At 40.1% G+C, this 144179-nt stretch overlaps 1 protein-coding gene across 4 annotated transcripts; it reads left to right on the forward strand.

The window, feature by feature from the left end:
- The first annotated feature begins 13781 nt into the window (after window positions 1–13781).
- FAR1 (fatty acyl-CoA reductase 1) lies at window positions 13782–93160 on the forward strand. 4 transcript variants are annotated; one of them, XM_030331198.2, is made up of 13 exons: window positions 13976–14058; window positions 15851–15948; window positions 54746–54941; window positions 58788–58963; window positions 66185–66364; window positions 68554–68731; window positions 69764–69808; window positions 69922–70040; window positions 70913–70980; window positions 72469–72640; window positions 80284–80413; window positions 86476–86603; window positions 89386–89663. In XM_030331198.2, exons 3-13 carry the CDS (start codon window positions 54753–54755, stop codon window positions 89546–89548), a joined length of 1548 nt encoding a protein of 515 aa, XP_030187058.1. In that variant the 5' UTR covers window positions 13976–14058; window positions 15851–15948; window positions 54746–54752; the 3' UTR covers window positions 89549–89663. The 4 variants fall into 4 exon arrangements, with proteins under 4 accessions (XP_030187057.1, XP_030187060.1, XP_030187058.1 ...); XM_030331197.2 differs by lacking the exon at window positions 15851–15948 and having other exon boundaries at window positions 13782–14058; window positions 89386–93160; XM_030331200.2 differs by lacking the exons at window positions 15851–15948; window positions 72469–72640 and adding an exon at window positions 72950–73121 and having other exon boundaries at window positions 13782–14058; window positions 89386–91096.
- The last annotated feature ends 51019 nt before the right edge of the window (window positions 93161–144179 follow it).

The raw sequence follows: 144179 nt of genomic DNA on the forward strand, positions 1-144179 counted from the left end.
TTCACCCTGAATGAAGGCACCAGCTTCAATCCTTACACTAAATTTTAGTAAAGCTCAATTTCTTTTTCATTTTTAAATAAATACATTAAAAAATATATATGCAATAAGAAGCTCTTCTATTTTCCTCCCGCACATGCCTGGGGTGCTTGAGTTTGGCTTTGCAAAGCACTGTTCAGGGACAGAGAAATCCAAAGGCTGAGTTCTATGAAATCTCCATTTTCAATTTTACTACAAACTGCCAATTGCTTTTCAAAATGCAATGTACTAATTTATAAGCAATTAATGAAAGAGTTCCTATTTCTTCACATCCTTTCCTAAACTTTATATTATCAGACTTCATACCTGTCAGTCTGTGCACTGACCTCTCCCCTCAGGGACCAGATTTCTGCTCTAACTGGCTAGATGAAGATTCTTCACTCTCACCTTAGCACAAGACTTTTTACCCTTCAAGGTTTGTGAGAGTAAGATATAGTTCTAGAAAAATAAAATTCATTAGTGGACCAATAATTAAATATGAATTTAATAATTTATTCTTTTCTCATCCCTAGCAAATATTTTAAACATAGTCACATAAATAAGTAATAAATATGTAAAAAAAAAAAAAAAAGCGTTACAGAGAGGACGCCTGGGTGGCCCAGTTAAAGCCTCCGACTTCAGTTCAGGTCACGATCTCGCAGTCCATGAGTTCCAGCCCCATGTCAGGCTCTGTGCTGACAGCTCAGAGCCTGGAACCTACTTATTTTTCTATTTATTTATTTATTTACATCCAAGTTAGTTAGCATATAGTGCAACAATGATTTCAGGAGTAGATTCCTTAATGCCCCTTACCCATTTAGCCCATCCCCCGCTCCCACAACCCCTCCAACAACCCTGCTTGCCTTTCTTTTTAAAAAAAAAAAATTTTTTTTAATGTTTATTTATTTTTGAGACAGAGAGAGACAGAGCATGAATGGGGGAGGGTCAGAGAGAAGGAGACAGAATCTGAAACATGATCCAGGCTCCGAGCTGTCAGCACAGAGCCCCATGCGGGCTCGAACTCACGGACCGCGAATTCATGACCTGAGCCGAAGTCGGCCGCTCAACCGACTGAGCCACCCAGGTGCTCCCCTGCTTGCCTTTCTTAAGTCACCAAGGCAGTTGCTCCTCTGAGTTCCCACTGAATATCCTTTTATTTTTTAAAAAATTCATTTTGAGAGAGAGAGTGTAGGGGAGGGGCAGAGAGAGAGAGAGAGAGAGAGAGAGTGAGAGTGTGAGTGCAGGGGAGGGGCAGAGAGGGAGAGAGAGAATCTCAAGGAGCCTCTGTGCTGACAGCATGGAGCCCAACACAGAGATCAATCTCACAAACTGTGAGATCATGACCTGAGTCGAAATAGATGCTTAACCAACTGAACCACCCAGGTACCCCCCCCCCCATAGAATATTCTATTGACTGTTCTCATAGCACTTATATTTTATTGTGTTTATCTCTTTTTGCCATCTTGACTGATGCTGTTCAATAGAAACCTAACACAACCCACATGTAGTTTTAACTTTTCTACTAGCCACATTAAAAACAGTAAAAACAGATGAAAAGATTTTCATATTTTTATTTAACCCATTATATCCCACATATTGTCATTTCAACATGTACCTGATATAAAATTTATTAATGAAGTAGTTTAGCTTACTTTCTGGTACTATGCCTTCAGATTCCTATGTGTTTTTTGAACTAGCATATTGCATATTAGCAGATTGCAATCTGGACTGGCCACATTTCAAATGCTCAATAGTCACATATATCTAAGTGGCTCCCAGATGGGACAGTTAGTGTGAGCTTCAAAAGGAATCCTATCTTGTTCATTGTTTTATTCCCAGGTACCTGATTTGTAAGAAATGCCTAATAAATGCTTGTTAAATGAATGAATGAACAAATGAACAATGATAAAAATAGCTAGCGTTGATTGCTTGCAATGTGAAAAGTCACTCTGATAAGCAATGTACATAACTTTCCTTATCAGCAAATGCTTGGTTGGCATTCAATTGCTATTTAACAGTCATTAGATAATTATGTAGTCTTGGGAAAGCCACTTAACTTCTTATAATCTCAATTTACCTATTTGTGATAGGACAGAGGGTATGGCCAAAGTGACTCTGAAGACCAGTTCTAAAATAGGGTGGATATAAAAAAAAAACCTTAAAAAAAATTTTTTTTATATTTATTTTTGAGAAAGAGTGAGCCGGGGAGGGGCCAAGAGAGAGGGAGACACAGAATATGAGCTGTCAGCACAGAGCCTGAAGCAGGGCTCGAACTCGTGAACTGTGAGATCATGACTTGAGCCAAAGTGGGATGCTTAACCAAATGAGCCAACCAGGCGCCCCCCCAAACAACTTTTTTTTTTTTTTTTTTTTTTTTATGTTTACTTTTGAGAGAGACAGAGCGTGAGCAGGGGAGGGACAGAGAGAAAGGGAGACACAGAATCTGAAGCAGACTCTAGGTTCGGAGCTGTCCGCACAGAGCCTGACTGGGACTCTAACTCACAAAGAGCGAGATCATGACCTGAGCTGAAGTCAGACACCTAACTGACTGAGCCACCCAGGCATCCTTAAAATAGAGTGGATTATAAATAAATGCAGCAGATGGGTAAGAAGTTTAAGGAAACAATGCTGCACAACGGAAAGGTGCATGCTTTGGAATTAGACACATGATATTAGAATTCCCAACTCCGCTACCTCGTATATGCTCTTAGGCAATTTAATTAAATCCCCTAATTTTCTATTTCCTTATCTGTTAAATGGAGACAGTAAGACCTACCTTGTTGTGAGGTTTGTAAATAATATCTTCAAAGTGTTTGGCACTTAGTAAATCTTCAAAAACTAGAAGATAGGCATTATTATTGGCTTTAGGAAGTCTTTTGCACTTTTTTCAAAGATTTAACAATTTTAAAGGTAAGTGTCTAGATAGGGCTTATCATGTGTTAAGTGCTTTAAAATATTAACTCACTTAGCTTCACAACACCCCGTGAGATAGGTGCTATTATTGTCATTTCCATTTTACCCCTGGGAAACCGAGGTATAGAGGATTAACTTGCTCAAGGTCACTTAGTAAGTGGTGTTGCTAGGATTCTACACCCAGGAGTTCAGTTCTGGTGTCAGGGCTCTTAATCACTATGCCTTCTTATTCTCAAGCCAACCATTGCCTAATTCATGAGAAAAAAACCCTGCAATTGGCTGCTCTGATAAATATAACATTAATGAACTGGTTTTGTTTATGGAAAACTAATTTGTGCTCTCTGCTCTGGACAGTAAGAGATTAGAGACTGCATCAAATGTAAATCTTAGTTCCTTGAAGAGTCACACCTTTGTATTTAATGACAAATTCTTATACATAGGTGTGGTTTTCTGCCTGAGGTTCTCCCAGTTTGGGGCCTTTGTTTGCAAATATTTCTGGAAGCAGAGCTCTCCTTAGAAGCTCAAGGATGTGACAGCACTTATCTTTAGAGACTTAATGCAGAGTTCTCAAAGAGCACCACCCAAATGCCGGAAGTAGGTGAGTCAGAGTGTATGGCTGACACTTTGGACACATGTGATGCTGGAATACAGATGATCATCTAGTCATCCCCATTTTTGGGCATCTACAGGAGCTCTGTCCTGATTTATGTACAAAGAGAGTTAATCTCCAAGAAAGAAAGAAAGAAAGAAAAAGAAAAAAAGGAGACAGGAAAAAGAAAAGAATAGTCTCCAGGTCTCAGGGAGACCCTCATTGCCCCCAAACGAGGTCTGAACAATGACAATGCCACCCACAAAAAAGGGGAAAAACGACCATCTAATCAGATGAGGAAAGAAACTGACCAGCAAGATGGCTTCTTTTTTTCACAATTATTCTTGCAAAAGATAACAGACAGTATATCAAGAATATTACAAATACTGTTCCTCTTCTTTCCAACATCTGTGAGCTACCAGGACACTTTAATCAATAGAGTAGATAGTTGAGAATGTAGGGGAGGCAAAATTTTACCTCTACTTTAGCCAGGCCTGAGATTAAACTGATATAAGACAGATTAACAGGAGAAAAGTATATAAACTTAGATGTTTTATATGACATGGGACCTCTCATAAGAAAGACCCACAGAAATGGCAAACCCACACGCTTTTACATTAGGTTGAAAAAAACAAGGCAATTGTGGAAAAGTAACTACACCATACGGGGAGGCTAAAGGAAGATAAGTGTTATTTTAACATGGTCTATTTATACAGGATTCTCTTGGCTTTGATTCCCCCCATTGAAGAATGTTCCTTTTTTCCTGGTATAGGGAGCACACTTTCACACAGGAGTGTTTATCTCCCACTTTCAGGAAGAACAGGGGAGATTAGACTACCCTTCTTTGCATCTGTTTTTTAAGTGCCTTCAGTTCAAAATAGTCCTTATGCCAAAGTGGCATATTCTGCCTTCTTTCCTTCTCCCCCTTTGACAATTCCCCCAAAAGATTCATGGTCCAGATTCTGAGTTTCTATTCTATTTCTCAGTGATTTAGTCTCTTAGTCTTGAGGATAGGTCCGTTCATTTAAAGAGCTGTATCCTAGTTCAGGACGCAATGGTGCAGATGAGGGTAGCTGTTCATCTAAGTTAAATCTCCATACGATATGAGCAATCAGGCATTTACTGAGGGGTATTTTTCACAGAAACTAAAGAAAAACAAATGTTAATGGTTAAAAACTTAGTTTCTGAGTCCAGAGGACAGCCAGTTGAGAAGATTTATAGATTTAAGCAAGAAGTTTCTTTATATGGTAGAATGAAGATGTCAGTTGTAATTTGACAAATTTCCTGGTTTGTAGTTTGAATGTCCGTTGTTACATTTACTGGGTGTTCCAGTGAATTTTCTGAGTGGCCCACATGAGTAGACATGAAGGTTGTTTATCTGTGATCTGTTGTGGTGATTTTCTGAAGTTTATATCAGGTCATCCAGCTTTAGCTTGTAGGACTAAGGGAAAAGGGAAAATCATTCTTTGTGATTTCAAGTCAGAAGGGTGGGAAAGATGGTAAATGTTAGTTTGCAGAGTTGTGGCCACATACTGGAGGAAACTAGAATTTCAGGATCCAGACCAATTTGTAGTCAGATAACTAACCTCGAAGACAATAAACAGGGCTAGAGTCTTTTTATTTATTTATTTATTTGAGAGAGAGAGGGAATGAGTGAGTGAGGGGGAGAGAGAGAAAGACTCCCAAGAGGGGCAGAGAGAGAGAGAGGGAGAGACAGAAGCAGTGCTCACCTGAAGCAGGGCATGAGCTCACTTGATGCAGGGCTCAAACTCACCAACTGTGAGGTCATGATGGCCTGAGCCGAAGTCAGATGCTTAACGACTGAGATACCCAGGCACTCAGGGCTAGAATCTTCATTGTAAGAGTGGATAGCTTTTCACGGAAATGTAGTTTTCTCTCTAGAGTCAATCCCATTTTTATTAAATATAATTACAGTGAAACTATTTTGTTTGTAAAATAAGTTTAGTCTCATTAAACTTGGCCTGATTATTTACATAAGTGTGGCAAGAATAGTGATTTATCACATAGGTTCTTTTCAAGTCTGTTCTGTTGGAACTTTTAATAAGGAATCTTAGATTGAGCCTTTAAAAGCCATTTAAGGCTAAGATATGAAGCCAAGAATTTGCTATCACACTTTGCCTATAGCATACATAGATTTGGGTGAATTCCTCTCTTCTCAAGTACCCAATACATGTTAAGGTTTTTGGGCCTTCAAGAAGTAACCTTCCTTATTCACCTGTAGGGCTGGGAATCCTGTAAACAAGGTATGGGGCTGGTATTTAAAGAGGCTTTATAAGCATTAGCTCCCTAAAGTCAACCTTAGTTCCTTAAATCCATCTGGTCACATTTGAGTCTATGTACATCATTGTCAAATATGACATTACGGTCCAAGCCTTGATAGTGTAATCAATGTTTCCAATCATGTTCTATTATAAAGAGAACAGATTCTCATTGAACCTATGAAAACAACTATATCATCATGAATAAGAATATTTATGAAGAGCCTCTAAATTTTGGAGGGATCAGAGAGAAAAAGATAAATATTTTAAGTTTTGTTCACAAAGGCATAGACTATCAAATTGAGATAAGTTACAGATAGCTTCAGAAAAAGAGAGAAAAAGGTTTTCTTAAATCTGGAAGACAAAATATTAAAGGTCCAACAATGCTTTAAATAAGAAGTCATAAAACTGTAATCATCATCATCAGTTCATTCATGTACTTTCTTTTTTTTTTTCAAATAAGCTCTATGCCCAAAGTGGGGCTTGAACTCCTATCCCTGAGATCAAGACCTGCATGGTTTACCAACTGAGCCTGCCAGGAGCCCCCATCTATTTACTTTCTGTTTGCTTGATCTTGGGTTAGCAGTTTTATGAACCAATCAGTTTCTCCATTAGAATTCTAGAAATTCTGGAGCCCAGATGGCTCATTGGTTTAAGTGTCTGACTCCTGATTTCAGCTCAGGTCATGATCCCAGGGCTGTGGGATCAAGCCCTGCATTAGGCTCTGTGCCAAACATTGAGCCTGCTGAAGATTCTCCCTCTCTCTCTTCCTCTCTCCCCTTCTCTGCCCCTCTCACTTGCCTTCTCTCTCTCTCTCTCTCTCTCAAATAAAAAAAAATTTAAAAAATTTTTAAAAAGAATTCTAGAAATTCATATCCCCTTTAGTGATGTAATCTTAGAGTTATCAAAAACCAGTATTTTAGAGTACTTGTCAGCGTCCTTTCCATGATCTCTTTAGAGATGAAGCAGTTTTGCTTGTAGTTGACTATAAGTGTTCTCAGAGAACAATCAAGAGTAAAGCAATAATGATTTATGAATGACAAAAGACTTAAAAATAGCCATGGTTAAAGATCTGCTGAGAGTTCACTATTAAAAAATGATACAATTAACAAAGAACATTTGGTTATTTCTGTGACATGCAATGTTTTCAAGTAATAATTAGAATTATGACTGATTATATAGACAGTAAGGACACTCACAGATTCCTAGGAATTTTGTACAATTTTTGAAATATTGGTAACATACACAAATAAGATCTAAAGAAAGTTAATTATCACTTGTATTTGAGAATGTTTCTCATACAATTAACATCTCAAAAAAGCTGATTAGTTTAATCTCATTTCATAAGGGTAGACAACAAATCTTTGAGATCACCTAGGGACCCTTATAGAAATTCCAAAGTTGGTTCCAGGTCAAAAGACTTCATTTTGAATTTGATTTGGGGGAATTTGTCAAAAACACTTAAACGTTTAAAATATTCCATTAAGGGGGCGCCTAGGTGGCTCGGTCGGTTAAGCATTGGACTTCAGCTCAGGTCATGATCTCACGGTCCGTGAGTTCGAGCCCCGCGTCAGGCTCTGTGCTGATAGCTCAGAGCCTGGATCCTGTTTCAGATTCTGTGTCTCCCTCTCTCTCTGCCCCTCCCCTGTTCATGCTCTGTCTCTCTCTGTTTCAAAAATACATAAACGTTAAAAAAAAGTAGTTTAAAAAAAAAATACTCCATTAAGTAGTATCCCAGGGACAAAATGCTTAGCTATTGATCTAATTAAAGTGGCAATTAAAAGATTTTAAAGGTAAATATAGAAAGTCATATAATTGTTAAAAAAACAAACAAACCCTCAGCTCCTTTCGTATCGAAGACTCAGTTTTCCTAAGTAATCAGATCTGACAAAAACAACGTGAAGTACAGGAAATTATTCTGATAAGTCATAAAATCTTTATTTCCTTGGCAGATAACACAAAAGAAAAACCTTTTATAATCTCTTATTAAAAGCAGACCAATAATCTAAGAAACTGTCCTTTTAATGGGGAGAAAATTAAATTCATTTTCTATATTATTGAGGTCATTTTACAAAACTCTTATATTTGATCCATTTAATTTTGGCTAGCTTTGACCTTGTAACATAAAATTTGTTTTCCACAAAACTGCAATTTTCTACATCCATTTAGATTTTGTCTTATTCCTTTTCTCTTTCTTATTCTGGAACACTTAGTCATTTTACTTTAGACAAACTACTCCTTTTTTTCCCAAAAACACATCCTACATTCATCATACACTCTTTATTTAAAAACACATCCCATTCTCCTCCTATACTTTGTACACAAATGTTTTTTTCCCTTTGTTATTATTTTTAGTAGTTTTATTTTCATATATAGATGATAAATTTTAACCATTAGTAACCTTTATTTTCCAGTGAAAATCAGGAAGCAAGTAATTGTGAACTATTATATATTAACATCCTGCAATAGGTTGGTAAACTTGTGACTACATAATTATAATTTTAAATTATAATTATAAAAATTTATAATTTTTAGAGACTTACGCTTTTTCATAGTACAATTTTTTAAGGTGGTAAAAGGTATGTTTACTATCTTAAATATCTTTTTTCTCTGTATAAAAATTAAGAAGCCAAAAGTATAAATACTTTTGTTCAGCAATTAATGTTTTAGTATATTTCCTTATTTGAAAATGATCTAGATATCCAATGAATATCCACAATTTAACTTAATATAACTTCAAGGTTTCAAGTTTCCAAAAAGATTTTGGAAACTACTTTTAAGTAGACACAATACTTTGCTTACTGAAACAAAAGTAGCATAATCTTAAGTTATTCTTCTGTAGATAAATCAGCCAAATAAAAAAAAAAATCACAGAAGGAAAGAACTTAAAAGTGAAAACATATGGCTCTCTCCAAGTTTTATTTTGTACTGCTGTGTTTAACATACATAAAGAATTTATTTTTATTGTACATCTTATTTTTAAACTGAATTTATAATTTTACAATCTTAAACATCTAGTAGAGATAAACTCATTGGATTAGTAAACCCAAGTAGAAAAAGTTGTATGTCTTCATTATGTTTAATGTTTACAACTCTGAAGACATGATTGTTTTTATTAAACCAACTAGCTTTTATTTACCAAAAATTGTTCTAGATCTTGTGAACTTGAAAAACACTTGGGTTAGTTTCTGTATTTCTGAGTTTTGGGTATACTTAATTTATACAAGTGCTTATTTTTTTTTTTTTACCTGACTAAATAGAGCTCTTTTACAAAGTAATTTTGGCAATATCATATGAAGGTAGAAAAATATCGTATTACATAACATATACACCTAGACACAGACATGCAAAAAGAGATCTTAGAGTTTTCATTTTAAATCTCAGCCATAAGTTAGGTATAAACTCAGAAACATAAAACTTACTAACTTATATGAGAGTTATCTTTGCCTTGTTAATTTTTTAATTTGCTCTTCCTATCAGTATCAAGAGGGCATTTGTTTAGGGATGAGAGCTCTGTGAAAAATCTTTTTAAAAAAGATAAAAGTCTAAATATTCAAGAGTATACTGTCTTTTTATTAAAAAAAATTTTTTTTAACGTTTTATTTATTTTTGAGACAGGGAGAGACAGAGCATTAACAGGGGAGGGTCAGAGAGAGGGAGGCACAGAATCTGAAACAGGCTCCAGGCTCTGAGCTGTCAGCACAGAGCCGGACGCGGGGCTCGAACTCACGGACCGAGAGATCATGACCTGAGCCAAAGTCGTACGCTTAACCGACTGAGCCACCCAGGCGCCCCTATACTGTCTTTTTAAAATGAAGTATAATTGACATACAATGTTGTGTTATATTAGTTTCAGAGCTATTCTGATTTAACAATTCTATACATTACTCAGTGCTCACCATCAGTGTAGATACCATGTATCACTATACACTATTACAATATTCCCTATGCTGTATTTTTCATCTCCATGCCTTATTATATAACTGGAGGTTTCTACCTCTTAATCCCTTTTGCCACTCCTACCCCTATCTCCCCTCTGGTAACCACCAGTTTGTTCTCTTCATTGAAGGGTCTGTTCATTTGTTTTGTTTTCTAGATTCCACATATAAGTGAAATCACATGGTACTGTCTTTCTCTGTTTGACTTAAGTCAGAAAATATACTTATTTGAATCAAAAAACAGTATTCCTCTTTATGGTTTAAAATCAGTAAGCCTGGGGTGCCTGAGTGGCTCAATAGCTTAAGCATCTGACTTCAGCTCAGGTCATGATCTCATGGTGCATGAGTTGAGGCCCAGTATCAGGCTCTGTGCTGACAGCTCAGAGCCTGGAGCCTGCTTTGGATTCTACGTCTCCCTCTCTCTCTGCCCCTCCCCCACTTGCGCTATGTCTCTCTCAAAAATAAACATTAAAAAAAATTTTTTTAAATCAATAAGCCTTTTATCCCTTAACCATAGACATAAGAGGAGTCCCCAAAGAGTGCAAAAGATGCAGCCCTCCCCAAATCCAGTAAGTTCATTCCCAGAGTCAGCTTAAGAACGCAGACTTTCATTGTCACAGGCTTAAGGTAAGAACAGTGTTTATGAACCTGGTGTCTCTTGTTATCTGTGGGAAGATGAGATGCTTCCAACTATAGACCAGCTAATTTGTGTATTGGGTGGTTGACATTAGGATGAGAGTTTCCTAACACTAATGAAGGTGAGGCAACAAGCCCCCTCATGGACAGGGACCTCTCATTAAGACAACCTTCCTTAGGAGCTGGTAATGTTGGACAAAGAGAATGCTGCTTGTCATTTTGCGTCTTGGGTTGCCAGCCTGTTTGTCTGGTTACCTGACTCAAGCCAACACTTGTACCTTCCAGCTGGTGGAGAACTAAAGCCAAGCTCTGAAGACAGAACAAGATGAAAGGAATATCCCATCTTACGATTTTTCCCCCTTATGATAAACACCCCAAAAGACAGACAAGGAAAACAAAGACTAGCAACCTATGGATAATATCAATGGGTAACCAGGACCAAACTTACAAGAGTCACAATTCAAAGAACTAATTTTTATAAATGTTTTTATCCTGTCAATCTTTCTTTCTTTCTTTCTTTCTTTCTTTCTTTCTTTCTTTCTTTCTTTCAAGTAATCTCTATATCCAACATGGGGCTTGAACTCACAACCCTGGGATTAAGAGTTGCATGTGCTACTGACTGAGCCAGCCAGGCACCCCTGCCAATCTATATTTAGAGAGAAAAAAAGATGCTTTTATTATTCTTGTTTTGGCTGGGCCTATAGGCAGAGATCTGAGATACTGGTATGTGTAGCATATGTGTTTCTGGGTTTATTCCTACATGTTTTCTCAGTAATACATGGTATTTCTCTTTAGGTTGTAAACTATTTTTTAATAGGTTTAAATTATTTTTGTTTGGTGTAATTTACCTTTGTTTACAGAATGGTGTTTCTATAGCAAGGATCAAAAACACATACAGATATTTTATATTTGAATAAAATTACAAGGCAGTTGATTCCAATATATATGGCAGCCCAATTCTCAGGGCTCTTGCTGAAAGATGGGGAAAGCATTTGAATGAATGATTACTTTCTTTGGTATTACTACATTTTATAGGTTAGACTCTGGGCAAAATCCTTCATCACCTTTTGTGGAGACTATTACTCACTCTTTGTAGATATATGAATTCTTTGGATCCATTTAAGAATGATGGTGCACTGAGGGACACTGGCCAATCCAACAACATGCCCTCCCCGTGAGTTTGTACCATGTTGGAGAGTGAGCCATTGTTTTAATTTTAAGTCCTCCTTCAGAAAGCCCATCTCGGGGGGCCGGTGGTGGGGAGTGTCTCTGCTGGAGGTGCATGTTACATACACAATGACTTTAATCAAATGAGATGCCTTTATGCTCTCAAACCTAAAGTTATTTTTGAATTTCATAATGTACTCATTCAGCAATTACTTAATTTCTTCATGTGTTTTCCTCAGAACTAAGTAATAGTTTGTATCTATCTATCTATTAAAAAAAATCAAGATGTTCGCACAGAAACTAAAAAATCTGCAATGAAAGTATTCTCCAGAAATAGTGTCTGAATTGCACATGCCGATAAATCTCAGCAGTGGTGAACTTAGTTCTTCTTCTGAGAATATGCCCCTCAATTCCCTAGGCTGGGCTCGATCCTCTTTATATATATTCCCTCACCCTGAATTATATAGGAATGATCCATTTGAGGTCTTCCTCTTATACCCTATGCTCTATGGAAAAATACTGTCTTACCTGACTTTACACGCCTAGTTCGGGGACAAGTACTTTAAACCAAGGCATTTATCTGAATTGAACCGCTTAATGACTCAAGTAGTAAATATGAATCATGTAATCTGTTTTGCTGCCGGTGCGTGCTCTTTCACAAGAGTTTCACTAGAATTTGGCCCACAGGTCTTATGTTTGTTCTGGAAAGGTGGTTATTGACCCATTTGTAACAAGTGTTTCACGTTGGCCCGGCGATTTCACAATTCTGCTTCTGGACTGGGTTCTAGGCACACACCATCTGGCGTCACCTATGGGAATGCTTCATCCCTGAGGGCAAGCGGCTTTGTTGGCTTTGTGGTCCTGGGCCCTCCTGCCGGAAGGATTGTACCTGGCGCGCTGGGCCGGTCGGTGAACTCCTCCAGGGCAGAAGCCATGGTATTTCAATGAAAATTTCCTGGGTTCGGAGCTCTGGTCGGCCACAAAGTAGGCAGCTCGGTAAATTATTGCAGTTTCCAACTAGGTGAGGCAGAATGGGTGCTTTGGGGCCACTAACGGGGCCAGGCACTGAAATAAGCCCTACACCCTCAAAGAAAAATCACTCGGAACCATCTTCGCGCATCCTGAAGTATCAACCCGTGCGCGCTAAGTCTCTGTGCCCAGAGCTTTCACTCATTTAAAATTCTCAACAATCCTTTTCTTTTTCCTCCTCTGATTCGCAGTTTTTGAACGATGGCTGGCTAAATCCTAGTGAGACTGTTGATACCGCGGGAGTCTCACCGTCATGGGAATGTTATTACAGCTATTCTCACAATCCTTTTATTTTATTTTTTTTATAAAAGAGGGATTATACAATATTCTATATTAAAGTGTCGTGAGTGCACTAACCTGAACTGTAAGGCTGGGTACATTTTTTTTATTTTTTATTTTTATTTTTTTTTATTTTTGGGACAGAGAGAGACAGAGCATGAACGGGGGAGGGGCAGAGAGAGAGGGAGACACAGAATCGGAAACAGGCTCCAGGCTCTGAGCCATCAGCCCAGAGCCTGACGCGGGGCTCGAACTCACGGACCGCGAGATCGTGACCTGGCTGAAGTCGGACGCTTAACCGACTGCGCCACCCAGGCTCCCCTGGGTACATTTTTACATATGGATACCACCCAGATCGAGAGACAGAACGTTTCCAGCTCCCCGTAGGTTCCCTTGTGCCCCTCCCATCCCCCTGAGGTAACCGTTACTCAACTTCTCTCACCAGCGGGAAGTTTTGCATTGCGGCCTGATTTGGTCCACGGGGCTGGACGAGGCGCACGCTCTGCTCGCTCCCTACAAAGCATCGCGCCGAGGTTCCGGGAGTCCACCACCGAGCGACAGCTCCCCGCTCACAGACCCCGCGTAGGCGGTGCGGGAGCACGCCACAATGGCCGCCCGCGCTCCCCGCACGGGCCTCGCCGCATTCTCCCACCCTTCCAGCGGGTACCTCTCCCGCGCCACCGCCAGCCGGGTGTGGCCCTGGGCGCGACCCGCCGGAACGCTAGCGGCCAGAGAGGCGCTCCTGAGCCCGGGATGTGGGGCGCGCGCCCATTGGCTGAACTTTTCTGCTTGGGCCGGCCGGCCGCAGAGCCCGCCTCCCGGCCCTCTTTCGGCGCTCCCATTGGCCGTTCGCGTCCCACCCGCGCCCGCTCCCGCCCCCAGCCCGCCCAGATGGAAACGGGGTTGAGGGGGTGGGAGGCCGAGGCGGGGAGGGGGTGGTCGAGGTATCCTCCCGGTAAGGGGGCGCGAGAGACAAGACAGGCCAATCCGGACAAGACGTGGAAAAGAGGCTCCGCGCCAGCCAGTCACATCGCGAGGTCCGGGTCGGGGAGGCTGACGCGAGTGCGGGCCGCAGCCAATGGGCGTGCCACTACCCGTCCGCTCTTCAGCAGCCGGTCGGGGGTGGTGGAGGAGCGAGTGAGGAGAGCGCGACGGCGGCGGAGACATCGCTGGACGGCCAGGGGGAAAGCGAGGCCCGAGCCTCTGAGTCTAGGTGAGAGGCAGCGACGCCGGGCGGGAGAGGCGAGCTGCGGGCCCCTCGTCGCCTGGCCCGGGCCGCGGCTGCGGGAGCCGGGGCGGCAGGCCGCCGGAGGCGACACCCGCCGCCCCGCCCCGCCCCCGCCCCCACCCTGGGCCGCCCGCAGCCGGGGGCGCCCGCCTGTCTCTGCCCGGATGGTCTGAGCACGGCTGGGACGGGGCCGCCGCCTTCCAGACTGCCGGGCTGGCGAGCGGGGACGCAGGGAGGGGCCTGGTTTGCAGCCGCCGAGCCTTGGGGGCTCAGTCTGGTGTGGGGAGGCCTCATAGAAGTGGCGAAGGTGGGGGGGGCGGGTAGTTAACGGAGGAGCGGGCTCTTGTGCTCCAGGGGGGCAATAGAGGCCTGTGATTGAAGGATTTTCTGGTCCGACGAGGAAGAAAGTGATGGGGAAAGGGTGATGCTCAGAAAAGGGTGCCCGGGGAGAAGGTGCGGAACCGGGGAAAGTGACTGGCCTTTTGGAAGTAGGCATTGATAGAGGATGGGGGGAAATCAGCTGGGAGTGAAGGGAGGTAGGGTTTGTTTGTTTCTGTTTTTGTTTTTTGGAAGGTTAAGATCTCTGGATAGACCGGGACACGTGGGTTTGGAGTAAGAGGCACCTACTCCAACCGGAAGGTCCCTGAGAAAAAGGTTTTAGGTGAGGTGTGGATGGAGGCTGTTTGACTAGAAGGCGTTAGGTGGCCAGTTAGGAGAAAGTATACAAGGAGCAGACGAGGTAGGCTTATGTATGATAGCTAAAAGGTGTGGATCTTTTATGACTAAGTGAGCAAGAATAACTGCTTTTTGGGAGAGACTGGAGAGTGTCTCAGGTAGGAGTCAGTCAAGCCAGGTTTATAGGTTCATTCACTACTCATCGTGGGCCAAGCACTCAGACTTAACTCTCACTACTGACGCTGATTGTGCCCCCCACCCCCACCCGCCCCCACCATCCCGGGACAGTTCATCTGATTGTTTTGCCACAGCAGCACACAAACTCACCCTCTCAAAAGTAAAGGCACAAATTGTGTTTGCTTTCGATTGGATGGCAGTGCGGAATCGTTTAATTTCATGTTTAAAAAAAATTAGACCATGTTGGTTTAAAGCATGAAGATACTTTCAGAAAATCTGCCCTGTAGGGGAATTTAACTATCTTGTTGGGCGCATGTAATACAGCATAAAAATGATGCAAGATCTCTTACAGTAACACAGTGACAATTAACACATAAGTACAATTCTGTTACTGTAGGATCAACCAGTTCCACGCAGTAGAATTTGATTATGTATCATGCTTTTTGGGGAGGTTTTTAGCCTTGGGAAGAGTTTTGTACCTAAGTAGGTTCAACGTTTTTTTTCACTTAGAGGAAAGAAACACATGGTATGTGTGTGTCACTACTGCTGCCTTTCTGTTTGATGCCTTTGGGAATTTTTATTTGTGGATGTGGGCAGAGGTTGGGGGCAGAGAAGAGGTAGAAGAAAAGAAAGCGGCCCACTGCCACATGTCCAGAAAATTTAAACGGCCTCAAGGAGGTGATAAGCACCGAGATGTAGTTTCTGCTTGAGGATAGGGCAGAGGTTTGTGAACAGTTTAGCACTTCTTGACAGACAAGAAGTCCTGAGGACAGACACCAAAGAGGGCATATGTTGTATACGATAGTTCCTTCTTAGCCAGCTCAACAAAGCATCATAGCTAATGGACCGTTCTTTAGGAAGTAGAAATAATTTTGTGGAAGAAATTTCTTGGTATTGCTACTCACTGATCACATTTTACCCTTAGGATGACAGAATACCTAAGTGCTGAGGTGCCGAGGTGACTCGGGGCAAAGAAGTAATCTGAGTGGTATGGAGTTAATCAGGGAAGGTTTCCAGGAAGGGGTGAGTTTTGAGACACCTTTTGAAGAGTTTGGATATGGGTTATTGGAAGACTTGAGGATGACATTCAAGAAGTTTGGACAAGCTGTAAGCAACTGTGGATGAGAATGACACATAAAAATGGATTTTAAGGAGGATGGAACATTTGAATGAAGATTTAAGTGTGGAGATCAGTTAAGTCTGTGGTTGTAGCTTAGTTTTATAAATAATGGTTCTGTATGGTGGTTAGGAGAGAAGAATTGGAATAGTTGACGATGGGGGCGCCTGGGTGGCTGAGTCCGTTAAGCTCCTGACTCTCGATTTTGGCTCAGGTCATGATCCCAGGGCAGTGGGATCTAGCCCCTCATCAGGCTCCATGCTGAGTGTGGAGCCTGCTTGGGATTCTCTCTCACTCGCTCTCTCTCTCTCACTCCTTCCCTCCCTCCCTCCCTCCCTCCCTCCCTCTGTCCCCCTCCCCTGCTTGCTCACTCCAAAAAAACTAAAAAAAAAAAAAAAAAAAAAAGAGAGAAAACCAATAGTTGATGATGGATTGGAGACGGGTAGTAAGGGAAAGAGCATGAAAATATTTTTTTGATTTTTGTGGTAAGAGAATATGTTGAAAATAAGTTGGGTTATTGAGAGGTAGATTTGGTGTTCAACCAAAAAATAATCAGGAACATTTTTGAGTCCTATACTAGATTATGTTGATAATAATAGCAAAATTTAGTGGGTGCTACTTTGTGCCAGACGCTGTTTTGAGCTTTCCGAGTATCATCTTCCTTTGATTATCCCTGTTTTTTAGATGAGGGAACTGAGATTCAGAGAGATTTAATTTGCCTGATGCCACACAGCTAATAAGTGACAAAGTCAATCAGTAAATTTCAACTAGCGTATGTTTCATGCCAGGCACTGTGTTAACTGTTGGAGGTTCACAGTTGACAAGCAAATCTAAAGGTCAGGCCTGGGCCATTTTATTTTATTAAAAACAATTTTTTTTAACATTTATTCAGTTTTGAAAGACAGAGAGAGACAGAATGTGAATGGGGAAGGGGCAGAGAGAGGGAGACACAGAATTTGAAGCAGGCTCTAGGCTCCAAGCTGTCAGCACAGAGCCTGATGTGGGGCTCGAACTCACTGACGGCAAGATCATGACCTGTGCTGAAGTCAGCTGCTTAACCGACTGAGCCACCCAGGCACCCCTGGCCTGAGCCATTTTAAAATAAATTGTCAGGAATTAATAGAAGAGAGACAGTGAAGGGAGAGAAGAAGAGGAGTTGGAGAGACTTTTGTAGATATTGAAGAATATACTGTTTTGGAAAACTTAGGATAGAAATAGAGAAAGTAGTCAACAACATGTGTAGCTGAGAGACTCTGACGAACCATTGAGTTAAGTCAGGAAGAAAGTTATGTGAATTTAGTCTCAAAAACCAGAATGAAGATACTAAGGTATAAGCTGGTAGTTACTCATATTTAGTGGCTCTATACAAACTTAAAATGTGGTGTACAGATTCATAGGAAAGATGTTGGTATGTTCCTTTCTAACATTTTAATCTTTGGCTGGTAAGATCATGGGTGGCTTAAAAATGCTCATATTCTTTGTATTTTCCCAGTTTAAGTAAATGGGCATTACTTAATATATGGGGGAAAAGTCATTCTACTGAAATGAGCTAATAGGAAATATGTGGGTGAGCTAGTCTGAACTATGTTTTGGATAGAGGAAAAGATGGCCTTATTTCAGTGTATACTGCTGCATGTGAGATACTTTGGTAGATACTTTCCTGTCTTGGAAGTGACTAGACACATCCTGAAACTGTACGTACTGAAAGATGGCATTTGTTTAATCTGAGGGATCAGGTTACTAAATCACCTTGAGGCTTGGAGATACGGTCTTGGCTCTTCTGAACTCTGAATGTTGTTCTTTTAGGGTTTAATACATGAATTTAAGGTTAAACAAAGCAAACCACTCACTTGAGTGAATCATTTCAACTGTGTCTTTTGGACTTTACACCCTTTCCTCTTTGCACACATTGGTTCTGTAGTTCCTCTCTTGTAGTGGGGTTGTAATGGGCTTAGAGTTTCAGTTCAGTAAGACAATATGAAAGTGTTGAATTTACATGTAACCAATTTAACTTAAAATTTGTCATTGTTTTCTGTTCCCAATTTAAAGAAGAAAAGAGATGAATTTCAAGACAATAAAATAAGCTTTTCTTATCAAATAATTATTCAAAAGCAAACTAGTAGGATTTGCCCCAGGATCAGTACAGGTTTATTCCGATCTCTGCAATGGAGATGGAAGAATCTTATAAGTCAAGAAGAACAGGGTCTAGTTTTTAGTTTAATTTGGCCCATAGGGATCATGGGAGGAAATATAATATTTCATCTGGGTACTGTACTGTTCCTTTACATAAATTATTACCTTTAGCTCTCATACAGTTCTTCAAAGTGGATAGCCTATTACAGATGAGAGAATGAGGCTCAGAGAAGTTAGTAAGTAACTTTCCAAAGGTTGGAGAGCTAGGAGGAGAGCTGCGATTCAAACCTTGCTTTGTGAAACTCCACATCTCATGCATGTAAGATCAAGGGCAAGAAATACTTACTTATATTAATAACTACAATTGAAAAAAAATGCCACATAGCCTTAGGTGTTCAGTAACTGTTACATTAGAAGATGGGACTGTTGCTCTGTGTGTTTGTCCTGTGACAGTGGCTCTTAAATGATGGTGATTATTTGTGTGTCTTTTAAGGGTGCATTATATTACCTTTAGAGGTGTATGTTTTCATATTTTAGTAGTTTTTTGTTTAAATTTTTTTTTTAACATTTATTTGTTTTTGAGACAGAGAGAGACAGAGCATGAACAGGGGAGCATCAGAGAGAGGGAGACACAGAATCTGAAGCAGGCTCCAGGCCCTGAGCTGTCAGCACAGAGCCCGACGCGGGGCTCGAACTCATGGACCGCGAGATCATGACCTGAGCCAAAGTCGGACACTCAACCGACTGAGCCACCCAGGCGCCCCATATTTTAGTAGTTTTTTGAAATGAAGGTGTAATTTACAGAGTTTATTTTATTTTATTTATTTATTTATTTATTTTTTCAATGTTTATTTTCGGGACAGAGAGAGACAGAGCATGAACGGGGGAGGGGCAGAGAGAGAGGGAGACACAGAATCGGAAACAGGCTCCAGGCTCCGAGCCATCAGCCCAGAGCCTGACGCGGGGCTCGAACTCACGGACCGCGAGATCGTGACCTGGCTGAAGGATGCTTAACCGACTGCGCCACCCAGGCGCCCCTACAGAGTTTATTTTAAAATGTTTATATGGGGCGCCTGGGTGGCTCAGTCGGTTCAGTGTCCAACTTTGGCTCAGGTCATGATCTCAACAGTTTGTGAGTTTGATATTTTTGATATCCATGTCAGGCTGTGTGCTCAGAGCCTGGATCCTGCTCCGGATTCTGTGGCTCCCTCTCTCTCTGCCTCTCCGCCACTTGTGCTCTGTCTCTCTCTGTCTCAAAAACAAATAAACGTTAAAAAAATTAAAAAATAAAATGTTTATGCAATGGATACTATCTTTTTTTTTTTTTTTAATTTGACGATCTAATTGTCTCTGTTAAATGGTTCATGGGACGCCTGGGTGGCTCAGTTGGTTAAGCATCTGACACTTGATTTTGGCTCAGGTCATGATCTCATGGTTTGTTAGTTTGAGCCCCACATAGGGCTCTGCACTGACAGCACGGAGCCTGTTTGGGATTCTCTGTCTTCTTCTCTCTCTGCCCCTCCTTCTCTCTGTCTCTCTCTGTCTCTGTCTCTCTCTCTCTCTCTCTCTCTCTCTCTCTCAAAGATTAATAAGCATTTAAAAACAAAACAAACCAAAAAAACAGAAAAATGATTCATGAATTGGACAGCCCTCCATCTAATAAGTAGAGAGGGACTCCCAATGGCTACTGTGTCTTAAAGTCAAATGTGGTCTCAGAATTAAGGAAGAGTGGTATATGCATGTAGTCTGCATGTACATTGCCTTAGCAGTTTGCTGTGTGCATTTTCTTCTCCTTTCCTTCCTCTACTTAGCTTATAACCTTTTTTCTTTTTAGTATGATATAATATATAGAACTGAAGTATATATTAATAATAAAATAGTCATTCTTTTTAGCTAATGAATATTATAGAAGAAAGTTCTTTGATGTGGAAAATTCAAATTGTACTGTGAATCAGCAGATCTGAGTTTTAATTTTGGTTTTGCTAGCAACTTGATGTGTAACTTGAGGCAAGTCATTTCCCCTCTCTGAGCTTTAGTTTCCTCATCTGTAAAGTGGAGTGGGGAAGGGAACCTTTAGACTTGTCCAGCCTGAACAAACTGTATGCCCTCTGTTTAATTAAAAACGTGGGTGTCTTAGATCTCTTTTTAAAAACTATAGTAGCTTTTTACTATTTTTTCTTTCACTTCATCCCTTTGCATTCTCTCCTTGCCCTTTTTTCCCATGGATCCTTGAGAGTACTATTAGCTTCTCAATGTATTAGAGAGGATGTGTTATTTTTGATATCCTACATTTACTAAGACAGGATATTTGAGAAAGTAGTAGGTACTTAGTAAATAGTTAAAAGTGAATATATGTTTTGTCTGAGTTTAATCAAAGAATTATTTAAATAAAGTATCGCACAAAAGCTGTTAAAGTTTCATTGAAACTTCTGTGTAAATAATGAAATGTGTTTTGAAGTAAATTTATCTACTCTCCACTGGGCAGATGTACAAAGACGAAAACTAAACTTTGTATTACGGAAAGTTGCCAACATAAAATGCACATCACCAATTTTAAAAATTATAAACCGATTTTTATTTTGAAGCAAATCCCTACACATTTTTACCAGTTATTACTAAACAGCATGATGAGTGTAAAAATAGACATGCTAATCTAAGTGAAGTGGAAATTGTTTGTATAAATTGTTCATATTTTGAGACTTGTATATTATACTGTGCTAAGCAGGGGAAATTATATAAAATAATCTGTAATTCAGGAGTAATGACTGAGTATATGTATATAAAACAGAATGTGGCAACATGATATCATATACCAAAATTGGTGATAGAGATTCTAAATGAGAGATGACATTATTTCTGAATGAAACTAGGATTTAGACAAGGAGAAAGAATGTTAGGGGGTGAGATGAGGGTGATCACCTGGAGAAAGCATGTAGTTAGAAAAATCTAACTTTAGCTTCATAGAAAAAGTCCCATCTTTTAAAAAAATGTTTATTTATTTTGAGAGAGAACAAGAGTGCACGCGTGTGCACGTGTGAGGGGGAGGGGCAGAGAGAGGGAGAGAGAGAGAATCCCAAGCAGGCCCTTCACTCTCAGTGCAGAGCCCAATGTGGGGCTCGAACTCACGACTGAGATCATGACCTAAGCTGAAACCAAGAGCTGTTTGCTTAATTGACTGAACCACCCAGGCGCCCCTAAATCTGTATCTCTTTATATCTTTTAGAACCCTACGGCATGTTATTGACATACTTAGATCTTAAATCAATATTTGAAAAAAGCTAATTTCTGTATTACAAACATGGACACACTTCTTTATGACTGAATCACTGTCTGTCTGGTGAATTATTTGACATGTTCCATTAAAAAACCTTCTGAGTACCTTAGTACCTCATGTGTTAATGGATCCATTTCATCTAGAATGTTTGTGTGTGTGTGGCATCAGCTTTCAAATATAAATCACTTTGAGATTGTAAATGGTGGCTTGTATGTGTGTGTTTAAATGTTAATCGTTTGACAGTTTTTAGATTACTTTGAAATATCTAGTTTATATCATTCTTGTCTTTTATGGAATTTTTGCCAGAAATGTTGGCATGACAGTCATATGAGAAATCCTTGCCTTTAAGGAATTTTTACCATTATATATTATTATTTTGGAGTATTGACTTAAATACTTTGAAGTATTAACTGAGAATAAAATCTTAAAATATGTTCCATAATGCAGAGATTTTTAGCCAAAGGTCATGGACCTCTTTGAGCATCTCCTCAAATCTTTGTGCTTTAGCCTCAGAAAAATAAACAGTAATCCCCCCCTTGCCCATAGTTTTGCTTTACATGGTTTCAGTTACCCATGGCCAACCTCAGTCTGGAAGCAGATGATCCTCCTTCTGACATATCAGAAAGTCAGTAACAGCCTAATGCTAAGTCACGGTGCCTACACCATTTACCTCACTGCATCTCATCATGTAGGCATTTTATCATCTCACATCATTAGAAGTATGATAAAATATTTTGAGAGAGACCACGTTCACATAACTTTTGTTACAGTATATTATAATCGTTCTATTTTATCATTGTCAGTCTCTTATGTGTCGAATTTATAAATGAAATTTATCATAGGAATATATGTATATATAGGAAAAAACAGTATGTGTAGGGTTTGGTGCCATCTGTAGTTTCAGGCATCCACTGGGGGTCTTGGATGTATCCCCTGCAGGTAAGGGGGGATTACTATACTATACATGCATACTTAGTTTTTCATATAATTCTAATAAGACTCCCAGAACTCATTCAAATACCCTTACAGGTTTATGGATTCAGTTTAATAAACCATTCTATAATGTATAGGCAAAAGCATACTGCTAAAATTAACTCAAATTTGTTTCTGTGTGTACTGCTCACCTTTTACAAGCAAATATTTTTCATATTTGAGTGATAAAAATTGTGAAACTCATTATACATATGCCTAATTAAAAAAAAATAGACCAGTCCCTTTTTTTTTTAAGATTTTATTTTTATTTATTTATTTATTTTTTTCAACGTTTATTTATTTTTGGGACAGAGAGAGACAGAGCATGAACGGGGGAGGGGCAGAGAGAGAGGGAGACACAGAATTGGAAACAGGCTCCAGGCTCTGAGCCATCAGCCCAGAGCCCGACGCGGGGCTCGAACTCACGGACCGCGAGATGGTGACCTGGCTGAAGTCGGACGCTTAACCGACTGCGCCACCCAGGCGCCCCAAGATTTTATTTTTAAGTAATCTCTTCACCCAATGTGGGGCTCAAACTCACAGCTTCGAGATCAAGGGTTGGATGCTCTACCAACTGAGCCAGCCAGGTACCCCCAAAATATACCAATTCTTAGCTGGATTCTTGGGGAAAAATAAACTATCGCCAGCATAATACATATGTTGAATGATTTTACCAAAGATTTTGGAATACGTGTTTGGTACTTCCTATAATAGCTCCTGATGAGGGAAACAAAGGCAGAGAAATGTAGCTTAAATTAAATCCCCTTGCAGCTTGCAGTCCACTGATGAACACCTGAAACATGCAGAGCATGATCTTCCTCAAACAACTCATGGCTGTCTTACTTCCTTTATGTTTTTCTTTTATTAAACACTAAAAGTAACCTTGTCTTAATAGTAATTAGCCTCTCAAGATCCTGAAAACCTTGCTTTCAAATTCCTTAGAGACTTATGCTATCCCTAAACCCACTAACTTAAAAGTATATAATCAGTTACTCCTCACAACCCCAGTGCATATCTTTCTGCCCACGGGTCCTGTCCCTGTGCTTTCATAAAATCACCTTTTTACACCAAACACATCTCAAGAATTCTTTCTTAGCCATTTGCTCGTGAACTTCAAATTTCATCATCTGGCGCCCAGGGTGGGGCATTGAGTCTTCCCTTCTGGACTCTGAGCCTTGTTGCAAAGTTGGTGAATACTTTCTCTTTTCTTCCTTTACTCCTATTTCAGGGGCTTTTCAAGGAGTATGGTCTTATTGGAACACTTTCATGTTGATTGCTCAGGCTGTAATCCTCTAGCCTGTGGAGGAGAAATTCTGCCTTTTGGCTGGAAGTTGGTACTCTGGCCGGGATGGTAATAAGACCCAGATACTTGATGCCCTCTCTTTATTTCTGTCCTTACAAAGTTATCTGTGCTGGGCACGAGACAGCCACCTAAGTGACTAGCACGACTGCTGATCTTAAAGACTCCTGTGTGAGGTTTCCTCCTTATTGGTCTAATGTGATCCCCTCCACATCCCTGGTCTAGCTGCTTCTGGCCGAGAAACTTCTACTGGGAGCCAGCTGAAACCCAACCGGGAGCTGTTTCCTAGGGAAGTTGTCTGTAAAGACTATATGTGTTGGAATGTCACTTACATCATGATGGGTTTCTGTCTTTACTATTTTCTGTCAATGTCCTCTACTAACTACAGAATGGTGAAACTTTTCTAGTGTTTTCCGTTGGTTAAAAATGGCACAGCCTTCAAGGAAACTAAGGCATGACCTTCATGGCATGCTCCTCAAGACAAGGTAAACTAAGGCACAGCCTTTTACAGCACGGCTTTCAAGGCATGGCATGGGCACAGTATTTTGGTCCATACACCAGGCACCCATTTGTAGTATAGGATGCAATGGGGAAGCTAAGGGACTCTAGCATCCCTTTCCTAGGGCCCCTTAGTGGCTGGTTGGTGATCATAACAGTTTTGTTTGAGGGACGCCTCTGGTCGCTTTGACGCCAAGAACCTCTGATGTATCCTTCGTGGTATACCCCCTGGAAGTTGAGGGCGGGGATTTTTGGTAATGGACCCTCTCTACTTTTCTAGAAACATGGGATCTTCAGTCCCCAGATCTGTCCCTTGGGATGCCTTTTAACCCACTAGAATCAATTCAAATTGGAAAATTTAGGAAAGGACTGATTTTCTGTAACACTGACTAGCCTTAATGCAATCTATCGGTTAGATCTCTTCTGCAAGAAACAGGGCAAAGTGGACTGAGGTATCCTATGTCCAGACTTTCATGGCCCTAAATCAGGATCCGGACCTGAGGGCCACTTGCAGAATGTGTTTGCCCAAATGTGTTTGGCCACTAACCAGGCTGATAAACTTCCTCCTGATAATTGGATGATTGTCTAAACAGGTCTCCTCTGAATGAACCCAGGTTGCTGGAGGAAACACAGGCCATCCCTAATGAAGGGGACACTGACACTCTCTCTTTCACTGTTCCTCCTTCGTCATAGACTCAGGTTACTCTAGCTGTATGTGGGGGCTTTTACTATTCATTTCTTGAGTTAATGACTATGATAATTGGAACCAATTGTCTCTTGTTAGTCTACCTCAGGAAGGAGACTCTTAAGGTATATTCCCAAGCAGCTGCCGTTGTTTCGGGGAAGTTCCCTGTCTCTGGCCTGACATGGACTGCCCATTTCCACTTGTTGGTGGGGAAAAAAAAATAATCTGCATATACTCATTTGTCCAAGCTGACGGCTTTAGGATTGGGAGACCTCTTTCTCTCTCCACTGGCTTTTATCCACCTCCAGCATTCCTGGAGGCATCTCACCTCTTCTGCATTCCACTCCCCCTTTTCCTGTTTCTGCACAACTTTGGGTGCAACCTGCATCTTCCATGCTTCTGGCACCATTAGCCCCTCCTCCTTTCCTCACTATCAAGGAGTGAAGAGCACTCCCTTGGACTTAACACTGCCCACTTCAGATTTCTTCACTGGGACCCCAGGTAAAAATTGACAATGGTGAACAAAGTGATGGACTTCATGAGGGGACCCAAGTGGAACATATTGGTATTTGAACTAATTTAAGCTTGTTGGTTTAATTAAGATGCACATGTCTTTGGAATTATCAGCACTAAATACAAGACTTTTTCTACCTAGGTTTACTGAAGGTCAGATAAGCTCTTGAATATCTCTGTTGCAATTTGTCAGCAAAAAGATGGCTAAAAATGATGGTTAATTTTATCTGTCTCAGGGTTTTCATGGAAAATTGTTAAGTTAGCTTTCAAGGTCTTTGGTAACCCGAAACTTTTGTTTGGATGATAAACTGGATTGAATTCATTGAACATCCAGGTCTTTAACAAATATGATAAAATGCTTAAGCATTATTAAACATAGGTTTATGTTTTTGACTTATTGCAGAGAAACTAAGGATATTTGGGTCTGTTGGAAAAGCTGCTTTGTGCTTAGTAGATTCATAAATTTGCCATCTAAAAAATTCTGGTGTCACAGTTCCCAATTAGTTACCACTTAGTTTTCACTGGAGACTAAAGTTTCTAAGACTTAAAATTCTGCTAGATGTAACTAAGACTGATGGAAATAGGAAAAAGCAACTCTGTATGTAGAAAAGTAGGAGATATGTAAGAAAAATAGAAGGAATGAAAATACATTTTTTTTTTTTTCTTTCAACGTTTTTATTTATTTTTGGGACAGACAGAGACAGAGCATGAACGGGGGAGGGGCAGAGAGAGAGGGAGACACAGAATCGGAAACAGGCTCCAGGCTCCGAGCCATCAGCCCAGAGCCCGACGCGGGGCTCGAACTCACAGACCGTGAGATCGTGACCTGGCTGAAGTCGGACGCTTAACCGACTGCGCCACCCAGGCGCCCCAATACATTTTTGTTGAAGGTAAAATAAAGTAATTTTGTCCTAAATGAGACTGGTTGTTTGCAGAGAAAGGGCTTGGGACAAAATCTGAATGCAAAGGAAAGTTGTAGACGGTTCGTGAAGGGAAATCTTTGGAAAGGAATTTTATGTGTTGTTAGGACAGACTAAGGTTGAAATGAATGGATTTTAAAAATACACTGGTATAAGATTAAAATTCTGCTTTTCTCTCTGTTTAAAAGACAAAGTTTTCTTGGATTGTTGATCTGCTCTTGATAAAAATAAATTTGTAAACAAAGGTCTTTTCTCTTTTGTCTGCTGGGAGAACCAAAGCTTATGTTTTGTCTTTATCAGGTCTTTGATTACTTAAAACTTCAATGTTAAAGGAGCTAGGTTTTGCTAATAACTGTATAACCCTACGTATTTGCCTTTAGAATCTATTGCCACCGTGGTTAAATAAGATTTGTGATGATCTGTAATCCTATTTAGGATGTGCTTTATAACTCTCTAAGGTTTTAACAAACTTTCCAGGATTTTAAATTGTAAATGAAATCTTTTTGACCAATTGGATGTTTTTATTTGGTACGTTACTTGGAAAGCCCTGTCAAACATGATGGTAAGCCTTTGGTTGTATTGCTTGGTAAATGCTATAACTGCTCAAATATACCCATAAAATTCCCAAAGTTTTAATATGTTTTGGCATAGGGTCATCACTTGATATTCCAGTTGTGGAAGTGTTATGTGTCACAGAAATAACGGAGTTTCCTTGTCAGTTGCATCATACTGAACTCTCCTATCAGATTGTTAACCATGTCCATTTTTGAGTCTTTTGTCATTTATAGTTATTGTTCTGATGCTCTTACAAAATGTGTTTCATCTTCAAGGATGTTTATAAAAAGGAATTTTAGGACAAATACATATATTTGACATCTTTAAGATCATAAAACAAATGGGTAAAAATTTACAGAACTAAAAAGTTGCATTCAAATTGAGCAAGAATTGGTAACATGGGACTAAATAAACGGAGGGAGATTATAGTTTTGTGACTCTTGTTGGAAATATTGTTGGTTCTCTAATGTTTGCCCTTCCAGATTAAGTAAACTTTCTCTTAAGATATCTATGACATACAGAAAACTGATAAAGTATTCATTTGTAAACAAACTAAAGCATTTAACTTTTCTCCCTACCTCAACCCTCTGAAATTCAAAAACTCTCAGTAAGTATTCTTTCTTTCATGGCAATTACAGTTGTTTGCATAAGTTCAATAAGAATCTGTTCTCCTTGTAACAGGTCACCATTGGAAATACTGGTTATTTTACCAAGTCTTTGACTGGAATGTCATATTTGAGAGCAACATACATACACTCAGATATGACCAAACAGTTTTAAGGAACTAAGGTTGACTTTACGAAGCACGAAGCCAGTAAAGCCCCTTGGAAATGTTGGCCTGATACCTTGCTTACAGAGTTCCCAGCAGCCTTGTTAGGTGAGTAAAGATGTCACTTCCTGGCAGGTGCAGCCACCTCAGGATACTTTGGGACCTCTTAGAAGGAATTTGCCCAAATGCAGGCACGTCTGATGGCAAGTACTTGGCATGGCTTCTGGCCTAGAGAGGCTACTGAAAGTTCAATCTAGAGAGAGATTCCTTATAAAAAGTTCCAGCAAAGCAAAATTTGAAAGATCTATATGACCAATCTTTGTTCTTGCTGAGCTTATGTAAATAATTAGGCCTAGTTTGTTAAAACTGGACTTGTTCTACAAATGAATTAGTCATGATTTGGCTATCACTAGGAATGAAGGTTGTTAGAAAAAATTATGTTTCATGGCAATGCTCCTTAAGACAAGGTAAACTTTATGGATGTTAAATTCGAGTTCTGATTGTCTTTAAATGTTTGTTGTTTTCCTGGACTAGACAACTTGAGGTAAACTTCAAAGGAATTGTCACAAAACTCAAGTATAGACAATCTTTTTCCTGTTGCTCTATGGGCCATTCAGAGGGATCACCACAAACATTTGAGTTACAAACCAGCGCAAAACCCATCTGATTCTCACCGCCTATTCTCACTCTATCTGAGGATGCTTCAGGCCTGACATCTAAGAATCTTTTCCCTGGCAGCCCTCGAGACTCAGATACTCGGTTTTATAATTTTGCTCTAACCATTAACCTGTATTTTTTTTCTTGTTTCTCTTAGAGTGCCTCCAGTTGTTTATGAAACAAAACAGAGTCTGTATGTTGGTTCATACCACCTATTACACAATCAAAGCCTTAAATGGCTCAAAATAACATTATTAAACACTAAAATAACTCAAATGCATTAAACAGTTCTACAAAATAAAAAATGGCATTAGCTGTTTTAACTGCTGCACAAAGTGGAACTTGCACTCTCATAAAAACAGAATGCTGTGTATACTTTCCAGATACCACAAAAATATTTCTGAATATCCAACTGACAGATACTCAAATTGGCGCTTTAAATGATCCCTCTCTTTCCTTTAATAATTGTTTAAACTCCTGGACTGAAGAAAGATTTTTGTCAACTATCAAAGGACTCTTATTTGGGCCTCTTTTCCTTCTTGTTATTTTAATCATGTTTTGTTGTTTTCTCCCGTGTCTCTCCACCTGGTGCCAAGACGCCTTCACTGCCACAACTTCAAGCCAGCAGATGATCCTTTCTGTTCAAGGACACTCCCATATGTTATCAACTCTAGATATAGCCACCTTAGCCTTTCCTAACTCCTATTAAATTTTCAACTGACCAACCTTGACCCATAGATAGGTACATCTCTACACCTCTATTCAGCAGGAAGAAGCTATGGAAGATGAGACCTTCTACCTTCAGCAACCTTAAAGATTTAAAAGGGTCACAGTTGTTCAGGGAGGAAAATGATGAGGGAAACAAAGGCAAGAGAAACGTAGCTTAAATTAAATCTCCTTACAGCTTGCAGCCCACTGATACACCCCTGAAAACATGCAGAGAGTGACCTTCCTCAAGCAACTCATGGCTGCCTTACTTCCTTAATGTTTTTCTTTTATTAAACACTAAAAGTAACCTTATCTTATAGCCCCTCAAGGTCCTGAAAGCCTTGCTTTCCAATTCCTTAGAGACTTACGCTATTCCTAACCCCCACTAACTTAAAAGTATATAATCAGGGGCGCCTGGCTGGCTCAGTTGGTTAAGTGTCTGACTTCAGTTCAGGTCATGATCTCATGGTTTGTGAGTTCGAGCCCTGCATCTGGCTCTGTGCTGACAGCTTAGAGCCTGGAGCCTGCTTCGGATTCTGTGTCTCCTTCTCTCTTTGCCCCCTCCCCCACTTGTGCTGTTTCTCTTGGTCTTTCAAAAATAAATGTGTAAAAAAAAAAAAAAAAAAGTATATAATCAGTCACTCCTCACAATCCCAGTGCAGCTTTTTTTGCCCACGGGTCCTATCCCCGTGCTTTAATAAAATCACCTTTTGCACCAAAGACGTCTCAAGAATTCTTTCTTAACTGTTTGCTCAAGAACTCCACCAAGTACTGTCCATCCTGAATTAATAGGAGGTAGAATATATGACTTTTAAGTCATATATTAGGTCATATTTATTTATAAATATATAAATACCATTTTTTCAAAGGTAAAAAGAGAAACCACTTTGGCCTACCTTGCCCTTATATAGTTGAGATCTGTGGAGGAAAGGGTTTGTTAAAGTATTTTGAGTTGTACATTTTTAAAAAAGTTTATATATTTTTGAGAGAGGGGGAGAGAATTCCAAGCAGGCTCCGTGCTGTCAGTGTGCATCCCGTCATGGGGTTTGATCCCACGAATTGTGAGATCATGACCTGAGCCAAAATCAAGAGTTGGACAGTTAATCAACTGAGCCATCCAGGTGCCCCTTTATATATATGTTTGTGTTAAAATTACTCCTACATGTGATAATGGGGTTTAGGTCTAAAGGGATAATGGTGTTTTGGTCTGAAGGGATTGATTCTCTATTAAGTCCTGAGATTGTGTTTATCATCCATCTAGTTTGAATGATGATCCTAAATAAAGTTCTTAGAAATACATGGTTTTAAAAACTTGTAGGTTGCACCTAAAATAAAATCGTAATAATGGTTTTTACATTAGGCAGAAGCCTCAGGAGATAGGAACAGTTGAATTAGCCGCTAATGAGACATTGGACTGTTTGAGGATCTAGTGAATTTTAGGCGTATTGCTTTAAAGTGATAACCTTTGTGACCTGTTAGAGTTAATAATTCTCTGAGGATCTAATGTACTACTGGGAAACAAGTTAACTCTAATACATAGACTTTGAGAGCTAGAAGAGGAAGCATTTAACCATTAGTGATTTGGCCTCCTTTTCAATGAATTTTATGAAGGATGAGAGCAGTTAATTGACTGGCACAAGGTCAGGTGGTTAGTGGCATTCCCAACAGTGTAGTTACTCATTACTGAGTTTTGGTAGGTCTGTTGTGCTTATTTATTTTGGCTTATTTGTTTTCATTCTGGATCTCAGTTTCTAGAAAAGAAAGTATCTTTACAGTAGGGTTTTTAGCATTGTGGCTTTAAGTCTCAGTTGATAAATTGACTAAGAATTACCTGAATTTTTATACTCTTGGTGTTTTTACTTTGCTGTACGTGTTCTCACCCCATCTTTAGCACAATAACCCACGGTTGTTACAGGCTTATTGGGTAGGGTTTTTAGGAGCTTAAATCAGTTTCACAGCTGGAAACAGATACTAAGAATCCACAAAGTCATCAAACACTTCCCTCATGTTTTCTTTTTTCTTTTTCTTTTTTTCATTTGAGAGAGAGTGTGTACATGGGCAAAGAGACAGAAAGAATCTTAAGCAATCTCCACATTCAGCACAGAGCTGATGTGGGGCTTGATTCTACAGCCATGGGATCATGACCTGAGCCGAAATGAAGAGTCAGACACTCAACCAACTGAGTCACCCAGGCACCCCTCTCTCATATTTTCTGTACCTTTCTGGGCTGATTCCTGCCTGACATTTAGTTGCAAGCTATATCTATGAACCTGGCAACATTTTAAAGGTAAACCAGGAAAGGATTTTTGAGAAGAGGGTTTGTTATGGGATTTAGTCCTTTTGAAGATATTTTTTGATGATTCCCAGAACTAGAGACTGGAGGGATCACTCACATCCAAGTTCAGAGAAGTTATTCCGTAAAGGGCCTGATTCCAAGTCCTTATATTACATTTGGTTGGTGTAGATTTGATAGGCAGGGAGAGCACCTGCCCCTACATTAGTGGCCCTGTAGTCAGGGTAGGACCCTTAAAACAGTGCTTCTCAAGTTGTTTTAATCCCAGCCATTTAGCTGGGTCATTTTTTAGCTCAATAATTCCCACTTTTGGTGGAAAAAAAAATAATTGTCAATGTCCAGGCATTTTGGAGGGAGAGAGGTTTTCTTCAGCATTTAGGGATATGGATAGTTCCTAGTTAAATTATGAAAAATATATTTGTCTTAAAGTCTAGACTAGTTAGAACACTGTAGGTCTCAAATCCTCATGATGCAATTGTTTAATACATTCTGCAGGTATAATAAAACAAATAAAATGTATGAAGCTTAACTAATGCAAATTTTTAATTAAAAAGTAAAAATAATGACTCAGACAATACAACTTCACCAACAGTGAGTGCCTCTCTTGAAATTACAGAATTTCACCTTTTGAGTGTGCGTATGTGGTAGGAGCTTTGTAGCATTGGGAGTTGCACCAGCCAGAGTTATTAACTGTATACAGATTGAAGTCTTTGGTACTTTTGAACAACCTGGTCATTTTTGCACCTCTTAATAGCTGACTTGATAGTTTATTCATAAGTAGTCTTTTAAAAAACTTTTTTTAAATATATTTTTTTAATGTTTATTTATTTTTGAGACAGAGAGAGACAGAGCATGAACGGGGGAGGGCCAGAGAGAGAGGGAGACACAGAATCTGAAGCAGGCTCCAGGCTCTGAGCTGTCAGCACAGAGCCCGACGTGGGGCTCAAACTCACGGACCGTGAGATCATGACCTGAGCCAAAGTCGGATGCTTAACCTACTGAGCCACCCAGGCGCCCCTTAAAAAACTTTTTAAGTTTATTTATTTTTTGGGGGGTTGGGGTAGAGAGAGAGGGAGAGAGAATCCCAAGCAGGCTCTGTGCTGATAGAGCCTGACGTGGAGCTCAGTGTCACGAAGTGCTTGACCTGAACCTAATCAAGAGTCAATGCTTAATGGACCAATCGTTAACTGACTGAGCCACCCAGCCACCCCAATTCATAAATAATCTTATGCATCAAAGGAATATCATGCTTAAAATTTTTTTTTTCATGTTTATTTATGAGAGAGTGAGAGAGCTTGTGGGGAAAGGGCAGGGGAGGGAGACACAGAATCCGAAACAGCCCCAGGCTCTGAGCTGTCAGCACAAAGTCCAAAAACTGAGATCAAGACCTGAGCTGAAGGGATGCTCAACTGATTGAGCCACTCAGGCGCCCCAGAAGATCATGCTTTTTAAATCATTGGGATTTAAATCCATGGGAGATTTGGCCTATTTTTGGATAATCCTTACCTTAGAAGGTAATTTGTGAGCTTTTCAGGAGCGTTGTTTCCCTAGCTGTATTGGGAAATTTATGAAGGCTTAGGGGTCTGTGGCCTGCTTTACCTGGGGACATTTGGTAGTCTTCGATATGCTAATACACTTTATTGATTTCTAGTTGGGATAAAGTATACAGTTTCCCAGCCCCATTTACCGTGGTTTGGAAAATGCTGCCTTGGAGGATGTATGTACCTGTTTTTAGGTTCAGCCTTGAGAACAGATTCAAAAGGTGCATAAGAAGGTGACACAAGAGAAACAAGAAATACAGCATACAACATAAAGCAGAAGCTTCAAAGCACTTTTCTGCTGTTCAGGGTTGCAAGGCGTTTGCTGTAATAATCAGATGGAGTCTGAACTGCTTCTAAACTGAATCTAAACTACTTTTATAACCAGTGAAATACCTGATTCTGCCAGCTTGTTCTCAAAGATCTTAATCTTCATGAACAGATTTTAGTAGTTTTAAATTACACCACACAAGATCTGCCTCAGTCCATTTTTGGGAAAATCTATAGGTGGTCAAATGTAATGTTTGTGGTAAATATGATATATTTTCCTCTTAACATTAGGAATTTGAAATATTTTTGTGTTAGTCTTTCGATATATTATGTAGTCAAATGTACAACTTCCATGAATTGCTAAGCACAATTTTAGTTGTGTTGGAAAAGTTCAAGAAGCCTGGTGTTTGGTGGTACACTTAAAGTATTAGTACGCCTATGTATATTTGAATCCTATATTTTCACTTTTCTTTTTAAAAAAAATTTTAGCATTTATTAATTTTGAGAGGGAGAGAGAGAGCACGTGCAAGTCGGGTAGGAGCAGAGAGAGGAAGAGAGAGAGAATCCCAAGCAGGCTCTGTGCAGTCAGTACAGAGCCTGATGCAGGGCTTGAACTCAGGAACCGTGAGTTCATGACCTGAGCCAGAATCAAGAGTCAGACACTTAACCATCTGACCCACTCAGGTGCCCCTGTATTTCACTTTTCTGAGTAAGTATCAGGATAAAAATTTCATGTCTTTAAATGAAAACATTTTCATTAAGGTAAGGAGAAAGCATTGCACAATAGTTTAAGAAAGAATGACGTGACTTGTGACAACTACTTTGTAAAAATTATTTTCTCCCAGAATAGAATTGAAGATACGGATTTACTACAAGCAATTACCAAACTGTTAAACAAAGCTCAACCCTTCTTCGTGGGCTTTACCGTAGAGAAGCTACCCCACTGGTACAGGCCTTGAGGACAGAAACAGAAACAAAGGGAAATGGATATTGCTGAAAACTTTAAATTTTCTTGTCAGCAGATAATCTTCATTCTGTAGAATTGACATTTACTTTCTAACGGAGGAGAACTTGACTTTTTAAGATGTCTTTTGTTTTTTTACATCACTCCAAGGAATTTGGAGTCTGAATTTTGTTAATGGCTAAGACTTTCCAGGATAATGAAGCCTTAGAGTGCATGCTTATTGGAGTATGTGTACAAAATAGTTATGTAGTGCCCCTAAAAGAACTAATGAACCTATTGAGATTCCTTACCACCAAGAAGTATCTCAGACACCGAGGAAGATAGGATTCAGAGAGTTAAGTATTCGTATGCCAATGTCTGTGTAGGCAAACAGAGTGCCCATTATATCTCCTTCAATGGGTGCTCACAACAGGGTTGGACACTAGCATCTTTTATTGAAAAAAGAAGTGTTAACCAAGATGCTACAGACATTCTTTTGTTTGTGGAAAAATGCCTCATAAGCCTTAATTTTTGAAAAAGGAGAAAGGAACCCACTATTCTTACCAGCTTGAGTACAGTAAATAGTGTACATTTTGAGTTTGCATTTTGGCCCCTTGTTTGTTGCTTACAGCTTACTTGCAGAGGCAGTTTTTTTTTTTTTTATGTTGAGTTTTGAAACAGCAAATAATGATTACAGAGTTATTAAAATATAGCAGAAAGACACAAGACCAGTGGTTCCCAGTATGCCTCCAGATGGAAGACAATCAGAAATCTTAAAGTATATATACTCTTCATAGTCAAACTGAAATGAGTTGGCTTGCTTTTGGCCAGAAGTGTGTCAACTCCAAGTGGTAACTTACTGATTAGAAGTTGACAAGTAAACAAGCAAAAATGAAATTTTTATTCAGTAAATGAGGTTGTTTGGTAAAAGCAAAATATTTCAAATTATGAGGCCCATGCAGCCATTTTTTTTAGTTTTGGGTGGCTGAAAATATGTAATAAAAAACAACTCTTTGTTGTTCCCTAGGGCCATGAAATAGGTCCAACATGGATTAAATAGTTGGCAGTCTCAAAAGTAATAAATTTGTCATTGTTTCACCATGTTCTTCGTGGCAGGTGGTGTTGTCTGAAGATAGTCTTAACAGTATCTCCCGTTGCACATGCTCTTTCATTGTGACCTTGACTCTTCTCTCATCCTGAGGTGGGGTTTATGGCCCCTCCCCTTGAATTTGAGTGGTCTTGTGACTCACTTGTAACCAGTAGAATGCAGGAGTAGTTATACTTGTGTGACTTTCAAGGCAAAGTCAGAAGAGGTTAGAGAGCTTCTGGCCTAGCTCACCAGAATACTGGTTGTGAAGCCTGTAGCAGCTTTGTAAGCAAGCTAGCCTGAGACTGCCATGCTGCAAAGAAGCCCAAACTACTTCATGTGGAGAGATGCAAAGGATCTAAGATCCTGAGCTAGAACTTTTCAGCTAGAACTGTTTAGTTGAATCCTTCCCAAATTCTTAACTCAAAAATATCATGAGAGAGATTAAAATGGTTATTGTTGTTTTAAGGTACTGAGTTTTTTAGTGATTTTGTTACATAGCAGTAGATAATCAGAGTCCTGCTTTTCCTGAATCTGCTACTATACATTGAGATTTGACAATGTGCCAATGCACAGTAAGGAATACACCCCAATGATTGGTTCTGGGATCTCAACATTAACCTTATTTTGATCTTTTGCTTTTGGAATATAAAGCTTTTTTTTTTTTTTTTTTTTTTTTTTCTGTTTTATCCTGCATCCATTTGGAAAAGCCATTCCATTTTTAAGTATTTAGTAGAGTGTATTTTGGTAACTGAAGCTGTATCATGTGTGTTGGAAAGTGTCCATGATATTATGGCATGAGAGCACATGCATCATCTTTAGAAGATCTTTCCACTGTACCCTAATTTTAGTTGCTATGGTATTTGGCCTTCTATTAGTTTCCTAGGGCTGCTGTAACAAAGTACCACAAACTGGGTGGCTTTAACCAACAGAAATTTATTGTTTCATAGTTCTGGAGGCTAGAAGTCTGAAATCCATGCTCCCTCTGAAACCTGCAAAAGAATCCTTCCTTTCCTCTTCCTAGGTTTTTGGTAGCAATTTTGATGTTCTCTGGCTTGTAGCTGTATAACTTTAATCTCTAGTTTTGTTGTCACATGGAGTTTTCTGGAGTTCTCCCTCTGTATCTCTGTGTCTTCACATGGCCCTCTTCTTATAAGAACACTGGTGATAATTGGATTAGTGACCCACTCTGCTTTAGTGTGACATCATTTACCTTAACTAATTACATCTTCAAAGATCCTATTTCCAAATAAGGTCACATGCTGAGGTACTGGGAGTTAGGAATTCAAAAGATCTCTTTTGGGGGAACATAGCTCAATCCATAACAGGCCTCAAGGGAGATTGGTATAATTCTGTTTTAACCATTTACGCATTTTTACTCCAGATTAGATGTGAAGGGGGTTTTTCACCAGTACCTATGAAGTCTGTTCTCTGCGCATTAAGTCCATCTTTTCGGCATGCACACATAATACACATAAAATTTGATTGTAGTTTTTAATGGTTTAGGCTCATTGACCCTTTGAGAATCTGATAAAAGCACTGGATTCTTTCCCTAGAAAGATGTATAGATGTATGCTTGGGAGTGCGTACTTGTGCACATACACAACAACATTTTGTTTTAACGTGTTCTTGGACCTCTACCCCTATCCCTGCTCCCCAAAGCCTGTTCATGAACTTCTGGATTAGAGAGGTAACTAATTTAGGTTACTTAGAGATACCTAATCCCCATCTCTTTTAGTGGAAAAACAAAAGGAAAAACAAGAAGCTGAGGCGATCCCTCATGGTTATTGTAGCTACACGCAGTTTTCTGGAGGATTTTCATTTTTATGTGATATTTATCATGTGCTTAGTCTCTTTTCCTTCTCTTCCTGCTCCCCACTCCCATATAAAACCTTTAGCTAAGGAAAATTGTAAATAATGTTATACTTTTCTGTAGAGAAGAATAGTCTAGGTTCTTTAGACGTGGATCAATATATAAACAGACTTTTATATCTTGCTACAGTGTTGGCTTAGCTCATGACCTCTTTAAATTCTCTGTTATTTTTTGATTATTACATCAAAATTATTTTATAAAGGATAGTAATCTAGGGTTTCTGAGTCTGCAACAAGAGTGTATCCTGTGCTCTTCTTCACTTGTAGCCTTTTCTCCAACATAATATTGCCCAAACCTCAGCCCTGAACATTTTAATAGGCTTTCCTTTGAAAAGTAACAGATTTTTTTACACACTTTGAAACAGACTATAGGTTATGTCTTCATTTTGCATTTAGCCTCTGGCGTATTTCTGTTTCTGAAGCCTGGCATTCATGTATTGGCTTGTTTTTGACGATATTACATCAAACAAATATTTACTGTCTGTTTTACATGATACATATGGTAAGTATAGTAGTTGTGAAATCACAGGAGATGAATTTTCAGACCATACTGGTTTCCCTTTGATGCCTTTCTCCTTTGTATTCATTTTTCTGAATATGAAATATTGGAAATCATTGTTTAGAATAGGGGTTGGCAAACTGACTTTCACACTACCTTCCTCTTTGTGAATGAAGTTTTACTGGAACATGTCCATACTCATTCATTTACTTAATTATTCATGGTTGATTTTGTGCCCCAAATGGCAGAATTGAGTAGTTGATATTAAGATTGTATGAATGGCCCACAGAATTGAAAATATTTATTATCTAACCCTTTACAGAAATCTTTGCTAATGGTTTGTTTAGAATATTTTGTAATTCTACCTTCTAAGGATACTTAAAATTTTTTTTTCCTACTTTTTAGTTATGGAATCTAAAGGATATTAAAAGACCATTTAGCTCAACTTTTTATCTAGTGTTTGAATTTCCTTTGGTGTTGCTACCACGTGGTCGTCCAGATTAAAGGTCTAGGACAGCGGCACCTGGGTGGCTCAGTCGGTTAAGCCTCCGACTTCAGCTCAGGTCACGATCTCACAGTATGTGAGTTCGAGCCCCGCGTTGGGCTCTGGGCTGATGGCTCAGAGCCTGGAGCCTGCTTCCGATTCTGTGTCTCCCTCTCTTTCTGCCTCTCCCCGGTTCATGCTCTGTCTCTCTCTGTCTCAAAAACAAATAAACGTTAAAAAAAAATTAAAAAAAAAAAAAAAAAAGGTCTAGGACAGTGAGACAAAACAGGATTGGATGTGCTATGTTAAACACAGAATAATAACCCCTGGTTGGAAGTCAGTGACTCCCATTGAAAAGATAAATGGACTATCTTATTCTTTGTCCATTGGGTCTCCCTGCTGTCTCCGTTGGTAGGTTTTTACTTTGGGTTTGTTTATGTGGTGAAGGCACAGAGCCAGATTTTAATAGGAGGACCGCTAAATGGACCCTTATTTCAAGATAATAGCTATTAAGTGGTAGAAATTTATAGGAAGATTGATTGAATGGTGAGACATTAACTTGAAACTTTCATATTCAGTGCTTAGTTTTCCTAAATAAATTGATAACTGCTAAAACATAGAACTAAGTCCTTACAAATATACTTTGTCAGATTTTACTGTTTGTGTTAAAAAATGCTGGTGCAGAAAGAAACATATACAGGTAGAACAAGTCCAGACTTCACTGCAGAACTGTATTTGGCAGTTCTGTGTACTTGACAACTTAGTGAACATGGTGAACATAGATGAGCTCTCGGGAGATGGAAGAGAGATACATCTGATCCCAAGGTCAAGATTATCCTAAAGAGGAATGAATTTCTCACATTGCATTCAGGAAATCCAGTCTGTTAGAGTCTAGTTCTTCAACAGTTTCTTAGTTAACATCTGGGTTTTAATCTAATCTAATAGTTTTCCATCTAATAAAGAGAAGGAATAAAAATGTAAGTTATAAAGATTAGCAGAAGATAATATCCCCCCCCGCCTTTTTTTTTTTTTTTTAACACTACCCTTTTTACTTTTACGACGATTTGTCAAGTGCAGCTCAGTCTCTCTGTCTCTGTCCTGTTTCTTGGTCTGTCTCTCTCTTGCCACTGTCATATCTCGAGAGTGTTCTTTTTGCTGTAATAAACATTCCTGCTTCTGTCGCACAAGAAAAAAAGATTTGTCAAACTTTTTTCCTAACAGTGAAAATGAGTTTGTAAATAGAAGACAGAATATAGTGGAGACTGGCTAATTGAGAAGAAAATTTGTGCTTTCGTATATTTTTTGGTACCCTCTGATTTTTCTATTTTATAAAAAGTGCTTTTAAAAATATATAACACAATGCATCTAGTACATAATTTAACAATGTACAAAAGGATATGTAGTGCAAAGTAAATGCTTTTCATCTCTGTTCCCCACTTACCAAGTTATCCCTCCCAGAGATAACTATCATTACCAATTTTTTGGCTTTTTTTTTTTTTTTTGCCAGAAATAATCTATGTATTTATAAGCATGTGCATACTTTTTTTCATTCCTTTTCTGTATCATAAAGGGTGGTGTATCATATAGGATATTACTTCTTGGCTTTTAAAATTTATCTTGAGTGCTATTTCTTATCAGTATACGTATGTTGAACCGCCTCATTACTTTTTGAGATGCAGAATATGCCATTATAGGGATATGCCACTTTGCTCATTCACCTGTTGGTGGACATTTAGGTTTTCAGTCTTTTGCTATCTATGTTGCATTAAATACATCATTGCACACACTTGTAAGAATAGCTGCAGGATGAACTTTTAGAAATAGAACTGCAAAGGTAATGAACATGTAAAATTTGATAGATATTGTCAGATTCCCTCCCATGGTTTGCACTAGTTTATATTCCTACCAGCACATAAGAGAGGCTGTTACTTGTGGGGGCACCTGGCTGGCTCAGTCGGTAGAGCACGTGACTCTTGATCTTGGGGTCATGAGTTCAAGTCCCACGTTGGACGTGGAGCATACTTAAAAAAAAAAAAGAGAAGAAAAGAGTGTTTTACTTGTGTAAAAACTCTATCAATTTTTTGGTCTTTGTGAGTCTCATAAGTGAAAAAATAAATCTTGTAGTATTCATTTGCATTTTTCAGAATGAGTAAGATTGAGCATTGGTTATAGATGGAACGTCACATTTTATGTTAAAGACCATGGATATATAATGTAAAGGTGTGTGTGCATGTGAAAGTGGGGGAATAGTCTTGATATTTTCTTTGTTCCTTTTTGTCTTGTTAAGTAAAACAGATTATTACAGATTGTTAAATAGTCTTGGCACTCAGGATCACTGGGTCTAGTACAGTCTTATCACTCAGTGTGGTTCCTGGCATCACTTAGGAACTATTAGCAATGAGGAATCTCCAGCTCATCCTAGACCTGTTGAATCAGAATCTGTGTGTTAACAAGGTCTCCAGGTCATTTGTGTGCCCATTAAAGTTAGGGAAGCACTAAAAATAAGGCTAAAAATAAGCCTAAAAATAAGGCTGTAGCCTCCCAAAGAGGGTCTATAAATTAACCTTTTGGCTGGGCAGGGGGTGGTGGGGGGCAGGGGGGGGCTGTGGCTCATGAACTTGGTTCTAAATTGGACTGGTAAAAATATTTAAGGTGTGAAATTTTGTGCCTTGAGAAACGGGAGCAGGGGTCTTTGGATACAACTTTGTCACTAGAATGTTTCATTTCCACAGGGTCCAGAGGGTCCAGAATTTATTAGGATTGAAATAAAATTTTGAAATAGGGGCTCTAGGTTTAGGGCCAGGTTCTGGGGAGAGGTAACTGATAAGAAAGAGCTAGGTCGGCTAAGGAGTTCTAAATGTCTGACTAGATTTCAGCTCCGGTCATGTTCTTATTTATGGTTTGTGAGTCCGAGCCCCAGGTCGGGCTTTGTACTGATGGTGTGGAGAGCCTGCTTGGATTCTCTCTCTCTCTGCCCCTTCCCCATTTGCACTCTTTCCCTCTCTCAAAAATAAATAAATAAACTTAAAACAACAACAACAACAACTGGGAATCGGGGAGATTTGGCCTGGGGCAGAAGTTGCCACCCTCTGGTCTAGACTCATTCTATGAGTACAGGGAATTAACTGCAACTTTTTGAGCAGGTGGATGTGTCGTCTCAGAGGCTCTTGTGGAATTATTTAAACTGATAGTGAGATCTGGGAAAAAGACATGAAAAAACAAAGCACCTTTTAACGATGTAGGAAAAAAGCATCTGGAAAATAAACTTTTTTTGAAGTCTAATACAGAGAAATTCACAAGTACAGTTTAATCAGTGGCTAATCATAAAATGAATTCACTTATGTAATCATACTCAAGGCAAGAAATAGAATATTAGAGCCCCAGAAGACCACTGTACCTCCTCCCTTCTCCCTAGCAGTGACCACAATAGCTTGACTTCTGACCCCTAGATTAATTTTCTTTTATTTGAATTTTGTATGAACGGAATCACACTAGCTGTATTATTTTGGCATCTGGGTTCTTTGACTAGTATTGAGAACTCTTTCGGTTGCATTGCTATATAGAATTTTTCTGTTAGAGTATGCCAGTATTTATCTATTTTGTTAATGAGTATTTGAGTTTTTCCCACTTTTAGGATATTGCAAGTAATACTTCTTTAATCTTCTTGTTCTTCACATCTTTTGGTGTTCGTTAGTAAATGTCACCAGTTTTCCAAAGTAATTGTATCCACTCTTGCTGTACTACTAGTGTTGGGAGTGCTCTAGTTGTTCTGTACCACCGTCTGCAAGTTTGAGACCCTCCAGGGTAGAGGGATTACCTGGGTTGTTCCTAATAAAGCTGCCTTGGGACTACAGCCTGATTTCCTACCTTAGGAAGCATTTGATAGCTTGTTAACCCTGTTAGCCAGTAAGTAGGCATGTCTTGTCAGTTGTTGTCAGGCCCTCAGAGGTTTGGTTTAAGCCTGCTTCTGCTAAAATCATTCATTTCCTTCCCCAATTAAAAAAAAAAAAAATGGGTATATGTGCATGTGAATATACCAGTGTCCTGTCCAGAGATAAAATAGCTGTTAGTCTTACTCTGGTAATAAAATTTTTTTCTACTCTAAAGTGATTTTTTTTTTTTCCCAGAAAAGACCCCTAACACATTTCTAGACTAAAATATTGTAGTTTGGACTGACTGCCAAGGGATCATACTGAGAATCACTGCCAAAGAATATGGGGAAGATGAATAAGAAAATGTAATTACGTTTCTCATCATTTGTGTATTACATTTAATCCTTACACAGATTCTGTGAAGTAAAGGGAGCGTTGGGTATGCTATCTGTATCTTAGAAATGAGAAAACCAAAGAACCAAATAGGTTAAGTAAGTTCACCCCCAAGATAAATGGATGAAACTGGATTCCAACCCAGCTCTGTTAGACTCAAAGCCCAGGGGTTCCCACCATATCAGGGTCATCTGAAAGGTGTTTCCACAAAGGGCCTACATTATTTAGCAGGAAGCAGTTTATCGCAGAGCCTGATTTCATACAGTACTGAAAATGGGTTCACTAGAGATTAGTTTCCTACTCATTGTAGGGGAGGAAAAACTTTCCTTCTCCCCTCTTGAGTTCTATGGCTGGTGCCTGTTAATTAAACTGACAAGAGCCAGATTAACAGGAGGAGAGGGGTGTGTGTGTGTGTGTGTGTGTGTGTGTATTTATATATTATATAAATAAACACTTTTTTTTTTTTATGTGGGCTAGGGCTTCACAGAAAAGATAGGAAAAACCAAAAAGAGGTGGTTAGACTTGAGAGCTTATATACCATATTAACAAAGGGTGATAAATTATGAAGTGATGGGTGGGAGAATGGGTGAAATAGGTAATGGGAATTAAAGAGTACACTTATTGTGATGAGCACTGAGCAATGTATATAATTGTTGAATCACTGTGTTGTACACTTGAAACTAATATGACACTGTATGTTAACTGCGCTGGAATTAAAATAAAAAAGCAAATGAAGTTAATTAAAAGTGCAAAAACATTATGAAGAAGTGACTAGACAAAGGAAAAGGAGTTTGGGCTTCTAAAAGCAGTAAATTGTAGGAAGGTAAATATATGAGAAAAGTAATAGAAGATAAGGGTTATTTTAGTAACGTTTGTTGGTGCTGACTCATCTCAGTGCTAACTTTACATCTTCTTCATGACCATAAAACTCCCTGAGTCTTCATGGCAGTCCTCATTTCTCAGAAGTTTCTGCTTTTAATCAGATAGGGGAAGTTCAGGGAAGACTTGTTTCTGTATCTGTTAAATCTCGATTGCTCACAGTAATCCATATGGCAAAGTGACATATTTAAGTGTATATTCTGATCCACCATGCTCCCTCACACAACACTACTATTATTCACAGGCAGTTAAGTACAATACATGTTTTCAAAGTTCACTGATCCATAGGATTACTTTGGTATAGATACCTGCAGAAACATGCTTGAATTTGTTGCTTATCTTAAGACAGACCCCAGAGCATCTTGTCTTCTACCCTGTCTTACCACCTCTACTGACCCGGGTTTTTTGTTTCTAACATTCCAATGAACGATTTTATCTAGGTAAGGTCTTGGCAGTGGGCTGGGTGCAGTGGAGTTGGAAATAAATCCACTAACCTTTGATAAGGGCATATTTCTATTTTTTTTAAATATTTATTTTTGAGGGGCAAAAGAGAGGGGGGACAGAGGATTCGAAGTGGGCTCAGCACTGACATCAGTGAGCCTGATGCGGGGCTCGAATTTATGAACTGCAAGATCGTGACCTGAGCCAAAGTCAGGTGCTCAACATACTGAGCCACCCAGGCGCCTGATAAACGAGTATTTCTGAGGATAATGTCTTTTTATTCAGACTGATAGTGAAAATAATTAAGCCCATCTAGATGGTCTTTGAGTCAAGTTCTGTTTGATGGACCAACTTCTTATGTTCTCTTTGTTGGCTGCCCTCAGGGAAATCCTGGTAAATCTAATTGCCTTTAAATTTTAATTAAGAGTCTACCTGACCAGTTAATAGTTACATTTCTATTTGTGTTGCTAGTTTGGCCCATCAACTTTTTAATGTATGTGTGAATTTATGAATGAATTAATGAGAGTACGAGCAGTGGAGAGGGGCAGAGGGAGAGGGAGACAGAATCCTAAGCAGGCTCCCATGACTCTGGGATCATGACCTGAGTGGAAATCAAGAGTGGACTGATCCACCCAGGTGGATGGGTGCTTTTATTGTCTCTTCTGTTTTTATTGTCAAATGATTTGGAATTTTAAGAATTCTTCTACCAGAATTTGCCTTTTTTCATGTTAACATTTTCTGTGAAGCAGATTTGTGTCTATCATATGTCTGAAGGCCCTGTAGGGAAAAATGCAGTTCTGTTTACTCCTGTAGTGAATTGTGCAAAATGAAACAGACCTTCAAGACCATCTTTTCCAACTTTATACTTTTTCTGAACCTCTTTTCCAGTGCTGTGCACTCAGTCCTTACCAGTGGGCTGATGACTTTACCTCACCACTAAGGGCAAGTAGAAACTTTATTCCCCCCTGCAAAATGTGGGATTTAGTGTGAAGATTTTGCTTCAAATTTGGCTCTGCCCATGGGTGTGCTGAGTGACCTAAGGCAAGAAAATTATTAAGGAGGCTTGTGGAAAATTATATCTGAAAGCATGAGAGATACAACTTTTTGTGCTTAATAGATTTTCCTTTTCCTTTATTTTTATTATGTATTTTTGTCATCACTGGTGAGTCTTCTGTCAAACTTTGGCTTCAAGCCCTTGGAATTGCCTCTCATTCCTTCTTCCTACCTTGCTCTGCTCTCCACATAATTGTTCACATTTGTCTTTCTTCTTAGCAAGTGTCTGAAACACTAGTTGAGAGAATATTAAGACTTTTAATTACAGTTTTCAGCTCTAATTCAAGGAAAGGAATTCCTATTTCTTGGTACTAAAGAGCTGCTTTTTTTTTTCTTTGCTAGATTTTTGTGGCTTTCTGAATATTCTAATACCCTAATCTCTCACTTTAATAGCTTTATCTATTGAAAGAACTCCTTTTAAAAAAAAAAAAGTTGAAATGGGAGGTGTAGGATCTGCTCTTTACTTACTTATCTTAACCAAGTTTCTAAAACTAATGAGATAGCATGATTAGCTTTCCACTAATATTAAGACATTTATTATGAGAGTACTGTTATGTTGCAAGGGTGCAGTTTATATTGACTGAGTGAGTGCTATCTTGAAAGTTCTCTATGGTTTCTCCATTTGTGGCCATTTCAGGCTCTTTTTGCCCATAAGACCTATTTCACGTTCCCTTTTTACAGATAAGGAAACAGGTTCAGAGTAGTAATTTTATCTTAGGATCTCATGGCTTCAAAGTGGTACCATCTGGACTTCAAGTGAGTGAACGTAGGAAGTGAGTGAATGTATCTTCATTTAAGTACATTTGTAATATGTTTTCTTAATGTAAATATAAATACATAATATAAAAGCACTAGGAAAACCCACTTTGGCAAGAATACCTTGAAAGATTAGAAACATTTGGTACCCAGCATTTTTACTGGTCTTTTGAAAGGTTTCTGCCTCTTTAACTTTTGAACCATAAGAGAAGGTTTGTTTGTTTTTTAATTTTAGTTGACACACAATGTTAAATTAGTTTCAGGTGTACAGCATAGTGATTCGGTAACTTTATACATTATCTTCTGCTTACCCCGAGTGTAGCTACCAACTGTCACCATACAACTCTATTACAGTGCCATTGATTAAATCCCTTATTCTGTACTTTTCATCCCTGTGACTTATTCATTCCATGACTGGAAGCCTGTACCTCTCACTCTTGCTTCACCTGTTTTTGCCTATCACCCCACCCCTCTTCTCTGGCAACCACTAGTTTGTTTTCTGTGTGTATGGGCCTGTTTCTACTTTTTGTTTGTTTGTTTTGTTTTTTAGATTCTACATATGAGTGAAATCATATGGTGTTTGTCTTTTTCTGTCTGACTTATTTCACTTAGCATAGTACCCTCTAGCCAAGATATGCTGAGTAATGTTCCATTGTATACGTATATCACATCTTCTTTACCCATTCATCTATGGAGACTTAGGTTGTTTCCATATCTTGGTTATTGTAAATAATGCTGCAAAGAACATAGGAGTGCATTATCTTTTTGAATTAGCGCTTTTGTTTTCTTTGGGTAAATATCCAGTAGTGGAATTACTGAATCATAGGATAATTTTGTTTTAATTTTTTGAGGAGCCTCCGTACTGTTTTCCATAGTGGTTGCACCAATTTACATTCCCATCAGCTGTGCAGGAGGGTTCCTTTTCTTCCATATCCTCACCAACATTGTTGTTTTTGTCTTTTTGCTGCTAACCATTCTGACAGGTATGGGGTGATATTTCACTGTGGCTTTGATTTGCATTTCTCTGACAATTAGTGATGTTGAGCATCTTCTCACATGCCTGTTGGCCATTTCTGTATCTTTGGAGAAATATCTATTCAGGTGCTCTGCCCATTTTGGAACAGATTGTTTTCTTTGTTTGTTTGTTTGTTTGTTTGTTTGTTTTGTTATATAAGTTCTTTATGTATTTTGGATATTAGCCCCTTACTGGATATATCATTTGCAAGTACCTTCTCCCATTCAGTAGGTTGCCTTTTCATTTTGTTGATGGTTTCCTTTGCTGTGCAAAAGCTTTTTATTTTGGTGTAATCCCAGTAGTTTATTTTTGCTTTTGTTTCCCTTGCCTGAGGAGACATGTAGAAAAATATGGCTAAGGTTGAAGTCAATGAGATTACTGCTCATGTTTTCTTCTTCTAGGAGTTTTATGGTTTCAGGTCTCATATTTAGATCTTTAATCCGTTTTGAGTTGAGTTTTGTGTATGATATAAGAAAGTGGCCCAGTTTCATTCTTTTGTCCAGTTTTTTCAACACCATTTGTTCAAGAGACTGTCTTTTGCCATTGTGTGTTCTTGCTTCCTTTGTCATAGATTAATTGGCCATATGAGCATGGGTTTATTCCTGGGCTCTCTATCCTGTTCCACTGACCTGTGTGTCTGTTTTTGTGCCAGTACCATCCTGTTTGGATTACTGCAGCTTTGTGGTGTGTCCTAAAATCTGTTGATTGTGCTAGCTCCAACTTTTTTCTTCTTTCTCAAGATTGCTTTGGCTATTTGGGGTCTTAAGTGATTCCATACAGATTTTAGTACTATTTGTTGTAGTTCTGTGAGAATAAGGTATTTTTTAAAGAAAATACTCAGCTGCCACTGTTAAGTGATGTTTTCTTGAAGGCAGCTCAAGAACAGTAAAAATAAATATGAGTCACATTTTATAGCCCCTCCGCCCCAGTACGCAGGAATGATAATGTTGCGGTTTTTCCTCAGCATTGCAGTGCTGCAGTTGTTTCAGCAGATGATAGCTTTTGATGTCTTGCTATGTAGAACTCACACAGTCGAAATTCAAACAGCATGCTGTAGGATTGGCAGCATTTTCTTTCCTGGCATTTTCTAGTAGCTTCTGGCTACATTGGCAGGGCTATGTGGAAGATGTTACAAGTCTGGACTTGCCTTAAAAGAATTCTCATTTGTGCTGGCTTTGTCAATAAGTTAGCAGTAGGGTGAAATAAATGTATTGGTGGATGGGGGGAATCAAGGATACTTAGAGTTTGAAAATGCCTAGTGCTTGTAAAGTTTTTGGTGACGTTGTGATAAAGTGGGAGATTTATGGGAATTCTGTTCTTTCTTCCGTGAAGAAAACCGTGTAACTCACAAGTAAACAGTACCTGAAACTGGTAAGAAGCGGTTTCATCCTGAAACTGTCTTAGCAAGCAGCCTTTGTACTGTTACACTTGAGGAGAAAGAATTAAGTTTGGTAAAAATTATCTGTTTACAGATTTGCTTTTGAGGCTTTAGAGGAAAGACGTCATTGTAGATGAGGGAAAAAATATGTAGTTGTGTTAGTTTAGGGTTGAGCCAATCGCATATTCAGGCTATAAACCCTCAATTATTAAAGGAAAAACTGCCTGATATTTTTTCTGTTTTAAATGCATATGTACACCTGTGGAAAACTTTCTTGTGCCTGGTATCTAATAGGTACTTAAGAAATGTTTATTGAATACATTTTTACATATGAAGAAAATGAAGCTCAGAGAGGGAATTAGATGACTTGTTCTAGGTCATATTCTCAGCACACTGTGGTTAACATTTGTAATCAGCATATAGTTGTTATCAATACCTACTGGATTTATTAGGTATATTGATGCAGTTTTTTTCATATCTCCCTTCAGTGGGCTATAGTTTTAATTAGGCTTTCGGTCACTGAAATCTTGAAATAGTCTTGCTTAGACCTGAAGCAGGTTATGACTAGAGTAACCATATAATTTACCGTGCAAACTAAAACACTTCAGAGGGCTATACTCAGAATTCAGGTGGGATAGCATGTACAAACCAGCTTTGTTCCAGGCAAACTAAGACCTATGGTCACACGAGGTTTTTATTTTTTAAAGTAAACTTTTTATTGGCATGTAGCATACATTCAGAAAGTCCATAAATCCTGAGTGTACAGCTTAATGAATTTTTAAAAACTGAGCCAACCTGCATCAAGAAATAGAACATTACTAGTCTCCCAGAAGCCCCCTCCCACCCTCTTCTGGTCACTGCCTCTTCTTTGCAAGATAACCATTCTTTTAACTGATGAGTTTTTGTCTGTTTTTGAACTTTATGTAAGTGGCATTATATAGTATACACTGTTTGTGTCTGGCCTTTTTGGCTCAGCGTTCTTGTGGGCCTCATCCATGTTGTATGTAGTGATTGTTCCTTCATTTCATTGTTTTTTAATATTCCATTGTGTGAATATGCTATAATTTATACAACATACTATTGACAAACATTGGGGTTGTTTTAATTTGGGGCTAACAGGAATAGTGCTCCCATGAACACATTTGTTGATGAGTCTTTTGGTGAATGTATATACTCATTTCTCTTGGGTATATAATTAGAAGTGGAATTGTGAAGTATGATATATGAATGTTCAGCCTTAGTAGGAATGCCACTTTTGCTAAGTGTTAAACCTGTCTGTACTTCCTCTAGCAGTAGGTGAGCGGTCCAGTTTCTCTGCATCCTTACCGATACTGTGTATTGTCTGTCTTTTTCATTTTAGCCATATTGGGGACAGTGTAGTGGGATCACATTGTGATTTTAACTCGATAACTACAGATGGTGAGTTCCTTTTCATGTGTTGATTGACCATTTGGATCTTCTTTGGTAATGCCATTTGGATTCTCCTTTATGTTTGCCTCAAGCCTTTCCCATTTTTCTATCAGTTTCTCTCTTCTCCTTGTTGAGTTGTAGTTGTTTATATATTCTGGGTGGTAATCAGTTGTTATTATACATACCACAAATATCTTTTCCTCTAATTTGTCTTTTCTGCTTATTACAGTGTTATGGGATGAACTTAATTTTAGTGTTCTCCAGTTTATCGATATTTTTCTTTTGTGGTTAGCACTTCTTGTGTCCTATTTAAGAAATGTTTGCCTACCCCAAGATCATGGAGATGTTCTTTGTCATTTTCTAGGCCTGTAATTATCTTACCTTTCACATTTAAGTGTATAGTCAATCTAGAGTTCATTTTTTGTGTGTAGTGTGAGGTAGAAGTCAAGATTCATTTTCTTTTTTTTTCTTTTAAGTTCCTATTTGTTTATTTTTTTAGTGATCTCTACACCCAACATGGGGCTCGAACTCATGACCCTGAGATCAAGCGTCACACGCTCTTCCGACTGAGCCAGTAAGGGACCCCCAAAATTCATTTTCTATATGGATAGCAAATTGACTGCATTATTCTTTGTCCTAGTACCACATTCCTGCAGCTTTATAATACATCTTGATATATGGTAATGAAGTTCCCCAGCTTTGTTGTTCTTAGTACTTGTGTTGGCTATTATTGGCCCATCGTATTTCCGTAACATTTTAGGATCTTAGTTTCCATCCACAAAAACAGCTTAGGTTTTGATAGGGATTGTATGGACCCTGAGGATGGTGAATTGACATTTCATTTATTTAGAAGTTGTCTTCTAATCCAGGCATGTAGTAAATCTCTTCATTTATTTAGGTATTGTTTAATTTCTCTCAGTGTTTGGTAGTTTTCAGAATAGAGGTCTCAAATATCTTTCAGATTTACTTCTACCTTCTGGTAGTTTAAAAACATATAATTCACCGAGGTAAAATTTACACAATATAATGAACCATTTTAAAGTGAACAATTTAGGGGCGCCTGGGTGGCTCAGTAGGTCAAGCGTCCGACTTTGGCTCAGGTCATGATCTCGCAGTTTGAGCCCTGCATCGGGCTCTGTGCTGACAGTTCAGAGCCTGGAGCCTGTTTCAGATTCTGTGTCTCCCTCTCTCTCTGACCCTCCCCTGTTCATGCTCTGTCTCAAAAATAAATAAACGTTAAAAAAAAAATTTAAAGTGAACAATGTAGTACAGTTCAGTGTTGTGCAGTCACCACCTCCATCTAGTTCCAAAACATTTCCATCACTGCAGACTAAAGCTCCTTAAGCATTTTGTCTCCACTGCCCACTCTCCCACCCCTCAGCCCCTGCCAACCACCTGTATGCATTCTGTCTCTATGGATTTATTTATTCTGGATATTTCATATAAATGAAATCCTGTAGTATTGATGTTTTGTATCTGACTTATTTCACTTAGTATGTTTAAAAAAAAATTTTGGGGGGCGCCTGGGTGGCTCAGTCGGTTAGGCGTCTGACTTCGGCTCAGGTCACGATCTCGCGGTCCATGAGTTTGAGCCCTGCGTCAGGCTCTGGGCTGATGGCTCAGAGCCTGGAGCCTGCTTCTGATTCTGTGTCTCCCTCTCTCTCTGCCCCTCCCCCGTTCATGCTCTGTCTCTCTCTGTCTCAAAAATAAATAAAACGTTAAAAAAAAAAAAACAATTAAAAAAATTTTTTGTTTTTACATTTTTATTTATTTTTGAGAGAGAGAGAGAGAGAGAGAGACAGACAGACAGACAGAGAGAGACAGAGCATACTTGGGGGAGGGGCAGAGAGAAAATGAGACACAGAATCCGAAGCAGGATCCAGGCTCTGAGCTGTCAGCACCAGAGCCTGATGCGGGGCTCAAACTCACAAACTGTGAGATCATGACCTGAGTCGAAGTTGAAAGCTTAACCAACTGAGCCACCCAGGCGCCCCTCACCTAGTATGTTTTTGAGGTTCATTCCTCGATTGTAGTGTGTGTCAGGTCTTCATTCCTTTTTATGGCTGAATAGTATTCTGCTGTAGGTATATACCATAATTTGTTTATCCATTCATCTGTTAATGGACATTTTGAGCTGTTTGTACTATTTGGCTGTTGTGAACAGTGTGCTGTAAACATGCATGTACATGTACTTGTTCGAGTACCTGTTGGCAGTTTTTGGGGCGTATGCCTCAGAATGGAACTGCAAGGTTGTATAATTCTGTTTAACTTTTTAAGGTGCCACTACCTTTCCCATAGCAGCTGAACCATTTCACGTTCCCACAAGCGATGTGCACGGGTTTTAGTTTCTCTGTGTCTTCCTTCATACTTGCTGTTTTCCATAGTGTTTTGGTGTTTGGGATGGTATCTTAAGTGGTTCCAGTTTTTTGTTACTTCATTTTCCGTGTTGCCGATGTATAGAAATACATTTGCTTTTTTCCATATAAACTTTGTATTTAGCGACCTTCTTAACTTCATTTAATTCTAATAGTTTATTTATGTGTTTATTGGATTTTCTCTATACATCTGGATTTTGGATTTTCAAGTGCTTTCTTATTCTTCTGTTCCTTTTTCCTGTACTTTGCTACTTTATGGATGCAATATTTTTATGAATGGCTTGGAGAATTTCTTTAGAATTTAAATTCTCTTTAAAATTTTATTGCCCTTGTTTCCTTAGTGGTTGATTCTGTTGCTTTTCATTTTGGTTCTTCTTAATTTTGTTAGGTATTTCTTAAATATCTGGTGATCTTTGGTTATCTAGTCATGTTTATGATGGATCAGGGTGGTTGGTTTTGGGGGCTGATACTGGCTGGCTTCCTCTCAGTTTTTTGCCGTCTGTTTTTCCAAAAGAGCTTTTCTCTAAATGAGATTACTGATGCAGAATTCTGTGTGAGTTTATTTGTTTTTTAAATTTTTTAACGTTATTCATTTTTGAGAGACAGAGACACAGCATGAGTGGGGGAGGGGCAGAGAGAAAGGGAGATACAGAATCCGAAGCAAGCTCCAGGCTCTGAGCTGTCAGCACAGAGCCCGAAGTGGGGCTTGAACTCACAGACCGCGAGATCTTGACCTCAGCCAAAGTTGGATACCTAACCGACTGAGCTACCCAGTCGCCTGAAGTTTTATAGTAATTTTATTTTATTTTTTATTTTTTTAAATGTTTATTTATTTTTGAGAGAGAAAGAGATGGAGCATCAGCAGGGGAGGGGCATAGAGAGAGGGAGACACAGACAGGCTCCAGGGTCTGAGCTGTCAGCACAGAGCCTGATGTGGGGCTCGAACCCACGGACTGTGAGATCATGACCTGAGCTGTAGTCGGATGCTTACCTGACTGAGTCACTTAGGCGCCCCTTTGTGAATTTGTTTTAAGGGCCAACAGCAGCCAGATAGATAGGCTTAGGACCTAAAATTTATTCTAGGGCTCAAGTGCTTTGAGACTTTTTTCTTTCGTTGCTTTAGTTTCCTCTCTCTTGATTCTCCACCTCCCCCATCATTTGTGGATGTCTGGAGCAATGTCAGGCTCAGCCCTACTTTTCTTTTGTCCCTAGCACCCATGCTGGATGTTCTTCTCAGCAGATCTGGATACTAAGCCTTGGGAGCTCAAGTTTATACCAGAAGTAAGGCTGTCTTGAGTGGCTCTGCTGTTCTGTGAGCAATCCTTTAATTCCCTTGATTTCCCTATGACTTTTATTTTATTTTATTTTTTTATTTTAGAAACAGTGTGCACAAGTGGGGGAGAGGGAGAGGGAGAGAGAGAGAATCTTAAGCAGGCTCTACACTCAGCACGGAACCCCAACGCGGGGCTCAATCCCACGACCCTGGGACCATGAGCTGAGCCAAAACCAAAAGTTGGACACTCAGCCGACTGAGCCACCCAGGTGCCCCTGGTTTCCTTATGCTTTAATTCAGTTTATTTATTTTTTTATTATTTAAAACTTTTTTTATTATGTTTATTTATTTTGAGAGAGAGAGAGAGACAGAGTGCGAGTGGGGGAGGGGAAGAGAGAGAGGGAGACAGAATACAAAGCAGACTCCAGGCTCTTGAGCTGTCACCACAGAGCCCCACATGGGGATCAAACCCATGAGTGTGAGATCATGACCTGAGCCGAAGTTGATGCTCAAATGACTGAGTCCCCCAGGCACCCTTTTAATTCAGTTTCTTGATTCTGGGCTTGGTGTTCTCTGTTCAGGGAATTGGGACATTTCTTGCCTCCTTATAAGTCCTTTCCTATGCTTGCTTTGCTTGGGTTGCTATTTCTTCTGCTATGGCTTTTCTGTCAACTTACTCTTCTTTTTCTTCTAGAAACTCTTTCCTTCTCTCCATTCTGCTTGTTTTTATTTTATTTTTTTTTTTTACATTTATTTTTGAGAGACAAAGAGAGACAGAGCACAAGTTGGGGAGGGGCAGAGAGAGAATGAGACACAGAATTCGAAGCAGGCTCCAGGCTCTGAGCTGTCAGCACAGAGCTCGACTCAGGGCTCGAACTCTCAAACCATGAGATCATGACCTGAGCCAAAGTCGGATGCCCAACTGGCTGAGCCACCTAGGCACCTCCCTTCCTCTCTTTAATGGGTCTATTTCTTATCTTTAGATGTTATGAATTTATTATTTTTTAACTATGAAAGTTAGAACATAAAACACGTGTATCTACTCCCTAACTTAAAGAAAACATAAATTGAAGTTCCTATTCTCTGATTGTATTGCACTCCCTCTCATGCATCTGTTAATATCATCTTGTGTGTACATTTCTGAACAACAAAGAGCATTGTTTTGAAAGGGTTTGAGCTTTGAATAGTGACATACTGCATGAATCCTTCTGCATCTTGTTTTTTTCCATTCATCATGGTTCTTTTGTTTGTTCAGTCTCTTAGTATACTATCTTTTCTGCTGTTTTAGTGGAATTTGGACAAAGGGGATAATTCAGCTCACGTATTTCTTACTATGACTTTTTTAAAAGGGAGATTTAAGCACCTTTTGGATATATTGTCGCTACAGACATGGAAGAGAAAGGACTTGATGTTACCTCTTCTTGTTTCAACTGGTGATGATAGGCGAATATGATACCCTGCCATGTTACACAAGCTAGACAATTGAGTCTTGCTGCTGACCTGTATTTGGTGTTATAAATCCTTTTGGAGACAGTGAAATAGAATTCATTAGTGTGTAGGATTTAACTGAGGTTTAATTGAAGATTTGAGTTCTTATTGCTGGAAGGAATTTTTAGAAGTCATTTAGTACAAACTGGACTAAAGAAACCCAGGCCCAGAGAAGGTGAGTGACTTGTCTGAGGTGATCCAGGTGGAAAACACAGGGGCCAGAAATCACTTTTGCAGTTTGTTATTCTTTCCACTTTACTACAGTTAACCAGAGGTTAAAGTCCCCTTTTGCTAATATTCAGCTTTGACTTTTGCCTGTTTATTTGAATAGCAAGAGATTTTTAGTGCATAAGAAGTAACAAATCTTTGAACTGATCTTTATTTGCTGTGTTTTCCTTAGGATCAGAATGGTTTCAATCCCAGAGTACTATGAAGGCAAGAATGTCCTCCTCACTGGAGCTACCGGTTTCCTAGGGAAGGTACTTCTGGAAAAGTTGCTGAGGTCTTGTCCTAAGGTGAATTCAGTGTATGTTTTGGTGAGGCAGAAAGCGGGACAGACACCCCAAGAGCGAGTAGAAGAAGTTATTAGTGGCAAGGTAAGTGTAGAAAATGATCACTTGGAGGAAAGAAAAGAATGTGTGTATGTATAATTACTGTAATCATCATCAGTTCAGTTTATTTCTTCAGTGTCCTGAAAAAATTAGTACCAAAAAAAAAAGTCATGCAGGATGGTAATAAATGGGATATGACTTGTGATCAGTAGGAGAAAGGAAGGTTTCCTCTGTGATGGGCAAAATTGTATAACAAGTTCTAAAATAGCTATATGGTACATACTTAATGTGTTTTCAGAATATTTGGAACATATTGTTTGTAATTACCAGATATTTTAAATAGTATTCAGAATAATCATAACGAAGACGTAGTTTCTAACTACCTAATGTGCTGTGAAACACTGTGCTGTGATAACACTTAAAAATTTGTAAGTACTGATTGCTTCCCATAACAGTATTAGGAAGTAGAAAAGTCACATATTATTATTGGACAAATAACATGATGACAGAGGGGTAATATAGGATATGAGAATATGTCATGTATTTTGAACCTTTAGAAAAATATTGCTAAGAAAAAAATGGAAATGAGCTGGAGTAAAATTAATTTCATAATCCTAAGCTTTGAATTCTCTCAGAATGAATGAATTAGATTATCTGACATTCATTGATAGTAAGTTTAGTACAGTAGCTATGTAAGTTTTTAGTTATTAGGTATTATCTAGTACCTTTTAATCACTTGTAATTAGTATGCTTTAATTCCCTTCCTGATTACTCCCTCCCCTAGTGGGAGGTGATTCATTGTTACTCATTTTTTATATTTCAGAAAACATTTACTATGCATATTCAGTGCTGGGAACTTGCCTTGATTGATGTAGGGGGTTGAATGGAGGGATAAATAAGATAGAATCCTTGCCATAATGAAGACTGCCTACAAGTTAGAGAGTTTTTAAGAGAGAAGAGAGGGTATAGAAGTGTCAAGAGAGACCAAATAGGAACAGTTATATTGAAGTTAATGTCTTGGTTGGAATTGGGGCCCGGGTAAAATGTCAAAGATTTGGGCATCTCCTCTGGGACCTCCAGGGCAGTGGATCTAAAGACTTTTCTCCCCAATAAGTCTAATTTGTAAAGAGAAAGCATACCTTATGCTTATTAAAGCCTGAAATTTATTGAACTTATGTGACTTAACCAAAACATATGACCATTATTTTCAATAAAAAGATACTTTGTCCTCATATATTTGTCTAAATTTTGACTAAAGTAATCCATAAAATTGTGTCATTTTATCTATGCCTTTAATTCCTTCCTGGTCCATCCTGCCGCTTAATCCTAGGCCACTCATTCCCTATTATGTATATAGCATTGCTAGTAAATCAATAAGATGAGTTCTTTTTATGTCAAGTATCAATGAATGCACACTTGAAGTTAGTAAGAAACTTAAAGGTAAAGCCTGCTATGATTTTGAAACAGGAGTAAAGAGCATAGGCTAGGAGCATATGCTGTAGTGGGACATTGTCTTATAGTACAGTTTCTCAAACTATTGACATTTTGGACAGGATAATTTTTCGTTATCAGGAGTTGTCCTGTGCATTGTAGGGTGATCAGCAGCATTCTTGACTCCACCCACTAGATGCCAGAAGCCCCTTCCCCCCACCCTCCCAGTCGTGACAATCAAAAATGTCTCCAAATGTCACCAGATGTTCCCTGGGGGGTACAATTTCCCCAAGGAAAATTCCCCAGACCACTGATGAATGTCTCAGGGAAAGGAAACTCCATTACGATGGTGATGATTAACTAAAATAATTAACCACAAAATAAATTCTAGAAAGGGAATAAAGTATATCAAAGAGGGCATTAGTGAACATAGTAAAGGGGGAACTAATTGGGGTACCGGTGAATTAAAAGCACTGGAAGACATAGTGTTGAATAAATAGCTAGAAAGGGAAGAGTATCAGGTTTGAGATGTAACTTGTGAAACAGCATGAGCCTGTCTTGGTGGTGGAGATATCTGATACGATGGGGAGTTAAAAGGTCCTTGGCAATCTGGGAGAATGAAAAATGTAAATTCAAGGTGTTAAAAGTACTTTTCTGATCATTCTTCAGGTTGCTTTTTTTCTGCTTGCCCCTTAAATATTGATATTCTACAGAGTTCTGTCCTAGGCCTTGATCTCGTCTAGATCCAGTTAGGTGATTACTCAGCACCTTCTGTTTTATGTGAGACAAATGGTTGTATTTTAAATTAGATTTGGAAAAAGCTTCATCTAGTCTGGACCTTGGGTGCTCATCACTGCTGCTACCTGGGTGGTCGTCTATTCCCAGGGCTACCTGTGTGGGGGTAGTAAAGTCTATTTGGGTGGCCTGGCTCTTCTCTTCCCTAAAGTCCAGACCCACGGAGCCAGTTGTTTCTAGTAGACCTGTCTTCTGGATGCCACATGGGCACTTCACACCCATCCTTCAGAAAACTGAACTTGTATATCCATAACTGTACTTCTTGCTCTTCCAGTATTTTCCACCTAATGAATTTATTCACTTAACAAGTGTTCATCATGTCCGCATCTTGCCAGGCGCTCGGCTATTTATGACCTGTGTGCTGAGCAAAGTAGATGTGTTCCCTGTCCTTGTGGAGTTCACATTTCCTTATCCCTCATGTTGAGTCATTGGCCAAGTCATACTGACTTCTTTTTAACTCCCCAAACATAAATGCTGTCTCACTTTCAGGTGGTTATACATGCTGCTTTCTGTGCCTGGAACACTGTTCTTCAACTTTATAATCTCTGGTCCTTCCCCAGCTCGGTTAGTTGTTTCTCCCATGCAGTCCCATAGCACTGTAATATTACCCTATTTTATTACCTTTAACACTGTATATTAATTGTTCGTTTGTCTGATTTTTCCAATCAGACTCTAAAGAGCCTGAGGCAAAGATTGTTGCTTTGTTTTCTCAGTGTCTAGAAGGTGCCTGGCTCATATGAAGTACTTGGTAGATATGTAATAATTAATATAAGAACACATTAATATTGAAGTCACTAGCTAACAGTAGTGGAAGGGAAGTGAAAGTGAAAATTATATGTGCTGTCTATAGACTTTCTTTCCAGATCGAGAATCTCTGCTTAAACTGCAAGTATGGACTTGAAATGGAGAGTCAAAGTGTAATAGAGGAGGGATCTGGAGATAGCATCAGTGTTCTTCTGTAAAATCTGGGATGAAAAATTAAATCTGACTCACAACTGAATGTGCCTTTACATTGTAATCATTTTGGGATCTAACTGAATCTTTAGTTAATTTATTCCTTTTGGAATACTTAAATAATATTGAATTTTTGGGTTAGAATCCTGTATATATGCTATTTCTCAAGTTTGTCCAGAGTCTAATCTGCATATTTGCTTACCAGTATTTTTTTTCCTTCAACGTACTTTCTTTTTTCCCTTAAAATTTGGTCTCAGATTTTATGTAGACTACGAATAATGGTATTGTACTGTAATCAACTGAAATGGAGTAAAACCAAAAATAAAATGAAGTGATATATTAAGATCTGGATTTTAGAAATTTGAATGATCATTTTAAACATTGTCCTAATGTCTGTACTGTTTAAGTCTGAGGGGCAATATAATCTAGTCAGCAAAGGCGTGAACAGTTCAGATTTAACTCTGCAAACTACCAGCTCTGTGTCCTTGGTAAGTTACTTAACCTCTGTATATCTCAGATTCCTCATCTGTAAAATGGGGATAATAATGTGGGCTTCATAGGGTGTTTTATATACAGAATGATGGCAATTAAAAATAGAAATTTTAGGATGAACTTAGCTGGCATTTTAAGAATAGCGATCCTTGGTGGGGTGCTAATGGGTTTTAGAAAGTTGAAAAATACTGCCCTAAAATACTTTTTCCCCTTGGATAGCTCTTTGACAGATTGAGAGATGAAAATCCAGATTTTAGAGAGAAAGTTATAGCGATCAGCAGTGAACTCACCCAACCTAAACTGGCTCTTAGTGAAGAAGATAAAGAGATCATCATAGATTCTATCAATATTATATTCCACTGTGCAGCTACAGTAAGGTTTAATGAAAATTTAAGGTAAGTAAAGATATTATATGATATGTGAACTTCAACATGGTTAAAAGATCTATTTGAATTATTTTTAGTCAAATTGTTTTGAAAGTGATTTGAAACTGTTTGCCCTGTGTCAATTGTAGCTTTTGGTGACCTAAAGAGTGTTAAAGGAGTTTTTCTCCTTGTTATCAATTTAAAAACATTGGATAGCTAGTGTCTGTGTATTAGAAGAAGTTGCCATGAATTTAAGTGTAGGGCAGGGAAGCACAGAGTAGAAGAAAGAGAAATTTACCTTCAGTAGGAGTGTTAGTTTTAACAACTAATAGTGTTTGTTTCCTCTTCCTCCACTTTTTCAGAAGCCTATACCCCAGCAGATTTATTTTTCCACTCCACACATACCCATCTGAAAATTAGAAAAAAATTAGGCTCAGGTTTTGTAGCATAAGATAAAATGGTTTATAAACTTAAGTCATACCTTGTGTTTTTTTAAAAAACTTGGTAGCAGTGTTAGGGATAGGCTACATTGGACATGAGTTTAATTAGAAAAATAACCTGGACTTCTGTCCAGATGCCTTTTCTTTTTTTAAAAAAAAAATTTTTTTTTTTAACATTTATTCATTTTTGAGAGACAGAGAGAGACAGAGCATGAGCAGGGAAGGGGCAGAGAGAGGGAGACACAGAATCTGAAACAGGCTCCAGGCTCTGAGCTGTCAGCACAGAGCCCGATGCGGGGCTCAAACTCACGGACTGCGAGATCATGACCTGAGCCGAATTCGGATGCTCAACCGACTGAGCCACCCAGGCGCCCCTGTCCAGATACCTTTTCCAGAAAAAAGCTTTTTAAATGTTTACTTTTTTTAAAAAAAATCTAACAAATACTTCGAAAAATGGTGCTTATTCAAAGGATTCTTTTTGATGGTATGTTCAAAAATACCATTTTATAATGTTAATCTAATTGTATGGTCGATTGTATGCCAGTTAAAGTGGTGCAGATTATTTTAGGTTTCACAATTACTTGAAGGCCTTCCTAGAATGTTTTTAAGTTAAATTTTGATTATAAAGGGTTTTGAGATTATTTCTCATCAAGTTTTCTATATAGAAGTATAAACCTTAATTGATACTATATATATATAATGTGACCGTTCAGTGCCAAAGCGTTAAAATATGTTTTGCCTATGTTCCAGGTGAGGGCACTGTAGTAGTCACTTACATTTCTTTAATTGTACTTTATAGTTTTCAGGGTATTTTCTCATGCATTATTTTACTCTGTGCTAATGTTACCACTGTGATATCGTGGGCAAGTCCATTTTATACTTGAGTGTACCAGAAAGGACATGAGCTTTGGAATTACATACCTTAGTTTTAACTTTGACTTTATCTTTTATTATCTGGTGATAATAATTTATTTATTTTTAGTTGTTTCTGTGCAGCTGTTATGTGTTCATGATTCAAAAGTGACAAAAGAATCTTAGTAGAGGTATGGTAGAATCTCACTTTCATAAAAGATGTGTGTACATATATGTGTATTTAGATAACATCTTTCGATACTTGCCACTTATCTTTGGATAGTGTGATTACAGGTAGGTTTTTAGTATTAAATAGTCAACCTAACAGATATTTCCCCCCATAGTTCTAGCTTTCATTATTTTTCATAACCAACAGAAAATTCACACAGCCTTATGAAACTGTTTTCAAGAAAAACAGGTATATGTTTATTGGATAATTGTGCTGTAGGTGCTTTTAAATGGGAAATTGATATGCAGACTGGCAACATTAATTAGGATGAAACTCCTCAAAGTGACTTACGAACCAAATTTTCAAGGAACCTTCTCCCTCTGTCTATCCTCCTCAGGGTAAACGGGGCTACCATTAACGAAAGGGAAATCTTTTCATTATTCTCTCTTTTACTAGTGATCTCATAGTGGAATGGGAATTATAGATGAATTATAAACTCTATTGCCTTGTCAAGGCATCTATATTTACTGACCTAACCTTAGTCATTACATTGAAATTATTGTTTTCTGTTAAGCAGTTTTAATGGATATTAACATGTAAGTGGGAATATTGCAACATTAGATTTGGGCCATACATTCTAAAATACCATAGTTTAGGGGGGCGCTTAGGTGGCTCAGTCAGTTGAACATCCAACTTTGGCTCAGGTCATGATCTCACAGTTCGTGAGTTCGAGCCCTGTGTCAGGCTCTGTGCTGATGGCTCGGAGCCTGGAGCCTGCTTCGCATCCTGTGTCTCCCTCTCTCTCTGCTCCTTCCCTGCTCACACGTTGTCTCTTTCTCAAAAATAAATAAGGATTAAAATTTTTTTTTTTTTTTTTTAATTTTTTTTCAACGTTTTTTATTTATTTTTGGGACAGAGCGAGACAGAGCATGAACGGGGGAGGGGCAGAGAGAGAGGGAGACACAGAATCGGAAACAGACTCCAGGCTCCGAGCCATCAGCCCAGAGCCCGACGCGGGGCTCGAACTCCCGGACCGCGAGATCGTGACCTGGCTGAAGTCGGACGCTTAACCAACTGCGCCACCCAGGCGCCCCATAGAATTTTTTTTTTTTTTTTTTTTTTTAAATACCGTAGTTTGGTATATAATAACTGCTTAAAAAAGTTACTCTTTATAATCATTTTTTAAGTTAACCCACAAATAAAAAATGGCACAAAGCCTTTATTGCCAGGGCAAAAAATAACCCAGATTATACTTCCAATATTATACCCAGTATTTTGGGAGAAACCAAGATAAATTGCGCAGAGATCCTGTTTGCAAAGTCCATATAGTCTAATAAGGGAGATGGATTGCTTAAATAACCATAATAAAGCGTAGAAAATAAGGAGTTACTGAAGAACATACATTAAGTGCTGTGAGAATTGAGAGGCAGTAGAGCTCATTTAGTTTTAGATATGGTGGTTTATAAACCTTGAGGTGGGAAAAAGTGGGTATCAAGATTATGCATTATAAAGAAATACTGACCTGAGAAAGATGAGGAGAGAGTGATTTTGAGGATAATGAAGGGAGTTTCTTAAATAGTTGATCCTGGGTTTTGGTGCCCCTAAGGAATAAGGAAAGTGAAGGTCGGACAGGGCCTGTGTAGTTGAGAGTAGGAGAGTATCAAGAAACTAGTGTGAGATGTCAGAGATGTAGCAATTGGAACATGAGAATATGTGACTATGAACTTTATGAATAGGAGAGTAGGTGTCAAGAAAGGAGTAGAAGTGAAGATGGATGATGAGATCAAGAAGGTAAGTTGAGTCTAAGGGCATCAACTCTCCACTTAAGAATGCATTATGAATCTTAGGAATTCCTGGAAAATGTGTTAAAAATGCAGAATCTTAGACTATACTTGCAAAATTCAGACCCTCTGGTTTGGGATAGTACCCGGGAATCTTAATTTGTAGCAAGACCTCTGGGTATGATTTTAGATTATAGACGTCTGGGTCTCTTACCTTAAGATTGATTAATTGGTCCCTAGACATCTGTGTCTGCATCTTCATTAAATTAAAAAAAAAAAAATCAGCAGTAGTAGTGGTGAGATCTCACTTAGGAAGCATTTTCTCAGAAGTGGGGAAGGAGGAAAGAGATATCAGAATGGCCTGGGGAGCTTATTTAAAATATAGTTTTCTAGGCTTCAGTTCAGACATTACAAGGTGTCTGAGGGTGAGGTCCAACAATCTACATTTTTTCTTTTCTTTTTTTTTTTTTTTAATGTTTATTTATTTTGAGAGAGAGTGTGAGTGAGCATGAGCAGGGAAGGGGCAGAGAGAGAGAGAGAGAGAGAGAGAGAATCCCAAGCAGGCTCCGTGCTATCGGCACAGAACCCAATGTGGGGCATGATCTCATGGAACTGTGAGGTCATGACCTGAGCCAATCAAGACTCTTAACTGACTGAACTACCCAGGTGCCCCAGTCTACATTTTTAATAAGCTCTCAGGTGTCTGTCATGGCAAGCATGAGATCTCTGGTATAAGGTCTTAGTATTATCAACACATATTTTGTATAATTTTTTTTAATGTTTAGTTTTGAGAGAGAGACAGACAGGCAGAATGCCACGGGGAAGGGGCAGAGAGAGACACACTCACAGATCCAAAGCAGGCTTCAGGTTCTGAGCTGTCGGCACAGAGCCTGACTTGGGACTCGAACTCATGAACCATGATATCATGACCTGAGCTGAAGTCGGACGCTTAACAGACGAGCCACTCAGTCGCCCCTATCAATGCAAATTTTGAACAGTCCAGAATGTCTGTACAAGATAGATGAACAAGAAAATTTATTGGCAGTTAAAGTTGAATTCTTCCTTTTTTTTTTTGGAACGGCTTCTATGTCCGTGTTAATGACAGGGATCATAATTATAAAGATTTGTTCATTTTGCCCCATCTTCCAAAAGCTAATGTTATTTAAGATGCATTTATGACTCCATATAATCAAACCATGAGAATATTTTATACATACACACACACACACACACACACACATTTTTAGTATTAAATGCTTTCTGATCTAACATGTCAGGGTCTCAGCCTGAAGTTCAATGGAGTAGAAGTTGAATGGTGGTAAAATAGAGCGAGATTATTAGCGTTGCAGAGATACTAAAAGTTATTTATGGGGGCATAATATGCCTTCAGGTTTGGGCTCTCAGGTACAGGAGTAGTAGACAGGTACACAAGTGTTCTCTCTGAAGTTATTCCTTATTTTCAGTGACCCAGAAATTCTGTCACCGTCCTCAGGAACCTGTAACAGAATATCCTTTGTGTACTGCTCCCAAAACACTATTCTCCCTAGCTTCATTGTTTTGCAAATGCAAAAGAAAATAGCTTATTGCCTTACAGTCCAGTGGACTGTATCTTCTCTGTGAAATGTCTTTTTTGCTGGAATTCCATTTGAACAGATTCCCTCCCACCTCACTTGAGATAAGGAAGAAAAAAGCTATACTCCTGGTTGTAAATCTCAAACCAATTATTTCATAAAAAAAAAAAAAAATCCTTCTAGTATGTTTTCATGAACCCTCGGATTCTATTAAATTTAAAGAAAAAATAATGCACAGGAGTTTTTCTCTCATGAATTATTTCTTGTTCTTGGTGACCCAGAACTTGTTGTCCCGTCCTCAGGAACCCGTAACAGAATATTCTCTGTACACCTCTTCCAAATCAGTACCCTCCCCATCCCCACTGTTGTGCAAAGGTGATAGACATCAAAGCCCTGCTTTAGAGTCAAGTGGACCAGATTCTATCAGTGACCTATCCTGGCCTTTTAAAAGAATAATTGGATTTTTTTTTCTTCTTAAGTACTGAAAATGTAAGGATTCTGGAAAGTACTTAAAACCACTGATTGTTATTTTAAAACAAATTCTTTTGTTGTCTCTCTTTGAACATAAAACGTAAACGTAGGATTTCTGATTTAGGGAAACAATTTCCACATTTCTAATTTCTTTCATTGTTAAAATTTTTGTGATGTGCTGGTATTCCGCCATGTTGATATGCCATAATTTATGTATTGTTCCCTAGATATAGCAAATTTAGGGAATTTTTATTTCTTTCTTTGAAAAATTAGTGTTAGGTCAAGATTTTCCTCCAAGATAATGTCAGTAGGTTAACTAGATGAGTAATTATATCCTTTTTATACTTCCTGCTACTACTTTGTCTTAATCTCTTTTGGATCAGTTTTATCAGTGTAGTTATCAACAATGTATTACTTTGCCAGTTTTAGCACAGTATTACTGGTATTATATCAACTTTTTCCCCCCTTTCAAGTAATAAGCTATAAATTTTAATAGAAAAGGTTAATAGAAAGCAAAACTATCCACCATCTCATTACCTTTAGTAATATTTACTGAATGCCTGTTTCAGTGCCTATTGAGGAATAATGCTAAATACTTGCAAGCTTTTCATTTCATTTAATTTTATACAAATCTTAGTAGGTAGACTCTGTTATAGTTCCCATTTACTGGTGAGGAAACTGAGGCCTGAGTGCTTGACTGATGATGCAAGGTCACCCAGTGCTAGCTGATAGGTAGGCCAAGTCAGAATTTGAAGCCAGGTCTTACTCTAGAGTCTTGTTATTAATCCTGCTTTACTTTTTATAATGTGTATATTTAAAAAATATTCATGCAGATATCCCATGTTTTTACAGTTGTCATATAATTATTTTAAATGACTCTTTTCTTTGATTGTGATAAAATACTACTTTGTTGAAGTTTATTCATTTCATTCACAGTGAATATCCGGGCTCTCTCGGCTTTCACTATTACTAGATGATGCTTCATTGATTAGTTTTCTACATATTTACTTTTGCATTTGTGAAATTATTTACTTTGAATAAATTTCAAGAATAGAATAATACATGGATCATTTTTGAATCTTGTGACAAAATGTACCTATTTTATTATAATACCCCTTTGAATTTTATTTTATTTTATTTTTTTTTTAATTTTTTTTTTTTTAACGTTTATTTATTTTTGAGACAGAGAGAGAGACAGAGCATGAACGGGGGAGGAGCAGACAGAGAGGGAGACACAGAATCAGAAGCAGGCTCCAGGCTCTGAGCCATCAGCCCAGAGCCCGTCGCGGGGCTCGAACTCACGGACCGTGAGATTGCGAGATCGTGACCTGAGCTGAAGTTGGACGCTTAACCGACTGAGCCACCCAGGCGCCCCTACCCCTTTGAATTTTATAAGCTAGTCTTTAAAGTGTTTGGATTAATTACTACACAGGGAAACAAACGTATTCTGGATTATATGTTATAATATAACTTCATGTGTCTGAGTTTTCTTTGACTGTTTTAGCCTTACTGGTGACTCTGCCTTAGAATTTTAAAATTACTTAACCATTCTGCTTTCTTCTCTTTTGTAATTCCACATCCTGAAACAGTATACTTCTAAAAATCAAAGTGCAAGAGAAGTCTAACATGGCTTCAAAATGTATGTATAAAAGCCAAAGACTGAAGTTTTCTGTTTTTATTTCTGTGTTATTTAAAAATTTTAATTTGTACTTTTATTTTTTAAATACTACTATAAGATTTATTTTATAATCAGAAAATCTTTCTTTTTAAACACAACGGATAGAATGGATGCTCTTTATATTGAAATAAAATACACAAAATCAGACCTAAGGGATCAGTTGTAAAGAAACAAAAATTTCTGTCTTCCTAATGGAAATTAATTTTTTTTTAGCAGGTGAAATCAGTTCCTTTCGAATTTTTCACTGGGAAAGCTTCCCAATTTTTCATTGTCATTTTTTCTTTTACAGAGATGCTGTTCAGTTAAATGTGATTGCTACACGTCAGCTTATTCTCCTTGCACAACAAATGAAGAATCTGGAAGTATTCATGCATGTATCAACAGCATATGCCTACTGCAATCGAAAGCATATTGATGAAGTAGTCTATCCACCTCCTGTGGATCCCAAGAAACTGATTGATTCTTTAGAGTATGTTTGTTTTAAATTTATACACACTTTCTTTGATCCCCAAACTTTGGAGCCAAAGTTTTATCTATTTATATGTGTCTCTTGGTCTATTTCAGTTTCTCTCTCTTTCTTTCCACTTCTCTTCTCTCTCTCCACCTACACGTATGTGTACATTTATCTCTTTCTTATTCAGCAAATTATTACATACCTACTCTGTGCTGCTTATTGTATAGATTTATATCTGCATGACTGATGGTGAAGTCAGTGTTGAGCTTGAACTTTAGACCAGGTGTGATGGTTGGAGGAAGGTCTCTGAACAGCTCATCCACGATAAAGTCTGCATGGCCAGGATTTCATTTGTTTCAGGCTGCGCTTTCTCATAAAGTGAAACAAACAAACAGAATCAGAGCAAAAACAAAAAGTAGGGTCTTTTCTTCTTTAATGGACTAGAATTATAGAAAATTCCCGTGTATATCATATCTAAACATAATTGTTAATCCTCATATAATATTCCTATGGGCTTCTTTTTTTTTCTTGTCTGTTTCCCTTAGGCCTTCTTTCGTCCCCCAAATCCTATTCACTTTCAGTTATTGTCCCCTGCTTTCTCATATTATCTTCTTCCAAAGGGCACTATATTCATTGCTTCTCCAAGTTTTCTCCTAAAATAAGCACATAATAAGTCTTTTTCTTTAAGGCTTTCCTGCTAATCAGTGTGAGGAAACAGATTGTAAGAAAATAAGTAAAATAAGAATGGGAGCTTACCAAGACATTCTTGTAATTCCCTGGTTTCTGTTTTCTAACTCCATTTCTTAGATGGTCCCAGATGTTTACCTCATGGTCTCAACAGGTCAGTAGTCAGAAGTGTTTAATATCTCTGGGAGAAGTTGAATGTAGAAATTAATGAAGCTTTTTACTTTTTCTCTTTTTAGCAATTGGTGTATCCAAACATCTAAGTTTCTGAGAAAAAGCTTGTAACCTTCTAATTCTGCACCTCCTTTCTTTGTTTACAAAGAAATGTAGCTAACAGATAATTTTAGAGTAACTCATGGATTGGCTTTATGAACTCAACTCCCAGTGATAAGTCTTCCTGCCTAATGTCTCCTTGGTGTAGCCAGTTTGTTGTTGTTATTGTTGTTGTTGTAATGTAGCAACTGTTCCATTTTTCAAGGCTCCTCTCCACTGTGGAATTGTTCCTAAGTTGAGTAGCAACCTCCCTTCAATTTTGTTAGGTTCTTTTTCTTCCACACACAAAAAGTACTTCCACATACAGAAGAAAGCTTACCTTAATAATTTCTGTTTTGTGCTTCCTCATCAGTTAGTAGGGTATCTTTTGAGTGTGATAATACACTAAGTGTACAAGTCTGTGTAACATTATAAACAGTAAGGAAGAGTATTTGCAGACAGGTACATACATAATGGAATTGGAAATGGAGAATTGGAAAGACCATGGATCTCACCTAGTGTATCACCCTCCTTTTATATAGGATCAGAGTGGACCTTTTCTTCAGAGATATTGAGAGAATTGGAGGAATTTTGTGACTTCATAGTAGGTTGCTAGTTGAATTTTTATAGCATGGTTCAGTTTATTTTGATCATTTACTTTAGTATTTGTTAGTCTCGCTGGTGAGAACATAACAGTTTTTAGTGCTTTACATGAACTACTTAGACCACTAGATCTTTTATATTAATTGTAAATGTATGTTCATTGCAACTGTTTATTGCAACATATTATGCTGTTTTGGTCATTATATACAGGTCTATAATTCTTAATATGAAATCTAAATTTTGGAATTTATTTGGACTTCAGAAAGGAAATATAATCTCTGTGTATTATGCAATATGAAATAATGAGATCTGGGATAGTACCTCTGATCAAATATATTTGAAGTGTATGAATATTTACCCTAAGTGGTATTTTTTACAAGACCACAGATCAGTTGAGATCAGTTATTGCTACCTACCATATTATTTATGAAAGAACTCGTGGCTTTCAGACCTTTTTGGATATAGAAATTGTATATAGGAGATGTGGACTTGTAGTTGATGTTTAATGAAAGTAAGATTAACTTCCATTTATTTTTTTTTAGTAAAAGTTGTCAAATCAATTGAATCAGAGCAACAGATACGTTTGAATATGCAAAGTTAAGTGGTTTTGATTTTATAGTAAAACATCTGAAAATATTTTTGCATGCAATTTCCTTGTTAACCAGGTGGATGGATGATGGCCTGGTAAATGATATCACACCAAAATTGATAGGAGACAGACCTAATACATACATATACACGAAAGCATTGGCAGAATATGTTGTACAACAAGAAGGAGCAAAGCTAAATGTGGCGATTGTAAGGCCATCGATTGTTGGTGCCAGTTGGAAAGAACCTTTTCCAGTAAGTTGTTAGAAATCTTTGTAAATAATGGAATTGAGAATTATAAGTTTTGTCTCTGTTTAAAAAGAGTTGGCAGTTGTTTGATAGAAGAGCAGGTGTTATTTACTGTGCGTGGCTTACTGTGGCAAAATTGTTCTCATAGAGACACTTCTCTTGGTACTTTTATTTGTAATGTAATGCCACGGATATAGAAATGCAGGTAAACATTTTAAAAATCTTAACTAAAAATTAAATCAAAGGCTGTGATATTGTCTGGAGTCAAAGCATACCTTGCCTTACGCGTTTTCTTTGTGACTGACAAGATACTGGCCTCTGACATATCAACATTTATTGGCTTTTAAAATTATTTACTGATTAGTTTCCCTTGTGGAGGTGAAGGGAATAGAGCTGAAAATATTCAGGACCTTATTTTATTTCATTTGCTTTTTAGTACCTGAAAGAGGAAAGCCTTCCAACGTGTAGGCTTCTCCCTGTATAGATCACAAGCTAAGAAAGGTATAAGACATTTCTATGATAATTTGCTGTGGAAAAGCAGGACATTACGGTATTTATGAATCCCTGGAGTAAGATGATATAAACTAACAGATGAATTGATTTAGGAAAAATCTGGGTCTCTATAATTATAGGAAGTATAGTCTCTTTTGTTGCTTTGACAAGTGTTCTCTTTTCCTCTGTTTTATCCTGAGGAGGATTTCCCTTTTCCCCCTAATCTCGCAATGCTGCCTCAGTAAATAGCACAGAATCAAACTTGTGCAAGTTTAATTTAGCTAAAATGTTTGACAGGTATAAACTCCTTTTTATAAAATTCTCTTTGTAGAGAGTTAATTAATGGAAGAGGAGGTAACTCTCTGAAAATGACTTCAGGGCAGACTGCTTTTGTTTAGGAAGGAGAGAGAGATTCTGGCCTGAACCTAGTCTTTTAGTTTTTAGAAGAAAACTGCTAAGTATACATATGGGGTTGTAGATTTCAAATAATAAATCTCTAGTTTTATAATATTTCTAAGCTCACTCTGTTTTTAACTTTTGTATTAGGGATGGATTGATAACTTTAATGGACCAAGTGGTCTCTTTATTGCGGTAAGTAAATCTTTTGATTGATTTAATATTCTACATATTTTTCTGTTTTCTGTATGTCTTATATATGCATTCTGGCTTATATATCTTAAGGTGTTTTTTTAATTTCAACAAAGGCAGGGAAAGGAATTCTTCGAACAATGCGTGCCTCCAACAATGCCCTTGCAGATCTTGTTCCTGTAGATGTAGTTGTCAACACGAGTCTTGCGGCAGCCTGGTATTCCGGAGTTAATAGGTATATGAGGTGACAATGTCACTTGTTAAATATGTAGTAACTGCACAGGGAAAACGGAGCTAATGACTAATGTTAATTAATCCTTACTGATATGTATAGGTATTTCCACTTCCAATTGCAAGAACTGGTTTAATCACGGGTAATATAGCAAGTAGTTCCATTAGCTATAATTAAGAATTAATGTTAATTTTCATATACTACCTACAGGATGGGACAAGTTCATTCGGGATTAAAAATGAGAAAACCCCCAAACCCTACCACCCCCTGTTGCTTTTTAAATCCAAACTAAAACTTGGTGTAAACTCAATGTATAAAAAATCTGAAACTCTCGGAGATGGCACACTAGAGCAGCTTGAATCAACTCAGGCCTCTTTTTAAAAGGGAGTAGTAGCATTTACAGGTAACTCTTAATATATTTTTTCCCTAATCAATAAACTGCCTTATTTTTTTTAAGTCTGTATTTTATATCCCAGAAAAGGAGAGATACAATTATATGTGTATATTGTTTCTGGTAAAAGAGAACTCAGCCCGTAAGTTTTTTAAACTAGAGCCTCTGAGATAGGACGAGCTGTAGTTGTTTGTCGTTTTTGTTACATTTAAAAACAGATAGTCCTGCTAGTATAAGCAAGAAAAACATGAAAAGAAAAACAATTTTTTTAAATAATTTTTTTTGGTAGGGGAGGGAAAAAAGGGTAGTTTTATATAGTCCTTCAGACACAAAAATTAATCCTTTAAGGTTAATTTTTAAAATAATCAATGTAGAAAAGGTACCCAGCATCCTTATTTCTTCCTACTTGAATATTGTGCAAGATTTAGATTGGATAAGTCCAGCCTCTTTTTATGTTTCATTGCTTTGATCTTTGTCTTTGCAGACCAAGAAACATCATGGTGTATAACTGCACAACAGGCAGCACTAATCCTTTCCACTGGGGTGAAGTTGGTATGATTTTACCTGTGTTTTTGAATGTTAGAATAAATCTTAAAGAACTTCAAATGTTCACTGAGTTGTTATGTTAGAATACACCCATGAGGCATTAAAGCCACTGAGTTACCAATTTATTCTTACTTTAGTTGCCACATTAGCCAGTACTGCTCTGTGATCCTTAGCAATACTTCACAAATTAAAAAATATCCTGCAGTATATTCCCTCCTTGGCCCACCCTTGTCTGTTTTTCTGCTGCTGTCTGTGGCAACCCTCACAGATGCCCGTGGCAATGGAACAGGGCTTCTTTTCCTCCCTTGTGGGTGCTCTCAGTCCTGATGTTGTTGATCCAAAGGCAATATCCCTTCCAACTACAAGAGTTGTTATATCACAGGAGCTAGCTGGCTGCCCCAAGAGTAATGAATTAAGGAGTTAGCAAGAAGGATACGTTTTGTCAGAATATTTTCTATGACATTTATTAATCTGTTTAAATTCACAAATCCACGGAGTATGTATGCTGTGTTGCTTGTTCTAAATTAGGAATAATATAACTTAAAGCCTATTGAAATTGAATAATGTTTTAGTTGCTTATGTTTTCAAATTTAAAGTAAAATATATTTTTGGCATTGATTTAGTAATAGGTCTTATTTTACCTCTCATTGAACGATTTTTGTTACCCTTGCAGAACAATTTTGATTTTAAAGTAAGTCTTTATGTCATTTGTCCTAGGGTTTTTCCGTGGCATTTTTGTTTCAATGTAAAGATTGACCATTAGGGCATATGAGGAAAAAAAAAAAAATCTAGGGCGATTTTAATTTTTGGATAATTATTTAAATAGTATTCTTTTAAGAATTTTAAAACACTGAAATGAGTTAGGTTTTTTGGTAATCTCTCATTGTGTTGTAAAAGTTTAGTAAAAATCAAGTTGAACGTTATTTTTAAGTGGATATCTCAATATACACTTCTATTAAAGTATTAACATAGATCATAGATTTGATTGTGTTGATAATGTATTAACTAAATAAATTACAGCAGAAGTTAATTTTGGGTTGTTTTAAGCTTGTTGATGTATGTTAATTTGAGCAACTTAATTATTCATAAGCAAAGGATGATGATTTTCCTTTTCTTTTTTAAGTAAGTACAGTAATAAGAATCTGGAAAGAGGAACAGAAAGAAAGAAGCTATCGTGAAAGGTGAAATATAGAAAGTGACATTGTAAACTGACATAGGTAAAACATTAAAAGGATTTTTAAGAGTGAATTTTAGCAAAAATTCATTCATCTAATTAAAATTCATAAATAGCGGCAGTCCTAAAACCACCCGAGCTCAGCAGTCTGATACCCATATTCTCTTAGTTATTATCGAGAGTAGAAAAGTTTGTTTTTTAATTGAGCGAACTCTGACATCTTTGGTAAAATATTTTGCTTTGTAAAAACATGATTTTTGTTTTTCAAAACTTCATTACATGGTTATTATCAAAGCTGTTACACAACTTTTCTTCCTCAGAATACCATGTAATTTCCACTTTCAAGAGGAATCCTCTCGAACAGGCCTTCAGACGGCCCAATGTAAATCTAACCTCCAATCACCTTTTATATCATTACTGGATTGCTGTAAGCCATAAGGCCCCAGCATTCCTGTATGATATCTACCTCAGGATGACTGGAAGAAGCCCAAGGTAATGGTGACTGGCTCTGTCTTATCTGTTCCTCTGACTGTTAAACAACCCATGCTTACACTAAAATGCATATGAATTAACTCTGTATTTGTTTATGCTTATGATAAGGCTTAATGGCCTTTTGTGAATGAGAAGACTCTTGAATTTAAGACTTTGTCAGAAAAGCGAAGGTAGTGTTGTCACTCTAATTTATTCTAAAGTTTGGATAATAAATTATTGTCGTGTGCTGAATTTTAGGTCTAACTTTAGGTCTTTTTTTCTGAATAGCAAATAACATTCAAAATGCTCTGATGCTTATTTTTCCTACAGGATATTATCTAAATCATTTCTTCAAGATGAATCCTTTAAACCAAGTATACAGGCACCCCAATGTTAAGTTGTATTCCAACAAGTTATTGCTTCATTATTGGAAGGGTGTCAGACATACAGTACCTGCATTATTGCTCGATCTTGCACTCAGGTTGACAGGTCAGAAACCGTGGTAAGAGGAATAGCAGTAAATACACCTATGTATTGGTAAGGTGGTGGAAGCTTGCTGGAGAGACGAAAAGTCTGCTAGCATGAGCTTTACCTTTAGAATTACTTACCTGAATACTCACAATCACAATCAGGACGCTAGGACATTTCTTAGAAATTGAGGATATTTGGGGAGACTGTGGATCTCATTTTATTGGGCCATTGATCCTCAAAAATCCCATAATAGAGGAAATGTCCAGCATCAAGGTTGTCATTGTTATTATAAGCTGAAATTGAGCCCGTCTCTCCCCCTTAAAAACTTAGAGGTGAGTCTATAGGGGATTAAGGGTGAAATATTTTACTGAGTGGATTGTGGAGTTTTATATGAAAAAAACGTAGAATGCTTCTAAAAATTTAATTGCTCGAAATATCTCAGCTGCCCATTCAGCTTATAATATGGTAATTACAGTTTTTGACTAATTTTCCAGGTTGAGAATGTCATAGTTTAAAACAAAATTTAACAATTGAAAAACTTTCTTTGTTCTTATGGTTGTTATATAGCCTTTCTTTCTTCTTTTCTTTCTTATTGAAACCCCACAGACTTAAAGTCCTCCCCTCCCACTGTCTTTACCAGAATTATAGTGAAATGTACCACAAATATATTTATTTTTTTTAACTACATTGGCATTACAGTGGAGACTTTGATTGGAGAGTTCAGGATTTGAGTATTTATCTATAAAGAAGATGCTGATTCCAGATCTTCCATCAACTGTCAAAAAATGAAAGTGAGGTATCTGCCAGTTATAGTGTATCAGGATCTGAGTTACTTGTAGGGCTTTTCTGTGGATTCAGTTGTCCGTTACATTCCTAACCCAGTATGTTAAGTATTGAAATATGTGAGAGGTGTTGAACAACTTTAGACTAGATAAAGAAATACTTCATGGAAAAAAGATCCAAAGTGTATCAAAATTATTTTCACGTTTTTCTAGAATGATCTGCGAAATGCAGTATTTGTGATTGGCATCATTCTTTCCTGGCTAAAAAGCAAATGTAAAATTTATGAGAGATGGCATTGCATGCTTGCTTGATATTAATAAGGTTATTGCACGTTAGAGCAGAAAAGTCAAAACTACATCTACAAAAGTAAAACAGGGTAAAAACAAAGCCTGCCTGATACAGTAAAAGGGGCTTAGTAAACTTGAAAAATGAATGAATAGCCAAAATTTATTAAATCATTTATAGTAGGTGTTGCTACATAACAAATCATCTCAAACTTAGTGGCTCAGAACCGAAGTTATTTTTTATTTTTAAATTTTTTTTTTGACGTTTATTTATTTTTGAGACAGAGAGACAGAGTATGAACGGGGGAGGGTCCGAGAGAGAGGGAGACACAGAATCTGAAACAGGCTCCAGGCTCAGCTGTCAGCACAGAGCCCCACACGGGGCTCAAACTCACGGTCTGCAAGATCATGACCTGAGCCGAAGTCGGACACTCAACCGACTGGGCCACCCAGGCGCCCCAGAACAGCAGAAGTTATTTTATCATTTCTTTCAGTTCATTGTTTCTCTCAGGATCAGGAATTCAGGAGGGAATCTGCAGGACAGTTTTGGCTTGGGAGACTTTCACAGGATTGTCAGATTCAGATGGGGCTGAAAGGGGGCGGGCAGCGGAGCACCTTGTATCACTGTCTCTTCGTAAAGTGGCGGCAGGATCTCTTCCTATAGTGTCTTTTCAAGGACTGGTGGTAGCCTTAGGGGAAATGAACTGCTTATCTGGTGACCGAAGGCTTCAAGGAGAAGCATTTCAGCAGGCTGGCGGAGCCGTGTGCTTCTGACCTACCTACGGAAATGATACAGCACTACTACCTACCAACTTATTCTTTCAGTCACAAGCCAGTCACATGTCCTCTGAGAGTCAAGGAAAGGGAATGTAGAGAATGTTCAAGATCATGTAAAATTGAGCAAGTGAGTTGAAAGGTATTGTTGAAGCCATTTTGGAAAGTGCAATTGGCTGTGGTCAGCCTCCTGGCCACGACAGTTCATATTCCTCCCTTGTGGAGGATACGCTTATTTCTTCCCCCCTACCAAGACCTTCCTCGCATCAGCTTGAAGCCACTGTTGGGTCCGCTGAATCTGGCACAGTGGCAGATGAGGCTGTTTAGGAGTGGTTTTGCAGGTATAGTCCCTCAAGTGTTGGTCTGAAAACCTATGAATGAAAGTGATTAGTTACCTGCTGCCTGCACACCCAACGTGGATAAGCATAGGAAAATGACTGGACGATTTTGTGCAATCACTGGTCTGTAACAGTTTTGAATTCCAGCTAGGCATGTTTGATGGTTTCTTAATTAGGGTTCAGTCCTACTCTCTGGTTGTTCTATGAGGCTCTTGGCTCTGCCCTCTGAGTCATCCTTCTTTTTTCATTAAAAAAAAAAAAAAAAAGGCCTGTGTTTGCAACTGAATCATCTTCTTACCCTACTTCCTTGCCCATAAAAGGTTGTGAGTCCCTAGGGCTGGGATCAGCAAACTTTTTCTGTAAAGGGCCATGTAGTTTCTGTTGCTGTTACTCGCTTCTGCTGTTAAATGTAGCTTCCAGCTTGCAACTACTCAACTCTGCAGTCATAAACAATATGTAAATGAATAAGCATGGCTATATTCCAATAAAACTTTATTTATAAAAACAGATGGCTTTGGCCCCTAAGCTCTGGTTTGCTGAGTCTTGATCCAGAGGCCTCTATTCACTTAGTATGGTCTCTGTCCCTTTAAGTGTAAACTGATAGGATTCTTTTTCAAACTGTACACATTTCCTGTATATCTAATTTTAAAGCAATCTACTCCATTACATCAAAGCCATACCCACAGAACTCTTTAGGGCATGCCTTTTTCTATCTTGAGTTCCTTATGAGGTTGCTATGGAACAATACTCTTAGATTCTGCCTCCTCAACAGTAGAGTTTCTATGAGACATGTCTTTAAGATTTGGAGTGAGTTTTTGTTTATCTGAAAGGGTCTGTGAGGTACTATTTTAGATCTTTCTGAGATCTTAAAGAGTCTTACATCTACTTTCTGGATTTGATCTATGCTCAGAAGCCTTTTTCTTTTTCTTTTTTTTGAGAGTGAGTGCAAGCAGGGGAGGGGCAGAGAGAGAATCCCAAGCACGCTCTGCACTGACAGTGCAGGGCCTGATGCAGGGCTCAAACTCATAAACAGTGAAATCGTGACCTGAGCCGAAATCAAGAGTCGGAGGCTTAACTGACTGACCTACCCAGGCGCCCCTTGGAAGCTCTTTCTTAACTGATTCCTGGCTGACATTTTACATTCCTTCCCAGATTCTACTCAGTTCATTTTTTTAAATGATCATCTTTGTTCTTTTTGAGGAAACCTTCTCGGCTAGATCAAGTTTATTAGGTACGGTTACCACAAGTGACACTTTTGTTCTTCTAACTTCCAGCAATATTTTCCTCACTTTCCTTTAAGCCCTCACCAGCATCTTCCTTTAAGCTCTTTGAAGTTCCCACCAACATTCTTTTCTTCGTCCTTCCAGGTTTCATTAGTGGTCTCCTCAAGGGCCTTCGGATTCTGTTACGACTTGATCCTAAAGCCAATACTACATGTTTTAGATGTTTATTATAGTAGCCCCTCATTCCCAGTACTGATTGTATTGATACTTTCCTGGTACTCATATCTATTCTGTTACCTGTGCTGCATGACAAATCACCTCAAACTTCGAATCTTTTTTTTTTTTTCATTTGAAGTATAATTGACATCAGACTTAGTGTCCTAAAACAACAATCATTTTATTTATCTCATGATTTCTGTGGGTCAGAAATTCTAGAAGGCTTTAGTAGGTGGTTCTAGCTCAGGGTCTTTCAAGAGATAGAGTCTGGCTCAGGTACACTGTGGGAGTAGTAAAGAAAAGGGGTTGTTCAGAGCAGCTAGAGTGGCTGGGCATCTTTCTCACATCATGTGGTTTCAGAGCCTTTCTGTGCGGTCTTTCCATATGCACTAATTTGGACTTCCTACAACACAGCACCCTTAGAGGGAGTTGAATGGTATATATGGCAACTGAGGTCCTCAAGCATGAGTATTCCAGCGAACAAGGCAGAAAGCTCTCTAACTTTTTCTTACCTACCCTTGGAGGTTACATAGTGTCATTCCTACCTCACTCTGTTGGTTATATGTTACCTTTACCTCTTGATGGAGCGATAGTCAAGGTGATACTGTAGGTGAGCGTGTAGGATAGGAGGTAATATAATCACCTTTGGAAGTTAAAGTCTGCTCCAAATAGAAAACATCAAGTGAAGAATCTTCTTAACTGAGGTTTGTCCCGTGCAAGACTAAGTATCAAAGCAGGAATGATCCTTGACCTCTAGGAGCTTATAGTCTAAAAGTAACAAGAGCCAGAAAGGTTTTTTATTTAGGCAATTTTATAAATGTTAAGTACAAAGTCTTATAATTCATATTATGTAATTTGTTCAGATATTTACTGAGCAAGGTAGTGGGCTTTATATCTCATATTGGGGCCTTAATAATAGTGCCTCCTTCTTTATTACAGTAATGTTAATCATGTCATTCGTGGTGTCTACTTGTTTACATTATTCTGCATGTCAGCTAGATAAAAATCTAACTTACATATATATTTTAACATAATTACAAAAAGTACAAATCAAACATGCATCTTAAGGCTTCCTGGTTAATAGTCATTGGGGAGTAGGATGCATGCCATTATTGCAAATAGAAGCAGTATAAATTATTCACTGTAGCTCTTGAAATGCAGTAGATATTTCATCACTCTTAGAAATGATATTAAAGAAATGGTTCCATAGCCTTATTTTTTTGGTTATTAATCTTAACTCTCTCTAGCTTAACTTTATTGAGTCTGATATTTTTCATCTTTGTGATTCTTTTTTTAATTTTTTTAATGTTTATTTATTTTTGAGAGAGAGAGAGAGAGACAGAGCATGAGTGGGGAGGGGCAGAGAGAGAGGCAGACACAGAATCTGAAGCAGGCTCCAGGCTCAGAGCTGTTAGCACAGAGCCTGATGCGGGGCTCAAACTCGTGAACCATGAGATCATGACCTGAGCCGAAGTCGGATGCTCAACCGACTGAGGTACCCAGGCGCCCCACATCTTTGTGATTCTTAATAGATGGCAGTATCTCCATCAAGGAACATTTGAAAATATTTGGAGACGTTTTTTGTTACTATACCTAGGGGAGGGATGTTACTGGTATCTAATGGGTAGAGGCCATTAGATGCTGAACAGGACAGCCCCCCACAAAGAATTATTTGGCCCACGATGTGTGTAATGGTGAAGTTGAGAAATCCTGGACTAGATGACCATGAAGAGCTAGCCCTACCCTAAAGGATTGTGACTATTTTTTGCAGGTTGCCATAATAAAGAATACATACTCAGAACATACATGGTGATGTAGTCCCAGGCATCTATCTGCTCATAGGGCATTTTAACCAAAGAGTGACTATGCAAGGTTTCAAGTTTCTTTTTATCCTCATAGTATTCAATCCAGTACTTTTATTGCTTGATAAATATTCTGTGAACTTTACACATATATGGCCTTTCAGATTTCCTTCTCCCTCTCCCAATTTTTTATCATAATTATGTTTTGAATGGCTGAATGGTTGCAGGGTAATTTGTCACTTGAGTGAAACTGAAGATAAGACTAGGTGAGAATTGTCAGTGACAAAGAAATTAGGAAGAGAAACTTGTTAATAAGATGTATGTTGGAAAATGATGTTAAGTAAATATGTGTATGTGTGTTATTCAAGTATACTACACTGGTTGTAATGGTAGATATTGATTTAATTACAGATCTGTTACATCTTTTTGTTTTGTTTTGTTTTTTAGGGAAAAAAGAAAAGGTCTAATCTTTTCTAAAAGCAGCATGTCTTGTTTTTTCCCCCGCCATGTGCTTTCTATCTGTCTGAGCTATCCCTGTCCAAATACAACCTTCAATGCCCAATAATTCTTTTTGTGTTTGATGGAGGTTTTATTTTGGAATTCTTTTCTTGCATGAACCAGTTTTTCTCTGCATAGTCCATGTTGTCTCAATTTCTCTTAGTATTCTGGATTCAGGGTTTCTTTCTAAATGTATTGAATATGTCATCAGAATTGCTTAGCTAATGTTGCTGTTTTGACTTTCCCCCCATTTCTGGTGGTCTAATTTTCTCCCACTTTCTCCATTTCTAAAACCCCTAATTTTGGGACTTTCTAAACTATGTAAATGCTAATCCTTATTGTGGGAATATAAACAATTCTTTTATTTTTCCACAAATTATTTTTCTGTTTATCAGAGGTCAGGAATTTTTGGTGTGTGTTTTGTTTCAAAAAGTTCTTTCTTCCCTTTTCCTACTTACCATGGGTAATTATTACTGTATAGATGTTACTGCTCTGGTTAGTGTTGTGATATCAATGACTTACAGTGAGCCACGATCTATAAAATGACAGATTTAAAGATTAAGGTCCCTCATCCTTTTTAAAAAGGAACAAGCAAGAAATATCAAACAAAAATATTTCTGTAAGGATGAATAATGGGGGATTTGGGGAGGTAAGTGAATATCCTGAATATCTATTTCAGAAAGTTTTCAGCATCAGTCATTGATTTCACAGCACATTCAGACAATCAAGAGTGATACCTGTCTGTGTTAAAGAGAAAATTACTCTAAAAATGTATGTAGAGAGAGATGATTAAATGGCAAACGAATATTTCTGTATACTTTGCCTCCATGATGCTGAAGAGTGGAGATCACAGTATAACTCCTTATGTTATAAATTCACAGGAAATCTTAGTCATTTTAGTCAAACTAAAATGTGATTTAAGGAACAAAGAACAAGGGAATACTAATTGAATCCATTTATTTGCTTAGGATTATAGAAGAAAATTTGACCTTAAAGTATTGTATTTCCTATGAAAATTTTATATATCAATAGAACTCTGTTTAGGCAGTATTAAATTCATTTGCTGCTGCTTAAAATTTTTTTTTCATTTTGGATTTATAAAATGTTCTTCCAAGATGCAGAAATATTCTCTGGTGGTTTGGTCACTTACTGAATGAATTACAGAATTATAATTTTATTGCTACTATCTCAATATAGAAACTGCACCTTGGGTGGTGATGAGATTTTTCCTAATCTATGCGAATTATGAATCTGTCAATTTTTCTCATAATACAGGATGATGAAAACAATAACTCGTCTTCACAGAGCTATGATGTTTCTTGAATATTTCACAAGTAATTCTTGGGTTTGGAATACTGACAATGTCAATATGTTGATGAATCAACTAAACCCTGAAGATAAAAAGGCAAGTATTTTCTGTTTTATTTTAGAAAACATAGCGTATTAATTGGACAGCCATTAGCAACCTGAGAAATAATTGGATATTTTCCAGTCATTAATGCAAAAAGAAAGACATTTGACCTATTTATATGTGTTTCATTAAAGCTTCAATCATAATTGTTGGTGGTAAAATAAAATTGCTTCATCTTAGAATTTATAACATAAGTACTTGAGAGTGGCAGAGATGTTTTCAAAGTATGATCGAAATGTTGGTTCTTTTTTTCCCTTTAGTGAGATTCAAAGAGAAACTAGAATTCTTTATGCATTTTTCCTTCAGTTTGTTTTCTTTGAATTTTGAGAAAAAAACCTTCCCTCTGAAATTGTTTTACCTCATATATTCTTTAATTTCTTATCATTCTACATTTCGCCCTCTGTTTGTTTGAAACTTAAACTCTTTGTGTGTGTTCTTTTTGAGGTTACCTTAGGTATTTTAACATACATATCTAACAAAGTCTAAATTAAGCAATTTCTATAGCCTCTTTTTAATGATATTTAGGACCTTAAAATGTTTAAACTGTGATTACCACCCCACTAATTTACATAGTCATACATTACTTTAGTTCTCTATTGAAACCCTGTAATTAGATATGACTTTGTTTAGTTGTATTTAGATTTAACTAAATATTTACCAGTAGCTTTGCTATTCGATCTTCTCTTTAGGACCCTTTTCTTTCAGTTTGAAATGTATCCAGAATCCCAGAATATGATTTAGTAGGCGGTCTGTTAGTAGTGAGCTCTCAGTTTGTGATTGCCTGGCATGTCTTTATTTCACTGTTTCTGTAACATGATTTCAGTACATGAAGGATAACTTTCTTTTTTATGTTCCTTTAATATTTCACTTATGTTGTTGCTGTTGAAAAATCAGTCTAATTTGCTGCTGCATTACAGGTGCTCTCTTATTCCTGTCTGTTTTTCAGAGTTTTTCTTTGGTGTCCTGCAGTTTCACTGTGGATGTATCTAGGTATAATTTTTCAAAATGTGTCCTGTTTCACAAGTGGGCTTCCCGGATCTGAAGTGTGAAGTGTGTTAGCAGTTCAGGACAATACTTAGCTATTGTTTCTTCAAATATGGCCTCTTTGGGGTGCCTGGGTAGCTCAGCCAGTTAAACATCCAACTCTTGATTTCAGCTCAGGTGATCAACTCACGGTTCCTGAGTTCGAGCCCCGCATCGAGTTCTGCGCTGTCAGAGAAGAGTCCGCTTGGGTTCTCTCCTTCTCTCTCTGTTCCTCGCCTGCTCATGCATGCATGATCTCTTTCTCTCTCTCTCTCTCAAAAATAAATAAACTTAAGATATATATATATATATATATATATATATATATATATATATATACCTCTTCACCATTCTCTTCTTGTGAAATTTTAATATATTTTACATCATTCTTTCCTCTTTTAAGTTTTATCTCATATTTTATCTCTTTGTTTCTGGCTGGAAAGCTAATGGTTAATAAAAGGTCTGTGGCAGTCTTTCAGCCCTGTCTGCGCCACCCAGTTGAATAAGGGGGTTCAGTTATTTTCATGTTTAGAAATTCAATTTGTTTTTCAGATCTTACAGATGTTCCTTTCTCTTTTTTATTTTTGATTTTTATTTTAGAGCAAGTGGGGGAGAGGGGCAGAATCTTTTTTTTTTTTTAATTTTAAAAAATGTTTATTTTAGAGGGAGAGCTCATGTAAGCTGGGGAGGGGTAGAAAGAGGGGGACAGACAGCAGATCTGAAGTGGGCTCTGTGCTGACAGCAGAAAGCCTGATGTAGGGCTCAAATTCGTGAACCATGAGATCATGACCAGAGCTGAAGTTGGATGCTTTACCAACTGAGCAACCTAGGTGCCAGAGAGAGAGAGAGAGAGAGAGAGAGAGAGAAAATCCTAAGCAGGCTCCACACTCAGTACAGAGCCTGATGCAGGGCTTGATCCCACAACCCTGGAATCATGACCTGAGCCAAAATCAAGAGTCGGACACTCAACTGACTGCGCCACCCAGACACCCCTCTTACAGACATTTCTTGAAACATGGTAAACATAATTGTTTTAAATTCTGTGTCTGATAATTTAAACTTCTAAAGGCTGTGCAGTGGTAACACCTGATCGTCTGTTTATGCTGGGTCTCACTCATGGCACCTTGTTTTTTTTCTTATTGTTTGACTGTATATTCATATTCCTTGAGGATTTCTGTGGAAATTTTTTGAAGCATATCTTGAAATTGCACTTTTCCAATAAGGATTCGCCTTTGCTTCTGCCAGTAGCCCAGTGAGTGATTATTAGCATTAACTAGCCAGGTGGCATTAACAGGCCAGGACCACTTTAAGATATCTGATTAAGTTTTTAGCCTAACTCAAGTGAATGTGGGCCTTAAATAGGCTGGTTCATGCTTCTAGTTTCTCAAAGGAGATTTCTTTTTCATCTTCCCAGGGGCAGTTTCCTTTCTCTTTCCACGTCTTTCTTTAAAAATTTTAGTACTTTGGGGCGCCTGGCTGGCTTAGTCGGTTAAGTGACTTTAGCTCAGGTCATGATCTCTCATCTCATGAGTTCAGGCCCCACGTCGGGCTCTGGGCTGACAGCTCAGAGCTTGGAGCCTGCTTTGGATTCTGTGTTTCCGTCTCTCTCTGCTCTGTCTGTCTCTCTCTCTCGCTCTCAAAAATAAACATTAAAAAATTTTAATGTTTTATTTAATATATCCAAAATAATATATAATTTAAACAGAAATTTAAAAATCACTGAAAATTTAAACAACTGTTTATATGATATTATACTTTCAATTTTTTTATACTGAGCTTTTGAAACCCTGTGTGCATTTTATACTCCACAGCAAATCTCAGTTCAGACCAATCACTTTCAAAGTTCCCAGACATGCATGTGGCTTGTGGCTACCATATTAGATAGTGCAGATTTAGTACATGTTACTGGTCGTGCGTGATAAAGGCATTGAGTGTGCACTTTTTTTTTGCCCACTTCTGTGTGTGGTGGGTTTACTTCTTTTTTTCACCCTTGCTCTCAGGATACAGCTTTGGGAATTTTTATCTTTTTGCAGCAATATTCTGTAAGACACCTTAACTGATGGGGCCATAGGCTTTATAGCCAATCTTCATCCTTGCCTGCAGCATCAAAACAGAAGGTCCCAGTTACCAGGGTTCTGCAGAGAATCCCAGGTTAAAAGATTTATGGCTTCTACTGATTCCTTATGTTCTCCCTTCCCATCTTCCTTGTCCCCATCCCAGTGCACAACACATACTGCCCAGTGGATTATTAGAAAGTGACCATCCAGGTGAAGAAATAGAATATTTTTGTCCCCAGAAGATCCCCTTGTGCCCCCTCCCAATAACTACCTTCCAAAAGTAACAACTATCTTGAATTCTGGCATTAAATAGTATACCCATTTTTGACTTTATACAAATGGTATCATACAGTATTTTTTCATTTCTTTTGTTGATACCATATTTGGGTTATTTCCAGTTTTTGGCTGTTGGGAATAATTCTTCTTTGAGCCATGTGCACACATTTATGTAGGATATATATCTAGAAATAGAATAGCTCAGTCAAAGGGTATTTGTATGTTCAATGTAGTTGATAATGCTAAACAGTTTTCCAAAGTAGTTGTACTGATTGACATTTTGTGTGGCAGTGTACAAGAGTTCCTGTTAATATGCATCCTCCCAACAGTTGGCCTTTTCATTTTAATTTTTAATTTTAGACACTTTGGTGGGTATATGGTGCTCCATGTGATGTTAACGTGCATTTCGTATTATATAAAAAGTTTGTGTAGAAATGGCAAAAAACGTCAGTCCTACTGAAAATGGGCTAGAGATGAACAGTTTACAGAGAAGTAAATGCAAATGATTAACCATTGGAAAAGATACTCAACCTCACTCATAAAAATGGAGATGCCAACTGAAATTAGACTAAGATATTTACTCCTTAATAGTTTGCAAAAATGCAAAACTTGACAGCCTACCCTTCTGATAAGGTGTTGGCCAGTGGGAGTTCCTATATACCTTGTTGGTAGAAATGTATCTTTCTTGGAAATGTATTTCCAACTTTCTGTATCCTTAACTATCAGATATTCCTCTTATAAGCAGCATATAGTTTTACTGTATTTTACTTTTTTCAGTTTGACAATTTTGGACCCTTATTTGGAGGATTTAATCCATAATTTAATTTTTGATAACAGATTTAAATCTAACGCTTAGTGCATTCTATTTGTCTTACTTAAGTTTTTGTTTGTTTTCTCTGAGGTTATTTTTTACAGTTTTGTATTTTCCCCATCTGTATCAGTTACATAAAATATACTCTTTTTCAGTTGTACTACTAGGTTTCTCTAAAGATTACAGCATCCTTCCTCACTTCCTCAAAGACTAATACAATATTGATACTTCTTTTTTTTTGGAGAATGCAAGGCCTAATACTTTTCTGCTGTTGTTACATATTTTAATTCTGTATGTGTGTTGTATGCCTCACCACCATTATTCTTAATTGCACTCTACTAAGTATTCACATAGATTTACCAGCGTAATTGGCCTTTTGTGGCTCTTCATTTCTTCTTCCGTCTCCAGACTTCAATCCAGAATCCTATTCATTTGGCTTAAAGAATACCCTCTGGTGTGCTTCTTCCTCTAGTGTGAGTCATCTGCTGATATCACATTGTCTCAGTTTTTATTCTTCTGCAAACATCTTTATTTTTCAAAGATGTTTATACTGTATACAACTGTGTGTTAGCAGTTTTCTCTGAGCACTGGAAGACATCTTCTCATAGTCTCTTGGCTTCTGTTGTTTCTTTTGAGAAGTCAAGTGTCAGTTTAATAGTTGTCCCTTCAGAGGTAACCCATAACATCTTTTTCTGATGTCTTCAAAATTTTCATCTTTGACTTTCAACAGTTTTATTCTTGATATGCTCAGGTACTTGCATGTGTATGGTGTATGTGTGTTTTGAATCTGTGGCTTAATGTATCATCATTTTGGAAACAAAAATTCCCAGCTGTTGTCTTCTCAGATGGTGCCTCTGTTCCATTCTTTTTCACTCTTCCTGTGGGAGTCCAGTTAACATAGTCTCATAATCTCTCCCATCTTAAATCGAGCCTCCATTTATTTTTTTTTTAATTTTTTTTTAACGTTTATTTATTTTTGAGACAGAGAGAGACAGAGCATGAACAGGGGAGGGGCAGAGAGAGAGGGAGACACAGAATCTGAAACAGGCTCCAGGCTCTGAGCTGTCAGCACAGAGCCCGACGCGGGGCTCGAACTCACGGACCGTGAGATCATGACCTGAGCCGAAGTCAGATGCTTAACCGACCAAGCCACCCAGGCGCCCCAAATCGAGCCTCCATTTAGTGCAGTGTTACTTTAGTGATTTATTTATGGTAGTTGTTTTTGGTCTGCAACTTGATATTTTCAGATAAGTGATGATAAATAGTGAATAATCTGTTTCTCACTCTAAAAAATAATCAGATCATGTATGGAGAAGCACTGAGCAGTGCATAGCCTTCTTATTTTGTCACAAAATAACATTTTTGTAAAGCTTTATTTTCTAGATTCATCTATCCTTTTCATCAGATGGCTCCTTACTGTTACCTAAACTCCTAAGCTAGCTTTCATAAAGTCTTTTTTTCTCTTGATGTCATTACTGTTCTATAGGAAAGGTAATACATGTGGTTTGCAGGATGTTCAGGAAGAAATACTGGAAATATATTAATATGTGTATAAAGTGGTGAGGAACACATAGATTATTTGGACAATGGGATTTGATTTTTTTTAGTGTAAAAAGAAGGTTGCTTTTTCCTTACACTTCATATATACTTCTCTTTGAATGTTGACATGAGCTTTCAGATTATCTCCTGAAATGTTTCTGTGTTTCATGGGAGGTATAAAATAGGGATTAAGAACTTCTTTGTGAACAGCAGTAAGATTTTAAAAGTTAATACTATAAACATTTTGTAATCTTGTCATGTGGAATTAGCCTTTAAAAAAAGTATGAATTTTTGACCAGTTGTGAAAAAGTTATTCAAGAGAAAAACTGATGGTTGTTTTGTTTCTATAGACCTTTAATATTGATGTACGGCAGTTACATTGGGCAGAATATATAGAGAACTACTGCATGGGAACTAAGAAATATGTATTGAATGAAGAAATGTCTGGCCTCCCTGCAGCTAGAAAACATCTGAACAAGTAAGTTTTTTACATGGGCTTGATTGCATCGTGTCTTCCTTATGAATTATCACACAGTTTTTTATTTTATTTTATTTTATTTTATTTTATTTTATTTTATTTTATTTTATTTTTTGGTGAGCTGGTATATTGCTAGTGTAATATTTTATTTAGGAAAAGTGCTTACATTAGCACTGGAACTATGGTAGTATTTAGCCTAAGGTTGTTCAAACTTACTGTCTTTATCCTGTTCCTTAGCACTAAGTTCAGGTGGAATTTAGTTTTGAAAATCACTATTTTCCTTTGTATTTCCTTCCTTTGTATTGCTACTGAAGAAGTAAAGATATTAGGAGAAAATAAAAATGTATTTTAAACTAGAGGTAGTTATTTGAAGTGTTGTGTTTTTTCTTTTGTTTTTTTCCCTTTGTCAAATACATCTTTGGAAGAGGAAAAGCGATATAATAATACATCATTCAGCATAGAATTTTTTCTTTGTTTTTGAAACAAGGGTTATAATTATTCCCTTAGTCTCATTATAAAAGTAATATATACTGATTGTTTAAAAAAACTCAAAACACAGGAAAAAAATCACTGTTACCCATAATTCAGAGATGTAGTTAATTTCAATAGTAACCTCTTTTATTTGTAGTGTTTTTATAATACAGTCTTTATAACAGCTTTCAAGACTTTCACATTATTCCTCTTGGTCTTCTGACTTTATGAGGCTTTGCAGGGCAGCTAGTTAAATAGTTGAGGAAATGGAGGTTTAGGGAAGTTGTGTTTGCAGGTCATATGCGTTAGGCAGCAGAGCAAACTAGAATACTGATTTTTGACTCCTAATTCAAAGCTCTTTTATTTTTGAGAGAAAGAGACATGCAGAGTGTGATTGGGGGAGGGGCAGAGAGAGAGAGGGAGACATAGAATCCAAAGCAGGCTCCAGGTTCTGAGCTGTCATCAGAGAACCCAATGCAGCGACTTGAACTCACAGACTGGCGAGATCATGACCTGAGCCCAGGTCAGACACTTAACTGACTGAGTCACCCAGGTGCCCCATGAGCTCTTTTGTCTATACCATCATTTGTATATTATAGTCCTGTCTTGGATTGCCTATTGAAGGTAATGGAATTTATGTAACATTGTTATGTACCTGAACATTTGTATTCCTTTCTAACACCACTGAAAATATAAAAAATGTTTTGAAATATGAGTACACTAACATTAATGTTACTCTTTGAGACTGGGAGGGCCCTTTTATATGGACTCATGCCATGCTGCTTTCATAGATGAGAATTTGTCCAGTTGGCCTTTGATAATGTGACTGTCAGCTGTAAGTGAAGGAGTGAATTTGCATGTCTGACAGCTTAGAAGTACCTAAAGATGTTTAAAAATATTTTATTTTTTTGTCTGTAGGATGATGTATATAATGCCCAAACCTTTTTAGATTAGATGGGAAGCTCAGAAGGGGCATGTCTGTTTTACCTACAGTATACCTAGTCCTGGTCATACAGAAAGATGCTCAGTAATACTTGTTGAATGAATAAATTTGTGTCCCAAATTTTTTTGTTATAAAAAATTTTTGTTTTATTCATGGTTAATAGAGGTAAGGTGTTGTTTGATGGACTGCATGGTCAGGTTTGTTTGACTTTTGCAGACTTTCTAATTTAAGGGCTTCTAGTTAATTTTAAATAAGTTTCACATTAGTAATGGATTTGAACTCTTTTTTTCTTTGGTCTAAATATCAAAGTTTATTGAAATAAAATATAACTTATCATAAAAAATACTAATATCACTGGTTACAGTTTTAAGTATATTAACAAAAAATCCAACATTTTAATCCTAGAATGACACTATCTATACTTGTGGTACAATAACAAACATGAAGTTAAATATGGAATAATGAAGAATTCTATCAGAATATTTTACACTTTCCCATCTATGTTCAGTATGCCTTTTTTAAGGAATATCCTCTGAAAGTGAAACTTTTGGAATATGTTTAAAGACATAGTTTTTAGGGGTGCTTGGGTGGCTCAGTTGGTTAAGCATCTGACTTCAGCTCAGGCCACGATCTTGCGGTCTGTGAGTTCAAGCCCCGCGTCGGGCTCTGGGCTGATGGCTCGGAGCCTGGAGCCTGCTTCCGATTCTGCGTCTCCCTCGCTCTCTGCCCCTCCCCCGTTCATGCTCTGTCTCTCTCTGTCTCAAAAATAAATAAACTTTAAAAAAAATTTTTTTTAAAGACATAGTTTTTAGAATTAAATAGTTTTAACATAATTAGCATTTAAAATAATAACTTTCTTTCATAGAAATTCAGTTCAGTTCTAAGCTGGGTGGATGATTTTAGGTGTCATCATTTGAAAAAAGTATTTCAATGCTGTTTTGTATCAATCTCTAGGGTTGCTATTATTTTCAGACTGGAATTAAAGCTGGTCATAAAGCAAAATGGATGAATTGTTCCACAAGTAGAAAGGGCATTAAGGTAGTAAAGAAAAGGAGAAAAGAATAGGTGCTCATACACAATCTGTATATTTAAACTCTTTGAGAACTCTTTTTCAATTGGCCAATCTTGGCCTAGCACAAAGAGATCTATATGTCATAGCAACTTCTCGAACCAAATAGTTGGACAGTAGAGTGGAGGAAGAAAACTTGTTTCTTCTTGCTGCATTTCAAAATGACTTGCTCTGCAGTCATTATACCGTAATGGATTTGAGCTTTGATGAGATCAGCAACTGGGCATTGATTATCTGCCATCCAACAATATTTTATTCTAGAAAACATTGTCTGATATGTCTCTTGATTTGCTTTCCAGGTTGAGGAACATACGGTATGGTTTCAATACTATCCTTGTGATCCTGATTTGGCGCATTTTTATTGCAAGATCACAAATGGCAAGAAACATCTGGTACTTTGTGGTTAGTCTGTGTTACAAGTTTCTGTCATACTTCCGGGCATCCAGCACTATGAGATACTGAAGACGAGAATTTAGCATTAGAACATCTATGCATATGGTGGTCTAAATGCACAAAATGTAAAATGTACTTAAGTCATCTCACCTTTTGTCAAGACATTAAATCATCTTAGATCAGAGTGTGGAGTACAGTATGGTACATTTTATGTAACATTTTAACGTTTATGCTTACAAAATCTAGTGAACACACTGTGGTTATGCCAGCTCAAATCTACAATAGCCACCAAAACCATGACTTAACATTTTGATCCCTGGGGACAAGGGGTGGGGTGAGGGTAGGAATGGGGAAATAGGAACACTGACCAGTATAACTGTGCAATTCTGGAACATATTGATTAAAATATGCCTTAACATATAGTGAGTTTCTAATTCTAATATATAGTGCAGTGGAAAGCATTTATTTGGACAGGAATACATAGCTAAGTTGGTAGATATTTAATTCTTCGGTGTTTGGTTTTTTTCATCAGTTGAAGTGGGTTTTAGTTTTGTTAAAATTATAGCCAAACTCTTTTTACATCATTTCGTAAGTTATTAAGTGGTCTCCAACGTGAAAGACATGTTCTCATTTCCTTTCTCTGATTAGTGGTCTGATGCACATCATTTTTTTGTAAGCAATCAGTTGCTTCCATTATCAGAAGGCTATATGTTATTCTAAAGACCCTACTGGATCTAATGAGTTTGAGAATCCATATCACCATATGCTATGTATTTTTTGAAGGAAAATGAGAACGAATTCAATAAGACTATTGGTGTCAAAAAGAAGACGAATACAGTTTTCTTCTCCACATTATGACCAAATAAAAATCAGTCCTGTGAAATTGTGTTCAAGAATTCAGTACATAAACTGGAGGATTTCTTGAGACTGGCAAAGAAGGGTGCAGGTGGGGAGGGATTCACCATATTTGTGCTCTCTTCCCTGTGTACATTATATTAATAGGACTTTTAAGGCTTATACAGTCTTTCCAGTGAAAACTGATAATGCTTTATTATGGAAGAATATATTTGCAGATAGTCCTAACATTAAGAAAAGGTTCTCACATGTGTGGAAACACATACTAACTTTTGACCTTGAGAGCTGAATTCCTTCAAGAAAAATAAAATAGTGCATAAAATAACATGTATAAAATTAAATAAAGGACTTTATTTACATACCACCTAAAGTAGCAAACTGTTGAATGAGATATCATTTATTTTTTCTGCATGTAGTTTTAAAGAGATGCATTATAGAAACAAGTAATAGCAAGAAAATTAATGTGTATTTTAATGATACATTATTATTCCCTTTAAACCTTTAAACCTTAATAGTAGTAAACTGTCCAGTTTTAACATACGTTTGGTTTAACGGATTGATCAGCATAACATGTTTGAATTTAGCTGATCAAGTTGTACTATATTTAAATCAACAGTATATCTTGAATGTGTTTAATGAGGTCAGTTCACAATACAAAAAGTTACATAGAACTTTACATCTTACTTTCTCTGTCAATTTAAATGCAAGAAGTTTATTTTGTTATTGTGAAAACCTAAATGTAAAGGAAACCACCTTTTTCCATGCAGGTGTGTAATCTTGAGAAGGAAAAATGCTTCCATGGTGAAGCCAGATTTTCTGTAGTAAAACTTTTAAACATTATTTTAAAAGAAATATGTATGTATGTGTGTGTGTGTGTGTGTGTGTATATAAATATATATATATATATATATATATATATATATATATATTCATATTCTTTGAAACGATACTAAGTCTCTGGTCTAGGACCATACCTTGTGTAAGGCGTGAGAGACCAGGACAGTGTCTAAAAATGGAATAAATGATGATGCCTTTAATTTAAAGTGGCCCATAATTAACTCTAGATGCTCTATACATTGAGTACTCCATCTCTCCAAATACATTTCCGTAATGGGTTGAAAACATGCTAATATTTGTATGATGTTTGTGCTCTGCCAGATATACTTAGAATCAGATGAAGTGTCTTTGTATCTTGCAAAAGAATCAGGTACAACTTCGACAGGCATGTGAAGTACAGAGGGGGGTATGTCTTCTGAACCATGGCATTGTTCTTGTAATCCAGTGTAGGGAAATGCTAGCTAGGCGGGTGCTGAGGCCACTGCATTAATTTTGTGTGTTTAGAATTCTGTTGTCAGAAGAAACTCATGAATGAATTAATATATCATTGTAGAACTTAGTTCTGAAATTAGTGTGAAGAATACATAGGTTGTTAATCCCCACCAACTAGACTTAAGCTTAACTCAAAGATTTTGGAAATCATTTTTGTTGATGTCATTTGTCAGACAGAGTTTTAGTTTTGTTTGATTATATTTTCACACGAGCTCCATTTTTAACATGATAGCCTAATAAATTTGACATTTCATTTAATTCATTTGATAAAGAGCTATATTGTAAAACATTTGGGCTTTTTCCCTCTCTTCACTCTTGATTCTTATAATTCTGTGCGTTTGTCAATTGTGACATCATTTGTGGCTATATTTAAATTTGACTTGGCAACATTAATATGTTTTAAAAGTCAACAAAGAAGCATGGCAATGTGTTCTTTGACTTAAGAATGGTATAAACATGGTATAAAAATGGTAATAAAGATTGGAAGTAGGGAGGAAAATAATCTTACTTCTCCCCTTTTTTTGTGTGTGTCTGTAGGAACTGGTTCAGGGTTTTTTTGCTTTTTGTTTTAAATGTAAATTGATAATCTTTTATAAGAAGTAAATAGAAGCATTATTGGGTGCCTTTGTTTGTAAACCAAAAAGTAATAAATGAATCCCTATATTTCCATTATAGTATTTATTGTATTTTTACGATAATTATCCTGAAAATTACCTGTGAGATGACGTGGTTAGAATTCCAGGAAGCAGGCCTCACGTATGCTACTTACCTTTTTTTAGGTGCACTTATTACCTCTTGTATCTTAATGTTATTTAATTCTGAGTTTTTTACAAGCATTTTAGGGGTAGCATATGGACAGGATGAATGCCTTTCATTAAAGTATTATTTTCATGTATTTGTCTGGAATGAGGTAGTTTTTACCAGGAGACTGTCAATGTCTCATTGCGCTCCAGCCACTCTCCTCCACGTTGAATGATACCGTTTTAATTTATGGGTACCTTTGTAGTAATTTATCTGTTGAGGGAGGATGAGGGATCACTCACTGGTAATAGAGACTAACCGTAAAAAAGAAGGTGTTGGGCTGGGTTCGGGTGAGTGTAAATGGCCTTTTTCCAGGCCACCTCCAAGCCCTGACTCGAAACCATTAGCACTGATTTGCTCTACTCTGAGAAAAACTCTCTAACCATTTGCATGAGAAACTAGAGACAGGAAGGTATGCTGCATAACTTGATAGAGAAATGAGTTCATTAAACTTATAGTCTCTGTGATAAAAGAAATATGAAATATTTTCTTATTGAATAATTAATGTTTTTATCTTAAAGCATTTTCTAGTCATAGAATGAATTTATCTTTTTTTTTTTTTTATGGTGGTATGTTCTTCTATTTCTGTTACTCTTAAGATTCCTAAGCAAATCATCTTTGTCAATTGAGCATAGTTGTGTCTAATTGTTAAATAATTCCTTGATTTTTCTTTATTAAAGACAAGTTTGAGTAACATTAAGTTTGACGTGCTCCTTTTGCAAGTTGATGGCTGTAAAATACATTTATGTAGAAAAACACAAAGTGAGAAGTATGAATTTAATATCTTTACTGTAGGCCTGAAATGAAAGGAATAAGGCTATAATTGTTTTTCTTTCTTTCTTTCTTTCTTTCTTTCTTTCTTTCTTTCTTTCTTTCTTTCTTTCTTTCTTTTTTTGTCACAGATCACAGACACTGCCTTTAATTTTATACAAGAAGAAAAGAGGCACTGGAGATTTTTCTGAGTTCATTAAAATATACAAATATTCATAGTTACTGTCTTCGAAATACTTACCTTAAGATTCTCTACTAGATGTTTAACTTCATTTTCATATTACAGCTTCATGGGGTTGAAGTAGGTGTCCTCCAAAGATGCTTTAGAGACAAAATTGCTTTATTTTCCGCTGGTTGTACAGAAAACCTAATACATTCTCGCTGTCTGTGTCTCTCTTATGCGTAAATCTGTTTGATCTTGAGATTTGGTGACCAAGTATAACTAGAATGTTTTAGTCTGAACCGTGTAAAAATGCTAATATTTGATCATCTTAGACCTATAAAGGTCTAAGGCTTTCATATGACTCAACCTAGTATTAGATCTGCTTTTTTGGTTTTATTTTTTTAAAACATCTGAACCTAAACATACAGAAGAATGTGGTTTCATTTAAAATAGTCATCCTGGGAGATTGTAGATCAGTACTTAATTTTTTTGACATTTAATACCTAATTTTCTGCTTTATGTTGTATCTTTCATAGATTCTTGTCATTTCTCCCCACCTGGTTGTTGATTTCTTGAAAGGCAAACCAGCCTTGTACCCTTCATGTAGTAGAAGTAACACTAGCGAACGTTTGTTGAGCATTTATGCTGTGTATCAGCCAGTACTGTAAACATTTTACATATATCAACCCACTTAGGCCTTTTAGCAACCCTTTGAGGAGGGTCCCTCTATCACCTGTGATTTATAGGTGGGTAACTGAGGCAAATGGTATAACTGTTTACCCATGTTACCAGTTCTAGTGGCAGAGCCTAGGTGTGAACTTAGGTAAAGCCCTGCTCCACAATGCCCAAGACAGTACTGTAGGAACATAAATGTTTCTGGACTATTCAGAGAAGTTGCCTGACATGCTGTTGTTCTAAATGTCTTTATTGGCTTCTTCCTTTTATTTTATTTTTAAAGTTTATTATTTTGAGAGAGAGCATGTATGTGAGTGGGGGTGGGGGAAGAGGTGGGCAGAGAGGGGAAGAGAGAGAACCCCAAGCAGGCCCCGCATTGTTTGGAGCAGAGTCGGATGCAGGGCTTGAACTCATGAACCGTGAGATTATGACCCGAGTCGAAATCAAGAGTCAGACCCTCAGTCGACTGAGCCACCCACACGCCCTTTATTGGCTTCTTCATTTTAAAACCCAGCACTCATCAAAATATTGAGAACTTACTATGGGTCTGGTGCTGTGTTTTATACTGCAGTTATCTGTTTATCCATTCGTATCACTCACCACACTGTAAGCTTCTCAGTGGTCCAGACATGAATATAACACACTGCCTCCCCTTTAGGATTTGGTGATTTAACATACATAAGTACACAATTTTAAACAGGCTTTTTGTTTATTTATTTTTGAGAGAGAGAGAGCGAGAGAGAGCAGGGGAGGGACAGAGAGAGAGGACGACACAGAATCTGAAGCAGGCTCCAGGCTATGAGCTGTCAGTGCAGAGCCTGACGTGGGGGCTCAAACTCACAAACTGCGAGATCATGACCTGAGCAGAAGTTGGACGCTTAACCAACTGAGCCATCTAGGTGCTCCAAGTAAACATAATTTTATTTTATTTTATTTTTTTAATTTTTTTTTTCAACGTTTTTTTCTTTTTATTTTTGGGACAGAGAGAGACAGAGCATGAACGGGGGAGGGGCAGAGAGAGAGGGAGACACAGAATCGCAAACAGGCTCCAGGCTCCGAGCCATCAGCCCAGAGCCTGACGCGGGGCTTGAACTCACGGACCGCGAGATCGTGACCTGGCTGAAGTCAGACGCTTAACCGACTGTGCCACCCAGGCGCCCCAGCCAAGTAAACATAATTTTAATACAACATACAAGGAAAGAAAAAGATGAGATACTAAAAGCACTAAAAACACTGCTTAGTGTTTCAGGGAAGAGCTCATATAAACACCTGACATTTAAGTTGTGGTTGTAAGTCTGATTGGGACAAGGCTGGGATCGAGATGCATTCCATGTATAGAGCAGAGCACATGTTAAGGCTGGGCAGTGCGGTGCAATGAGGAAATATTTTGGTGCTACAGAGGAAGACGACGAAGGGAAGATGAAGTTAGGGGCCAACGAGGGCCTGTGCATGGTCAGTGCACTCTAGGCTGTGGAATACCTCTTGTCTAAAACACTCCGTTTCCCCAGCCAAAGCCCACCTATTAAATATCAATAGATTTGTGACTTTAAATGTACTGACCCATTACATTTATAAATGAAATTAGTTTGAGAGAAAAAAGTCTACTCCTACCGTGTCCCTAAGTACTTTTGAGAATACAAACCACAAGAGTATTTAAACAACTAGTTTCTGGTCTTCAGTTTTTTGATTCTCCAAGTAGGATCCCTAGACCAGCAGCATCTGCGTCTCCTGGGAACTCCATAGAAATGCAGCTTTCCAAACCATCCCAGACTTAGTCAGAAATGGGTGGGCCTGGCAGTCTGTTTCACAAACTCCCAAGTGACTGTAAAGTGCACGGAAGGTGGAGAAGCTCTGGGCTCTATAGTCAGTCTTTGTGAGGTACCAGCAAGGTCCAGGCAGAGTGCTGTTCTAGGATCTGGGACAAGGTCTGGAAAGTTCTACTTGAAACTAAAAATCACTATAGAAAACACCATACAAAACACATAGTAATACATAGAAAAGGGTCTGGCCTGGCAGGGATAATGCCAAAACGTTCAAGTTAGCCTTGTGTGGTGGAGTTATGGTTGGTTTGGCTTTTTGTCCTTTATTCTCATATTTTCTAAGTTTTCTGCCGTGAGCCTGAGTTTTCTTTTTCTTTTCTTTTTTTTTTTTTTTAACCAAAGCAGAGTTTTTATTTTAAAATAACTTTACAGATGTGGGTGCATGGAATTTGGAAAAGTAACAAAAATGTAAAAATGTGTCTTTTCTCCAATAAAGAGTCAAAGTCCATTCATTCTGGATTTTTAACTCCAAATCTTGAGGTGGAATTCAGTCTCACAATTAAGGAATGACAACTTACTAGGCAGCAATGACCCTTGAAACCAGGTCTTTGTTCATATTCTACATTGGTTAATTGTGATTTGACAGAGAATCTGCTCCCATTCAGCTCTTGGTAGACTGAGAAGGTGTTCCTCGTTCTTAAAGCGGAGTTCTGGAACCAGCGCCGTGGGGATCTCTCTTAACTACCATAACATGGTGCAGGCAGTTGAAAGTGTTGCTAATTTGAGAATGTCATCTTTGAGGAAATCTGAAATGATCAGAGTTCTGTGGCCTTAAGCTTTATGAAAACAGGACTTGCCCCACCTCCCCCATTACATTGAAAATACCTCTTCGCTTTGATTTCTGCATTTGATTGTGAGCTGTCCCTTAGAGCAGGGCCTGTTAAAGTACCTGGCACATAGAAGTTACTCAATAAGCCTTCCAACTTACTGATAACGTGAAGTTTGTTTTGTTCTTCCTTCTGTGAGTCACAAGATTTTAAGCTCCCTCCTCATGTACAAGATTTTGCAATTGAGGAGACTTTGCCGAAAAGGATGTGAAAGTGGTTTACACTGTTAACCATTTATTTATTTTTTTAATAAAGCTAGAGATGCTAACAAAACAGACAATGCACTTGCCCCAAGTTAGAAACTCCACAATTGACAAATTTTACCAAGTCTTTTATTCAACAAGACTTTTTATCCACTAATGTAAAATCATGCTTAAATTCTATCTTCTAAACTCTTAGCAGGTTATAATCAAAATAATAACTCTGATGACTGTATTACCTCCAGAGTCTTTCTTGATAAAGATATCTATTCAAAGAAGCCTAGTTGATTTCTGGAACGTGGTGATTCCTAATGGTGTGTGCTTTAGATTAGAAAAAACTCGGTGTGAGCTTTATGAATGCTTAGCAGTGCTAAAGCCATTGGGAGGGTGGGCTGTGTGTAACATCTAACAGCATTGTAAAATGACCTAATGGAACACTTTTACCTGACTACATCATCTGCCTTCCCCATTATGCCAGAATCCATCTTACAGGCCTGGGCCAGTTTTTGAATTGTTTTCCAGTTCATAGTGCACAATGCACTGTAAGAATTGCCCACCCTGCTCTGATGTCTTCAACCCTCAATTCCTTCATTCGTATAATATCAGTATTGTCCTAACTCCTGTCATGTTAGGACCATCCTCCTACCTCTCCTGTATTGTCAGATGCACTTTACCTGCAAGTACACTTTGTATATCCATACTTGGTTGGCTTCACAGACCATCAAATTCTACCTATCTGTGACCATCCCAGAGCAAATGGACTGTTTCTTGAAGAATTGTCAATACTGGGGTCCCGGATGGGATTTAGCATGATCATATCCAGAGACCCTCCTCCTTGGCACAAGGGCAGACATGTTAGCGTTTTCTCAAAAAGACACGTACACAAAACCATCCCCATCATTTTACCATTTTTCCCTTGGCAAGAACTTTCTAGTTATTCCATTTGAGTTGAGTTTCTAATTCTGATGCACAGTCCCCCGTTCGCCCCTAAGACGAAGGTTCCTATGTGCAGTGTTCGTCCTTCACCCCTGCAGACCTCCTCTTTGCAACTGATTTCCATGCCTTGTCTGGTTCCCCTTCAAAGCATGCTCTTCCAGCAGCTGAATGATCTTCCTAAATCACAAATCTGTTCATGTTTACCCCTATATACTTAAAACCCTAAGGGACTCCCCTTTTGCACACTGTCCCCAGGACCAAGCCCATACTTCATGACACGGTTTCAATAGCTCATCATGATCTGGACAACTTCTTGGCTCTCACATTCTTCCTATTCCTCATGTCCAAACCACTTGGTGTTCTACCAAATCTCTCTAGTCTCTCTTGCCTTGATCACGATATCCCTCTACCTGCAAAATTGTGTCTACTCTCTCCAACTTTCTCATTTCAGTTTAGACATCAAGTCCACATCAGGGATGCCTTCAACTGCAAATAGCCAAGAAAGCCAGATGGCAGCTAATTTTTTGTGAGCATTGATTTACTGTCACCATCAGCATTATTGGTATTATTTATAATCATAAGTTCAGTCTTCCAACCTATTCTTAAGTGATCCAGTGGCTGTGATAAAACTCCATTCCACATTCCCATTCCCCTGGTTCCAAACCGGGGATCACAAACAGGTTTTATCTTAGCTATTGTTGCCAATTGGTTAATAACTGATACCTGTGTTGAAAAAATTTTGAGACTCGAGACACTCAGCAGAAGAGAATGCCTTGTGTGATCTGTCGTGGGTGCAGAAAACAAGCGTGGCATGTGTGCAATGTGTCTGCCGTCTTTTGCCAAACTTGTGCATCTCTAAACGGCTTGGAATAAAAACAGTTTCACAGTTAGCTTGTTGGGATGAAAAAGCACAATTCTAGATGAGGAAAAGCATTATGATTACTTTTTCTCTAATTGGCATACCTGGTGCATTGTTCCACTTTAAATGATAAAACAGCCTCACTTTTCTAGGATTAAACCCAATTTAGTTGTAGTATAGTTATTATTTTTTGTGTACATTACTCAGCTCAGCTTGCTAGTATTTCTACTCATCAGTCAACTTTGAATTGTTACAACACTTAACACATAAGAACCTTACAGCAGTAGTTACATTTATCTCTTCCCATTTTTCATGCCTTTGTTGTCAAATATTCTTTTTTTTCAGCTTTTCCAAGTATTGCAAACTGCAGAAACATTTTTGCTTCAAATAGTCAACTGTTTTTCGTGCCAATGAACTTAAGAAAACAAAACGTAGTTAGCATTTATGGAGTTCTTTATTCCTTCATGTAGATCCATATTTCCAACTGGTACCATTTCCCCTTGGCCTGAAAACATGAACATTTCTGGTAGTGTAGGTCTGCTGGTGGTGAATTCTTTAGCTTTTGTTTATCTGGAAATGTCTTTATTTTATCTTCATTTTGTAGGATATTTTCCCTGGAAAAAGAAGTCTATGTTGGCAGCTTTTCTTCTTTAGCATTTCAAATGTATCATTTTAAGTACATCATTGTCTTTTGCTCTCCATTGCTTCTCATGGGAAGTTGGTGAATATTCTTATATTGCCCCCTTTTAGGTAAACATGCACGTTTTCTTCTGGCTACTTTTATTTTGTTTTCAGCACTTTGACTATCATAGATATGTTGAGTTGTTTGGTGTTTTTTTTTTTAATGTTTATTCTGCTTATGTTTTACTGAGTTTTGTCTGGGGTCTGTGGGTTAATAATAGTTTTCATCAAATTTAGAAAATGTTGGCCATTATTACTTCAGAATTTTTTCTGTGTCACTCACACGTTCTTTTCCTCTAAGACTCCACATATATATGTATTAGACTGCTTAATATTGTCTTATAGACACTGAAGCTATATTTAATTTTTCAGTCCCTTTTTCACTCTGTATTTCAGTTTGGATCATTTATATTGACTTGTTTTCAAGTATACTGATTTTTTTTTTTCTTTTTGTAATGTCTAATTTACTGTTAAACCCATCTAGTAAAATTTCATGCCAGATATGACAATTTTTAGTTCTACAGTTTCCATTTAGCTGTCTTTTTATAGTTTTCGTTTCTCTACTGAAATTTCTTACATCAATCTTTTCCTTTAAATCTTCCATATACTTATAATAGCTCTTTTCAAGTCCTTAGCTATTAATTCCAATGTCTGTGTCCACTCAGAGTGTGGTTTTTTAGGGAGCCATTATGTTGTTGTTGCTGCTGCTGTTCCTGGTTGTAGGTCACATTTTCCTGTTTCTCCTTCTCCTATCTTATAATTTTTATTGCTTGCTGAACCATGTGGATATGACAGTATTGAGAGTCTGGACTTTGTTTTCTTCCTTTAAAGAACATTGAGTTTTGGTTTTGTAGGAGTTAATTTGTTGGTAGATCAGCTTAAAGGAGTTGGGCTTTCATGTAGCCCTTATTCTAAGGCTAGAACAGATCTACTCCTACGTACAGCCCTTCTGAGCTCTTCCACTCAGTGCCTGGGGGCCACTTTATTGTGTCCAATCAGAATATAAACACTTCGGATTGTGTAACATTCAGAATCTCCATTTGGCTTACACAGACCCCGAAGGATAACTCTTTTCCTGATTAGTATTCGGTCAAAGACCCAAGGGGGTCCATGCGCAATTTCAGGAGCTACTGCCCTGAAGAACCTCCCCCCCTCTGGTATCCTGAATTTCAATTTCCAAGCACCTCAGCAGCTCCAGACTCTGATCTTTATTTCTTTCATATAGCAAGGCTACACTCAATCCTAGGTTCCCCAAGGTTCTGGAAACCCCTCCTGAGAGAGCCAGGTGACCTTGGTATTTCTGGCTGTCTGATTAGGGATGTGCCTGATATTCAGGAAGAAGCCTGCAGCTCCCTTTGTCCCACTAGATCCAGCGGAGGCAACCAGCTCCCTGTCCACCCCCCCACCCCTTGCTAAATCCATCTGCACTCTCATGCCTTCCAAACCACCGAACACCAGAGGTCAGTGTCAGTGGAAAGGGCGGGACTGGAGGAGATTTAGTTCCTCCATCATCCCCACCAATACCCCCTAGCCATTGCATGGTAATCTTTGATAGGGATAATTTGTCTCAAAGCTATGGAAAGCTTGAATATAAGAATCTTTCAATTCTGAGCCTGGGTGGCTCAGTCGGTTAAGCGTCCAGCTCTTGATTTCGGCTCAGGTAATGACCTCACAGTTTGTGAGATTGGGCCCCATGTCGGGCTCTGTGCTGACAGTGCTGTGCAGAGCCTGCTTGGGATTCTCTCCCTCCCTTTTTCTCCCTCTCTGCCCCTCCCCTGCTCACTTGCGTGCACTCGCTCTCACAAAATAAATAAAGAAACATTAAATAAATAAATATTGCTGTCTTTGTCTGTAGATTTAAAAAATTAATGAAGCCACTTGGGTTCTTGGGAACAGACTCTGAGTTGGGGTTTCAGAATCAAGCTGTTTACTAGGGATTGACACCTGTGAGAAGAAGGAACTGAAAACAGGTTGGCAGAGGAGGAAATTAAACTCTGTTGGAGGCCTGCTAAGGCTTCAGCCCTCTAGCAGGGAGCTTGGGAGTCACTATTGCCTGTTAGGTGCTTTGCATCAAGCCGAATGACTGAACCTAGATACCCCACCCCTCTCACTCAGTCACCGGATCTGTGTTGCTCCAGTTAGGGCAGAACTTTGGGTATGGCAACTCTCAGAGCAAGACAGACCCTGCAGGAGCTGTCTCAGAGGCTGTCTGCTGACCACGCTCTGCATTTGAGCAGCACGTCCTCCCTCGAAGGAGAATGTGGTGGTACATCTCTCAGGGCTACCACAAAAAAAGGTGCTTGCTGTGGAAATGCAGCTTTAGGACAAATACTCTTGTTGATCTTCCCAACCCAATTGTCACTCCTAAACTCCATCTGGTCAGAAAATCTGGAGCCAGCTAGTCTCATCTTTTGAAATACCAGGAATTAGTGAGGACTGGACTGTCATGGAGCCTCACTAGGCTAAAGTTGGGGCAGGGGCCACCCGGCAGCCTCGAACATGCGTTGATCCACACATCCATCCATCTGTCCATCTCTCCATGTGTCCGCCCACAAATGTTCCCTGTGTTAGGCTCTTAGTCAGGTGTTGGGAAGGGACCTGTGGCTACAACCCCTTCCCTGCCCTCAAGGAACTCAGAGGCAGTGGGGGTGACATCACAGGGGCACAGCAGTCATCACTGTGACCCAGGCAGATGATTGGAGGACCTACAGTAAGAGGGCCTCAGCAGTGGGTCAGTCATTCCCACTGCTTCTGGGCCCAGAAGCCAATGGCAGGCGAGTGGGAGGCACTGAGAAGTCAGCCCATGGGGATAAGTACCAGCATGAGGCCATGGGCAGGACTGAGCTGGCAGTAGCTGCCAAAGGAAGAGTCAGGCCTCGGCCTGGGCTGCATGAGGTGGGCACAGGCAATGGGCTTTAGGGGAGACTCAAAGGCATGTGGGCACAGGACACAGCTGAGCTTTGAGGGACCAGCGAAAGTGCAGCGGATCCACAAATGGAGGAGTGAAGAAACAGGCTGGGCAGATGTAGGAGTGGAGTAGGGGTGAGGCACCAGCAGTGTCTGTGACCAGCAGGAGGGGAACAGATTCAAGTGCAGAGAGAAGGTCAACTTCCGCTGGGGTGGGAGGGTACTGTTGCTCAATGTTCTTTCTCGGATGTGCTTACTTGGTGCTTCCCTACTCTCTCCCTGTTGCTCTGTTGCCTTCTCCCTGACCCAGGGCTGACCTAGGAGGCTGGGTTAAGGGTTGACCAGGGAGCCTGTGCATCAGCATCTTCAAAGAGAGAAAGTCACAGTGCGAGAAAGAAAGGGAGATCAGCTCTGAAGGGGGCACCTGCCTGGAGCCTCTCACTTGGCCAACTCTCACTCTCCCCGGATAGACCTCATTTCTCAGGCCTCTGCTATTTGGGGAGCTTGAGACAAGCCCAGGACTCTTCAACCTGAAATACTGTCTCTGCTACAGAGACACAGCTCCCACACCGGAAACATACACGATTATTCTCATCCAGGCAGGTCCAGCCAAGCTATGAGGAGAGAGACCCCTCCGGGAGGTCTAGCCAGTATCCCAATAGGCATGGCTGACAGGGGCCTGAGGAGGCAGACCTGCAGAAGGCCTGGGGAGGCCTTTGGGAAACTCGAACAGTAACATTATTTCAGGGCAATTTCCGACCTTCCACCAAAGCCCTGGCACTGGCTGAATCGATGACATGAAGAAGGCAGCTTAATGTTGCACAAGATAACTTGCTTTTTGGAGAAAAGAAAACGGAAAGAAAGGAATAGCATGGATGCTCAGGCTGTTGTTTTTCTACCAGGGCAAATAATCTTGCTCCTAGGCTGCAGGGAAAATCAACACACGCGTGTTCTGGGCATTGCTGGTGGGATGCTCTGCCCACTGCTCATGTAATCATGGAGTGCCTTCTTCACTCTTCCCAAGTTCCCACATCAGTCCAGATTCCTCCCCGCAAAGGTCAGAGCCTCAGGCAGGGGCCCCTCTGCTCCCAGGCTTACCTCTCAGTGTGGCCACCCTCCCCTGGGTCTCAGGAGCTGCACCCCTTGTTCAAGTGAGGAGCCCCCCATTTCAGGTGCCCTTCTCCCCACGACTGTTCCAGAATACCTAGTTATCAATCACTATTGCTCCCCCTGCTTCCTTCTCCTGCTCAAATGGACCCCACTGACCGGCAGGCACTCGCTCCACTGGCTCCTTCTCACACTGGTGCCTTCTTACTTCTCCCTGTCCCCTCCAATCTTGACAGAGTGGCCTGTTTTCTTCGCTTGGCTCTCTCCCTTACCACCAGCACTTCAGCACCTTGCACTCGCTGGTCACACCCAGCGGGCGCTTATCAGCAGGTGGTTATCTCATGTGCCCTCCTGTCTGCACCAGCTGGCACCACTGACCACCCTATCATCCTTGACTCCCCTCCCCGGTTTTCCCTAACAGTTATATCCTGCGTTTCCCCAATCTCCTTTATGGATGTTGCTGGGGACTAAGCTGCAGACACCTCTCCTGAGCTTCAGATCCCTGTTTCCAGAGTCTTCCGGTCACCCCTCAAGGATGTACACAGACACCTTCACGGTCATCTTCCCAACTTCCAATTCTTCCCTCTCCTGTGTCGTCCGTCTTAGCCTGAAACTTGGGAGTCCTCCCTGTTCCACGACTCATGAACTTGCCTCAATCCTCCTCCTCTTCCTCCTTACCCTCCTTCCTTCCCCCTCTTCCCTCTCCTGCTCTTCCCTATCCTCCTCCTCCTCCTGTTCCTCTGCTCAACTCTGGTCCTCATCACCTCTTAGCCCAAGGACTTCAACACCCCCACTCTCTGGTAGATCCACCCCCTCCCCTCTGGTACTCCTCAGATTCATTCTAGGTAACGAGAGCCATCTTTTTAAAGCACACGACTGATCATTTCGCTCTCTGCTAGATACCTTGATACCCTTCCCTTGCCTTAAAGCAAAGTATGGTCCAGTCCCCTCAACAGAGTCTATAAAACCATCCTTGATCTGGCTCCTGTTGGCTCCTCCAGTTGGCTTCCCCTCTCCCTCCCTGCCTGGCACTTTATCCTCCAACAACACCAAGCTGAAGCCTCTGCTGCTTTGCCCAGGCTGTTCCTTCTGTCTGCAATGTCATCCCTAACTTTAACTTTCCCTACTCATTGTTTAAGGCTTGATTCAAGTGTTCCTTCTTTGAGACACCCTTGTCTGGTCCACAGACAGATCTATGATAGCTTTTGTCATAAATGCCTTGTAGTTATGCACAAAGAGTGTTCTAGCTGAGCCTAGAATGGGGGTCAGAATTGATGGACAGGATGCCTTCTTGGATTCTGTTTGCATGAGCAGATAAGCATGAGGGTTGTTTGGGGAGAAGCACTGAGTGTGGGATCGGAACACAGAAAGATGGCAGGTAGAAACACATTGGGGCTGTTCACAGGAGGCCCTCACAGAGAGGTTATTCTCTGCCAAGCCCCTGGAAATGTTGGTGAATCTTGGGGGGGGGGGCGGTGAATCACATAGTCTGGGCTCAGACAACACAAATTCAGGGTCCCCTGGTGACAAGGACCAATGCAAATGTGAGGAGAGGCCATCCCCTCCTTCTTGGCAAGGAGCCCAGTATCACTTTAGCACCTTTAGGCCTAGAGGTTTGGCGGGGGGGGGGCAGCCTTGGCTCCCAGCCCTACCATGTATGGCTGGCACAGGTTGTGCCTTGCACATGCACACCCAGACAAAGGGTTGGGAGTGGGACTCAAGTCCACCCAAAGCAAGGAAGAGCTTCCTCTACTTTGCACAGAGGCTTTGTGTCCTTGTAGCAACCATATTGGAGTAGCTATGGCTTTTTCAGAAAGGGCACTGTCATTTCTTGGTGTGCAGAAGCTCCCCTTTGTAGCTGTGAGGCTTAGAGGACATTGACAAGGAAGAAACTTGGGCGGGCTGTAGAGTGAGGGGTAAGTGTTGGTTAAACTGATGGATTGGTTCATGATTACGTGTCAAACATTCTTTGGGAACTTTGAGAAATATTTGAGGGACCCTTCACAGGGAATTAACTCTGAGTGAGTTTATTTGAATGAATGGGCCCCCATTTGTACTCGCAAGTTATTGTGGACTGGGAAAATTGAGTTTATATTTTCAGTTTCCCCACAGTGGCCCCCAAAAGCTGATGATTGGACTATTCTTATTCCTTTTTTGCTCCCTGGGCCTAAACACAGTGCCTGGTGCTCAGTGGATGGACAGATGGATGAAAAGACTGTTCTGTCGATTCCTCGTTCCAAGTCGAGGAATTTGGTGAGGGGCACAGCAACCCTGCATGGGTCAGTCCTAAAAGCAATTAATATCTCTTGTTTCTTCATGCAGGATAATAGCGCTCTGGCAATGAGGCTTGACCCTCACCCAGGAAGATGCAAAGAAAAGGAAACAGTGGTGGATGTGGCTTGTGCTCTGGTTCTAGTGGCTGTGAGCAGTGGGCCTTTATGGTGCTCTGGGGAGAGAGGGGTGGCTCTGTGAGGTGCTGTGTCCACAGGCACAGGCTTCTCTTCCTCCACGAGCGGCCACCATCTTGTGCAGCCACGATGCCAGCCCAAAGCGAGAAATTGGTAGAGTCCACCTTGGGCAGCCCTGGAAGGTGACGCCCCACGCAAGCTCTGTTCCCCTTCCTGCTTCGTTCCATAGCTCTCCCGGGCCCCATTCTGAATTGAGCGAGGGCCAAGAGAGCCCTCTGACGACCATGTTCTGCTGCGTGGCTGAAAGAAGATGCCTGTCTTCATTGCCTGCGGGTTATCTGGATTTAGGTCCCTTTTCCTCCCTTCCAACAAACCACCATTTTCTCATGACAGAGGAACAGGCTGATGTTAGGGAAGGAACCAAGACCTTTAGAGTCAAGCAGACCTAGGCTCAAGGCCTGGCTCTGACACCTGAGCACCCTAGGCAACTCATTTAGTGTCTGAGTCTCAGTTTTCTCACCTGTGAAATGGGCCACTGTGGATGAAATGTGATCAGGTATGTAATGTACCCTGGGCAATGCCCGGCCCACAGTTAACGTGCTTCGTAAATGCTAGCCACAATCATCAACAGGCAAGCCAGCTCTTTGGCCTGCTCCTAGAATGAAGACCTTCCTACAGGCTCAGAGCAGAGATTCTGACAACCCAGTGGTGCCACCTTTACTCAACCTAAATATGCACAAACGACAAGGAACAGCAAGGAACGTGGGTTTTCTTTCACTGAGCTGGTACACCAGGTCTGGGCAGTGAATTCGATTTGGCAAATAAGGTTTTAAGGGCCTATTTGTGTCCATACTTAGTCTGGAGTTTCAAAGGGAGGCCGCCGGGGACAGGACCACTGGGAAATCTGAGCAGGAGGCCCAGGGTGAGGGATGGGGCAGGGGTGGGGTGGGGAAGCAGCCTGGGGGGGGGGGTGGGCACAGCTGGGTTGGCGGTCTGAGTACCCCCACTTAGGCTTCTCCTTCCGGAGCCCTGCAGGGACGTCTGCTGGGGTTTAGAAACGGGAGAGTATCCCTGCAGATGGGAAGGCATTCAGTAGCTCCGCCTCACCTGCCAGAGGCCCCCACCCCAGAGTCTAGCCATGAGGCCCTTCTGAGCTTGGCCCTACTTTATCGTTCCACCCACCGTGCGCTCTGACTCAACGCTTCCCCTTTCCAGCCCCGCCGATCAGTTTCTCAACACAGCTGCTACTGTCCGCTGGGGCAGTACAATTCTTTCTGACGCAGGACTATCTTGAACATTCCTGGACGTATGACTTCGCCGGCCTCCACTCACTGAGTGCCTGTAGCCCTCACCGCTCCCCCTCCCCCCCAAGATTCATTTCCAGATGCCTTCCCCCTTTTCCAAGTGCACCAGGCCCTGGGCACGCGCTCGGAACGTCCCTCCGCACCCCGCCCACCCCGCCACCTCTCCACCTAGCCCTCCGGGAACACCCGAGTCAGATCCCACGTGTGAGGAAGCGCCCCCTTATTCCCCGAGGCCCAGTCACAGCTGCGGTCCCTCCCCACTCCGCAGCAGATCTCCGCTCTTGGAGGGCTGTCCGGAGGTCGATTTCCTTCCTTCCCCCGCAGCAGCTCCCCAAGGGCAGGAGCACATCTTAGAAGCAGCTGTCGGCTTCTCACATCCCTCGCCCTCATCTGAGCCGGAGAAGCAAAAGGTGCCTCACGCAGGGGTCCTGGGGGAAAGCGGCGTGGTCCTGGGCGGGGCGGGGCGGCACTAAGGGGGACCCGGCAGGGACGCAGCTCGGCTTCCCCTGCCACCTGGCAGCGATCCCGCGCCCCGCGATGAGCCGGGCCCGGGGTGGGGGGCAGCCCGCCAGTGCTTTGGGCCCCTGGGGCCGCTTAGGGCAGCGCTCCTGGCGGGGGCTCGGTATTCCAGCAGCTATCGTGATTATCATCACTGCGCCAGCCTGTGTTTGTGCAGCTATTTACAGCTTAAGGAGCTTTCATTTCACCCACACTCTGCCACTCAAACCACACGGCAACCCTGTGAGGTTGGCAGAGCCGCAATTGTTATTTTACAGGTGGGTAAAGGGAGGTGAATAATATCGATAACACCATCAGCTAACAGCATCACTTCTCCCACCTCCAGTCTTTTCCCTGCCCCAAGTATTGAGTGGTTCACACGTGCCAGGCAGCGGCCTAAGGAATTCTACCAACCTCGCATAACAGACTCCTGAGAGTGGCTTTTCCTGTCTCAGAGTTTGGGCAAGGCCCTAAAGCCATGTGCCCACACATTTCAAAGCAGCGCTGTTCCCAGAAAGAGTCACATATGTATTTTAAATTTTCTAGGAGCCACATTTAAAAAAAAAGAAGGAAAAGAGGTGAAATCAGTTTCAATGAGATATTAATTAACTCACCCAATATATCAAAAATATTATTCCAACATGTAATCGATATAAAGAATATTAGTGAGGTATTTTCATATTGCTTTATTCACACTGAGTCTTTGAAAGCTGGTGTGTCCATTATACTTCCAGGACATCTCAGATTGGACCAGCCATATTTCAAGTGCTCAGTAGCTGTATGTGGCCAGTGGCTGCCATATTGGATAGTGTGGTTCTAAACAAAGGAATTTGGCTAAGAAAGGCTCAGCTGACTGGAAGTCTCTTACCAGCTTTTGACCCTTATCCTACCATCAGTGTCTGGATCATTTATAAGAGGAGGTAGGGGGTTGGAGGGTAGGTAGAAGTGAGGATTGAGCATTTCTTTGAAAAGAATTGTTGGCATGCTGTGTGATTCCCGTCCCCTGTCTGTGGAGGAGAGGAGGTTAGACCCCCTCTTCCAATTTAAGCCATGTAAGGGAAGCTTCTGTACACTACACAGGCTGATGGCTGAGTAGTGCCTGGAGAAGCCAAGGAATGCACCTGGCTGGAGTTGACCCTGATGTCAGAGCAAGGAGAGAGGGCTGTGGAATGAATAGGTGGGTTGTGCATATGGTAGGGCAAGGGGCATGTTCTCCCCGGGACATTTGTCACCTTGAGAGAGCCACTGCATTGTAGTCCTGCCAGTACAGAGAGGCTGCAGGGACTGAGGGGCCACTTGTGAGCAGTCAGCCAGAGCTTTCATCACTCACAGCAGAGCATGTGCAATGGGAAGGGCTTGGGAAACCCATAAAAGTATTCCATGAGAGAAAGAGCCTGTACCTTGGGACCTGCCACCCAGAGGGTCCTGAGGCTACATCACAACATTACCTATGGAGGGCCTTGCCCTTTTCCTCAAATCTTCTGCGCATCTCTGCGTATGATCTGGAAGACACCCCAAAATGGCAGCTTGGTGAGTGGAAGGCAATGGAGTAAGGAAGAGGGAAGAAACTGCCCATGAGCTTCTTTTCCTTCTGTGGCTTCTCCAGTAGTGGCAGGCATTATGGTGGGCTAGGGCGGGCAGGAACTGAAGTTCCTAGAGAAGGACACAGGACTATGTAGGCTGGGCCCCCATGCCTTGCTTTTTGGCAAGGCTTTTGCTTACTTCTGTGACAATCATTCATCCTGCGAATATTTACTGAGCACTCAATAGTAGTTGTTATTATCACTATACTAGCCTTTCATATTTGGATTAAAAATTTTTCTAATAATTTGTGATGACACTATCAGCTATGATTAATTATGAGGTTAATGTTGAAGGCTTTACAATACAGGTAATCAGAGATCTCTGTTATATGCAAAATAAATCCAGCTCAGAGTAGCAAAAATGAAAAAAGTGGTGGAGTGGATCATGTAAGTTAGAAATTTAGAGGGTGATTGACCTCAGGAATGTTGAACTAAAAAACTCAGAGAGGGGCACCTAGGTAGTTCAGTTGGTTAAGCGTCCGACTTTGGCTCAGGTCATGATCTCGTAGTTCACAGGTCCAAGCCCCGTGTCAGGCTCTGTGCTGACAGCTCAGAGCCTGGAGCCTGGTTCGGATTCTGTGTCTCCCCCTCTCTCTGCCCCTCCCCTGCTCGTACTCTGTCTCTTTCTCTCTCTCTCTCAAAAAAGAAAAACAAGTGTGAAGAAACTCAGAGAATATTTGTTCATCTTTTAGAATTTCTTCCCTGCTTTCCTTTGTGTGAGAATCACAAACTCTCATACTATAAACAGCTTCTTCTGCCAAGCTAGGGAAGATGGCTGTCCAGTGATCCAAACCTGCGTCTTTCCAGCACGGTAGCCCAAAGGCAAGATAGCATCATTCTCACTAGTTCCAGCCGTAATGTCCCTAGGACTCTGGTCTGACGGACGCAGATGCCCACCATTTGGAGCTGGGGATTAGGGAAAGATAAAGCGTGGCAGTTGATTGCATCTCAAACACAAGGACTGGGGGCAAGTTTCTTTGAGAATATTGGCAGAAATGAGATGGGGAAGCATGCCAAGAAGATGAAACCATAGTTACCACTGCCAACTCTGGGGCATATGTGCAAAGAGCTATGGAGCAGACAAGAGGGTGTGACCAGTATTGCTTCCTTAAGGAATTCCTAACAACCTTTGTCAAATACCTCGCTCAAGTCCAGATATGTTACATATTAATTTTTCTAATAATCTTGGCCGGATATCTCCTATCTGCCCCTCCAGATCTGCTCTCCACCCTTCTCCTCTACCCTGCTCTCCACCTGCTTTTTGCCCCAGGAGGTTGACTTATCTGGACTATATCAACAGTTCCTTTGCCCTCTGGTTGGATTTTCAGTTGAGGTTGGCCAATAGAGACAGGGAATTGGACAGAAAGAGAAAGACAAATCGAGATATTTATTTTCCAAGCTCCCTTAATGTCAGATTACTTCAGGCCGCCCAGGTTCCTCCACCAAAGGGGGTGCGGCTCTGCTATAGTAACTCTGGCTTCAGGTTCTCACTCACCTTCAGGCTCAGGGAGGTGACATCCCCCCTGTTGTAGCCCGGGGTACTGTACTACCCCTTGGGTTTTCCTACATCCTGTTCATCTTTGTATATAATTCCTTTATAAAATTCTAAGGCCATCCTAATTTGAGTACACTATCAGTTACCTGACAAAACCCCTCTCTGCAAAGTAAATGAAAATTGGTTGCTTGTGATTGTCTTTAAGCCATATCGACTCCTTACGGTCTCTGCTTTCTTTTTGAAGCATTCACACACCATTCTTTGTGCCTATTCCTTCTAGACTCTTGTAGAGAGTCAGTGTCAAGTTTGGCGGCCTGTTGGTTTTTGGAACGCTCTCTTGAAAAAGTATCGCTGCCTTTGCTGGTTATGAGCTCTTTAATACCCTCCCCTATGCTCTAGCATGCTCTGGACGTTTGGCCACTTCACTCTTTTAGTGTTTCAGTCAGAATAACCCGGGCCATGCCCTGGTAACAAACAACCTCCAACACTCACTGGCTTAAGTAAAAACAGGTTGATTTCTTGTTCCTGCTAAGTGTCCATCATGGGTTGGCATAGGGCTCTGCTCATAGTGAACACTTAGGGACCCAAAATGACACCAACAGATGGTGTCGATCATTGTGCCGGGGGAAAGAGAGTTCTAGAGTGTCTTGCATGGACAATTAAATGTTTGCCCTGAACGTGAGACCAAACTTGTCACAAGGCCTCATACCTCCACATGCCTCCAAAAGGGCCAGGAAGGCAGTCCTACTGTTTGCCTGGAAGGTGTCTGTCCCTTTTGGAGGGCATTTAATGGTTTCAGATGTATCTCTTATCTGTCCAGTTGGGGCATAATACCTCTCGGGACAGAGTTGTTTTGCAGTGCTTCCTTCTAGCATATGTCTGGACCACGATCACACTCAGTGATTACCCACTTGGCTTGTCCGACCATGATTTTAAGGGTGAATGACATTTGAGGGGCACCTGGGTGCCTCAGTCGGTTAAGTGTCTGACTCTCGACTTCAGCTCAGCTCATGATCTCACGGTTCATGAGTTCGAGCCCAGCTTCAGGCTCACCATGAGGTGAAATACTGAGGGTTCTGACTCTAGCACAAAAACTGTAGAATCTGGGGGGACTTTTATTGGAAAGAGGACAAGGCACGGGTGGGGATCCACGTAGGCCATATCCACTCTTTGCTGGCCACTGCCAGCCTCACCTGTGTAAATCTACCTGGCTTTGCCAGCCTGAGAGTATAAGACATGGTTGAATGAACTTTGAATTTCACATCTTAATCTCGGTGGGTCCCATCTGCTTACAAAAGGCTCCAGGTGGTCTCAAAGTCACCCCCAGGTATTTCTGCTTACGTGGACTCAGGCCGAGTTCATTCATGCTTTTCCACTCCTTGATGCAGGTCAGTGTCTGCAAACCATTCTGTCCCTGCTAATGGTGCCCCTGGGTTATTACACAGCCCTGTCCGGCATGCTGGCCTCTGTTGGTGGTGCCCCAAGCCCTCAGTGGGGAGTCAGGTGTGGTGTGACCATCTCCTCCCCAACTCTGAGTCACCTTAAAACAGCTCGCAAGTCCTTCAAGAACAGAGTGTCCTCCGTTTCTGACTTTGTCCTCTTTCCTCTTCACCTTCACCCTACTCCCCACCCTAAGCTGACTCTATTCTCACCCTCCCCACCCCTACCACTTCCTGCCCTCCATCCTCCACCTCTGGTGGGGATGGCTCAAAACTGGTTCCTCAGGCTGGGCCAGGGATCTGTCAACATTTCCGTGTGGTCACCTTGGTCCTCATCATGGCCAAATAAGGAGTGGGGGGTAGAGCCAGGATTGAAACCCTCGTCCACCCTTGCACTCACTTTCCCCTAAAAGCACACACTGAGACCCTAAGATAAAAATGAAATGCAGAGATTATCTGTTGCAAGTCAAAACTCTTTACTTCTCCTCTCCCCGGATTTGTCCCTCTCCAGGCATTCCTTGGCTCAATAAATGGCATCACACCGCATCCAGCCTGCTCAGAAAGTGCAAGTAGTGCTACTTGCAAAACGGAGCTCACAGTCACCACATTGCCCCTGTCCTCACCCTGGTCCAAACCATTATGTTATCCTCCACCTGGTCAACCGTCAGTGACCTCCTACCTGGTCTCATCGCTTCCAGGCTCAGCCCACTTATTTCTCCATTAACGATTCCATTCAATTCTCCATAAATAGATCCCTCATTGCTGGGTCTCCTCCACCACGCTAGTCTTCCTTGTGTTTGTTGATCATATTTCAAAATAATTCACGTGCGTGTTTCTCCCCCCATCCCCCCCCCGCCCCCGAGCTCACTGACCTCCTTGACTTCCCCCGCAACAGGCAGATAGAAGTCCCCTACTGTGGAATGAGTTGCAAAACCCTGCAGATATTTAACTGTAAGCAAAGAAGAGAGTGTTGCTTTTCTAAGCACAAGACTATTCCAGCACAAACTTGCAGGGTGACTGTTCTTTTCCTTCCAGGAGAGACGATAAGGGGCGAGAACGGATTTAAAACACCTGTCATCCACTACAGACATGCCCCCGTTCTATGCCTCAGCACCCTCATGAATACCTAGGATGTAAGGTGGGGGTCTTGATGATGATGGATGCAAGAATCAAGGAGGGAACCTTTTCCCTGTCCAAGGGAGAGCTGGATAGAACCAGTTTGTAATTGCCACTGAGCTGGGGCAGCAGTGAAACACAGCTCCATCATCACACTTGTGAGACTGTTTGGTTAATATTTATCTCCCTGGCTAGACTATAAGCTCTGTGAGGACAGGCAGGGGCTAGTTTTTGCTGTCAATTCAGCAGTGTCAGACACATGGTAAGTGCTCAATACATACCTGCTATTCAAAAAATGAACCAAGGATATGTTTATGTGCAGGTGGATATTTACAAACACACATGGGGCATGTAAGTGTATAAGTATGTGTGCACATATCGATACACACAAGGTTGAGGCTTCAGGTGCTCAGTGTTCACACTTGTTTTTCTTTTTTAAAAATTTTTTTCAACGTTTATTTATTTTTGGGACAGAGAGAGACAGAGCATGAATGAGCGAGGGGCAGAGAGAGAGGGAGACACAGAATCGGAAACAGGCTCCAGGCTCTGAGCCATCAGCCCAGAGCCCGACGCGGGGCTCGAACTCACAGACCGCGAGATCGTGACCTGGCTGAAGTCGGACGCTTAACCGACTGCGCCACCCAGGCGCCCCTACACTTGTTTTTCAAATGCAACATTAGCCAGTAGAATTTTATTGAAGCGTGGTAAGGACTTAAAAAGGTGCTAAAACTCATAAAACCTCCGTGTGCTGCGATATGAAGTCCTTTTTTTTAATTTAAAAATTTTTTAAGTTTATTTATTTTGAGAGAGAGAGGGAATAAGTAGGGGATGGGCAGAGACAGAGGATCTGAAGTAGGCTCTGTGCTGACAGCAGAGAGCCCAACACAGACAGCCCAACACAATAGTGAGATCATGACCTGACCTGAAGTCATATGTTTAACCAACCAAGCCACCCAGTCGCCCTTTAAATTTTTTTGACTGGAGATAGATAGTGTTGGTTAGGGAGCCAATTCTCTCTAACATAAATGAAGGTGCTTTTAGAAGGGATGTAACCATCTCCTTTGGGCAGATTAGAATGAGATTATAACTAGCCAGGGCTGTGTGGTACACAGCTTTAATGCCAGCCTTGGCCAGTGAGATGTGGTGCCTGGTGACCAAGGGACCCTAGAGAGAGTTGACTTAGAGCAGACAGAAGAAGCAAGAGGAGAATGGAGTGGAATACAGTTGTGCTCACTCAGAAACTGCAGGAACGAGACAGTAGATCAGAGACAAAAAGTTTACATGATGAATGTAAATGAATTTATTATGGTTATTTGGGTGTTAGAAACATCACACTCCAAAACGGATTTGGCTTAGTCCTTTATCTGTCGGAATTAGTGGCAAAGCAAAGTCTATCACTATGTGTGCCTCTGTGTGTGTGTGTGTGTGTGTGTGCATGTGTGTGTACATGTGCATGCCTACATGGCACAACTTTCCTGCCTACTGATTGTGCAAGAGCCCTGGGGGCTTATGGGCAACCCCCAAAGAAGGCTCCTTGCAGGTGGATACACCTCTTGGTTCTGCTTGCCCATGTTCTGTTGGATCCATTCAGAAGCAGTGACCCCCCTTGCATGTTATAACACGCTTTAACACAGAGATCTTGGCTAAGATTCCTAAGCCCTTGTGCCTGGTGGCCAGGATCCTTAGCCGTTTCTGTTCGGAGTCTCTCGTAGTTTTTTGCTACTAAGCATCCAACCCCCGTTTCCTTCAGTTATAATACCCAATTTTCTAAGTTTCACAGAAGAAGCATGTGACTGGCTAATTCGAGTACTATGTCTCATGGATTTAGTGATTGGCTGAGTAACTGACATATATTCTATTGAAAAGCCAATATGATTTTTTGGAGACAGCTTCTGGGGAACATTACATGGGTCCTGCCAATGAAATCAACAGAGAGAGGGAAATACGATATTGAGAGATGGATAAAAACAGTTCTCATGATATATTTTAGATCCCTGGATCAAGCCATACCTGACGTTAGTTACCCGTGCACTATTTAGTAACCAACCGATAAATTGCCCAACTTCCATTGTCCTTTTCCCCCTTAAGCCTGGTTTACCTGTGTTTTCCATCATTTGCAATAGAAGGTATCCCAACAGATACTGAGTCCTGCTCCTGGGAACTTTAAGTGAGGCAAAAGTCATGGCTATTTATGAATCCAGCATCTCCCCTCTATCCTTCAAGTCTCCAAGAATATAGTTCTTTTCTGGTTTGGGTGTTTTCCCTATTTTCAGCCCCTGGAAGACTCCCCATTCTGGAGCAATCCAGCTCAAGGTTCTATATGACTAGGCCCTTGAAAATAAACAAACAAAACCTGTTAATTCTCCCACAAGGCAAAGGTTACTTAGATCTCTTGGACACAAATGCTTGGCTGATCTTCCAGAAGGGGGGGAGGGAAAATCTACCTTTTCATTTGCTTATAGATGGGGGAATAAGCTAGAATAGATATCTCAATAACTTACCTGCTAGTTAACTTTAAAGGTCTAATGCTAAGACAGCAAAGTCCTAATAATAGAGCACCTGACCACTCACTTTCAGGCTTGTTTGAAACACTGTAAGGATGGGGCACCTGGGTGGCGCAGTCGGTTAAGCGTCCGACTTCAGCCAGGTCACGATCTCGCGGTCCGGGAGTTCGAGCCCCGCGTCGGGCTCTGGGCTGATGGCTCAGAGCCTGGAGCCTGTTTCCGATTCTGTGTCTCCCTCTCTCTCTGCCCCTCCCCCGTTCATGCTCTGTCTCTCTCTGTCCCAAAAATAAATAAACGTTGAAAAAAAAATTAAAAAAAAAAAAAAAAAAGAAACACTGTAAGGATAAGACAGCAGAGCAAGACAGGAGGCACCTGATCCGGTGCTCCCTGACTAGAGAATTTTGGCCAACTGACTAGGTGACCAGAGCTGCACTTACATGGCAAATTACAAATTTAGATGCCTCCAGGGCCAGGTGGGTAACAAAACAAGTGATCTGGGGGAGGATGGAGGAGCACAGAACAGGGGAGGACTGTTCAATAAAGAGGCAGCCGATACTCAGCTCAGCCTGTTGTCAGCATGTGGGAAAATGGGCAGTGTGGCTCCAGTTTAAGAGAAGCCCTAAATTTTGCAATTTCTAAATGTTGGCAGCTAATTAAAGAAATAAATTAAAAAAAAAAAAAGGCAAACAGCACTATCCAGCCAAACAAAATACATAAGCTGGCAAGTTCCACACTTTCCTGTTTCTTTGTTTAAGTCCAAGATAAATAGCCTCTCAGATATCATCAGAAACCAGATTCTCCAAATGTCACAAGCTACTAGATGGGTTCCTGGCTTGGACCACCATGCGTGGTGTCTGAGTTGACCTGTTCCCCCTTTTCCAGGTACTGGATCTAGCTCTCCTTTGGTGGGTGCTTCTCTCCGTCCGTGTCCATGTGGTTTAGGTGAGGCTGACTCAACCTCTGAGTGTTAGGGTCAGCCCACAACCCTGTCCTGGCCAGAAATCTCATCCTCCTGCCACGGTGGACTAGGGCAATAAGGCAATTCCTGGATTTCTTTTTAAAAAATTATTGGGAAAGAGAAGCTCTGTTTCCTCTGAGATTGCTAGCTAGCTACAAGGATTATGCATCTGGAGGGTTCATGTGTACCATCCATGGGCGAGGCCTGGAAAAGAACTGCCCTATCACCAAGGAAAGCAGCAAATAGGGAGGGTGAAGGTGGGAAAGAGAAGTATACAGGGACCAAATGTGAGCTCCTGGATCCAGCTACACCTGAAGCCATATCTACATCTGGACTTTGAGTAGCTTAGCACAGTTTCCTCCTTAAGACAGTTTTAGCTTACATGCTCCCACTAGTAATCAAAATAAGCTCGTCAAGTAATAGTGTGTTACTCACTTCCTGATAGCACTTCAGACATAACTCAAGCCCAGAGCCTTGGCTGGGCCCCCGTGGCTGGGAGATGGGGATATCTGTGAATCCAACATTGAAATTTTAGGGAGAAGGCCAGAAGAAGAAGTGGGGCCGACAGATCCACCCTTTCTGCAGGGGTTAGAGTCAAATGTGTGCTAGGGAAGCATCCCACGTTCAGTCTGTTTTGCTATAACACTTGTGTGTTGTGAGTGATTTTAACACAAATTAGCTCAGATGTGTTGGATGAGCGGTGGGAACGATGTCCGTGAAATGTGGAAGGTGGCACTGGTTCATGTGTGACGCTGCCAGCCGGCCAGGAGCTGAGGGCGCAGTGCAGGAACACAGCTTGCTGCAGCAAGCAGAGTGGGGAAGCGGGAGGAAGTGACACACAGTTGTCCCTTGCTTCGTGTCACCTTAGTTGAGCCACAGTCTCTGTCTCAGGAGTGCTTCCTGCTCGGTGGTCCCTGATCCTGGGCATCAGTTCCTTATCTCCATGACTCCATTACAGCTTCTCTTACATTGCCTTCTATCAGTCCTTTCCTTCTTTCTTCCTTTTCAAGTCAAAGTCCTTCATTTTCTGTAGAATTTTTTTTTTAATGTATTAGGAGCTGAGCATTCTTTTTAAAACTCTGCTGGCATTAAAAAAAAATTCAGATTGTTATTGCTTTGGTTACTGCTCTGGTTGCAAACTTGTGTATGTTTTGAATTGTCTGCCTCAATCCTATTTTCCCATAAGCCTTATTATTTTTAGTGTGCAATTTTACAGAAAGTGTTTTCTCCCTCCCCCAGGAACGCACGTATCTTGTTATTGCAGAAACACCTGCATTTTTTACAAAAGAGCAGAATGATAGATGGGCATTGGTATGCTGACCTTGGACCATGTTGCTTCAGTTCTCATTCATTTCCTTGCTTTTATATGGTGTTATCAAGGTTCAACCTGTCTTTTAATCTTTTGTTTGTTTATTTCTTTAGTATTGAACTATAAAGAGACTTACACCTGAATCTCAGGTCCTAATAGGGTGAACCTGGAAGATTTTTGTGGCTCTCTGAATTTAATTGTCAAACCAGGAAGGCCTCGCTGTGCCCTCTCAGCATCCAGGAAGGGCCTTTAAGCAAAACCATATGCACCAACAACACAGCATAAGCAGATGCTATATGCTGTAAAGGACGTGAGATTCAGGCAGCTGGAAAATTGTGCTACAAAAATAAACACCCACTTTCTGCAAATTGGGCAACTCTCATTAGCCCTGGGAAGCTCATTTTCATGGTTAAGTAGTTAAGCTGCTGATTAAAGGCACAAGACCATTTAGGCACCTGCTTATTCTTTCATTTGCTAGTTTCAACTTTGACCAGGAGATGGCGCTCTTGAATGTAATTTGGCAGAGGGCTCCTCCGCGTTGGCTCTACCAGGCCAATTCAGCACCTGCAAATACTTCCTTCTTAAACTAAGCAAATGACTTGGATTTTCCGATGGGGAGAGGAATGCAATTGTAAAACCAGCTAGAAGCCTGAGTGGCTAAGAACATAATAACACCACCTGTCATGTTTTCATTTGAATTTAAAAATTCAATTAATGCTGATTAGTGTTGGGGGCGGCGGGGGGAGCAGGAATAGCCCCCAGTGCTGTGATGTTAAACCAGGAAGTAATAATACTTTGAAGGAAAAAAATAAGGCATTTCAGGAAGAACTCGTTTTTGATTTGACCACATTAGAATAAAGACAGCTTGGTGCACTGGAGTCTGGTAGACCTGGCTTTCTATCTTCTATACAAATGCCGCATATACTGGCCTGTATCTTCCAGACTTGCCTTTGCATGCTACCAGATGACTTCAAAGCCATTATTCCCAGTACTGAGTAAACCAGGAGGTTTTGGAGCCAATTTACGTCTCTTCTAACATTGCTTTTTAGGCAGCGCCCACCAATATTTGAAGAGCAAGTTCTAGAATGTGGTGGCTTGAGGTCTGAATCTTAGTTTGCACTGAGATGTGGGTCCAAGAGAGTGATGTCCTAAAATAGGATCATAAGGTGGCTTGCCGGGTGCCCTGTATGAGGCGCTCTGAATGCAGCCTGAATGTAATCCTTACAACATCAAGAGGTGTTTCCTCTTGATGATCTTTGTTCACAGATGAGCCTCACAGAGGCTTAAAGAAGCTAAATAACTTGCCCAAGATTAAGCAGGTAACAACTATTACAACTAGGAAATTGTTCAGCCGGTTCCAGAATCCACACTCATTACTGTGCTGTTGATATCCCCCCAGAACGGCTACAGTTTCTTTCCTACTTCAGACTTTCTTGACTTTCTTTTTTTTTAATTTTTTTTTTTTTTTTTGAGAGAGAGAGACAGAGTATGAGTGGGGGAAGGGCAGAGAGAGGGAGACACAGAATTCGAAGCAGGCTCCAGGCTCCGAGCTGTCAGCACAGAGCCCGAGGTTGGGCTCGAACTCACGAATCGTGAGATCATGCCCTGAGCCGAGGTCGGACGCTTAACTGACTGAGCCGCCCCGGTGCGCCTATTTCTAATTTTAAAGAAATTCTAAATAATGCCTCACATTTCCTTCCTGTACTCTGATGGAAGGTCTTGTTCGTCCCTTGCAGCCCATACCCCCTGCACACTTTGGAAACCGCCAGCTTAAGGTGAGACCGGCCAGGTCTGGCTTTCTGCTCTGAGACAGAGATTCTCTTCTGTCAGCGTTCAGGAGAGCTCAGGTTTTCAGCGGTATCAGGGCTGGTACACGTGTGCTGAAGAGCCAGCCTATCCTTTCCCTGGGCTGGGGAGGGAATGAGTATCAAAATGATCTCTAACTTGGTGAGGCTGAAACAAAGGGAAATTATAGGGACTGAACGATGCCCATGCCTGGGGGTCCAGGATATGCAAAGTCCATTTGCCAAGGCATTGTCAAATGGTGTGTTGGTTTGTCAGGGTTGCCACGACAGAGCACCACAGACTGGCTGCCTGAGACCTGAGAAATTTATTCTCTCACAGTTCTGGAGGCTAGAAGTCTGACCAAGGTGTGGACGGGGTTGTTTCTTTCTGAAGGCGTAAAAGAGGTCTCGTTGCAGGTCTGTTTTCTAGCTTCTGGTGGTTTGCTGCCAATCCTTGGTGTGTCTTGGCCTGTAGAGGCTTCCCCCTTATATCTGCCTTCATTTTCATGTGGCAGTGTTTTTTTTGGTGCGTGCCTCCGTCACTGGTGTTCTTTTTGCGAGGATGTCAGCCATGTTGGGTCGGGGCCCATCCTACTCTCGTATAACTTCATCTTAACTAATTACATCTGCGACCATTCTATTTCCAAATGAGATCATATTCTGGGAGATTGGGGGTTAGGATTTCAACATCTCTTTGGGGGGGAATAAAATTCAACTGTAACAGATGTCCTCTGCTAAAAGCTGGCTTCTATAATTCCCCCTTGTCTAAGCTTTTCTATGACTGACCGCTCCCCTGATGATCAATGTTTACTTGCTTTATGTCAGGGTTTCTGAACTTCTTGGTGCTACTGACATTTCGGACCAGATAATTCTTTGTTGTTGGTAGGCTGCCTCGTGCACTGTCACGAGATGCCAGTAGCACTCCACCCCTCCATTTTTGTTACAGTCAAAAATGTCTCCAGACAGTCCCAAAAGTCCCCTGGGGTGCAAATTCACCCCCTTCTAGAACCACTGCTTTGGATAGAGCAACATGTTGCAGTGAACTCCAGCTGTGCCCTAGGGTCAGGGACTCACTCTGCTCCTGGAGACTTTGCATCGCTGTGCTCTCCTCCATGCTAGGTCTAGTTCCCATTTCAGTCCTGGAAGGTGACCTCTCAGGCAGGGTATGCCCCTCCCAGGAGCTCCCAAGACCACTTTTTCTTTTGTTAGTTGTGTTTTTGATGTCACCTGTGTATCTGGACCAGCATACTACAACAGCTCTTACGAGGGAGTATTGAAATAGTATTGCTTGATTCTTCCCGATTGGACTCTGAGCTCCCTGGTAGGGGGCAGGGAATGGGGAACAATAATGCTTTATTAGATTTGTATTCTTAAAAGTGCCTAGTGGTTGTCTGCATTTTAGCAAAGTGGTTAAGGACATGGGCTCCGCATTTGGGTGCCTGGGTGAAAATCCCCTCTATCACTGTGACCTTGAGCTTCAGAGACCTCAGTTGTAAGGTGGGGACAATGGTAAGCAATTAGCATTGTCCTGAGGATCAACTGAGCAATGTCTGTAAGGCAGTTGGCAGAGGCCCTTGAACTTGATAAACATGTTAGCTGGGCCATTATTATTATCTCAGTACCTGGCATAGAGTGGACCAGTAGGTGCTTGCTGAATCAGTGACTGATAAAGTTTCATTAAGCAGAGCAACCCAGTCTCTGTGTAGAGTCACAATCCTGGTGGGCGCACAGGGGGCGGGGAGGGGGGGGTCATCCCCTTTCACATAAACTCCAGGGACTATCCCCAACCAGGATTGTGACTCTACACGGAGACTGGGTTGCTCTCCTTAATGAAACTTGATCAGTCACCGATTCAGCAAATAGGTGATGCTTGCTAAGAAACATGTGTTCTTTTTCATAGTTGGAAGCTTCTTCCCCCTTCCCCCAAGTGTGTTTCTCTCCTTGGTTTGTGTCGGTCTCTCTTGGGAGGATTCAGGCTGAGTTTATTGGATGTTAAACTCACGCCAATTTTTAAAAAAATTTTTTTTCGATATTTTTTCTTTTTTTTTTTTAGAGCAAGAGACTGAGCACAAGCAGGGGAGGGGCAGAGAGAGAGGGAGACACAGAAGTTGAAGCAGGCTCCAGGCTCTGAGCTGTCAGCACAGAACCCGATGTGGGGCTTGAACTCACAGACTGAGAGATCATGATTTGAGTCAAAGCTGGACACTTAATCTACTGAGCTACCCAGATGCCCCAAGCTCACACCAATTTTTTTTTATTTTTTTCATGTTTATTTATATTTGAGAGAGAGAGAGACAGAGAATGATCAGGGGAGGGGCAGAGGGAGAATGAGACACAGAATCCAAAGCAGGCTCCAGACCCTGTCAGCACAGAGCCAGACATGGGGCTCAAAGCCACCAACCGTGAGATCATGACCTGAGCCGAATCCGGATGCTTAACTGACTGAACCACCCAGGTGCCCCTCACACCAATTTTTAATAATCGCTTCTCCGAAATGCAGGCACGTTCTGGTTGTAAGGATGCTGCCCATGGGACCAGACAAGGCATTTGAAAATCTAAAATGAGTTAAAGAATCACCACAACAAAGAACAAATGTACATAAACTTAGCTATTTTACCAGAAATGGAGACAAAGGTTATTTACTTTATTTTTATTTTTTTTTAATTCTTTTTAACATTTATTTCTTTTTGAGACAGAGAGAGACAGATCTTGAATGGGGGAGGGTCAGAGAGAGAGGGAGACACAGAATCCGGAACAGGCTCCAGGCTCTGAGCTGTCAGCACAGAGCTCGACGCGGGGCTCGAACCCACGGACCGCGAGATCATGACCTGAGCTGAAGTCGGATGCTCAACCGACTGAGCCACCCAGGTGCCCCAAGGTTATTTACTTTAAATTCAGGGTTTTTTTTTTAAGTCTTTGGGAAGTTCCAAAGTTATTGTCCCTCCTTCCCCAAATGAGACAAACGCAATGGCTGCTTTTTGGGAGCTGCCCTTATGGGGCCCTCGTTTTGTACAACAGATTTAAGCAACACCTCCTCCGATCTGTGTCTACCACAATCCGAAGGTTCTGGGGTGTTAGCTTCCACAGAAAGTCTGGGGGCGGGCTCTGGGCCTCACCTATATGAGGCGGGTGGAGTGTTCCAAGGGCAGGAAAGATACAGAGGTTTAGAGGCTGGAGCCCTTGAAATGGAAGAGTATGGGTCACGAGCAGCAAACATGAGCCTGTACATACTGATAGATATGGCCCCCAAAGCCCAGTCAGGGTGGGAAGGAGGCACAGAGAGCAGCAATATTAAGGGAACAATTTCTAAGTTAAGAAAAAAAAAAAATGAGCAACATCAGAAAACGGTACGGTGGTTCCTGAAAAAATTAAGCACAGAATTGTCGTTTGATCCAGCAACTCCACTTCTGGGCGTATACCCCAAAGAATGGAAAGCAGGGGATTTTATTTTATTTTTTTTATTTTATTTATTTTTTTTATATATATGCAATTTATTGACAAATTGGTTTCCATACAACACCCAGTGCTCATCCCAAAAGGTGCCCTCCTCAATACCCATCACCCACCCTCCCCTCCCTCCCACCCCCCATCACCCCTCAGTTTGTTCTCAGTTTTTAACAGTCTCTTAGAAAGCAGGGGATTTTAAACAGATATTTGTGCACCAGCACTCACAGCAGCATTATTCGCAGGAGCGCAGAAGAGGAAGTGCACCAAGTGTCCTTTGATGGACGACTGGATACATAAAACGTGTTATATACATGCAATAGAAAGCCATTCAGCCTTAAAAAGGAAGGAAACTCTGAAACGTGCTATGCCATGGACGAGCCCTGAAGACACTGTGCTTAGTGGGATAAGCCAGTCACAAAGGAACATATATGGTATGATTCTACTTGGATGAAGTTCTTAGTAAAGCAGTCAATTCGTAGACACTGGAAGCAGACGGTGGCTCCCAGGGGCTGAGAAGAGGGGGGATGGACAGTTAGTGTTTAATAGGCACACTTTGAATTTTACAAGATGAAAAGGGTTCTGGAGGTGGGGATGGCTGCACAACAGTGTGAATGTACTTAATGCCCCTGGTCTGTACACTTAGAAATGGCTACAATGGTAAATTTTATGTTAGGTCTGTTCCACCGCAATTTAAAAGAAGGAAGTAATGTCCACCTATCCCAGAGTAGATGCCTGGCTAGAGTTGTGCATCATAAGCTGGGAGGCCGGCTCAGAAGCACTTCACAGGTTTAGAAAGACAAACAGCAAGGGGGCGCCTGGGTGACTCAGTCGGTTGGGTTGGGCATCCGACTTCAGCTCAGGTCATGATCTTGCGGTTCGTGAGTTCGAGCCCCCGCCCCGGCGGGGCTCTGTGCTGACAGCTCGGAGCCTGGAACCTGCTTCAGATTCTGTGTCTCCCTCTCTCTCTGCCCCTCCCCTGCTCATGCTCTGTCTCTCTCTTTCTCTCAAAAATAAAGATTAAAAAAAAAAAGACAAACAGCAGGGGTGCCTGGGTGGCTCAGTCAGTTAAGCGTCAAAGGGGTTAAGCACCCAACCTTGGCGTGGGTTACCATCTCACGGTTCATGGGATGGAACCCCGAGTTGGGATTTTCTCTCTCTCTTCCTCTCTCTCTGCCCCTTCCCTGCTCTCTCTCTCTCTCAAAATAAGTAAATAAACTTTTAAAAAAGTATACTTTTAAAATTTTACCTGAATGTGTGTGTGTCTGTGTGCACATGTGTGTGTGTGTGTGTGTGTGTGTGTGTGTGTGTGGCCCTGGAATTGGGAAGGATGAGCACAGAGGTGAGCAGAGATCGGAGGCCACTCGTGGACAGGGTGGCAGCCCTCTAGGTGCATAGAAGGGAAGTCCCCACAGCAACTCTGTGAGCATAACGCGTCTGCATCCTCCCCTCAACGGCCTTCCTCCCACAGAGTCAGCTGTCCCTCAAGCCTCAGGTCTGCTTCAGTGACAGAGACAGACAACATGATATAATAAAAGAGCAAGGGACTGGGAGTCAGAAAGCGTGGGTGTGAATCCCAGCTCTGCCGCCGAGCGATCTCTGAGACGTGGCTCAATCGCTGAGCCTCCGTGCTCTGAACTGGGTCCTGAAAGGGAGATGTCTGGCATACAGGAGGCACTTAATACGTGTTTGGGATATCAAATGCGGTGTTTACCACCTGTTTATCATAAGATGCTAACATTCACAGAGTATCCTTGCAGCAATCACCTGCATATCATCCTGGGCTGGAAGAAGAGAAGCCTGCTGGGTTGGGCAGAATAGGTAGCAGCAGCAGGCATTCCCGAGGTCGTAGAAAATCCAGTGACTTAGGCTTTATGAAGCTTCAGAGAGAAGCCCAAAGTGGGCTATGCAAGGTGGGGGCACCTGGAATTGGGCATTGCTCTAGAAATATAATTAATAGGCCCTGCGCCAGTGCCTCATTTCTTGGTCCAGACTCGGTGTTAGGCCCCTGGAGATGTGGAAGTGAGTTGAGGTCAGCTTTCTCTGTCAAAGGGCTCGCGGTCCAGTGGGAGGGGGGAGGAAGGGAGTGCGAGCAGAGCTCTAACGGGGGATTAGCAAAGAGTTGCAGAGAACTTCACTAATTCTTCTGGAATCTCCTTCTCAGAGATGACATGTGAATCGAATTTTAAAGGGTGGCTATGTGTTATCCAGACAGATAAATGTCATTAAAAAAACACTCCAGACAGGAAACATTACAAAGGTCAGAAGCATATCTGAGAATTTTCCTCGATTTCATGTGGCTGGAATATTGAGTGGAATGATCATGGTCAAGGGCTGAAAACAGCTAGCAGTTTTTGAGCACTTGCCTTATGTTGGGATGGTGCAAAGGGCACTCTGCATGCATTGTCTAATTGAATCTACTCGGTGCGGTTATTATCCCATTTTACAGAGGTGAAAATGGGAAGCTTAGAAAGGGTAAGGGATGTGCCTGCAATCACACAGCTAATTGATGGAAGAAACAGGTGTCAAACCTGAGTCCAATGGGCTTCAATGCCAGAGCTTAAAAAACAGGCCCAGTCTCCCTTGTAAAGCCCTTGAATGTGGTGCTAAGATGTTTGGATGCCATTGGGTGGACATATCAAGCTCCATTGTTCGTTTGGGTTTTTTTTTTTTTTAAATGCTTATTTTTGAGAGGTGGGGAAGGGTGAGAGAGAGGGAGATAGGGGATATGAAGCAGGCTCTGTGCTGGCAACAGAGAGCCTGATGTGGGGCTCGAACCCACGAACCTGAGATCATGACCTGAGCCGAAACCAAGAGTCCAACGCTTCACCGGCTGAGCCACTCAGACGCCCCTCAACCTCCATAGTAATATGGGTATGATCTATGGCTCCCAGGCCACACAGCTCAGGGAGGTGAGACCGGCACAAGGACAGCAGTTACAGGTCACATTTGCCCACGTGCAGCAGCCACTGGAGCCCTCCTATCAGTGCACACACGTGGTCCTTGCACTGGTGCCACCGCTGGCCCCTTGCTTCTGTTTGCCCTGGGAACAATGGCAGGGAGGCATGTGGGATGTTTTAGCTTCCATTGATCTTGTATTGCACCGCCTTTGCATTAGGACCTAGGATGAGTCCACTGGGACAAGGGACGATCCATGGAACACACCTCATGCGGGGCTTAGATACCTGCTCATCTTTCCCACTGGTTTACTCTCTCTGACTCAAATTTGTGCTCTTTCCCTTTAGGGTAAATTCCTTCTCAGAAGATTCCTGGGCTCCTCATGCAAACAGGTTCTCAGTAGACATACCTAGCCATACCTAGCTCCTAGAGTGACCACAGCTTGGCTTCAAGCCAGGCCCTTCCAGCTATGTCTGTCTTTACGTCTGGATACGCCCTCTGAGAAATGGGTTCATCTCTCACATTGAGTGCATTTTCCATCAGCTGCATCGTGAAGACCAATTCGATTTATTGTATGAATCAGCTTTATTTATTTATTGTATGAATCCTCTTAAGGCCGTGGCGTTCTCAATAGGGGCAATATCACCCCAAAGAGGTGAAAATTGGTTCTTGGTTGTATATAAAGCACATACATATGAACAGGTAGACAGTATGTCTGTGGCAATAAAATTTCACGGGATGATATTAGGGAAAAAATGCCTGCAAGGCTACTTGGGGGCAGTAGAGAAAAAAGATAGAGAAACACTCTTAAGACCCTAAGATAATAGGAATATTTATGTCAATTACAAATACACTTTATATGTGATTATCTTTCTGTTCAAGCTTATTAACAGATTTCTATGTGACAAAACATTAGTAAAACAAAATGAATGTTGAAGACTATTAAAAATGGTTTTAGAATGTGTCTAAAGGACGTCTCCTCTTCTATAGGCTATATTTGGGGTATTTCATATATTTGGAAGCCTGTGTTCTTTTTTATGAAACATAGAAATTCCCCAAATAGTTTTATTGGCACGGGTTACCCTCATGGAATTTGGGCCGAAAGCCCTTTAGACATCTGTGATCAATTAGCTTTTGATTACTGGCTAATTAAGTACATTCAAAATATATCCAAGAGATGGATATTACAGTTAAGTATAATAATTCAGCTAATATTATGATTGAAAAAATTTTAAAAAATTTTTTAAATGTTTATTTTTGAGAGAGACAAAGAACGCAAGTGGGGGAGGGGCAGAGAGAGGGGGAGACACAGAATCAGAAGCAGGCTCCAGGCTCTGAGCTGTCAGCACAGAGCCTAACACGGGGCTCAGACTCACAGACTGTGAGATCATGACTTGAGCTGATATTGGATGCTTAATCAAGTGAGCCACCCAGGCGCCCCATGATTGAAAATATTTTCATCTTTCATCAGTCCAGGGCACTCATGGAAGGAATATTTATTATTTAATTTCATATGTACAATTTACAAAGAGCTTTCATGCAAGCTCCATTTGCTGGTTGTGTACCTCATCTGACCACTCCCAAGAGCCCTGTGAAGTAGGGATTATTATTATTTTACCATTTGATTTTAGAGATAAGGAAAACGAGGCTCAGTCAGCTTAAATAATTTCTTCAAGAGATTTAGCTGCCAATGGTGCGTATGAGTCAAGTCAGGCTGCCATAATAAAATGTCATACACTGGGTAGTGTCAGGAGAAAGAACTCTTTTTCCTACTATCCTCATGAGTTCTCTGATTGGGGTCCTATACATTGGGCTGAGAAAAAGAATAGCCACAAGAGAGAAACAGAGCTTTATTAGCATGTGCCTCACCCTGACACATGGGAGCCCTCAGAGATGAGTAACTCAAAGGGTTCATTAGAAATGGGGCTTACAAAAAGAAAAGAAAAAAGAAAACAAAAACAAAAACAGAAATTGGGCTTACATAGCTTCTTAGCAAAATAACAATACATTTTTAGAGTGTGTCAAGACAGAGGAAAAGAAGCTTGAGTTTCTAGGGACAGCAAACAAGTGGTAGATCAAAGCTGGTTAGGAAAATTTGTTATGTAGGGGTGCCTGGGTGGCGCAGTCGGTTAAGCGTCTGACTTCAGCCAGATCACGATCTCGCGGTCCGGGAGTTCGAGCCTCGCGTCAGGCTCTGGGCTGATGGCTCGGAGCCTGGAGCCTGTTTGCGATTCTGTGTCTCCCTCTCTCTCTGCCCCTCCCCCCTTCATGCTCTGTCTCTCTCTGTCCCAAAAATAAATTTAAAAAGTTGGAAAAAAAAAAAAAAAGGAAAATTTGTTATGTAGATTCCTCTCCAGCACCAGGCTGATAAAGGTCTAAAGTTGTCTCCAGTGATTAACTTCTGTTTTTCCTGCTAGAGAGGGTAGGAGATTTATGTCCTATCTTTAGGTAAAGAAAGCTTTTCTCGTTATCTGCTTCTTCTCACTTGCCTTCAGCTCAAAACAATCCTTATGCTTGGGTGGCATACAGTGGCTTAAGCAACAGGAACTTACTTTCTCAGTTCTGGAGGCCACAAGTCCGAGGGCAAGGTACCAGGGTCCGGTGAGACCTCTCTTCCTGGCTTACACATGGCCACCTTCCTGCTGCATCCGTATAGGGACGTTCTTTTATGCACGTGAAGGGAGAGAAAAATACCTCTGGTGTCTCTTCCTCTCTTTATAGTCTCAGCAACCTCTCAGATTAGGATTCCACCCTTATGACCTCATTTAAGCTTAATTACCTTACTAAAGGTCCTTCCTCCAAATAGAGTCCCATTGGGTGTTAGGGGGTGAACGGAGAATTGGTGGGGGGCGGGTACAATTTGGTCCATAACATGGTCGCATTGGGAACTGTATTCCTCTCCTCTGACTCCCAAACCTGTCTTTCTGGGCCCCATCACATGATCCCTCCACGTGCCGGCATCCATGCCCTGAGCCAGCATCAGACCGTGGTGGCAAGCCTAGTGCAGGCAGGCAGCCGCTGGCCTGGGGTGAGTGCCAGAGGTAGGAGGAAGGGCTGCATCCTTGGCATCAGGGAGAGGAAGGGCAGGCGGAAATGCAAGCTTCCCGTCGCTGTGGTCATGACTGTCATTCAGGTGTTCGTTTTCTCCTGCCTTGAACATTGGAGGAGTTCCCTGCTTACCTCCTCTGCCTCCAGCCTTGGCCCACTCTATTCCATCCCCCCACAGACACGAGTCCTTTTCCTAAAATGCACCTCTTTACTGTGTTTAAAACTGTTCAGTGTGGGGGCACCTGGCTGATTCAGATAGTAGAGTATGTGACTCTTGATCTCGGAGTTGTGAGTTTGAGCCCCACGTTGGGTATAGAGATTACTTAACAATAAGATCTTAAAAAACAAAAGAAAACAAAACTGTTCAGTATTTCTCAACATCTACATAATGTCCAATTCCTTAACTCTGTATTTAAGAGCCATCACCACCTTGGCCAGAACCACATCTCTGACATCATCTCCTGCCACCACTCTCCTCATATTGAATATTCCAGCTACCCAGAACTCCCTTTTGTTCTCCCCAATACACTGTTTGAGAAAATGTCTATTCTTATTTCAAAACTCAGCTCAGAGAGCATCTCTTTTAGGAATCTCCTCCAGAAGTCCCTCCTAAAGAAACCTAGCCATGCTTTTCTTTCTGAAGTATGATCATTTGGTTATGCAAAGCAGTTACCTTCTATCAGAATTGTCTCCAATTTTTATCTGCCCTAATGGAATGTGGGCCTCACGTAGAACATGGTTCCGCGAGTACTTCCAAAGCAATCAAGTGTTTCTGGTGGCAGTTCCCTCACCCAAATGGGTCTCTTCCTCTTCTTCATTCCCCAGCAACCAAGAAAGCCCGCCTATTCTTATGCAGACCTGTAGCCTTGGCTATTCTCTAAAAAGGCTAATGGACAATCTCAAGGAAGAAATCGACTCCTATGGGTTTTCTCTAGTAGTAGAAAATACCACCAGGAAAATAGGATTTCTCTCTACTCTCAGTAACCAGTATTTCATCTCCTCTTCTATTTGGAATAATTTCTTCTATGCCCAATATGGCAGCCCAGTTCTGCATCAATTTTAGAACTCCGGAGGTCTCTGAGGCTCTTAAGAAATCAGTTCTTCAAGCTTTTCTACAGTCAGCCAAGGCTCCTAGACAGTCAAATACAAAGCCCTGGCAAATCTCTTTAGTCAGAGTCCAGACTTGGCTCTTAACTCACCACCTGCAGCCAATTATCTCTTGAACTAATTGCTTGGCCAACTGTTGGGGCTTTTTTTCACTGACCAGCTGCTTAACTCAGTGGTCTATCACTTCCTTCCCTACTTGAGATATACAGAATCTTCCCCAAGAGATTTATCTGCCTGACTCAGATTCTACTCTTCATTCTCTCTCTGTCCCCTTCTCCTGGAGCACAACCAACTTCAGTGCCAACCCAAGAAGAGAAAGAACTTAGTGTAACTTTAAAATTTGGCTGTTTATCATAGAAGGGAAGGATTGTAGTTTGTAACAAAATTGTCTTATCTTTAGTCAAGCACACATGCAATCTTGGAGATTCTTAGGATGGCTCTTCATTTTAGGATCAAAAGTCTTTGCAGAGTCCACAGGGGGTGACGGTTCATGCCTGGCTTCTCAGTTCTGTCTCACTGGCCCCAATCATTTTTCACTGGCATGATGCCTTTGTAATACTCTCAGAATGCACCCTATGCTCATCCCCGTGGTAACAAAGAGTAACATTGCTGAACATTCTTTCTTGTTCTCTTTCCTACACTCTCCTCCACATCTTATATCCTGATTTTATTCTACTTTACTGTCACACCACAAACATTTTTCATGTTTTTATAGGATTTTTTAAAAATTTTTTAACACTTATTTATTTTTGAGAGACAGAGAGACAGAGCATGAGCAGGGAGGGGCAGAGAGAGAGAAGGAGACACAGAATCTGAAGCAGGCTGCAGGCTCTGAGGAAGTTGTCAGCACAGAGCCTGATGCGGGGTGGGGCTCGAACCCACAAACTGTGAGATCATGACCTGAGCTGAAGTCGGATGCTCAACTGACTGAACCACCCAGGCGCCCCTTTATAGGATTTTTATAACTTAATATTTCACCAAGTGCATTTAAATACCCTTTTTTTTAGTTTTCAAATTTTTTATTTTATTTTTTTATTTTAGAGAAAGAGAGTGTGTGAGCAGGGGAGATGGGCAGAGGGAGAGAGAGAGAGAGAGAGAGAGAGAGAGAGAGAATCTTTTTAAAAATAGGTTTTCTATGTATTATTCATTTAATTAAGATCCTAAGTACACACAGGACCACTGACCACCTTCCTCAGCCCATGCTATGTCCTTATCATTGACTCCTACATAAATCTGTGTGTTCACTTCTATTTCTTTTTTTTATCATTATTTTTTTTTAAATTTAAGTCCAAGTTAATTAACATATAGCATAATAATGATTTCGGGAGTAGAATTTAGTGCTTCATCACTTACATATAACACCCAGTGCTCAACCCAACAAATGCCTTCCTTAATGCCCATCACCCATTTAGCCCATCCACCCACCCAGCACCCCACCAGCAACCCTCAGTTTGTTCTCTATATTTATTTAAGAGTCTTTTTATGGTTTGCTTCCTGAGAAAGAGAGAATCTTAAGCAGGTTCCATGCTGATCGTGGATCCTGACATGGGGCTCAATACCATGACCCCTGAATCATGACCTGAGCCAAAATCAAGAGCTGGATGTGCAAACGACAGATACTCAGGTGGCCCAGGATTAATTTTTAGTAATGGAATGGCTGGGTTAAATGGGGTGAATATCTTTTTAACTCTGTTAAGCTATTACTCTCTTGCTTTATATACACTGTGACAACTCTGTGTTGGTGTGTACTTAGACCAAGATCACCCACAACGAAGGCTACGATTTTCAGTTTATCTTTACTAATTAAATAAGCATAAAATATTATTTTCAGTTCCCTTTCAATTTCTATTTGAGTCATGGCCACCACCTTTGAAGTACCACTCCTCCGTGGTCAACACAGACATTTTAAGCACCACTAACTAAACTGCTATTTCCAGGTTCTTTTAAATCAACTTTGGTTCGACTTTGGTTATAGACTTCATTAACATCTAGAAACGTGACAACCTGCACCTGCTTCATAGGTGCCCTTCCCTGGCTCCCCTCACCTTCTCCCTATTCTTGTCTATGCTGGTGTCTACACAGGTCAGCATCTCTCTAGATTGTGCATCTGTTCTGCCTTATGAGTTATGTCTAACCGCATTTCTTTCTCTAGAAACATGTTTTGACTCTTTGTTCCAAATGCTCAGGACTACTGTTCTATTCCAACAATGCTGGCAGAGCCCAAAATAGTTTGGAAAATTTTCTTTGGAAATTGTTGTCAAAGCCATTGGCATGTTCTTTTGAATATCCTTATTAGTGGCAAAACTTGGTATTTAGAAGGTAGATTTTTAAAATTTGTTTTGGAAGGAAACTAGTATCTTTTACGTAACTTTCCAAATCAGACGGATCCTGTCAGAGGCCAAAAGCCATGCCATTATTTCAGCAGGGAGACATAACGAAACTATTTCCCAGACAGAAGAGAGCTGGGCAGGCAAAAAGGGGACAACGAGGTATCACAAAGGTAGTAGCTGCAGGAAGCAGCTGTCTCCCTTAGAGATGGGGATATGTCGAGATTACTAAAACTTGGAAGTTTCTAGGAGGAGCCCGCAGAGCTGGGACTCAGCCTCCAGCCTCTAGGGAGAAGGCATGCTCAAATGGAACTCTGCTCGGAGCTTGGAGTCTGGAGAAGCAGCTCTTTGGAGCTGGGATTCTGACTCTGCAGAGGGAGGTGCCAGTGTCTGGGGCCTTATTTCAGAGAGAGCTCATGGGCTTGGTTCTGGGTGAGGAACAACTGCAAACTAGAGCCACCTGTGCAGCTGGAACCAGCAGCTGCTGCGGGGTGAAGACCTGATAGGAACGGGAAGCAAACCAAGGAGAAAGTCTCCATCCTCCCTCCACCCCTCATGCTCCCTGTGGCCTCCTTGACAGACAGAGCCGAACAAGGAGCCAGCTGGAAAAGGAGAATGTCGTTTGCAGAAGTTGAGCCCCGGCCTCAGAAGTGGACTTATAGAGGAGGGGAAGATTGGGGCAGACAATAGTGGCTTCGTAACCAGCCACCCATCAGGTACCAGGCTGCATGAGGATTGTCAATCATGAGGCCTCCCTTAGTTCTTGGGACGCTCTTGTGCCTAAGGAATTCCTGCTGACGTGTCGCTGAGGACCCGGAGGCCTGGAGAGAGGAGCTACTAGCCTGAGAACGCACCCTTCTCACTCTGTGTTCATGGCTGGTTCCATGACGTCTGCTGAAGGTAGGCTGTCTTTGGGATGACAAGGGGGCTGTGATGGCAGACATAGCAGGAAAGGAAGGAAGGAGCCGGGGAGGTGGCATAAGACTGGGCCACATGTCCTGTGATTCTTCCTTGTGACCCACACTCTACATCTTTAGAAATTTCTACCCACCTCATGAAATGCTTGCAGGAAGTGGATTTCTTGTGGCAACCGTGGAAAGGTCTGAACTTTGCCCTGTGAGAGACTCGCAGAGGGACAAGGACAGCATGTGGAGATGCAACACAGACTAAGCAGGAATCGTGCCGGCAGCCTGAATCTCGTGAAGGATGATGACTTCACTAGGCTGTGTAATTGGTCTATATCTTAAGACTTGGGAGGCTCTGGCATTTAAATTACACCCATTTTATAGATAGAGAATTTGAGGCTGAAAAATCTCAGGTAACACGACCGAGATCACATAGCTGTTAAATTGTAAAATGTGAATTTGAACTCAGTTCTGATTCCCAAGATACTTCCTCTCTGCAGTGGAAGGGACAAAGAAGCCACAATAGCACTATTATATGCCATTTATTCAACATAGAGTATATACCTGAAAATACGCTAAGTGCTTATATTGCTTAATCCTCATAATTTCATGAGGTAGATACTATTTGCCTATTTCACAGAAAGAAAAACTGAGGCTGAGAGGCTAAATAATATGCCCTATTCACAGTCAGCAGTAAGTGGAGCTGGAATACCCAAGTCCATTGGACTCCAAATCTTGGGCTCCCAACCAGTGCTCCTTAGCCTCTAAAGTGCCTGAAAATCACCTGGGGATCATATTTAATGCAGATTGCAATTCAGTAGCACGGGGATGGGGCCTGAAAAGTTGAATTTCTAATAAGCTTCCCAGTGATGTTGATGCTACTGGTTCACGAACTTCACCTTGATTAATAAGGTTCCTAATGATGACATCACACCGCTTCCCCATCCTGCCAAATCCAACTTGCTATTTTCACACTGGCTCCTCACCAAGACCCCAGGAGGACCTCTTGGTCAGGCTCGGTTGTAATATGACACACAGGGCTCATCCTTCTTTCTTTTTCCTTCCTCGGAAATTCTTCATAGTAAAGTAAGTAACCAAACAAATCCATCATCTGGCAAGTCATTAAGGAAAACATGATTTTTGTCCCCATGTGATTCCATTCAATTAATGAAGCTGTCATTAAAGTCCATGACTATGTCAAGAAAATTAGTTTCAGGTGTTAGATTGTTTAGTTCTAGGGTAATTTCTATATTTTTAATGAGGAATATTTGAAATATCATCACCCTTTTCTCCACCAGGGGCTTACAGCTCAGGATACCTAAGAAGTCTGCCATATTGGGGGTCAGTGGGACGTTTAGAGGAAGCAATTCACAACAGCTCATTGTTGTCTCCTTCTATTACCAGGAGATCTGCTCTTTGAGAATGTTTTCAGAGCCTTAGCATTTCTTTGGGGATAGAGAAGCAAATGTAGCTTATGAAAAGTGCTGACAACTTTGTAAAGGGACCCAAAGAAGGCTAGCCAGGAATCTCCCGCTGATGTTATCTGCCCAGAAAGTGGAAAGCCTTAAGGAAGATTCATTTCCCTTCTCCAACATAGAATATTTATATTGTAAACTCTGGTTTAAAAAAAAACAAACAATATTTTATTCCAAGAGTTAAATGTTTTCCCCCTGCAGTCCTAACCCCCGTTATTTCCAACCACATTTGAAATTAAACCTCAGCATTTTCACCTCTTGGTGTTGGGTTGTTGCAAAAAGAATGATAATGAAAAGTTTGTGGGTTTTTTTTGTTTGTTTGTTTGGGTTTTTTTTTTTTTTTTGGCTTTGGAACTTTAAAAAACTGAGTCTGGACTTTAGCAATGAGTTTAGAAAAATACTTATGCAGTAAGTTTGCTTCCCCTCCACACCAGGGAGCTAAAACTATATGGGCTGGAGCATTGAGGAAGCAATCAGGAAACAAACAAAGTTAATTGCTGGTGGGGATATCTGAGAAGGATCTTGTTTTGTTCCCCAGTCCATGGGTTGACATTTAGGACAGGGCAGGGAAACAATAGAAACTGAGTAAAGGTCCTGCTTGGCTTTCAGTGTATTCCTTCCTAAGGTAGGTTTCTGAGGACTTCTATGTCTTTTCAAACATCACTTTCTATTTTCCATGTTTTGTGTGTCGGTAGTTCAATCTTTCTTCTTCTTCTTCTTTAGTTCAGTCATTTTTATTGTTGAACAACATGCTGTGGTAGAAACATGCCATAATATGTTTGTGCATTTGCTTGTTGATGGACATTTGGGTTATTTCTACTTTTGCTAATATGAATAAATCTGATAAGAATATTCACGTACAGCTTTTTAAAAATAAACTTTTAATTTTAGAGTAGTTTTAGATTTCTAGGAAAGGTGCACAGCTAATACAGAGAGTTCTTGTATATCACACATCCGGTTTCCCCTATTATTAACAACTTATATTAGAATCATGTACTTGTCACATTTAATGAACCAATATTGATACATTATTATCAACCAAAGTCCATACTTTATTTAGATTTGTTTCATTTTTGCCTAATGTCCTTTTACTGTTCAGCATCCCATCTACGATACTATGTATATTAAGTCATCATGTCTCCTTAGGCTCCTCTTGGCTGTGATTTGCTAATGTTGAGTTGAAGATTTTATATCTGTGTTCATGAGTTATAGTGTGTTGTTTTCTTACAGTATCTTTCTTGGTTTTGTATCAGAGCAATGCTGTCCACATAAAATAAGTTGAAAAGTGTTCTCTTCTATTTTCTCGAAGAATTTGGGTAAGCTTGATATCTTATGTTCCTTAGCATTCGATAGGATTCACCAGTGAAGGCTCTGAGCTTAGAATTTTCCATGTTAGAAACCTTTTAATTACAGATTCGATTTCATTAATAGATATGCGGTCATTAAGTTATTTTTCTTCTTGAGTTAGTTTTAGTATGTTGTGCTTTTTTATCCATTTCATCTATGCTATCAAACTTATTGGCATAAATATGTTCTTACTATTTCCTTAATATATTTTGATTGTCAGTAAGCTTTCCCCACCTCCAACATTTTATGTTAACGATTTGAATTCTCTCCTTCTTTTTCTTTCTTACCAGAGATTGATCAGTTTTGATATTTCACAGAATCCTCTCTTGGCTTTGTCAATTTTTCCTAATGTTTGTTCTCTATATCATTTATTTCTACTTTTATTTTTATTATTTCTTCCCTTCTTCCTTTGTGTTTATTTATGTATTTATTTTTAATATTTCCTCTAGCTTCTCTAAGTAAAAATTCTGCTTTTTTTATTTTAAGCCTTTTTTTCTACTTTAGCTGTGAAAGCTATAAATTTCACTCTCAGCACTGTTTTTGCTGCATACTATACATTTTAGTATGTTTTGTTTCCATTATTATTCATTTGAAACAATTTCCCAATTTCTCTTGTGACTTCTTCGACCAATGGATTATTTACAAATTTACAAATTTGTTGTTTAATTTCTAAATATTTAAGAGCTTTTCTAGGTATCTTATTATTAATAGTTACTACTTGGTTTTGTTGTCTGTTGTGGGCAGAGCCCATACTCTGTAAGATTCCAATCTCTTAAAGTTTATGGCAAATTATTTTATGTTCTGCCTTGTGACTTTGCCATTTCTCCTGCAAAAGCTGTATGATGTATTTTCTTACCGTTTGACTTTGAATTTGACTATGTGACTTGGGTGACACAATATAATGAGGTGGAAGTAATGGCACATTAGTTCCAAGCCTAGGCAAAAGAGGCCTTCTTTATTTCCCATTGCCTTTGGGGGGTTTAGCTATCTCCATAAAAAGAACATGCCTGGGCTAGCCTGCTGGCTCCGGAGGAGGATGAGAGACACAGGGAGCAGAGCCTGGCCTGAATCAGTCTAAGAGGTCAACCTCCAGATCTATGATCAAAAATAAATAATTGTCATTTTAAGCCACTGAGAGTTTTGAATGATTTGTTATGTAAAAAGGGCTAACTGATATAGCCATTCTCCATGACAAGTGATTGAATGGATGCTCAAGGCCTAGCCAGCTGGTCTGTACCCATTCCAATAGACTTCCCTGCTCTTTTGAGCTAAAGCACTACCAGGCCTATGTTCCTGTCCTTCCAGCTGCTGCCATTACTCTTCTTCCCTTGGAACAATGACAATGAACATTGGTTAGGACATCAGCCTGGTGAGTTTGCTCATGGAGTTGCCCTGACAAAGTCCCTATTGAAAAAGCTCAGGCATCCTGGGTGCATATCTGGCCAGAGGGACAGCCTAACAGGGGTGGTGGGACTGAGCCTGACCAGTCCCAGTCTCCTCCACCAGCAGAGGAATGTGGAGTTGAGGGCACAATTAAAAACCTCTGCTGGCCTGCAACTCCTTTATATTGGCTCCCAACATTCACCCATGCTTTTGGACTCCATTGACTTCAGGATATCATTCTCTTCCTACATTAAAACTTGACTACTTTCAATCTGGTAAGGATGAGGCTTCTGGTTCTGGCTCTGCGTTTGGTCAGTTTCCCTGTATCTATTCTGGCATCTCTAGTTTGGTAGGGAGAAAGGGGGCCAACAGCAGCCGTTAGTTTTTCATCTTGCCTAGAATTGGAAGCTCCGACTTTTCTGTGTTGCTGCTGGTGTATGTGTATTTGTGAGTGTGTGCAATGTAGAACTATTTGTGTGTCTATGTATGCACAGGTATACATATATATTCTTTTTTGTCTGTCGGTAGATAGATGTATATATACACATACATAACTATGCATGTATGTGTACACATAGGTATACATACCCATACATGCCATATATGTGTATGTATATATATATATATATATATATATATATATATATATATTCCACTAATATTTATTCATGCTGTATGTATTAGTCTGCTATTGGTTTTCACCTGTGCTAAATCTGGAAGAGGTGGGCTGGCTCACTCTTTTTGGGGCCTGAGACAAGAGTACAAATAAAAGCTTATTTACCATATGTCAGGATATTTAAAAGCTATAAATCAAGCTAGTAAATTGTTAAACAGAATACGTCCTGTCCTCCTACCTTGACACTTATATCTTCATAATAACCTAGAATACCAGGTTCAAATTTAGAACTCTTGTATCCCTCAGGGTTCTGTATCAGAAGTAGTGGTATGGGCGGGTGGGGCACCTGGATGGCTTAGTCGGTTAAACCTTCAACTCTTGATTTGGGCTCAAGTCATGATCTCACAGCGCTGAGTAGGACTCCTTGCTGATAGTGGAGCTTGCTTGGGATTCTCCCTCTCTCTCTCTCTGCTCCACATCCCCCCCCCCCCCCCCCCACCCCGCCAAAAAAAAGTAGCAGTATGGGAAAAGCTATTCCTTGACCCATGGCCTTCTCCCCCTATCTTTCTACCCTAGACTGGGATACACACTAATTCATGCATTCAAGCATCATTTGCCCTCTGCAAAGAGCCACCCTTGGCCACACTTTGGGCATAGGCATGGATATTCTAATAGCAGAGACCACCCTTGGAAGAACAGACAGGGGAAGAGGCATGTGCAGGCCAGTTAACTGGCTTTAGAGACATCTTGGCAGGGAATCCCAAGGTCTGAGACACCCAGATTGTCATCTGTAAGGGTGGGGGCATAGCCAGCAGAGGACAGTAAATATACATTACACCAATACTATAATGCTAACAGTGCTTCATTGAGGTATAAGTCATCCTTGAATATGGGTATCGTTGTTTTAATATACCAGCTGCAAATATTTTCTTTAGAACTTTTCCATATTTATTTTTAAGTGAGATTGACTTTTTTTTTTTTTTTTTTTTGCTATGTTATATATTAGGTTTTGGTATTAAGCTTATGACAGACTTATAAAACGGTTTGGGAAACTTTCCACTTATATATTCTGAAAGAGTTTCAGTAATTTAGGTAGGATTATGTGTTCCTTGATAGCTAGGTTAGTTAGATCTTGCCTGTAAAACAAGCAAGGTCTAATGTTCTTATTTATTTTTACTCTTTAAAGTGGTAGATTTATGAGAAACCTTGCTAGTATATTGTGTGGTTGTTAATGTGTTTGGAGAGTCTAGTTTTTCATGAATCAATTTTTGATAATTTATGTTGTGCTAGGAAAATCAGCCATTTCATCTAGATTTGAAAATTTATTGACAACATTTTATATGATATTTTATAATGATTTTTATGATTTTTTGCAACTATGGTTTTATCTTCTTTCTCATTCCTGATGTATTTGTTTGTCTTGCACTTTTTCTTAGTCAAACTTCCTAGAGTCCTGGGTTTATCTATCATTTCTGCTGGCATTTGTTTTGTGATTCATTATTTTCAGCACTTTATCTTTATTAATTCCCTCATATTTCTTTTACTTTGTTCCAATCTTTTAAATGGAATGCTTAGTTCATTTATGTTCAGAGTTCCAAATGTAAACACCAAGGAAAGACCAGGTGCAGGATTGTGAATAGGTAATGAAGCCAAGGGTCAGAAGGAGGACAGGACATGAGGTGGAGGGGGGAGAGCCACATGAGGAGGAGTTATGACAAGCAGCAGAGAATGTGTGAGGCTTAGTTGTCAGCGTGGCATGTTATAAAACACGCTCTCAGGACAGGGTGACATGTTTTAAAACACTGCCCTACCTCCACAGGCTTTGCCTCCAACTCCTGTCTCCATTTTGGCCATGAGCACATCCTGAAGAACTTGCCAAATACCCAACAGAAATCCAGACCCACAATGTCTACTGCAGTTTCGATCCAAGACTTTTATTGGGCTTTTTTTCAGAGCCCAATAAGAGAAAAAGAAAAACCAATAGGAACAAACGTAGGGTTAGCAAATTTTATTTTGTCAGGGAAGGATATTAAATAATATTAAATATACACATACAACCATTTATTAGTCCAGTGATTACAACTACATTTAAGATATTTTAACATACAACAGTTTATAGCTGAAAAATCACAGAATGATGGTTTAATTCAATTTGCAATGTGGTTCTTCACAGAATTCCAGCCCTAGCAGCACAAAGCAGAGAATAGAAGGGTGGCTTTGAAACTGGGTAACAATAGCTTAATAATAACCAGCTAACTTTCTGGGCATGGGGGAAACTTGGTGAACCCTACTTGCTTTCGGCTCAGGCCCTTAAATTTTGGACCCTAGGAGTAAGCATGAAATGGAGTTCGAAGACCTACCACAGGGACTGTAACTCAGCTTTGCTTTATCCCAATCCTTAACAATTAAGATGAACCCACAGTGCCAAACACCAGGCAATAGCAATTGTCTGTTGTCTCAGGAAGAAGGTATGATCAGGTAGGTCACAAATTATTTCCACCATTTTATAAAGAGAGCATCCTGGACCAGAAAAAAAACTAGCCAGCAACACAAAGAGGCAAACCAATAAGAATGAAAACCATCAGAGGCAGAAGCAATAGGGTTTAATATATTGGAATGATCAGATCCTGACTTTGAAGTAGTGGGGATCAGAGTATTCAAGGGGATAAAATACAAGGTCTAGGATTTTAGGAGAGAACTGAAAGCTGTTTTTATTTTATAATTATTTTTTAACTAATTTACTTATTTTGAGAGAGTCAGAGACAGTGTGAGTGGGGGAGGGGCAGGGAGGGAGGGAGGGAGGGAGGGAGAAAGAGAGAGAGAGAGAGAACCCCAAGCAGGCTCTGTGCTGGCAGTGCAGAGCCTGAAGTGGGGCTTGAACTCACGAAACCATGAGATCATGACCTGAGATGAAACCAAGAGTTGGACATGAAAGCTAGTTTTAAAAAAGAGGCAAGTGAGTATCCTAGATTTAAAAACCAAAATTAAGGATACAATTAAAGGGTTTACTAGCTAATGAGAGAATTAATGCATTAGAAAATAAATTGAAAAAAAGCACCCAGACTGAAACACAGAGAGGCAGAGGTAGGAAAAACACAGAGTAGAAGATAAGAGACAGAAGGATATAGGAATATGCTAGATAGGTTTAATATTTGTGTTATTAGCATTCCAGTAGGCTGAGGATGGAGAGAGCAATGGAGAGAGGGAGGGATAGAAGGTATGAGAGATAGAGAGAGACAGAGAGACAGAAGGAATGGGGAAGAAGCAATACTTGAAGAGATAGTGGCTAAGAATTTCCAAACCCAAAGACCAATATGAGTCCAGTCTTTTAAGATTCTCTCCAAATATCTTGCAGGGTAAATAAAAAAGAATTCCACATCTAAACACATCATAGCAAAAATGACAAAAATCAAAGACAAGATAAAAATCTTAATATGACTTTGTCCTGCTGCTGATTTTCTCTTCATAGTCACAATAAGATCAACAACTAACACATCAACAGAAAGAAGGGAAGCCTTGGGACAGTGGGCTAAGAACTTCTAAGTGCTAAAAGAAAACTGTCAACCTTAGAATTTTACATCCATCAAAAGTGTCATTCAAGAAAGAATAGAAACTAAAGATACTTTCAAACTCATCTAAATGGAGAAAATTCATAACCAGTAGACTGAACTACAGAGAGTACTAAAGGGCAGAAGGGAATAATACCAATTTGCCATGTAGGAAGAAATAAAGGTCAATAAAAAATAAGTCAATATAAATAATATTTATTGCATAAAACCATTTAAAATATTTACCATTAAACACTGTTTAAATTTATAAATAAATTATAAGATGAAGAGCACATAAATTAGAGTTGAAATGTTGTAAGAGTTTGACATGCCGAAGAAGAAGGTAAAAGTACCAGTGAATATTGGATTGGATAAATTCACAAGCCATAATGTAATCTCTAAGGCAGCCACTAAAAGAATTATAAAACAGCATTTGGCTTCCTAGCTAATAGAAAAGAAAAATGAAGCAATTAAAAATATTTCAAGAGAAAGGGAGAAAGAATATGTGGGACAAAGAGAAAATAAATAATAAAATGGTAAATTAAAACATCCCAATGTCAGTGATAGGAAAACAAATGGACTAAACACTCTGATTAAAAATGAAAGATTACTAGTGTTGATTACAAACTCAATTCATGCTTTAGATGAAGTATTCATAAAACCTAAGAGTACAGAAAACAAGAAAGGATTGAGGTCACATTCACAGGTACCAGGGATTAGGGTTTCAACGTGTCTTTATGGGGGACACAGTTCAACCCACAATGATACCCAATACAAAAACATGCACATGGGCACCTTGAGGTGTGTAAGAATATAGATAACAGGAGTATTTGTCATAATCCCAAACCAGAGACATCTTTTTTTTTTTTTTAAATTTTTTTTTCTTTTTTCAGCGTTTTTATTTATTTTTGGGACAGAGAGAGACAGAGCATGAACGGGGGAGGGGCAGAGAGAGAGGGAGACACAGAACCGGAAACAGGCTCCAGGCTCCGAGCCATCAGCCCAGAGCCTGACGCGGGGCTCGAACTCACGGACCGCGAGATCGTGACCTGGCTGAAGCCAGACGCTTAACCGACTGCGCCACCCAGGCGCCCCAGCCAGAGACATCTTTTATGTTACCCATAAATCATAGTGGCATAGTAATGCTATAAAATACTGTATGATAATTAAAATGGATAAGTTATAGCTATTTACACCAATGTGTGTCTCACAAACATAATATTAAGTTAGAGAAGCTAGACATGCAGAATATTTATTGTATGGAATCCATTTATTGAAAGTTGCTGCACTACTATTTGAGGGTATACGTGAGATGGTTGAACCCAAAAGAAATTCAAGAAGATGATTAGCGTAAAAGTCAGGATAGTGGTTATCTTTGGAGGTAGGGAAGAGGATGCAATGGGGAAGGGGCATGAGGAGGGTTTGTGGGTGTAGGCAGTGTTCTATCTCTTGACCGGGATGCTGGTTGCAATGTGTTTACTTTGTGATAGATCATTTGATCATCCACCCTTATTTATTTTTCTGTATATGGGTTTTCTCGTATGTACACACACATATTTACAGAGAGGAAGAAAGGAAAGAAGGGAGGGAAGCAGGGAAGTTAGGATGGGAGGGAGTAAGGAAGGAAAGGGGGGGGAGGAAAGGAAGGAAGTTAGGGAGAATGGAAGGAAGGAAGGAAGAAAAAAAAGTGAATCCAGAAATTTAGTGAATTTGAGGCCATCTGGGTTATATTTACAATCAAATGAGGCAAACTAAAGCAGTATAATTAAGTTTATTAGAAAGAACACATTGGCCTCAATTCTGTTCACTAACTTGGATGTGTGTGGCTTTGCCTGCAATATCTCCTGAATAGTTTTGAAAATGTTTAATTCATGCAATAATACGTCTTTGAGAACACTCAGTGTGCTGGACACTGGGGTACACTTTTCCTCTGAGTTGAATTTTATGGAACTCAGAGGAAACATGGACAATTTTGGTCTGAACAGCTACTAGTCTCAAATTTCCTCACGATGAGAAGCTCTTCCCTCACACCACCCCCACCTTTGCCCACGCTTTAGTTGCAATGACTAAAACTTGCGAAATACTATGTATTAAAGCAGACAGGATGCACATATTCAAAAAATACCATGGCCATCTGAGATCAGGGTGAGAAAGTCTGTTGAAAATCTGTGGCAGCCTGAGTTGGGGAGTTGATGTGCATGTTCTCTGAATATTTAAGTTAGATAATGATTCTAAATCTTATTGCTTGAAAGCTATCTAAAACCCAAAGTGCC

Source organism: Lynx canadensis, chromosome D1 (genome assembly GCF_007474595.2).
Source record: "Lynx canadensis isolate LIC74 chromosome D1, mLynCan4.pri.v2, whole genome shotgun sequence".
NCBI classification, from domain to species: domain Eukaryota; kingdom Metazoa; phylum Chordata; class Mammalia; order Carnivora; family Felidae; genus Lynx; species Lynx canadensis.

Bases quoted from the DNA above. Each gene is read 5' to 3' on its own strand.
- FAR1 (XM_030331197.2), top strand. From the start codon at position 54,753: ATGGTTTCAATCCCAGAGTACTATGAAGGCAAGAATGTCCTCCTCACT. The intron at 66,365-68,553 runs GTATGTTTGTTT...CTTGTTAACCAG, and splicing joins AAACTGATTGATTCTTTAGA to GTGGATGGATGATGGCCTGG. The intron at 70,981-72,468 runs GTATGATTTTAC...TTTCTTCCTCAG, and splicing joins TTTCCACTGGGGTGAAGTTG to AATACCATGTAATTTCCACT.